The 142910-nt window shown below is 37.2% G+C and overlaps 10 protein-coding genes, 3 long non-coding RNA genes and 4 pseudogenes across 25 annotated transcripts; 13 read left to right on the top strand and 4 right to left on the bottom strand.

Moving 5' to 3' along the window:
* The first annotated feature begins 12858 nt into the window (after window positions 1-12858).
* Window positions 12859-14621, top strand: LOC125588587 (annotated as a pseudogene).
* A 2121-nt stretch (window positions 14622-16742) lies between these two features.
* On the top strand, window positions 16743-21661 carry LOC106356998 (protein ROOT HAIR DEFECTIVE 3 homolog 1-like). The gene is made up of 22 exons (XM_022704680.2): window positions 16743-17108; window positions 17351-17500; window positions 17579-17645; window positions 17709-17811; window positions 17903-17973; window positions 18086-18149; window positions 18251-18316; window positions 18404-18451; window positions 18538-18600; window positions 18675-18731; window positions 18827-18985; window positions 19056-19124; window positions 19204-19295; window positions 19384-19462; window positions 19563-19853; window positions 19930-20192; window positions 20277-20373; window positions 20459-20611; window positions 20678-20782; window positions 20858-20952; window positions 21036-21132; window positions 21230-21661. The coding sequence occupies exons 1-22, from the start codon at window positions 17102-17104 to the stop codon at window positions 21419-21421; spliced, it is 2388 nt and encodes a 795-aa protein (XP_022560401.1). The 5' UTR covers window positions 16743-17101; the 3' UTR covers window positions 21422-21661.
* A 2308-nt stretch (window positions 21662-23969) lies between these two features.
* LOC106353618 (protein HOTHEAD) lies at window positions 23970-27240 on the top strand. The gene is made up of 6 exons (XM_013793375.3): window positions 23970-24154; window positions 24597-24987; window positions 25486-25796; window positions 25872-26257; window positions 26330-26898; window positions 26984-27240. The coding sequence occupies exons 1-6, from the start codon at window positions 24058-24060 to the stop codon at window positions 27036-27038; spliced, it is 1809 nt and encodes a 602-aa protein (XP_013648829.2). The 5' UTR covers window positions 23970-24057; the 3' UTR covers window positions 27039-27240.
* Window positions 27241-28390: 1150 nt separating this feature from the next.
* Window positions 28391-33305, bottom strand: LOC106405405 (beta-galactosidase 17-like). Of its 5 annotated transcripts, none has more exons than XM_048760065.1 (20): window positions 33213-33305; window positions 32816-32984; window positions 32506-32610; window positions 32216-32411; window positions 32002-32090; window positions 31514-31594; window positions 31262-31356; window positions 31111-31181; window positions 30918-31008; window positions 30725-30842; window positions 30545-30640; window positions 30413-30461; window positions 30138-30325; window positions 29941-30012; window positions 29681-29833; window positions 29509-29559; window positions 29185-29335; window positions 28931-29076; window positions 28785-28850; window positions 28391-28633 (listed from the first exon to the last, which is right to left on the bottom strand). In XM_048760065.1, exons 2-20 carry the CDS (start codon window positions 32972-32974, stop codon window positions 28529-28531), a joined length of 2082 nt encoding a protein of 693 aa, XP_048616022.1. In that variant the 5' UTR covers window positions 32975-32984; window positions 33213-33305; the 3' UTR covers window positions 28391-28528. The 5 variants fall into 5 exon arrangements, with proteins under 5 accessions (XP_048616022.1, XP_048616019.1, XP_048616021.1 ...); XM_048760062.1 differs by having other exon boundaries at window positions 32816-33029; window positions 33213-33304; XM_048760064.1 differs by having other exon boundaries at window positions 32816-32997; window positions 33213-33304.
* Window positions 33306-49965: 16660 nt separating this feature from the next.
* Window positions 49966-51260, top strand: LOC106405409 (annotated as a pseudogene).
* Window positions 51209-55193, bottom strand: LOC106405414 (anoctamin-like protein At1g73020). Of its 4 annotated transcripts, none has more exons than XM_013845972.3 (15): window positions 54739-55188; window positions 54429-54498; window positions 54196-54311; window positions 53933-54059; window positions 53743-53843; window positions 53562-53653; window positions 53388-53492; window positions 53049-53318; window positions 52834-52966; window positions 52658-52771; window positions 52507-52574; window positions 52300-52430; window positions 52153-52235; window positions 51967-52074; window positions 51209-51878 (listed from the first exon to the last, which is right to left on the bottom strand). In XM_013845972.3, the coding sequence occupies exons 1-15, from the start codon at window positions 54910-54912 to the stop codon at window positions 51579-51581; spliced, it is 1992 nt and encodes a 663-aa protein (XP_013701426.2). In that variant the 5' UTR covers window positions 54913-55188; the 3' UTR covers window positions 51209-51578. The 4 variants fall into 4 exon arrangements, with proteins under 4 accessions (XP_013701426.2, XP_048616017.1, XP_022560346.2 ...); XM_022704625.2 differs by having other exon boundaries at window positions 51394-51878; window positions 53933-54087; window positions 54739-54977; XM_048760060.1 differs by lacking the exon at window positions 54429-54498 and having other exon boundaries at window positions 54739-54876.
* Window positions 55194-55473: 280 nt separating this feature from the next.
* LOC106405411 (ESCRT-related protein CHMP1B) lies at window positions 55474-64758 on the top strand. 2 transcript variants are annotated; one of them, XM_013845970.3, is made up of 2 exons: window positions 55474-55946; window positions 56452-56943. In XM_013845970.3, exons 1-2 carry the CDS (start codon window positions 55622-55624, stop codon window positions 56736-56738), a joined length of 612 nt encoding a protein of 203 aa, XP_013701424.2. In that variant the 5' UTR covers window positions 55474-55621; the 3' UTR covers window positions 56739-56943. The 2 variants fall into 2 exon arrangements, with proteins under 2 accessions (XP_013701424.2, XP_048616018.1); XM_048760061.1 differs by lacking the exon at window positions 56452-56943 and adding an exon at window positions 64334-64758 and having other exon boundaries at window positions 55479-55946.
* LOC125588586 lies at window positions 59494-61256 on the top strand. Of its 2 annotated transcripts, none has more exons than XR_007324688.1 (5): window positions 59494-60093; window positions 60175-60265; window positions 60351-60605; window positions 60703-60817; window positions 61172-61256. It is a non-coding gene; the product is annotated as an uncharacterized LOC125588586 (long non-coding RNA). The 2 variants fall into 2 exon arrangements; XR_007324689.1 differs by having other exon boundaries at window positions 60703-60891.
* Window positions 61337-62090, top strand: LOC111200924. Its single transcript, XR_002654438.2, has 3 exons — window positions 61337-61460; window positions 61538-61694; window positions 61778-62090. It is a non-coding gene; the product is annotated as an uncharacterized LOC111200924 (long non-coding RNA).
* A 16444-nt stretch (window positions 64759-81202) lies between the features above and the next one.
* LOC106374846 lies at window positions 81203-83261 on the top strand. Its single transcript, XR_007324687.1, has 5 exons — window positions 81203-81850; window positions 82039-82106; window positions 82257-82318; window positions 82573-82610; window positions 82919-83261. It is a non-coding gene; the product is annotated as an uncharacterized LOC106374846 (long non-coding RNA).
* Window positions 83262-87856: 4595 nt separating this feature from the next.
* LOC106405412 (leucine-rich repeat receptor-like protein kinase PEPR1) lies at window positions 87857-92069 on the top strand. The gene is made up of 2 exons (XM_048760058.1): window positions 87857-90998; window positions 91518-92069. Exons 1-2 carry the CDS (start codon window positions 87998-88000, stop codon window positions 91883-91885), a joined length of 3369 nt encoding a protein of 1122 aa, XP_048616015.1. The 5' UTR covers window positions 87857-87997; the 3' UTR covers window positions 91886-92069.
* A 15149-nt stretch (window positions 92070-107218) lies between these two features.
* Window positions 107219-110275, top strand: LOC106406216 (histone-lysine N-methyltransferase, H3 lysine-9 specific SUVH3-like). Of its 2 annotated transcripts, XM_048760057.1 has the most exons (3): window positions 107219-107423; window positions 107912-109943; window positions 110030-110275. In XM_048760057.1, exon 2 carries the CDS (start codon window positions 107923-107925, stop codon window positions 109930-109932), a length of 2010 nt encoding a protein of 669 aa, XP_048616014.1. In that variant the 5' UTR covers window positions 107219-107423; window positions 107912-107922; the 3' UTR covers window positions 109933-109943; window positions 110030-110275. The 2 variants fall into 2 exon arrangements, with proteins under 2 accessions (XP_048616014.1, XP_048616013.1); XM_048760056.1 differs by lacking the exon at window positions 107219-107423 and having other exon boundaries at window positions 107875-109943.
* Window positions 110276-114249: 3974 nt separating this feature from the next.
* On the bottom strand, window positions 114250-116983 carry LOC111202997 (annotated as a pseudogene).
* A 2212-nt stretch (window positions 116984-119195) lies between these two features.
* On the bottom strand, window positions 119196-120548 carry LOC106404697 (developmentally-regulated G-protein 3). 3 transcript variants are annotated; one of them, XM_013845389.3, is made up of 4 exons: window positions 120411-120548; window positions 120187-120240; window positions 119678-119854; window positions 119196-119496 (listed from the first exon to the last, which is right to left on the bottom strand). In XM_013845389.3, the coding sequence occupies exons 2-4, from the start codon at window positions 120238-120240 to the stop codon at window positions 119362-119364; spliced, it is 366 nt and encodes a 121-aa protein (XP_013700843.1). In that variant the 5' UTR covers window positions 120411-120548; the 3' UTR covers window positions 119196-119361. The 3 variants fall into 3 exon arrangements, with proteins under 3 accessions (XP_013700843.1, XP_013700842.1, XP_048616012.1); XM_013845388.3 differs by having other exon boundaries at window positions 120333-120452; XM_048760055.1 differs by having other exon boundaries at window positions 119196-119472; window positions 120333-120446.
* A 5029-nt stretch (window positions 120549-125577) lies between these two features.
* On the top strand, window positions 125578-128002 carry LOC106403739. Its single transcript, XM_022704045.2, has one exon. The coding sequence runs from the start codon at window positions 126717-126719 to the stop codon at window positions 127896-127898; it is 1182 nt and encodes a 393-aa protein (XP_022559766.1). The 5' UTR covers window positions 125578-126716; the 3' UTR covers window positions 127899-128002.
* Window positions 128003-130229: 2227 nt separating this feature from the next.
* On the top strand, window positions 130230-131845 carry LOC106403738 (mitotic spindle checkpoint protein BUBR1-like). The gene is made up of 8 exons (XM_048759871.1): window positions 130230-130322; window positions 130431-130621; window positions 130695-130779; window positions 130863-130939; window positions 131164-131326; window positions 131412-131485; window positions 131561-131651; window positions 131738-131845. Exons 1-8 carry the CDS (start codon window positions 130230-130232, stop codon window positions 131843-131845), a joined length of 882 nt encoding a protein of 293 aa, XP_048615828.1.
* Window positions 131846-132133: 288 nt separating this feature from the next.
* On the top strand, window positions 132134-132243 carry LOC125589515 (annotated as a pseudogene).
* The last annotated feature ends 10667 nt before the right edge of the window (window positions 132244-142910 follow it).

Below are 142910 nucleotides of genomic sequence, written 5' to 3'. Positions count from 1 at the left end.
GGATCCGACTATCCAACATCAGGGGAAGAAAATAATAAGTTGGTAAGAGAAACAGAATGACATCGACCATCATTGTCTTGGCAAGATCCTCGGACTAAAGAATGTGAAATAGACGTCCAAAGATTATACATTTACAGAGCTAGCTAATCAAATGCCAGACACATTCGCTGACCCGAAAAAGAATGACTAAGTCATCTATAAACCAGCTTGTAAAGCACCAACTAAATTGATGTCCAAGAGAGACACAATCAAGTTGCTACAGAGTTTATACAAGATAGACCAATAAGTTCCAAAAGATAAGAATCCTCGGAAACAAAAGAGAAAGATGCATAGAATGATAAAACAAATCCGAGGTCAAGGAAACCATACCAGACATAGAGATACGGCCGGCCGGCTCTAAGGTACATGTACCAAACAATGTAGCTTGAGACGCCAAGCTGCAAAGTATTAAAGGTCCTGATAATAATGAATCTCAATCGATTATATCATGTCTGGAACATAATGAAACACAATAAGGAATGTCGACATAATATGATACAAGGTAGCACTTGAATTTATGAATATAAGCGAGGATCATGAACCCACGTCAATATAAGTGTCCACACTCGTAGAACAGATTGAATGAAAACGTGGGGTTAAATAGTTTAAAGAAGAAAGACGTATTTGGCCATATGATTAATACGTCATATGATGTTAAAACCAATGGATATAAATGGGTCTTGTGAGGAATAGAAATCGTGAGATATAAAGCTAATGTTGCACAAGGATTCTCACAAAGACCAGTAATAGATTATGAGGAGATATACTCCCATGTGGTGGATGCAACTACTTTTAAGATTTCTCATAAGTCTGGCTATATAAGAGAAAAAATTAGACTTGCAGCAAATTGATGTAGTGACTGCATATTTATATGGTCCACTAGATAATGAAAGTACTAGAGGGTATTGAGCTGAATGTACAACAAGTTCTCGAGAACAATATTGATAATCATCGAAATATATGATATGAACATCCTAGGAACCTCTGGATACAATTTCCCAAGCGGTTGAATACCTTAAGAAAGAATTCGAGATGAAAGATCTCGGAAAACAAAATTCTGTTTGGGATTATAACTTGAGTACATAAATGATGGGATCCTTGTGCATCAGATGGTATACACTGAAAAGGTACTCAAGAGATTCAAAATGGCCGATTGCCATTCTCTGACCAGTCCCATGGTCGTGAGGTCTCTCGGCCTGGACACTGACTCATTCCGTCCCAAGATGAACGAAGAAGATGACCTAGGTCCCGAAATGCCATATCTCAGTGCCATAGGAGCTTTAATGTACTTGGCAACTCACACACGGCCTGATATAAGCTTTGCCGTGAACCTACTATCTAGGTTTAGCTCCTATCCGACCCAGAGGCATTGGAATGGGATCAAACATGTTCTTCGTTACCTGCATGGAATGAAAGACTTGGGTCTATATTATACTAACCATAACAAAGATGGTTTAGTTGGCTTTGCTGATGTTGGTTATTTATCAGATCCACATCAAGCTCGATCACAGACATGATATGTCTTTACACATGGAGGTATGGCCATATCATGGCGTTCCATGAAACAAACCATCGCGGCCACTTCATATAATCACTCGGAAATCTTGGCCATACATGAGGCCATCCGCGAGTGTGTTTGGTTGAGGTCGATGACCCAACACGTCCGAGCTGATTGCGGGATGGCCGAGTGCAAAAAGCCAACCGTGATGTATGAGGACAATGCTGCGAGCATTGCTCAGCTCAAGGACGGTTACATAAAAGGTGATAGGACGAAGCACATATTGCCTAAGTTCTTCTTTACTCACGAGCTTCAGAAAGCCGGTGAGGTCTAGGTCGTCCAAGTACGATCCAGTGACAATTCAGCTGACCTATTCACCAAGGCACTTCCTACCTGCACGTTCAGGAAGCTCACGCATCAGATTGGGATGCGTAGGCTGAAGGACCTCCACTGAGGTTCACATCAGGGGGAGTAGTATGTGTTGTACTCTTTTTCCTTCATCATGGTTTTGTCCCACTGGGTTTTCCTGATAAGGTTTTAATGAGGCAACATTAAGCGTATTACAATCTCTGTATGGTTATGGCATTCAAGGGAGAGTGTTATAAATCAATTGGTGGATGTCCATAACCGGCCCGGTCCATAACCGGCCCATACACTTAGAGAGAGAGACAACCCAACCCTAAAGAGAGAGCGGCGGCCACGAGACTTGGAGAGGAGAGAGAGACGGCTACAACTTGCATATTTCCTAATTCGTTTATGTTTATGATTTGTAATATTTTCTATTATTGTATTTCCATTTATCCATCTTGTAACTCCTATATAAAATGAACACTTATTCATTAAGAATATACATACAGAAACTTACGGTTCTAAATCCTAAGTTTCTGAACGAATTCTTTCTTTTCGTTTTGTATTGTATATTATAGACGAAAAAATGGAACGGCCCATCTGTTATCCTTCATTCTTGGATGGGATGGACTCTTGATTCGTATCCTTATTTATGCAATGCTAAGAGAAGTGTTGGGCCTAATTAAAATATTAGTCGGCCGAACATATCATCTGATGTTATGTTACCTATTTAATATTTCTATGAAGGACGGCAAGTTGATACTTTGACAATTCTTCCTTTTTGGTTGAAGGAACTCTGTAATTTTGTATAAATTAGGTGTTCTTTTTCACCATATGCAGTAAATTTTTTAAAAAATTTAAAATTATATTTAAAAATAAATTTATTAATATTATAGATTTTATTATTTTTTTACAAATATTTTAATATAAATCTGATTTAATTAAAAATAAATGCAGATAAAAATAATTTTTTTAATTTAAAATTATAATAAGAATATATACATATATATCTAAAATTTTAATTTTAGATAAATTTTTCTATCTATTTATTTCGGTTAAATATATTAAATCAATTTGTATAAATTATTAAAAAATCGATATAAACTTGTATAATTATCAAAAGTTAAAACTAAACATTATTTATAAAATCTATAAATATATAAGAAGATAAAGATTTTACAATCAAAAATATATATTTTTAAAAAAAATTGTACAAATTTTTATAAACTTTAGTAATAAAAATTATATAATTATAAAAAGTAAAATGAAATAGTATTTTTAAAATTTATTATGTCATATTTGAATATATTTATTTTAATGATGATGTATGTGTTATTATCATATTCTAAAAATTTTACAAAAATAAATATCAACATTAAATGTAATGTATGAATTATTATCATATTTTAAAAAGGTTTATCAAAAATAAAAATTAACATTAAATGTAACTCTCCATGTCATATTTAACCATAAACTATATCATCAATTTTAAGGGTCATGTCATATAGTTTTTGTGAAACTGATTGTAGATTGGACATGTGACATGATCACTTCTCATATAATATTTATGAATGTCTAGAGAATCTTTCTAAATACAATATTAAAATAAGAAAAATACAGTTAGACGATGTTTAGCCAGCCTATGACTCTTTTATCTAATTTGCCACAGCTTTCACTTGTATTCTTGATTAGGAAACACAAGAAACCATGACGTATAAGAATAAGAAAAGTCTTAGGCTATGAATGGTAAAAGCAGTTTAAGCGGGGCAGATCATGCAGATCAAGCAAGACAATGGCAGATCAAGCGGGACAAGTGTAGATCAAGCGGATACGCAGGAAAGAAGCAGATCAAACCGATAAAATAATTTATTATAACTTATGAATGACAAAATCAGTTCAAAACTATATATCATATATTAAAACAATAAAAATTACACCTAGATATCTAAATAAATATCTTAGATGTTATAGGATCGGCCGAAATGCCTGTAGATGTTCTATAAGATACTTATACTTCTTTAATTTTTTTTTTAGGTGATCAAGATTTTCTTGAGAAAACCGGTATAGGTTACACTAATATTGAACTTTTGGTTAAATTTACCACCGAAAAACTCTCTACCAGTGGATGTAAAATATTTGAAATGGTAATTAGTCATGAAAATTATTTCATCGTACAACTCAATAAACACACGTTCTCGGTTAAGATTTCATTTAAATTTGTCTTCTCTCAATAGATTTACAAAATTTCAATCATTTACATATATATTAACTATTTTAAAACATAAAAAATATCAACTACTTACACTTGTTGATATTTATGTAGGAAGATTTATATCTTCTTCCTTTGAGAATGTTGTGTTTTGTCGGCGATTAAACGCTTATAATTTTAAAACAACACAAACAGTATTAGTGTAAACTATATAGTTTGAGCTAATCATTGTACATTATTTATAAAATCAGATAAATACATTTTAAAGTTAAGTGTTTGTAACAAAATTATTTATTATCAAAAAGAAAAAAAAGCAGATCAACACCACCAAATGTTAGCGGATGAGATCTGCCCGCTTTTTCCACAAAAAGACAAAAATATTGAACTGCATGCAGATCTCCAGCTTAAACTGTTTTTCCAAACAGAAAAACGTGAATGGTGAATATATTGCGGGAAAACTGCACCTGGACCAAAATCTCATATGGACCAAATGGTCAAAAAATATTCTACAGCATCCAAAAAAAATCTGTATGGACCTCTATCGCGTAAATTATTTTAACACCCTTAATGAAACTAAATTAAAATAAAATTAAAAACACGAAACTAAAAAAATTTGTGGTCGCCGGCGTAGGGTTTTTTCTTTCTCATTCTGTGCGTCTTTTCTTCTACGACTCCTCGTTTTCAACCCTGTTCCACTACAGCGGCATCGACGTTGAAGTTTGTTATCCGCCATGTTAAATGGCGTCAAAACTCGTGACATCCCTTGCTTTATCTTGAGCTCAGATGCCACAACCTCTTCTCAGCTTTATTCTCCAACTCCTCCGCCGGTTTGGTGAGCCACAACCAAACCTGATTGAGACATCATCCCCAGCGATCCCAACAGCTTTGGTGCTCAGCATGTACTCGACACCATGACACCTACATCGTGGATGAAGCTCTTCATCCACTGTGGCCTTCTCTCTTCCAAGACCAGAGCTTTAAATCTTCACTGAACCCATGTGCCTTCACCACATTACGATTCACCACCGCAGCTTGCCTCTCCAAGTTCTCTGTCCGTCACTGTTCCCTCATCTCTCTTATGCGACCTCCGGTGATCCCTTGTGTCCATTTAAGACGAGTATAGCACCGATATACTCGACATGCATGAAAAATCTTGCTTTCAGGGCCAAATATTGAGAAAGGGAAGCTGAATCAACAGATTTTTCAGGTCCTATACCAAGACTGAACTCTGTCAAAGACACATATTCAATAAGAGTGGGATCAGTCAGAGTTTTGATGTTAAGCCTCTCGAGATAAAAACTTCACTGAAAATTCTTATAAAAATTTAAGTGGACTTTCGTGTTTTTTAACTTATGATGTGTATTGAAACCTGCAGCTATTGGATGGTCTCTCTGTGGAATGTAGGAAGTTTGGAGACGTTTTGGCGAGTAAAGTACGTATAATTTCAAAAGATATCAAAGATGTGAGGTATAGTAAAAGCAGCTAAGTGATCAGTGTTGGCTTACCAGCTTGTGCAATTATCTATGATATTTTATACTGTGTTAAAGTCAATAAGTCCGGCTTGTTACTTAATAAAGTCTCAACTTCTGATGATTAAACAATGAACACAATATTTTCTTTATCGGCACGACACTCCCAATGTTTACGTGACTGCATTTATGCTAAAGACACAAAAACAAAAGAATTTAATGATTATCATTTACTTAACATATGTAACTATAAATTTTATGAATATATGTGATTTATCTTTACAAACATCAAACATATTTTTACAAAGTTATGATGTGAAAGTATTGGTAAAACACTTAAAACTAGATATATAAACAATTGATATCATTTTTATTATATATTAGATGAGTATTATTGGTACAACTGGTGCAACTTTGACATTCAGAAATTGATAAAACAAATTTGGTATTCCATACGAGAAAACAATGATATTATAAACATAGTATGAACACATAAATAAGTTGTACAACTAATAAAATTATATTTCATGTATGGTGCAACTAATTTTTTTCAATTTTGTAGTCCAAGTACAACTATGTTCAAGCCGGCACAACTCAAAAACTGGTACAACTACGTGTTAATATATTCATTTAGTTGTACCAGTTTTTGGGTTGTACCGACTTGAACGTAGTTGTACTTGGACTACGAAATTAAAAAAAAATAGTTGTACAATACACAAAATATAATTTTATTAGTTGTACCACTTATTTATGTATCCATACCATGTCACAAATGTTATTTATCATATATTTTGTATAAAGACGCTCAATGTGTGTGTTTTCCAGAAATAATGTGGCTAAACAAGTAAATAACCATTATATGTCTTATACTTTTAAGGTTTGTTAACTTGTTTGTCCACTATATTTTTGAAAAACATACACCAAATTCATTTTAACCAAATTAATGATTCTACTTTAGTGGGGCAAAGGCATGTACACATAAAGAAGTGGTACAACCGAGATAAGTTTAAATTTTATGTGGTACAACTAGTTTTTTCGATTCCACTGCCAAAGTACAACTCATAACCTAGTACAACTATGTACGACCTCGTATAACTCAAATACTTGTAATACTATGTTATTTCATTTTGTATTGTGCATCACTTTTTAAACATGTATCATGTTTTAAATAACACTAATATCGTAATATTTTGAAAAAAACATAATTTAACCTAAATATTTTTATGTAATTTTTTTTGACAATTATTACACCATCTCATAAGTTTAAATAATCTATCTTATACTTTAACTATTTATTTACTTGATTAACCACATTATTTTGAAAAAAATTAATTTAACTTTTGAAAATTGTTAGTTTAAATTAATGTCAATGTTACAAGGCCAGTTTGTGACATATTCCTATTTTTATTAAGGTTTTAGAATACATATATTTTTTTTATTTTTGCAATTATTACACCACCCTATAAGTTTATATAATATACCTTATATTTTTAAAGTTTCTCTTATTTGATTAGACCAACATTTTCACTGGTTCTGCATAATCATCTTCTACAGCATCATTAATACGCTGTAAACAAAAATCAAATATCACCACAATACAAAAAAAAAATAGTTTGCATCATTTATTTTTAATATTTGCATTATTTATAAATGATGTAAAAGAATTTTACATCACTTAAAAAGTAACTCTGAAAGTGGTGATGCACATAATTTACAATAATTCATTTAATAATTGATGTAAAAATATAAATTATTTGCATCAGTTCATTTTACAAAAAATTAGTCTAAATTTTAAGAAGTTATTCAAAAATATGTATCATTTACAACAAATGATTTATATCATTTACTAATTAAATGTAATTTTAACAAAATTATGCGATTAAAATGATTTCTTTGTTAAATAATTCTTAATTAATATTTTTACTGGTTATTTTTATTATTTGTTGCAATTTTGTTTGTTTCTAATATATTTTATTATCTTGATAAACAAACTAAAATTTTACAACTGTTTATAAGAATTGTATTAATACATCACGATTAAAAAAATTATTTGCAAAATAAAAATACATAAATCATACATCAAACCCAATCTTTTTCTTCTTTCCGGTGACTCGCGTTTTTAAAGCAATAGTTGAATTTGGCTCCGCATCTAGCTTTTTGGCCGCGAGACCAAATAGATGAAGATGATTTTTTTTCTAAAAATCGTACAACTAGTATAACTAGTAAACGTATCAATTCCAAATCAAATATTACTGAAAATATAATATTTATATATTTGACACATGCATGCAGGGGAGATTAGACCAATATGTCTTATTGGTTCTATGTTTACATATTCTTTTTCAACTTCCAAAGTATTTAGGGATTTATCCTAATGTTCCCTTCTTTTTCCTCTCAGCCGCCTGCTGGAGACCTGGAAACTTCTAAATAAATTTTCAAATCTAAAATAAAATACAAACTTATAATAGGTTATTAATAACGAAAATAAAATAATATTTTCATATCAATAAGATTTTTTATATTATCATTTTTTATTTGGATAACTTAATAAAATTTCATAATATTCTAAAGAATCACAAATTTATGCAATGTTAAAAAATATATGAGTAATTTAATCAATGTTTTTTTTTAAATACTATCATATATTTTCTGTTTTTATCGGATCAATGGTATCAGATTTTGGGTTAATAGTGAGTTTTTGGATTTTTACCGGGTTCTATCGAATTTTTAAATAACGATTTTTTCATTAAATTTGAACCGGATTATATATAATGTAACAGGTCTATAGGTTTAACCACGAATATAGGTCGGATATGAAAAAAATTGTTAAAACTCAAATATTATTATAGAACAACTACCATATTTCGAACAAATACCATATTTTGAAGAGGAAAAAAACAAATGATATAAACCTAAAAACTCAATTGTTATGGTTCGAATAAAAAATAATGGTAGTTTATAAATTAGTTTTCGATCAATAAATGAAAAACAAGCCCGTGCTTTTTAAGCGTAAATCAAAATCTAGTAATTTATTAAATTGTATAACTAGTTCAAATTTACAATTAGTACAACTAGTACAACTGATATAACTGTACAACTAGTACAACTGGTACAACCAATAAAAATTAATTTTAAATATTTAAAATTAAATGAATATGAGCTGGGTTTTGGATATTGAGTTTGAGTTCAGATTTAGTTGGTTGGATTGGTAAATAAGTTAAAGTTTTTAGGTTTTATGGATATTTTGCTGACCTTTCATATTAAATTTAATTCTAAAAAAAAATCAAATTATAAGAGGTTCAAAATAGATTGTTTCAGATCCAAGTGGTCCATTATAGAATTTGATCCAGACACACTGCACCTGTTGGAGAACTACACTTGTATTGTCCTTCCATTCATAACCTTATTTGACTGGTTTATCGAGTAAAACAAAACACTGTGACAGTACAGTACAGTCGTCCGCAAATGTATGTATGACTAGGCAACTAAAAGTAGCATACATTACTTTTACTGAAAAAATAGCATATGTTACTGCGTTACGAACTCAGTGACTGCACGGCAATATCACATTAAAAATGCTAGAAATTTTCAACGACAATTATATTTAATTTAGCACAGGCCCGGGCTTGACCCCATACACGTGAAACAATCGTATGGGGCCCATGATTTATAAAAACAAACAAAGTTTACTTTTTTTTATTGTTGTTATTTAAATGGATCAATGTGTATTATAGAAAAGTAAAAAAAAGTGACGAGACAACTTTTATATATAAACACAATTAAATCGTACATATCTTTTTAAGTTATTTAATATGAATGGATTAAAAAGAACATGGCTGAATTTGTTTGGGTTAAAAAATAACATAACTGACTAAGAATAATTATTTTTCAGGCTAAATTACTTTTTTTTCATAGGAAATTGTGTTTTACTCTTTTTCTACTACTTTCTCTTACGAGTTACAAGACAAAAATTTAAAAAGAGTTATCAAAATATATAGATTGTCTATAATATAATGTTTACAATCCAAGTTTCAGATGCTCCAACCGAAAGAAGCTTTTCAAAATTGCAATTGTAAAAATATTACTCATGATTAACTATATTACAATAAATATTTAATGGGTTTGGCTATGTTATCAGCTAAGAGAAATATGATCAGAAAAACTTTGATTCTAAAAGTTTGATAGATAATTTTTAGAAAAAAATTAAGATGTGTTATTTTACAAAAAGATCAAATTTTAATAATTTTGAAGATGTTGTAAATTTTTTATTATAAAATTGATTTTTTATCGAAAAACTTTTTATGTAAAAGCCTCGGTTTTGTATTTAGTATTGGACCCTCGATATCTCAGGACCGACACTGATTTAGCAAACAGATTACATTAATTATAAGGTGCTTTGAATTACCCAGATCTCCAGTGTTTGTGACATTGCATGTATTAGACAAAAACTAAATTATTAATGTTTCAGAATGGCTATTACGTTGCTATTAATTTTAGTACATGTCACTATAAATGTAGAACAATTCTGTAGAATAAATCGGTTTTTACTTATTAAGCGTCAATGTCAGGGGGTCAAGTAGGACGGGCGGTACGTGAAGGGCCCTTCCTTCGAAATGATTTCAGGCCATAGAAATAGGATTGACCTCATTATCCCATTTCTATGATTGACTTAAAAAGGTTTGACTTCATTACCTCCTCCTAAGTTTTCGTGATACACATTATTTCTTTTTGAACTATTACATTCATGATTCATTAGAATCCCTCCAAGGTATAGTTTTAAAATAGTTCTACATTTACAATGAAGTACATAAAATTAAGTTCAATAATTTTTAACATTGGTTTATTCTGCTTACAAATGATGAAAATATTACATAGAAAATTTTAAAACTAATAATCTTACATGTTTTATATGAAGTTTCAAGTTTAACTACACGACCATGAACCGGGTTATGAAGATCTACATATGACAGTTTTATTTACATTAAACTGAAGAATTTATGTAAGTATTTTAATATTAATTCGTACAGTTGTTTGATAAACCGCTTTATTGCGGATTCGAAATTCGAATCTCCGGGTACATTAGTATTAATAAACTTTCAATTAAACTTAGACCTCAACGTGTAAAACCATTAGGAGTTTTATAAATTAGTATTTGAAAAATCAGTTAACACGATGAATTGATAAACTTTACCAGTCATGAATTGGATAAGCAAAATTTGACACAGTTTGATAAGATAATAAATTCTGAAAATCTTATGTAAATATATGTTCTCATTTAAACGTTATTAATGTATACAAATTTTATATAATATAAACATAACATTGTGTTGTGTATTTTTATTTACAGTTATATTTTTAGTTTTTCTAAACACTTTAAAATATTTTAATATTATTTTATCATATTTCATCAAAATCCATATTCATTTACAATACATATTTTATATATCTCAATAATCGGATACTAACAACATAATTTTGTATATATTTTTAAAATTTAATTAGCATATATACTGTTAAAATATACTTCAATATATATATATATATATATATATATATATATATATTTAAAATGAGTTGTTATCAATTAATAACTTAATATTATTAGAATATTATAAGTTCAAAAATATTAATTTATAATTTTTTACTATACTTGTACACTTTGACAAATGCTCATATAATTGTTTTAATTTTTTCCTTCTTTTTAAAAAATACACGACATAAACCTAACTTAGTTTTACCACTAAACATCGTAGGCTACTACTTAAGCGAAGAAAATATTACATCTACACATACTTTTACTTTTTCTCTACTTTCAGCTTGTCATGTACTTTGTTCTTGTAAGTTTACCAAAAAGCCCTTATACTTAAAAACTTCATCTTCTTCTCCTTTCATCTTTATCCACCACCACCACAAGATCTGCATCTTATCGACAACTTCATCGTCCAGCACTCCAACTCCACCAGAAGCCCTCACTCCTCCGACACTCATGGCTGAAAGACGATGGTTATATGATGGTTCCGAGTCTAATTTGTCGGGGAGCCGTAACCAGCAGAAGTGTGAAGCTCACCGTAAGAATGATGTGAGGTTCTTGAGGAACACCGCTTGTACGGAAACACAATTATGGGTGGGTCAAGTGAACGGTGTGAGGTTCTGGTGCTATATTGGCGGCCAGTTACAGCGAGGAGATGAAGATACAACACTGTTTCATGAGTCAATTACTATTTTCCTCACCATGTATTTAGGGGTTGGCTAGAGCAACAATGTTTTTGGAGTGATTACAAGGATGGAAAGACCCCTATCAACAATCTGGCTCTATGGATTTACCGGTAGCTAATGACCACAACTTCAAGTTGTTACTTGTTCAGATTGACCACTGACCACAACTATGCTTACACTAGTACCCAGTGACCACAACTAAGAATATGGCAGTGTTGGTGTCCACGATGACGCAGATGCTCCGTGGCAAATGCTCTAATACGTCGCAGTTTCTCACCGACAGTTGCAGCCTCAACTCCACCGAACACAATCCCCGCAGCCACAAAGACTCTGACCACATATTCGATGACCAAAACAAACCTACCCACACAATTCTCGTTAAGGATAATGTCTATGGGTCTGGTGATGATGGCTCAAGATCCGTAACAGCGAAGGTTTTTGTAGAAAAATCTAAAGAGAGAAGGTAAACTTGAAAATTCGGATGAAATCGACTGTGAAGAAAACGAGGAATTAAGATAATTGAGATTTGAAGTAAATACAAATCACCAAAAAATGGTTATGGATTTAGAGAAGAAGAGAAAGATGGGAAGGAAAATTGAATAGGGAGGACGAAACGAAAGCGATGGAAATAGACGACCATGAAACCATTAATTACTCTTTCTCTTTCTTTTGTACCTCATTTTTATTTTTATTTCTGGCCGGGGCATTTCGGAAACAGAAAATTTAAAAGGTAGTCATAAAGTATTTCTCCATTAGAAAATACCTAAATATGTTAAATCCCAACAAAAAGTAACCCATAATGTAATGCTAAGCGAAAGCGTTAGTACTGCTTCTAATTTGAATCCGTCTAACTTAACTTCGCGTTGGCTAAGTAGCCACTAAAATCAAATATTCCGTTGTGTTGACCCTAAAATTGGAAACGTATACGACCGTTTCCTTTGCCAAAATAAAGCCAAATCACATAACGTTTCTCGGAAGTTTGGTTACTTTCGTTACCGTATAGTGTTTCTTTCTTCCAACACTATACATATATATATATGTCACTTTGCCAAATACTCTTAAGCAAAACAAGTACCAAAACAAAAAGAGCAAGAGAAAGAAAAATATGAGCACGATGTTGGAAAAAGTATCGTGCTTTAAAACAAAAACCAAGTCCAAAGGACCATTCGAATCGAGGTCATCATTGTGTTCGTCAACTAGTCCTGAAAAATACGAAGTCTTTTTGAGCTTCAGAGGCGCAGATACTCGCAAGAACTTCGTCAGTTTTCTGTACAAGGAGTTAAAGGCCAAAGGCATTCGAACTTTCAAAGACGACAAGTCACTGGTGTGTGGTCGTCAGATTGCACCAGAGATTCTACAAGCCATCAAAGGGACGAAAATCGCCGTGGTGGTGGTCTCTCCGACTTATCCAGCTTCCTACTGGTGTCTGGAGGAGCTCGTAATGACTTTGAAACAAGAGAAAGAAAATGTACTCACTGTGGTGCCTATTTTCTACGAGGTTGAACCTTTTGACCTGAAGAGACAGACGGGAAAACTGGTGGAGCAGTTCAAGAAACACGAGAGGAGACATAGCATTGAGAGAGTCAATTCGTGGAGGGATGCGTTGACCAGATTGGCTACTCTATCCGGCGACTGTTCAAAGAGTTGGTTAATTTTCCATAAGGACCATGTCCATATCTATATGTAGGAATGTTAAAATGGATTTTCTTAGCAGATTTAAATGGATTTTTAATATAAATAAATATTTATTTAGTTTAATGGGTTTTAAACAACTACTATTAAAACTTTATTACATGGAGTTTTACTTAAAATAAAGGGTTTCAAGTAACCCGTTTAACAAAATATATTTAAATAAATCAATGTATTTATATACTATATGTTGGATTCAAATTAATCTTAGACTGTAATCATTTTTTCAGGGAAAATGACGCGACGCTGGTCGATAGAATTACTGAGAGAGTATCAGAGATGTTGTCCACGGTAACACTAAGCAATGGTAATAACCTAATTGGTATCGAGGAACACATGCATGAAGGAACTGTATCCATTACTGGATCTGAATTCAAATGAAGGTGTTCAAGTAAGTGGGATTTGGGGAAGAGGAAACAAGGGAAGATCAGCACTGGCGAGACACGTTTACCAAAACATATCAACCAACTTTGACGCTCATTGTTTTCTCGAAGACGTGAGGAGGATCTCACTATATCTACAAGAAGAGCTTCTTTCCAATATGAAAGGAGAAGGTTTAAGCACAAGGAGCTCTCACATGTGTTTGGACGCGATCAAAGCAAGGCTCGGGAACAAGAAGATTCTGCTAGTGGCTAACCACGTGGACAGTATCGAAAAGTTAGAAGCCCTTGCTGATGAATTTGGTTGGTTTGGTCCAGGGAGTAGAATCATCATAATCACACAAGATAAGCAATTGCTTAGTTCATGGGGTGTGAAGAGTGTCTACGAAGTTGAGCTCTTGAGATGCTGTGAAGTTGGTAAGCTCTGGAGGTCTGAAGCCTTCAAACAGAAAGACGATCATGTGGATGCTGAACTGTCTACTTACCGACCCAAGAATCTTCCTGGTATAATTTCTTTTCAGCCCTGAAATATGTAAAGGCTTTGTTAAGTGATGGAGATCAGCTCATGGAAAGATTCAACGAAACAATATATAGTCTTTAAATTCATTTGATTTGAAAAGGAAAAGTCAAAGCCTTTATAGATACAAAGTGAAAGTGTAGATTTATGCATTAATCTTACCGATTACGCCCTCCTTTGGATATTGTTTTGCTAGTTTCTATGTAATACTGTTCTTTCTAATAAGGAATAAAAATACAAAGTGTGGAATTATGCATTAATTTATGCTTTTTCTTCCTTTTAAGTATTTTTGTTATTATAAATTAGGAAGACTAAATCATAGATTACCCGGTGAAATATTTGAAGAAAGCTGAATGAACACCAATATAACTGAATAAACATGAATGAACTGGATTAATTCGAAAAGTCAAAATCCAAATAAACCAATGAGTTATTTTTTTGTTTTAGAATGTTGAAGATAAAATATTTATCTAGATAAAAGTTATATAACTGAACAAGTCTGAATGAAAACTAGACTAGACCAAAAAGAATCTGAGTAAACTAAATCAACTAAATGGTCATAGAAAATGTTAATTCTGTCCAAATTGGATCACATTTCTTCCAAAACAAGACGAACAAACATAATATCTAGTTATATTTCCACATCTACTCGTTATTGCTTAGTTTGTCTCTGTAGTGAATCTTTTCCTAAATTAACGAATATGAAGGTTGCTCAAAAAAAATATTTATCTCAACCTGAATATGTGTGGCAAGTTATACGCCCCCAATACCCATTTATATGCGTATTTTACATTATTTTCTCAGTATATACTTCGGAAAGAAAAGGAATTAAACATAATTAGGAAATAATCGTGTTATTTGTTCTCGTAAGTGTATCTATATGCACTCAAAGAGTTGTCATTTATATCAAGGCCTGGAGTGCATATAGATACACTTACGAGAACAAATAAGCTTGGAGTGCATATATATGTCATTTGAGTGCATATAGATACACCTAGGTGTTCAGGTGTAACTTTGTGGTTCTTGCAAGTGTTGGGATAAGCTTGGAATAGCTTAAAGATTAAGCTATGTATTTCCTAACCGAGTATGGATTTAGAAAATAGGAAAGTCCTTGATGATTAGGAGTTATCTAATTAACTTTTGTCTAGTGTGTTTAGGACTTTATAGCTTATATATATGGAGATGTCAAAGTGTGACATAATATGTGATTTGTGTGATTGAAGAGTTTAAGTTTTGAGAAGTTTCTTAAGCATTAATAAGAGAGTATTCTTATTGAACTACGATATTTGGTTCATATATTCTGGTTCTTAAATGCACTCAAAGAGTTGTCATTTTTAGAAGTGCAAAATGTCTAAAGAAGGCAACTATCACCTTTTCAAGTTTTCATCTATGATCCGGTCAAGAAACTTGAGATGCTCAAAGAGTTGTCATTTCTATCAAGGTGTTCAGGTGCCTGTCATTTTACATTCGACTGAAGTTACTACATCGTTGAGGGTAAGACATATTCAGTAATCTAAGTAAAAATCTTTTTGGTTAGTGTCTAATCTAAATCTTCTATATGTTGAAATTTGTAACAAACTTTGAAGTTGTAATGTTCTGCGCTTTAGAAAAGAATATCATAAACTTATCTTCATAATTGACTACAACATATAATTTTACTGGTATGTGCTTTCATTATTATGGTTAAACAGTATGTTGTTTACTTGTCAATTTATCTTCCTCAAACCGAGTTTGCTCTCTGTTGGTGGTTTAAACACAAACACTATGACAAATTTTTAGTTTGGTTTGAAATGAAATTTCTGGTTTCAGGTTTAGCCATTTGGATTGATACTGGGTCGGTTGAATTAAGCAATCTTTATCCAAAAATTTGACAAATAAGGAAAAAAGAAACAGAAAATGAAACGGGAACTACTTCACCCAGTTAAGAAATAGCTTCTGGACCATTGGATCTGTATGACTGCTAAACTTTTGAAGTTAAAATTCAAAACACAATGATTAATAATGCAGTTAGACTATTTTCAACGGTGCTTCATTTTATATTTTACTTTATTTTGAAGAATTTTTTACTCAAATGGTATTTCATTTCTTGCTTCAAAATTAATCAATGAATTGTATTATTTCAAATTTGAATATATATTGTTCAACTTTAAATATAGAAGTTTAAATAAATCATAAAAACCAAATGGCATCAAGCTTTTTATTCTGAAAGTTTCCAAAATCTTTTTCCTTTCTCCTTTTTTTTCTTCTCTTTTTTTTTTGACAGTCTCTTTTTATTTATATTAATATTTTATCTTTTATAGAATTATCTACATATGTCCGATATTAATACTTATTGTATCCATTCAAAAAATCATAATAATGTTTTTACTGTACATTAAGCTAAGTATGACTAAACTTAGTAAGATGTGGCTTAGGAATAGGAGTGTTTGTGTCTATTTTTAGAGGTGTTGCTGGTGTATAGAAGAATAATTATTCTTAACTGGATTAAATGGTATACAAATTATTTTCAGGTTTGGTTTTTGATGTGTTCCCAACAAATTTGTAGAGGAGATCTAAAGTTCCAAACTTTCATTCCTTGATTTTGCTCTATCCAAGCAAAACGTATAAAGAAAGTTAGGTCTAAGTTCTAACCTAGAATGACTAACATGCAAAAACAGAGAAAAGGAAGCATTTGAAGAAAAGATCCGCAAAGCGTGAAAGCTCTGATCTTGAGAATATTCTGTCTCAGAAAGTCATATGATGGGTACTTTTTCTATTTCACTGTTTCCATTGTTATAGTTATGCTTTTTGATTGATGGTTGGTTCTTCGGCTTTCGCCAAGAAATGTTCTGATAGATCCATGTAGATTACTACATACGAGTCTTGTTTCTCTCTTCTCTTGAGAAAGAATATCATTGCTAAGGTTTCAGAAAGTAATGGGTCTGCATGCCTATATAACATAAAAACATGAGTCATTGCTCTCGTTTCATTACACTATCGATGCAGATAAGAGCGAGGGAAATTGTTCTGTACAGCTTATTGATGGAGATGGTACATACAATGTCTCTGGCATAGATCACTTCATCAAAGAGGTGAAGCTAGGAGAGTGTGGCCTCTCCTATGCTGTTGTCTCCATTATGGGTCCTCAAAGCAGCGGTATGCATTCTTCTAGAGAGGAGATAATTTTGTAATACTCAGAATCTTTAATTAAGAATAGTTTTTCTGATATCACAGGGAAGAGTACCTTGTTGAATAATTTGTTTGGAACAAACTTTATGGAGATGGATGCATTTAAGGGAAGGTGTGTTTTTATCTGATAGTATTTGCATATGGTTTTGTCGCCTGAGTAAGAATTTTTCTATAGGTCTCAGACCACAAAAGGTATCTGGCTTGCAAGATGTGCCGGTATAGAGCCTTGCACCCTTGTAATGGACTTGGAGGGCACTGATGGAAGAGAGCGAGGAGAGGTTTTTTTTTTCCTTCCATTACCATTTTGGTTAAGCGTGTGTGACATTGTATTTTTTTTTCAATAAATGGTGTCCTCTTTTGACCAATCAGGATGATACTGCATTCGAGAAACAAAGTGCTCTTTTTGCTCTTGCCATCTCAGATATCGTCTTGATCAATATGTAAGATTTTAGTAGAAACTTTCTAGTAAATCAACTTGCACATAGCTTTCACTTTTGTTGAAAGAAAAGTATATAATTACCTATTCTCAAGCTTTGTGTTGTGTTTTTTTAGGTGGTGTCACGATATTGGCCGTGAACAAGCTGCAAATAAACCTCTCTTGAAAACTGTCTTTCAGGTATTTGTTTGTGATGCTCAGAAAAAGTTATTAACTCTTTAGTGTATAAAAAACATATCTTCTTTCTTTTGGGTTTGAATCTTTGGAGTTGTGTTTAACAGGTTATGATGCGGTTGTTTAGTCCACGTAAAACAACAATGTTGTTTGTAATACGAGATAAAACCAGGGTACATTCTTTTCTTTTTCCTTTATCATTATGTTTACATTACTATTAAGTAGCATACGTTGTTTTCTTGATGTGATTATGGATGCAGACGCCATTGGAAAACTTAGAGCCTGTCTTAAGGGAAGATATTCAGAAGGTATAAAAAGAAGTGAATTTCAGCTAATTCCAAATTGATATCCATAGAAAGCCAGCTGATCATATATTTGTTCTTTATATTGGCAGATATGGGACTCTGTTCCAAAGCCTGAGGCACACAAAGAAACTCCTATGAGTGACTTCTTCAACGTATGTTATATGTTACAGCTAGACCTATTGTTTGTTACAGATACTTCATACTGTTTCTCTCTTTTGATGGTTAGGTTGAAGTTGTTGCTCTTTCCAGTTATGAGGAGAAGGAAGAACAGTTTAAAGAGCAGGTATGCATGTGTGTGCGAGGACATGTTTCCTATAGATGAGTGTTCCAAATTGTCATGCTTTTATAGACAGATTCATTTTGTGTTTTGAAACTTAGGTTGCTAGTTTGAGACAACGGTTCATGCATTCTATTGCACCGGGTGGTCTTGCTGGAGACAGAAGAGGAGTGATTCCAGCCTCAGGTTTTGCATTTAGTGCTGATCAAATCTGGAGAGTCATCAAAGAGAATAAGGATCTTGACCTTCCTGCTCACAAGGTAACCTTATAATGAATGATACCTTTAGACTTTTTTTTTTACACTCTCTCCGAGCTCAATCTTCTTGCAGGTCATGGTAGCTACTGTCCGGTGCGAAGAAATCTCAAATGAGAAGTTTGCCCATTTCATTACAAACGAGGTAATGTCTCTTCTACATTGTTTGAAGCTCTTGGTTAGTCCTATGGTCACTAACTAACCTTTTCTGCTTTTGTTTACAGGACTGGCGCAAACTTGATGAGGAGGTGCAAGCTGGTCCAGTGTCTGGTTTTGGAAAGAGGCTTACTTCTATTCTTGGTTCTTGCTTATCAGAGTAAGCACAACAAATTTAACCAAGATTACTCACGCATCAAAACAAAAAAAAAACTTTATATATATTAAAAGCTAATTTGTTTTATTAGATATGATGGGGAGGCTACATTCTTTGATGAAGGTGTCAGATCATCAAAGAGACATCAGCTTGAAGAAAAGCTTCTCCAAGTAAAAATACAATACAATATTGGATCTCTTGAACATGTTGCTCTTCTTATATACAGTTCTGATATTATATGCTTTCCTCACTGTTAATTTTATTATACAGCTTGTGAATCCAGCGTTTCAAGATGTGTTGGGACACATAAGATGGGGGATGCTTGAGAAGTTTAAGGCTTCTTTTGATAAAGCTTTAGAAATTGGTGAAGGGTTCTCTTCAGCTTCCACTACTTGGCTCAAGGCTTGCATGGACCAGTTCGATGAAGAGTGCGCAGGTGCCATCATTGAACAAGCTAATTGGGACACAGCCAAAGTAAGGGAAAAGTTAGTCCGTGATATTGAGGCTCATGTTTCCTCTGTGAGGACTTCCAAGTTATCTGAACTTACCAGTCAATACGAGGTAAAATAAAGAATAAAGAAAGCTTGGGGAGCAAGTCAATGTTTTTTTTTAAACTGATTTAGACTCTAAATTGCAGACAAAGCTTCACCAAGCATTGTCAGAACCGGTGGAAGCTTTGTTGGAAGGAGCGAGTGATCAGACGTGGACAACAGTGAAGAAGCTTCATGGACGTGAAACTGAAACTGCTGTTTCTGGATTCAGTAGTGCATTAGCTGCTTTTGATATTGAAGAAGAAACAAGAGAAAAAATGGTGAAGAGTCTTCAGGAGTATTCAAGAGGTGTCATAGAATCTAAGGCAAAGGAAGAAGCTGGAAGGGTTTTGATGCGTATGAAAGATAGGTATGTATATATATAGTAAGCCTTTCAAAACAAGTCTAAAACAACACTTAAGTTTTGAGTCTGAATCTTGTTCTTTTCTGTCAGGTTTGCTACAATCTTCAGCAATGATGCTGATTCAATGCCACGAGTTTGGACTGGAAATGAAGATCTTCGAGCAATTACTAAAGCAGCTAGATCAGCTGTACGTTTTGTATTTCCCTTAACGTTTTGTTTATAAGTCTTGAGAAAGTCTTTCTAAACACTTTCTTATGGTTTCTTGTTTTCAGTCCTTGAAGTTGCTCTCTGTAATGGCTGTAATGCGATTGGGTGATGAAACCGATAACATTGAGAAGACACTAACTGTTGCTCTTTTGGATTCAACACCGTCTAAAAAGAGCATTACAGCATCTGATCCATTGGCTTCAAGCACTTGGGATGAGGTACGTATGACTCTTTTCGAATAAGTGTTTAACTTCAGTTGATTCTTGATCTTAATATTTTTGTAGATTCCATCATCAAGAACTTTGATCACACCAGTCCACTGTAAATCTATATGGAGACAGTTCAAGACAGAGACAGAATATACAGTGACTCAAGCCATATCTGCACAGGCATGGTTACTTTACTCACAAGTTTGCTCTATGCTATATATGTTTTATGAATACTAATTGGTTATACTAATTCAGGAAGCGAATAAGCGTGGTAGTAACTGGTTACCCCCTCCATGGGCTATTTTTGCATTGATCATACTTGGATTCAACGAGTTCATGACTCTTCTAAGGTCCATCAAAGCTAGTATTGAATGTTTCATATCTGATGAATGGCATGTAGATTCTGAAACCTCTTTGCTTCTTACTGTGACAGAAACCCTCTCTATCTTGGTGTCTTGTTTGTTGGTTTTCTACTTCTGAAAGCACTCTGGACGCAACTGGATATCCCTGGCGAGTTCCGCAATGGTGCAGTAAGTGTTCTACCAATCTTCTCAACCTCCCAATAAAGTAGTAGTAGCAGTAGTTTTTTCATGAATCATGGACTTACTAGTACCTATGTTTCTTCAGCTTCCAGGGATCATATCAATATCAGCAAAGTTTGTTCCCACAATCATGAACCTTGTCAAGAACCTTGCTGCACAAGGAGAAGCTCCTCCTGCAGCTAATCCAGAGAACCGTCGTCCTAGTAACAACACTTCTTCAAGTGCTTCCTCATCAGATAATCCAATAGAGCACAAAAGTGCCTCAAAGACAGATTAAGAAGAATCTGATTACTCTCCAAAGGTTTGATCTCCAATACTTTGGTGTTTTTTAAACTTGTTAACTTACTCATGAGTGCAAAAACGCTGCGTACTTTTCTTTATACACAACAAGTGACTTTAAAGCTTTGTGGCATGATTTGATTCTGAACTGGTTGATTATTTTTTTCTTATAATGTAAAAATAAAATAAAGTTGGACTATAATTACATGTACGATCTCAATAACTAGTTTCGTGAAAGTTGGAGCATGGGATAACATGCCAGTCACAAGAAAAGAGAGCAGAAATTAATCTTTACATTAACTACTGAGTTGTAAAGTTTTGTAACCATTATTATAAACTATTGAATACACATTTCTGAATCCAACTCAGGGATTGGTGTGTGTATTTATTATCATCATTTCTTTACAGTTTGCATATCCACCACCGAAAATCACCATAATATTATAGAATGAATTTATCTTTTAAGAAATGTCCATAAGCTTTTTGTGGGTTACTAGCCTACTAGGTATTAACCAAAACAGTTTTGTAAGAATATTCAAGTGATTTTGTTGTATATATGAAATTTATTTTCCCTCCATAAAAACATTCATTAATAAATTCAAAATCAAATTATGTAGTTATAGTCGTTCTGAGTATAGCTGTCAAATGGTTCGTCCGAGTATAATTGAGTTTGTCTACAAACAATTTTTGTGGGGTTTTGGTCGATCGGTAATGGACAAAAGGTTTTAAAAACGTATAAGCACAATAAAAATTGTCTAAAAAGGTTTGCCCATTAATAACCAATCATACAAATTATAGTTCACATTCACATATAAACTCATTAATCTCTATTTCCATTATATAAAACTTTCAAATTTTTTAGTTACTTTGTATACTTTTGTTCTTATACTTGTGACTAGTTTAAAGTCAGTGAAATCTCGTGCGATCTATATGACTAACGTACGTGATGCGATGTAACATTTTAATCAATGCTCCTACTCTAAATTCAACCCTAAAATACAATTTTTTTTATTCTTTGAAATAAAATTGGCAACTAACTCATCCGAGGTTATTCTAATTTTGTTAGTAAAACCCATATATCACATGCCCAAACCAAATAAAACGGAATGTGTTTTCTGTTTAGTTAGATAGGTGAAGCTAATCAATTAAATTAGCTGTCAAAATATACATGACTCGTGAAGATTTTGTTAACTTACAGTTATGGTCATAACTACGATCTACTAAACAAAACTACTCGCCAAAAACATGGCTCCGTATACTGTTGTTTTTTGCTGGTTTGGTTAGGTGAACATGATTAATGGAAACACTTTTTAATCTATCAAGTCTTTGATCCAACGGCTACCAGACCTCCTATTTCAACCGTTTCATATCGCCATTAATGACAAAGACAAGCTGTACAACTCTCCTTTTTATCTTTCAATCGTTTTTATTATTATATGATACTAATAAATTATTTTTACAACTGGTCCCAGAGTCAAAACAAATCAAATGATTTATTATCACCATGGTAAAACGGTGAAAGCAACACCTCTTAAGTCTTTGTTTCTGATAAAAGATGAAAGTTTAAATGATAATGACTGTTCTAATAACCAGTGAAGTGTACTTATCATTAATTTCCGCAAGAAACTATTCCGTGACAATGAGTCTTTTTTTTTTTTTTGAAACACATATTATGTAACAATATATAGAAATGTAGGTGTAATTAATATAGTTGCTCAGTTGGATCCTCTTTTTTTTACAACGAGTCTTTTTATATAATTAGTCTAATATTAGAATTACTAGCTAGAAGTTTTGTTATTAGGTGACTATTTATAATTAACCAACTAGTTCTCGTAGTTTGTATGAATTTTGGAGGTTATGTTTTCGATTTACAACGAAAAGAGTTTCTCATAGAAAATTATACATGGTTAAAATTCATGGTTCCAGAACTTTCTAGTTATAAAAATACTATTTATAGTTAAATTGGGAACAACTCAATAAGTAAGATTATACACTTGTCCTTTTCATTTGCTATTTTCGACAAAAATGGGACACACTCAAGAGTCAAGACCCGATTTCGTTTGTGAGACCACCAACATATACTAACTCCGTTCCTAAAAGTAAGATGTTTTAGATTTTTTTTCTTGTTCCACAAAATAGATTTTCTATATTGGTAAGGTACTTTTTTATACTTTTGAGGAACGTTAATTGAGAATATTTGAATTGATTAAATTTTATTGGTGGAAAGTTATTGGAAAGTGTATAATAAAGTAAAAAATAAATTAAATTATAAATATTTATTAAATTCTTAATAAGCGTGCATAATCTAGAAAATCTTAATTTTAGGAACAGAGGGAGTAGTATTTATCAACTCATTCTCTTACTATTTACTTTTTACCGAGATGTTGCCTACCTAAATTCGATGAATTTGTATAACTAATTCGTAAAAATGGTTACATATTATGTAACAATATATAGAAATGTAGGTGTAATTAATATAGTTGCTCAGTTGGATCCTCTTTTTTTTTTTTTTTTTGAACAACCGCTCAGTTGGATCCTAAGAGTTATTTATAGGAGAAGGTACACACAAAACAAGACCATTCATCAAAAGCCACATAAGAAGTTGAAGCAGAAGCAAAAAAAAAACATAAATCTATGTTTTGGTTTCTGCAGTCTCCAATGGCTCTCAAGCTCTTTCTCTTTGCTCTTCTTATCTCTCTCCCAACTTCTCTCTCCTCCACTGCTTCTAAAGGTAACTCCTCTCTTCACACAATTCTTTCTCATTATAAACTTTAACTTCTGTGTTTCTTCTTAGTATTGTGTTTGAAGTAAACTATATATATTTTTTCTTTCTCTCTTAGTTGTTGACGATTCTTTGTAGTTGTGGAGCTATGTTTCTCAAAATCAGTTTATGTCCGAACTTGTTCACAGTCATATACTTTATATAATCACTTTACATGAGTTACTCATTTCTTGAAAGAGAAACTCTGTTTCTTGATTCATTAGGACCGAATCTAGAATGATTAAGACACAAAAAACAGTTCAGTCTTGTTTTACGCATAACTATTATGTTTTTTTTGTTGGGTTTGGTTCTGCTAACGACATTAATGGTGTAGTTACTTCTACCAACTACCCGCACTTGTTTAGTCCTTGTCTAGTTAATAAAATAACGATACAAACAATTTTTTATGTAGGTAAAGAGCAGAAGCCGAAGTTCAATCCTTATAGATACAAGTTCATCGATAAAGCCAGCACATTCGCATCATCTTCCTCATCGTCTTTTTCATCCAACGGTCGAGACTCCACCTACGACTACATAGTCATCGGAGGCGGAACCGCAGGCTGTCCCCTCGCCGCAACGCTGTCGCGGAACTTCAGCGTTCTTGTTCTAGAGAGAGGTGGCGTTCCGTTTACAAACGCAAACGTCTCTTTCCTCAGGAACTTCCACATAGGACTTGCTGATACGTCAGCTTCCTCTGCGTCTCAGGCGTTTGTTTCCACTGACGGCGTTTACAACGCTCGTGCTAGAGTTCTCGGCGGCGGTTCTTGTATCAATGCTGGTTTCTACTCCAGAGCCGATGCTGCGTAAGTAATTATTACATCATGTTTAGGAAAAAAAACAAGATTGTGAATAGTGAAACTTGAAATAGATCTTGTTATTTATAAAGAAATCGTATATTCTCTCTGTTTTTAAAATATAAATATTTTATTAGAAATGTTTGCTTCTTAAAATACATTTTCAATGTTTTTATATATTTTATGAGTTAATATTGTTAAATCGTAAATGGTCTAAAAAATAATTGTATTTACTAAATTACTACTGGATAAAAAATATTGTAAATAGTTAATTACAGATCATAATGTATTTATTATCAAATTATAATGTGTTTTCTTAATATATAAATAAACAAAAACTTTATTTTTCAGAAACTGAGGGATTAGTTGATAACTTGATATGATCCATGCCTCGTGTCATTATTGGTCAGTGTTACATCTATGAAAACGCACCGATCGAGAATGTTGTATAATAATGGGCTATACGATCACGTCTTTTAATGTTTTACACGTTTTCGAATGGCATAGGTTCGTGAAGCGAGCAGGGTGGGATCCGAAGCTAGTGAATGAGTCGTATCCATGGGTGGAGCGAGAGATCGTTCATCAACCGAAGCTAACCTTATGGCAGAAAGCTCTGAGAGACAGTCTTTTAGAAGTTGGAGTCAGACCTTTCAATGGCTTCACTTATGATCACGTCTCCGGCACCAAGATCGGCGGCACAATCTTCGATAGGTTCGGCCGTCGTCACACCGCCGCTGAGCTTCTCGCTTACGCTAACCCTCAGAAGCTCAGAGTCTTGATCTACGCCACCGTGCAAAAGATAGTCTTTGACACATCTGGTACCAATGATATAAACTAGGGTTTGCGTGACTCTCAAGTTACCCAAGAACTTATGTTTTGGGTTTTGAATGCAGGAACAAGACCTAGAGTAACAGGCGTGATATTCAAAGACGAGAATGGTAATCAACACCAGGCTTTGCTCTCGAATAGACAGGGAAGTGAAGTGATCTTGTCCAGTGGAGCCATTGGGTCACCACAGATGCTGATGTTAAGTGGGATTGGACCTAAGAAGGAGCTTCAGAGGCTGAAGATACCTTTGGTTCTAGAAAACGAGCATGTTGGGAAAGGAATGGCTGATAATCCGATGAACACCATCTTGGTGCCTTCAAAGCAGCCTATAGAGCAGTCACTTATCCAGACCGTTGGAATCACAAAGATGGGTGTGTATGTTGAAGCCAGCACTGGCTTTGGACAATCCCCTGAGAGCATTCATACTCACTATGGGGTTATGTCAGATAAGGTAACCATAAACTACATAACTTATACCTTATTAGCGTCTTTGTATGTGAATGGTCTTTGAATTTTTCTGCAGAATGAATTGTTTTCCACCATACCTGCAAAGCAGAGAAGACCAGAAGCAACACAAGCTTACATCAGAAGAAACAAATACCAACTTCATGAAGCATTCAATGGAAGTTTCATCTTGGAGAAATTAGCTTACCCAATCTCTAGAGGGCATTTGAGCTTGCTCAACACAAATGTAGATGACAACCCATCAGTCACCTTCAACTACTTCAAACACCCGGTGGATCTCCAACGCTGCGTTGAAGCCATTCGTCTGGTTTCAAAAGTTGTGACGTCTAAGCGCTTCCTAAACTACACACAATGCGACAAGCAAAACGTACACGAGATGCTTAGCTTAAGTGTCAAGGCAAACATCAATCTAAGACCAAAGCAAGTGAACGATACCAAATCAATGGCTCAGTTCTGTAAAGATACTGTTGTCACAATATGGCACTATCATGGTGGTTGTCTTGTGGGTAAAGTTGTGAGCCCTGACCGCAAAGTTCTCGGTGTCAACAGGCTCAGAGTTATTGATGGTTCCACATTTGACGAGTCTCCTGGAACCAACCCTCAAGCCACGGTCATGATGATGGGAAGGTAAATTGAAATCAATAGTAACATAATGGATTTGAGGTTTACTTTAACTTCAATATATAAACAGAGAAGTTGTCAATCTTTGCAGATACATGGGAGTCAAGATTCTCCGAAAGAGACTTGGAAACAAGGCAGGTGTTTAGTCTACAAATTGAGATGTTATCATACAACGTAACTCGTTGGATAATTTCTCCATCTCTGGTTATTTTGATATTCTATTCATTGAAATATAGGATCAGATTGTGTAATGAACTGTGTGTAAGCCTATTTAGAACAATCAGATTTGTTTGCTTGTGTGAGAAGTTAATCATGGTTTCTGTCTGAATGTTATCATGCCTTGCCTGATTTGTTTTCAGATTTAGTTTTAACAATTTTCTCAACCTATAGCAAATATATAATTTACATACGATAATTTTGGTAATTTATTTAAATAAAGGGAAAACCAACACTAAATCAATGGCTCATTTCTTCAAAGACAGTTTACATAACAAGCTGATGATGAATTAAGTTAAAGCTTTGCTTGAAGGTTTATCAAGTCACACGTGATTTTGTGAACCACAAGAACTTAGTCTATGAGCAAACATGACAATTGTTAAAACTAACCTTATCTTCTATGCTAATGCTTACTTGACATGTGTTGTACACATGGATGTCTCCAGCTTGGTATTTCACGATCACACATGATCTTGTAAACCACACCAACTGAATCTAGAAAGCAAGCATTAGCATAGAAGATAAGGTTATGCATAGCTATGTGGTATTGACAAGCCGTCTATAAGTATTTAGAAACAGTTTTTGATTTTTTCGTGGGAAGTAAAAAGTTAGAAAACATCTTTGTGTGTACCTATGTTGCACTAAAACAAGTACATGATGAAAATGAAGACATACAACGACAACCATAAAATATATGGATACTAATCATAGATACGCCAATGCAATTATCTCTAACAATAGTTTCACAATAAATCTTAACATAAAAGAACATTTCACATAATATATAAGTATTAATAAAATTAAATCTTTCAATAAATTACTTTTAAAATCAGTTTGTTTTCTCATGTGTGTTATGCAACAACTCATTACACAATATATAATGTTTCCAGCATTCTTTCAGATTATCCAAGTCAACCTTTTGATAGTCCATTCAAAGGAAATAATTTGAAATATGGATTTGAGAAGATTTTTCATTTGTCTATAAATATATTAGTGTAACAATGTTATTGGTTAACGCCGATGGGAAGAGGAGATGGGAAGAGGATATCGATTGTTAGCATGGTTTTGTTAGTTTATTAATTTGGTTTTTCAAGCTTCATTTTTAATATTTATTTTCATTTTGTGTATATAAACTGGTGAGAGTTTAGTTCTTTGAAAGTTCATAAGTGGCAACAAACAAATTATTTACTCTCCTCGTTGCGGTAAGACCTGGAATCAGAACTATCCACGATGAGTTATCATTGACAAATGGCTCATTCTTTTTTCTCACTTCATCTATTAATGTATGGCATAGTCTTTTTTTCTCAATTCATCTATTAATTATGTTATAAACTGTTATTTAGATTTTGTTGTACTACCAATATTTTGTTATTCCCAAAAGCATGATTGGTCAAATATTGGCTACTGCACAACTAAACAGCTACAACTGATTGACTTTGGAATAATTTGAACCGCATGTGAAGTCTTCCTGATCCACTGACCGAAGCAAAAGGTCGACATGTGGAGATTCCAACTCAAAGATCACCTGAAAAAAAATGTTTTATCAGCAAATCTAAGTGATCCAAAGGATGCAATGAGTAATGTATAGAGTCTCTAATTCCCAAAATACTAAAACGGTTCCATCCCTCTGTCCTAACAAAGCAGTCTACTAGATTTCATGTTCTTGCTGACATTACCACAGAGTTTCTGCCAGGCTTCAGGAGTGGCGCAGGAACGTAGAGGTTGCATTGTGGTCCAACAGACTGCAAAAAGAAAGAGGCATGTGTAAGGAGAAACTCTAAGATACCATGTTCATTGGATAAGCTTTAGGACAGAGCTTTACTGGCCAATATCTTCCGATGTTGAATTTATTGACAAACGCAACTCCTTTGCCCCAACCGTTGAATGATAGATAAGTGTCTTTGATTTCTTCTACACTGTTGATAGAGAACTCACCAGCAAACAGAGCTGGTTCCTTTTGACCCACGTCTACAATAATCAGCGAAAGAAGCAATTAGATTCATGTAGACGAAGTTCCATCACCAACACTCTTAAATTAACCAAGGATGTGCTGAAAAACAAAAACACAGCACTGACCATTAGTAACCTCAAGGTTCTCACTACTCTTTTTGGCATGTTGCATCTTGAAACTGAAATGTGGCATTTGATTCAAGTTATGGAAAGGAATTGGTATCATCTTCCATCCATGGAGAATTTCACCATCTAGATAAACCGGAGACAGAATACCCTGGAATGTAAATACAAAATAGACCTTTTGAACGAGGTGTCTGGACCAAAACTTTAAAACGGCAAACATCACATTCACTTTGGTATATATAACCAACTTTGAAGACTAACGGGATCATGTGTATAAAGTAAAATGATTAAGAAAAGTATATCACTGTGTGAAATGAGTCTTACCTTCTCATCAAAGATATATGGCCCGTAATTTACACGACCCATGTTTTCAACCTATAAGAAACAGGATCAAAGTAGTCACCCAAATGAGACTGTGCTTAACGGTAAACTATAAAATTGATGAAGCTACAGCTCCCTAATAGAAGTAAAGACGCTTCTCTGCTGATTCTCTTACCAGAATAAATAAGCTAGTGTTAGAGGCACACTCAGTAGTTGGAATAGAAACAGGTTGGTTGTTCCATCTCTCAGTTGTACCAATGTATCTCAGTACTCCCCCATCAACATCTTGGGAAAGGCATGAAACAAACACTTGAGCTCTGTCATGAACCTGCAACGCATTATGTTAGAAGATAACCCTTGTGTTACTCCTGGATTTAAGTCTCCCGGATGCTATATTTACCATGATTGATTACAAAAGGAAACAAGAATCTATACCTTGGGTATTCTTAGGATATTCCCACTCTTTTTGGAAATGTATGAAGATTCATATACAAGAAATCCGAACATCTGGGAGCAAGATAATAAGAAATCAGATTACACAAAGGACAATAATATTAGACCATTTCATGGTGAGTAAGGAAATGCTTAAGCTGCACAGTCAAATATAAGGGGAAGAGACTAATGATATTTACCTGTCCAGCAGATTCCATTGAAATTGGGTTGGTGGAAGTGATCACATCTACAGGATCTGTCATACTCATCAAATCAAACAGAGATATTTTCCTCTGCATCTTGATTGGGCCATACGCTTTCCGTTTGGTATTGGAGGGGGTAGTGGTGTGAGGTGCAGCACTGTACTTCTTAATCACTCTCTGGAGAGCTGCCAGAAATAGCACAAAGTTTAATAAAGGAAACAAAGCAAGGCCCCTAAATATCTAAAAGCAATCATAAGATCATCAAATCAAACCTTTGAATTTTGGATTATCTATCTCACCAGACTCCTTAATGGGAGCATCCTGAATTAGAAAAAAAAAAACAGAAGGAAAAACTAAACAACTTTGGAATTAAGATTGTAGGTAATAATATGAAATTGCCTTACATAATCATAGGAAGTCAGATCTGGTTTGTAGTCAAATTCTTCAGAGCCAGTATTTGCTCCACTGTAGAAACCAAAGTTTGTTCCTCCATGCACCATCTGAACATCACATACACGTGCATCACCTCTATCATGAATCACTAACATGTAAACATTTGTAAATGAAAATGATCAAGCACACACATATAGCACAGCTGAACCATTTCTGGATAATATCTTTTCAAGTGAAGCTGCTGTAAATTCGGCATCTGTTTTTGCAATCTTCTCGCCCCAATGCGTAAGCCAACCAGTATAGAACTCCCTGTATCACACAACTCAACGGATTATAAACGAGAAATAAATTCATTGTAGAAAGTTAGGGTCACAAGAGACTTACGAAGAAAGTGGAGGTGATCTTCCTGGAGCATTAAACTTCTTTTGCAATTCAAATATTGGCCAAGGGTCATCACCCGTTGAGAAATCCACAGCTATCAGAACGATGAAGTTGCTTGTCACTTTTACGGTTTATAATCAACATATGTTGAAGTTTCAGGATGAAGAAATGAAATAATCTGAATGAATTTCATTACCTGAGTAGACATCATATAAGGGGGCATTTCCTTTCTCAAGTGTTTCTCTTGTACCACCATCGGTTGTATAGCTGAAGATCATTAACAGAAATTCCATAATCTATTTTCACTTGAGCCACTGTCATATTGTTGAAGATGTACAAAGTCTTACAGAATAATGTCATTCCCCAGGTGTCCCGTAGCCATAGTCACTAGATTACGAAGATAAGCTTTGTCATTTCCATATGACCCATATTCATTTTCAATCTGTCAAAAACAACCTAGACTTATTAAAAACTTGCTTCACATAGTGTTCTAGGTTTAATAGAAGCCAACACATCCTATAAAGTGTACATATGTCACATTCACTAGAAAAAAACCAGGATAAATCATATAGAAATGGAACATTTTTTAATGTGCATACCTGAACCATTATAACAGGACCCCCGTTGCTGTAAAGCAGAGGAAATATCTTTGGCAATAGAACATTCCACCATCTTTCAACCTGTGATATGTTTTGTTATGAATAACTCTACTTTCAAACACAATGCATAAGAACAGTCTTAGAATGCGGCCTGTGAAGAACATGTCAGAGTAGGAAAATAACGTAGTAAAGGATCTATATGGAGGATACATATAGAGAATATCCCAAACAAGAGAACAAAGATGTGACATGCATTAACATAGTACACAAGCAGGGAAGAGCGAATGCTGAGCTCAATAAGGAGAAAGCAGCAATCAAGTTAACATAATAAACGCTCATTGTCCACAAAACACTTAATCCTTTCCCATGCTAATTTCCACTACCAATGAATCCTACAGAGTTTGACAGTGCATAAAATCTAAACTAATATTGCACACTGCAAGCTGGTTAAAAGTGGTTTCAATTGTTTACTGTTTATGATTACTTACCAACTTAAGGTATGCAGGATCTGCTGCCCTCAGTTTGAGAGGTGGTTTCACAGCAAGTAACCAAGCAGGAAAACCGCCCAAATCCCATTCTGTGACGCAGACCAGAACATGTATCAGCATTTGTTTATGTGTGAAAAACACATCTTCCACATGGTGTGGTAAAAACACTGGAATCAACTCACAAGAATCACAACAACATCAAATTAACAGATACCTCCACAGATATAAGGTCCAGCACGGAGCATAACCAGCAAATCTAGTTTCTGACAAAGCTTGATAAAGGACACAAGATCAGCAATGCCCTGAAAGACCATCTTCCCAGGCTTTGGTTCGTGCAGATTCCAAGGAACATACGTTTGTATAGTATTCAGACCTAAAGCCTTGGCTCTCATAAGCCTATCTTCCCAGTACTGCATCCATAAATCTGGCTTTAATCAATCAATGAAGCATATCATAAACATCATAATTACCTACATAACTAGTTACTCAGAGAGAGGACAATACCTCAGGAAGAACTCGGAAGTAGTGCAAATCACCACCAATGATCTGGAAAGGATTCTCACCTTTCCAAAACATGTCATCTTTTATATAAAATTTCCGAGACATCATCTACAAGTTTCAGAAATGAAAATTAAGAACTTTTACATGAAATGAGAAACATATAAGGTATGCATCCACTCCAGCAGTGAGACAGAACCATATCATACTTGTTTGGATCCACGTTGATTTTAATTTCATATCCTACTAGCAGAGTCTAGCAGCATCAAGAAGCAAACTCTCAGTAGCAATCTCTGAAAGTATGAATCTTTCTTACCTTCTCGTCTCGAGGTAGCGCAGGAGGCAGAGACTGATGAGAGGAGAGTGAAGGAAGAAGAGCGAAGACAGGAACACAGATTCCGACAGCCACAAGAAAGAGAAGCAACACGAAAGCCAAATGATGTCTTCCTGTTGATGGCCTGCTTATCTTCGCCATCGTCCCTCTTCTACAAAAGTAAGCTTGATCTAACATGTCTCAAAACAGGGCACCACTGTCGATTTCGTGCCGGAAAAAATCAAAACCGGTTTAAACAAATCGAATTCCTAAAACCGGGTGAACTACTAATCACAAAAACATTGAGTTTTGAGACGGAGAGAAAGCTGTAGTTCCAAAACCAAAAAGAAAAGTCTACTTAAGAACTGTCTATTACACAAACAAGGGTCTGACAGCATACCGGTCGATATTCCTAACTTGATGTTCCTTAAAGAGCTAGACTTGACAAGGACTAGCTACCTGAAATTGCGACAGAAGATCGCTGCTTGGTCTTGTAGAGAGCTGTGGCAAAACCTCTGTAATAAGCATGATAGGAGTAATGTTGGACATGGAATTTGTCTCCAACAAGTCATAATGGGCTCAGCCCATTTGAAAATGGTTCACTAGGAAACCCTATACCTCTTCTTTCTATAAATAAGGAGTCAACCTCCTTTGAAAGGGGACTCTTGGCTCTCTTGGACTCTCTTTTGGTCTCTCATCAATCTCTCTACTTCTAGAGAGAGAAACACCTCTCCACATGCTTTCACCTAAGCACTTGTGATCCTTTGTTGTAGAACTACGATTGGCTTGATCTCCTTTCGGGGTACGTAGGCAACCCTTCACCGGGTCCAGCTATAATCATTAAACACCATTTTCTTATTCTCTTCGAGTCCTCGTCTCGTTCATTCAAGTGCAGATCTTTCTCTCGCCACTTGACCGACGAGTCGTCACTCCATCGACGAGTCGTCACTCGACCGACGAGTCCTCACTCGAACTACGAGTCTTCACTTGACTGACGAGTCCTCACTTCGACTGACGAATCCTCACTTCGACCGACGAGTCCTCACTTCGACCGACGAGTCCTCACTTGACCAATGAGTCCTCACTCGACCGAAGAGTCGTCACTCGACCGTTCTGTCGTCACTCGGCGCAGAGCATTCTCTCGCAGTCGCCCCTTTTTCTTATTCTCTTCGAGTCGTCTCCATCCGGTTCAAGCTCAGCATAAAGACTTCTCCTAACCCCATTGAGGAGTCCTCGTCTCGTTTATTCACTAGTTTGTTGACAGTTCTCGGTTAAAACAGTTGGCGCCCACCGTGGGGCATGGGGAAGTATCTTCGAGGAAGATTGAACTGGAGTCCGTTCTGTTGTCACTCGACCGACGAGTCCTCACTTGACCGACGAGTCATCACTTGACCGACGAGTCCTCACTCGACCGAAGAGTCGTCACTCGATCGTTCTGTCGTCACTCGGCGCAGAGCGTTCCCTCGCAGTCGCTTCGCTCGATCTCTCGCGGTCACTCGACTCGGTGCAGATCGATCTCTCGCAGTCGCTCATATCTCTCTCCTCGCGGAGTTGACGTGTTGACTCAGCGCTGAGTCCATTTTCTTATAAACCCTCTTCGTAAAATTCATTGAGATCAACTCCATCTCTCTCAACGAACTGGGGGGCTTACTGTTGGACATGGACTTTGTCTCCAACAAGGCCTATAAGATAATGGGCTCAGCCCATTTGAAAGGGGGTCACTAGGAAACCCTAGACCTCTTCTTTCTATAAATAAGGAGTCAACCTCCTTTGAGAGGGGACTCTTGGCTCTTGGACTCTCTTTTGGTCTCTCATTCATCTCTCTCTACTTCAAGAGAGAGAAACATCTCTCCACATGCTTTCACCTAAGCACTTGTGATTCTTTGTTGTAGAACTACGATTGGCTTGATCTCCTTTCGGGGTACGTAGGCAACTCTTCGCCGGCTGCAGCTATAATCATTAAACACCTTTTTCTTATTCTCTTCGAGTCCTCGTCTCGTTCATTCAAGCGCAGATCGTTCTCTCGTCACTTGACCGACGAGTCGTCATTCGATCGACGAGTCCTCACTCGACCGTTCTGTCGTCACTCGATCGACGAGTCCTCACTCGACCGACGAGTCCTAACTCGACCGACGAGTCCTCACTCGACCGACGAGTCCTCACTCGACCGACGAGTCCTCACTCGACCGACGAGTCCTCACTCGACCAGCGAGTCCTCACTCGACCGACGAGTCCTCACTCGACCGACGAGTCCTCACTCGACCGTTCTGTCGTCACTTCGACCGAAGAGTCGTCATCTCCATCCGGTTCAAGCTCAGCATGAGACCTTCCCTTAACCCCACTGACGAGTCCTCGTCTCGTTTATTCACTAGTTTGTTGATAGTTCTCGGTTCAAACAGTTGGCGCCCACCGTGGGGCATGGGGAAGTATCTTCGAGGAAGATTGAACTGGAGTCCGTTCTGTTGTCACTCGACCGACGAGTCCTCACTTGACCGACGAGTCATCACTTGACCGACGAGTCCTCACTCGACCGAAGAGTCATCACTCGATCGTTCTGTCATCACTCGGCGCAGAGCGTTCTCTCGCAGTCGCTTCGCTCGATCTCTCGCGGTCACTCACTCACTCTCACGGTCACGGTCACATAACAAAACAATCTCCCAACATGTAGGAGCGCGAATTGTTTTGAGCGATGCTTACGCACGAGCACGGCCATGTCTCTCGGACAAACGTACTAGCACTTGCACCCACTAACAAGCATGTCCTGATCAGACACATACTCGAGGGATTTTCGGTCGTATCGCGGTCCAGACCCATGCGATCAAGACGACAACTTTCAATCATCTTATAATCCTCTAAAGCCGGGCTTGGCCAACCTAACATTTTTAGGATTACTTCAAGATCGAGTGAAAACCGTTGTTGCTTGAAAATATAAACGATTGTCTTCGAAACTCGAAAATTTAAACTGTTATCGAGGACTCGAACTGACGGCATGATGTGTCAAAATTTGATAAGACCGATTCATCGACTCTCCGGTTTAATTCAAGACATCGACCAAATTGCCAAATCCAAATCGTTTAAACCCAATATACAAAGTAGAATTCAGCGACTCGTCGAAGGCCAACTGGCACTCTCGAGTTGACCCACCGCACGACTCGCAGTTGCTCAGATCTCTTTCTCGCGGTCACTCGACTTGCAACTCTTGCGGTCACTCGACTCGCACTCTTACGGTCACTCGACTCGCTCCTTGCGGTCACTCGACTCGCACTCTTGCGGTCACTCAACTCGCACTCTTGCGGTCATTCGACTCGCACTCTTTACGGTCACTCGACTCGCTCCCTTGCGGTCACTCGACTCGCTCTCTCGAAGTCACTCGGCTCGGATCGCTCTCTCGCAGTCACTCAGATTGCTCGCAAGTCTCGAGCATGACGTGATACCGCGAAGACACGTCCACCCGTGACGATTTGATTGTGCGAAGACACGTCCACCCGTGATGATTTGATTGTGCGAAGACACGTCCACCCGTGATGATTTGATTGTGCGAAGACACGTCCACCCGTGGCGATTTGATTGTGATGGTTCGCTCATGGCGGTACGTTCATGATGATTTCTACGACGACTTGTCTTTGGCAGTGTGTCGATTGACACTTCATCCATGGCAACTTGCTCCGATGGTTCAGAACACTGTCCTCACAGATCGTTCGTGCAATCATCCCAGAGTAAGAAGTCTGATCAGAATCAGAAGTATGTCGATGACAGCTCGCCCAAGACGGTCCGTCTATGACACTTCATCTATGACAACCTAAACATGACGGCCCATTCATGATAATTGTCTGCGTCGTTCCCTCGCAGTCGCTCGACTCGATCTCTCGTGGTTACTCGGCGCATATCGATCTCTCGCAGTCGCTCAGATCTCTCACTCCTCGCGGAGTTGACGTGTCGACTCAGCAACAAGGACTCGCTGAGGTGTATCCATATTTGATGTATCCATCATGGCTTCACGATGAATCGTCTCGAAAACAGTCGACTCGCACTCTTGCGGTTATTCGGCGCAGATCGATCTCTCGCAGTCGCTCATATCTCTCTTGCGGTCACTCGACTCGGTGCAGATCGATCTCTCGCAGTCGCTCATATCTCTCTCCTCGCGGAGATGACGTGTCGACTCAGCGCTGAGTCCATTTTCTTATAAACCCTCTTCGTAAAATTCATTGAGATCAGCTCCATCTCTCTCAACGAACTGGGGGGCTTACTGTTGGACATGGACTTTGTCTCCAACAAGGCCTATAAGATAATGGGTTCAGCCCATTTGAAAGGGGGTCACTAGGAAACCCTAGACCTCTTCTTTCTATAAATAAGGAGCCAACCTCCTTTGAGAGGGGACTCTTGGCTCTTGGACTCTCTTTTGGTCTCTCATTCATCTCTCTCTACTTCTAGAGAGAGAAACATCTCTCCACATGCTTTCACCTAAGCACTTGTGATTCTTTGTTGTAGAACTACGATTGGCTTGATCCCCTTTCGGGGTACGTAGGCAACTCTTCGCCGGGTGCAGCTATAATCATTAAACACCTTTTTCTTATTCTCTTCGAGTCCTCGTCTCGTTCATTCAAGCGCAGATCATTCTCTCGTCGCTTGACCGACGAGTCGTCATTCGATCGATGAGTCCTCACTCGACCGTTCTGTCGTCACTCGACCGACGAGTCCTCACTCGACCGACGAGTCCTCACTCGACCGTTCTGTCGTCACTTCGACCGAAGAGTCGTCATCTCCATCCGGTTCAAGCTCAGCATGAGACCTTCCCTTAACCCCACTGACGAGTCCTCGTCTCGTTTATTCACTAGTTTGTTGACAGTTCTCGGTTCAAACAGTTGGCGCCCACCGTGGGGCATGGGGAAGTATCTTCGAGGAAGATTGAACTGGAGTCCGTTCTGTTGTCACTCGACCGAGGAGTCCTCACTTGACCGACGAGTCTTCACTTGACCGACGAGTCCTCACTCGACCGAAGAGTCATCACTCGATCGTTCTGTCATCACTCGACGCAGAGCGTTCTCTCGTAGTCGCTTCGCTCGATCACTCGCGGTCACTCACTCGCTCTCACGGTCACATAACAAAACAATCTCCCAACATGTAGGAGCGCGAATTGTTTTGAGCGATGCTTACGCACGAGCACGTCCTTGTCACTCGGACAAACTTACTAGCACTTGCACCCACTAACGAGCATGTCCTGATCAGACACATACTCGAGGGATTTTCGGTCGTATCGCGGTCCAGACCCATACGATCGAGACGACAACTTTCAATCATCATATAATCCTCTAAAGCCGGGCTTGGCCAACCTAACATTTTTAGGATTACTTCAAGATCGAGTGAAAACCGTTGTTGCTTGAAAATATAAACGATTGTCTTCGAAACTCAAAAATTTAAACTGTTATCGAGGACTCGAACTGACGGCATGATGTGTCAAAATTTTATAAGACCGAGTCATCGACTCTCCGGATTAATTCAAGACATCGACCAAATTGCCAAATCCAAATCGTTTAAACCCAATATACAAAGTAGAATTCAGCGACTCGTCGAAGGCCAACTGGCACTCTCGAGTTGACCCACCGCACGACTCGCAGTTACTCAGATCTCTTTCTCGCGGTCACTCGACTTGCAACTCTTGCGGTCACTCGACTCGCACTCTTACGGTCACTCGACTCGCTCTTTGCGGTCACTCGACTCGCACTCTTGCGGTCACTCGACTCGCACTCTTGCGGTCACTCGACTCGCACTCTTTACGGTCACTCGACTCGCTCCCTTGCGGTCACTCGACTCGCTCTCTCGAAGTCACTCGGCTCGGATCGCTCTCTCGCAGTCACTCAGATTGCTCGCAAGTCTCGAGCATGACGTGATACCGCGAAGACACGTCCACCCGTGACGATTTGATTGTGCGAAGACACGTCCACCCGTGATGATTTGAATGTGGGAAGACACGTCCACCCGTGGCGATTTGATTGTGATGGTTCGCTCATGGCGGTACGTTCATGATGATGTCTACGACGACTTGTCTTTGGCAGTGTGTCGATTGACACTTCATCCATGGCAACTTGCTCCGATGGTTCAGAACACTGTCCTCACAGATCGTTCGTGCAATCATCCCAAAGTAAGAAGTCTGATCGGAATCAGAAGTATGTCGATGACAGCTCGCCCAAGACGGTCCGTCTATGACACTTCATCTATGACAACCTAAACATGATGGCCCATTCATGATAATTGTCTGCGTCGTTCCCTCGCAGTCGCTTGACTCGATCTCTCGTGGTTACTCGGCGCATATCGATCTCTCGCAGTCGCTCAGATCTCTCACTCCTCGCGCAGTTGACGTGTCGACTCAGCAACAAGGACTCGCTGAGGTGTATCTATATTTGATGTATCCATCATGGCTTCACGATGAATCGTCTCGAAAACAGTCGACTCGCACTCTTGCGGTTATTCGGCGCAGATCGATCTCTCGCAGTCGCTCATATCTCTCTTGCGGTCACTCGACTCGGTGCAGATCGATCTCTCGCAGTCGCTCATATCTCTCTCCTCGCGGAGTTGACGTGTCGACTCAGCGCTGAGTCCATTTTCTTATAAACCCTCTTCGTAAAATTCATTGAGATCAACTCCATCTCTCTCAACGAACTGGGGGATTTACTGTTGGACATGGACTTTGTCTCCAACAAGGCCTATAAGATAATGGGCTCAGCCCATTTGAAAGGGGGTCACTAGAAAACCCTAGTCCTCTTCTTTCTATAAATAAGGAGTCAACCTCCTTTGAGAGGGGACTCTTGGCTCTTGGACTCTCTTTTGGTCTCTCATTCATCTCTCTCTACTTCTAGAGAGAGAAACATCTCTTCACATGCTTTCACCTAAGCACTTGTGATTCTTTGTTGTAGAACTACGATTGGCTTGATCCCCTTTCGGGGTACGTAGGCAACTCTTCGCCGGGTGCAGCTATAATCATTAAACACCTTTTTCTTATTCTCTTCGAGTCCTCGTCTCGTTCATTGAAGCGCAGATCGTTCTCTCATCACTTGACCGACGAGTCGTCATTCGATCGACGAGTCCTCACTCGACCGTTCTGTCGTCACTCGACCGACGAGTCCTCACTCGACCGACGAGTCCTCACTCGACCGACGAGTCCTCACTCGACCATTCTGTCGTCACTTCGACGGAAGAGTCGTCATCTCCATCCGGTTCAAGCTCAGCATGAGACCTTCCCTTAACCCCACTGACGAGTCCTCGTCTCGTTTATTCACTAGTTTGTTGACAGTTCTCGGTTCAAACAGTTGGCGCCCACCGTGGGACATGGGGAAGTATCTTCGAGGGAGATTGAACTGGAGTCCGTTCTGTTGTCACTCGACCGACGAGTCCTCACTTGACCGACGAGTCTTCACTTGACCGATGAGTCCTCACTCGACCGAAGAGTCATCACTCGATCGTTCTGTCGTCACTCGGCGCAGAGCGTTCTCTCGCAGTCGCTTCGCTCGATCTCTCGCAGTCACTCACTCGCTTTCACGGTCACGGTCACATAACAAAACAATCTCCCAACATGTAGGAGCGCGAATTGTTTTGAGCGATGCTTACGCGCGAGCACGGCCTTGTCTCTCGGACAAACGTACTAGCACTTGCACCCACTAACGAGCATGTCCTGATCAGACACATACTCGAAGGATTTTCGGTCGTATCGCGATCCAGACCCATGCGATCGAGACGACAACTTTCAATCATCTTATAATCCTCTAAAGTCGGGCTTGGCCAGCCTAACATTTTTAGGATTACTTCAAGATCGAGTGAAAACCGTTGTTGCTCGAAAATATAAACGATTGTCTTCGAAACTCGAAAATTTAAACTGTTATCGAGGACTCGAACTGACGGCATGATGTGTCAAAATTTGATAAGACCGAGTCATCGACTCTCCGGTTTAATTCAAGACATCGACCAAATTGCCAAATCCAAATCGTTTAAACCCAATATTCAAAGTAGAATTCAGCGACTCGTCGAAGGCCAACTGGCACTCTCGAGTTGACCCACCGCACGACTCGCAGTTGCTCAGATCTCTTTTTCGCGGTCACTCGACTTGCAACTCTTGCGGTCACTCGACTCGCTCCTTGCGGTCACTCGACTCGCTCCTTGCGGTCACTCGACTCGCACTCTTGCGGTCACTCGACTCGCACTCTTGCGGTCACTCGACTCGCACTCTTTGCGGTCACTCGACTCGCTCCCTTGCGGTCACTCGACTCGCTCTCTTGAAGTCACTCGGCTCGGATCGCTCTCTCGCAGTCACTCAGATTGCTCGCAAGTCTCGAGCATGACGTGATACCGCGAAGACACGTCCACCCGTGACGATTTGATTGTGCGAAGACACGTCCACCCGTGATGATTTGATTGTGCGAAGACACGTCCACCCGTGGCGATTTGATTGTGATGGTTCGCTCATGGCGGTACGTTCATGATGATGTCTACGACGACTTGTCTTTGGCAGTGTGTCGATTGACACTTCATCCATGGCAACTTGCTCCGATGGTTCAGAACACTGTCCTCACAGATCGTTCGTGCAATCATCCCAGAGTAAGAAGTCTGATCGGAATCAGATGTATGTCGATGACAGCTCGCCCAAGACGGTCCGTCTATGACACTTCATCTATGACAACCTAAACATGACGGCCCATTCATGATAATTGTCTGCGTCGTTCCCTCGCAGTCGCTCGACTCGATCTCTCGTGGTTACTCGACGCATATCGATCTCTCGCTGTCGCTCAGATCTCTCACTCCTCGCGGAGTTGACGTGTCGACTCAGCAACAAGGACTCGCTGAGGTGTATCCATATTTGATGCATCCATCATGGCTTCACGATGAATCGTGTCGAAAACAGTCAACTCGCACTCTTGCGGTTATTCGGCGCAGATCGATCTCTCACAGTCGCTCATATCTCTCTTGCGGTCACTCGACTCGGTGCAGATCGATCTCTCGCAGTCGCTCATATCTCTCTCCTCGCGGAGTTGACGTGTCGACTCAGCGCTGAGTCCATTTTCTTATAAACCCTCTTCGTAAAATTCATTGAGATCAACTCCATCTCTCTCAACGAACTGGGGGGCTTACTGTTGGACATGGACTTTGTCTCCAACAAGGCCTATAAGATAATGGGCTCAGCCCATTTGAAAGGGGGTCACTAGGAAACCTTAGACCTCTTCTTTCTATAAATAAGGAGTCAACCTCCTTTGAGAGGGGACTCTTGGCTCTTGGACTCTCTTTTGGGCTCACATTCATCTCTCTCTACTTCTAGAGAGAGAAACATCTCTCCACATGCTTTCACCTAAGCACTTGTGATTCTTTGTTGTAGAACTACGATTGGCTTGATCTCCTTTCGGGGTACGTAGGCAACTCTTCGCCGAGTGCAGCTATAATCATTAAACACCTTTTTCTTATTCTCTTCGAGTCCTCGTCTCGTTCATTCAAGCGCAGATCGTTCTCTCGTCACTTGACCGACGAGTCGTCATTCGATCGACGAGTCCTCACTCGACCGTTCTGTCGTCACTCGATCGACGAGTCCTCACTCGACCGACGAGTCCTCACTCGACCGACGAGTCCTCACTCGACCGACGAGTCCTCACTCGACCGACGAGTCCTCACTCGACCGACGAGTCCTCACTCGACCGACGAGTCCTCACTCGACCGACGAGTCTTCACTCGACCGTTCTGTCGTCACTTCGACCGAAGAGTCGTCATCTCCATCCGGTTCAAGCTCAGCATGAGACCTTCCCTTAACCCCACTGACGAGTCCTCGTCTCGTTTATTCACTAGTTTGTTGACAGTTCTCGGTTCAAACAGTTGGCGCCCACCGTGGGGCATGGGAAAGTATCTTCGAGGAAGATTGAACTGGAGTCCGTTCGGTTGTCACTCGACCGACGAGTCCTCACTTGACCGACGAGTTTTCACTTGACCGACGAGTCCTCACTCGACCGAAGAGTCATCACTCGATCGTTCTGTCATCACTCGGCGCAGAGCGTTCTCTCGCAGTCGCTTCGCTCGATCTCTCGCGGTCACTCACTCGCTCTCACGGTCACGGTCACATAACAAAACAATCTCCCAACATGTAGGAGCGCGAATTGTTTTGAGCGATGCTTACGCACGAGCACGGCCTTGTCTCTCGGACAAACGTACTAGCACTTGCACCCACTAACGAGCATGTCCTGATCAGACACATACTCGAGGGATTTTCGGTCGTATCGCGGTCCAGACCCATGCGATCGAGACGACAACTTTCAATCATCTTATAATCCTCTAAATTCGGGCTTGGCCAACCTAACATTTTAGGATTACTTCAAGATCGAGTGAAAACCGTTGTTGCTCGAAAATATAAACGATTATCTTCGAAACTCGAAAATTTAAACTGTTATCGAGGACTCGAACTGACGGCATGATGTGTCAAAATTTGATAAGACCGAGTCATCGACTCTCCGGTTTAATTCAAGACATCGACCAAATTGCCAAATCCAAATCGTTTAAACCCAATATACAAAGTAGAATTCAGCGAATCGTCGAAGGCCAACTGGCACTCTCGAGTTGACCCACCGCACGACTCGCAGTTGCTCAGATCTCTTTCTCGCGGTCACTCGACTTGTAACTCTTGCGGTCACTCGACTCGCACTCTTACGGTCACTCGACTCGCTCCTTGCGGTCACTCGACTCGCACTCTTGCGGTCACTCGACTCGCACTCTTGCGGTCACTCGACTCGCACTCTTTGCGGTCACTCGACTCGCTCCCTTGCGGTCACTCGACTCGCTCTCTCGAAGTCACTCGGCTCGGATCGCTCTCTTGCAGTCACTCAGATTGCTCGCAAGTCTCGAGCATGACGTGATACCGCGAAGACACGTCCACCCGTGACGATTTGATTGTGCGAAGACACGTCCACCCGTGATGATTTGATTGTGCGAAGACACGTCCACCCGTGGCGATTTGATTGTGATGGTTCGCTCATGGCGGTACGTTCATGATGATGTCTACGACGACTTGTCTATGGCAGTGTGTCGATTGACACTTCATCCATGGCAACTTGCTCCGATGGTTCAGAACACTGTCCTCACAGATCATTCGTGCAATCATCCCAGAGTAAGAAGTCTGATCGGAATCAGAAGTATGTCGATGACAGCTCGCCCAAGACGGTCCGTCTATGACACTTCATCTATGACAACCTAAACATGACGGCCCATTCATGATAATTGTCTGCGTCGTTCCCTCGCAGTCGCTCGACTCAATCTCTCGTGGTTACTCGGCGCATATCGGTCTCTCGCAGTCGTTTAGATCTCTCACTCCTCGCGGAGTTGACGTGTCGACTCAGCAACAAGGACTCGCTGAGGTGTATCCATATTTGATGTATCCATCATGGCTTCACGATGAATCGTCTCGAAAACAGTCGACTCGCACTCTTGCGGTTATTCGGCGCAGATCAATCTCTCGCAGTCGCTCATATCTCTCTTGCGGTCACTCGACTCGGTGCAGATCGATCTCTCGCAGTCGCTCATATCTCTCTCCTCGCGGAGTTGACGTGTCGACTCAGCGTTGAGTCCATTTTCTTATAAACCCTCTTCGTAAAATTCATTGAGATCAACTCCATCTCTCTCAACGAACTGGGGGGCTTACTGTTGGACATGGACTTTGTCTCCAACAAGGCCTATAAGATAATGTGCTCAGCCCATTTGAAAGGGGGTCACTAGGAAACCCTAGTCCTCTTCTTTCTATAAATAAGGAGTCAACCTCCTTTGAGAGGGGACTCTTGGCTCTTGGACTCTCTTTTGGTCTCTCATTCATCTCTCTCTACTTCTAGAGAGAGAAACGTCTCTCCACATGCTTTCACCTAAGCACTTGTGATTCTTTGTTGTAGAACTACGATTGGCTTGATCCCCTTTCGGGGTACGTAGGCAACTCTTCGCCGGGTGCAACTATAATCATTAAACACCTTTTTCTTATTCTCTTTGAGTCCTCGTCTCGTTCATTCAAGCGCAGATCGTTCTCTCGTCACTTGACCGACGAGTCGTCATTCGATCGACGAGTCCTCACTCGACCGTTCTGTCGTCACTCGACCGACGAGTCCTCACTCGACCGACGAGTCCTCACTCGACCGACGAGTCCTCACTCGACCGACGAGTCCTCACTCGACCGACGAGTCCTCACTCGACCGTTTTGTCGTCACTTCGACCGAAGAGTCGTCATCTCCATCCGGTTCAAGCTCAGCATGAGACCTTCCCTTAACCCCACTGACGAGTCCTCGTCTCGTTTATTCACTAGTTTGTTGACAGTTCTCAGTTCAAACAGTTGGCGCCCACCGTGGGGCATGGGGAAGTATCTTCGAGGAAGATTGAACTGGAGTCCGTTCTGTTGTCATTCGACCGACGAGTCCTCACTTGACCGACGAATCTTCACTTGACCGATGAGTCCTCACTCGACCGAAGAGTCATCACTCGATCGTTCTGTCGTCACTCGGCGCAGAGCGTTCTCTCGCAGTCGCTTCGCTCGATCTCTCGCGGTCACTCACTCGCTTTCACGGTCACGGTCACATAACAAAACAATCTCCCAACATGTAGGAGCGCGAATTGTTTTGAGCGATGCTTACGCACGAGCACGGCCTTGTCTCTCCGACAAACGTACTAGCACTTGCACCCACTAACGAGCATGTCCTGATCAGACACATACTCGAGGGATTTTCGGTCGTATCGCGGTCCAGACCCATGCGATCGAGAAGACAACTTTCAATCATCTTATAATTCTCTAAAGCCGGGCTTGGCCAACCTAACATTTTTAGGATTACTTCAAGATCGAGTGAAAACCGTTGTTGCTCGAAAATATAAACGATTGTCTTCGAAACTCGAAAATTTAAACTGTTATCGAGGACTCGAACTGACGGCATGATGTGTCAAAATTTGATAAGACCGAGTCATCGACTCTCCGGTTTAATTCAAGACATCGACCAAATTGCCAAATCCAAATCGTTTAAACCCAATATTCAAAGTAGAATTCAGCGACTCGTCGAAGGCCAACTGGCACTCTCGAGTTGACCCACCGCACGACTCGCAGTTGCTCAGATCTCTTTCTCGCGGTCACTCGACTTGCAACTCTTGCGGTCACTCGACTCGCACTCTTACGGTCACTCGACTCGCTCCTTGCGGTCACTCGACTCGCACTCTTGCGGTCACTCGACTCGCACTCTTGCGGTCACTCGACTCGCACTCTTTGCGGTCACTCGACTCGCTCCCTTGCGGTCACTCGACTTGCTCCCTTGCGGTCACTCGACTCGCTCCCTTGCGGTCACTCGACTCGCTCTCTTGAAGTCACTCGGCTCGGATCGCTCTCTCGCAGTCACTCAGATTGCTCGCAAGTCACGAGCATGACGTGATACCGCGAAGACACGTCAACCCGTGACGATTTGATTGTGCGAAAACACGTCCACCCGTGACGATTTGACTGTGCGAAGACACGTCCACCCGTGACGATTTGATTGTGATGGTTCGCTCATGGCGGTACGTTCATGATGATGTCTACGACGACTTGTCTTTGGCAGTGTGTTGATTGACACTTCATCCATGGCAACTTGCTCCGATGGTTCAGAACACTGTCCTCACAGATCGTTCGTGCAATCATCCCAGAGTTAGAAGTCTAATCGGAATAAGAAGTATGTCGATGACAGCTCGCCCAAGACGGTCCGTCTATGACACTTCATCTATGACAACCTAACCATGACGGCCCATTCATGATAATTGTCTCCGTCGTTCTCTCGCAGTCGCTCGACTCGATCTCTCGCGGTTACTCGGCGCATATCGATCTCTCGTAGTCGCTCAGATCTCTCTCCTCGCGGAGTTGACGTGTCGACTCAGCAACAAAGACTCGCTGAGGAGTATCCATATTTGCTGTATCCATCATGGCTTAACGATGAATCGTCTCGAAAACAGTCAACTCGCACTCTTGCGGTTATTCGGCGCAGATCGATCTCTCGCAGTCGCTCATATCTCTCTCGCGGTCACTCGACTCGGTGCAGATCGATCTCTCGCAGTCGCTCATATCTCTCTCCTCGCGGAGTTGACGTGTCGACTCAGCACTGAGTCCATTTTCTTATAAACCCTCTTCGTAAAATTCATTGAGATCAACTCCATCTCTCTCAACGAACTGGGGGGCTTACTGTTGGACATGGACTTTGTCTCCAACAAGTCATAATGGGCTCAGCCCATTTGAAAATGGGTCACTAGGAAACCCTAGACCTCTTCTTTCTATAAATAAGGAGTTAACCTCCTTTGAGAGGGGACTCTTGGCTCTCTTGGACTCTCTTTTGGTCTCTCATCAATCTCTCTACTTCTAGAGAGAGAAGCACCTCTCCACATGCTTTCACCTAAGCACTTGTGATCCTTTGTTGTAGAACTACGATTGGCTTGATCTCCTTTCGGGGTACGTAGGCAACCCTTCACCGGGTCCAGCTATAATCATTAAACTCCCTTTTCTTATTCTCTTCGAGTCCTCGTCTCGTTCATTCAAGTGCAGATCTTTCTCTCGCCACTTGACCGATGAGTCGTCACTCCATCGACGAGTCGTCACTCGACCGACGAGTCCTCACTTGAACTACGAGTCCTCACTTCGACCGACGAGTCCTCACTTCGACCGACGAGTCCTCACTCGACCGAAGAATCGTCACTCGACCGTTCTGTCTTCACTCGGCGCAGAGCATTCTCTCGCAGTCGCCCCTTTTTCTTATTCTCTTCGAGTCGTCTCCATCCGGTTCAAGCTCAGCATAAAGACTTCTCCTAACCCCACTGACGAGTTCTCGTCTCGTTTATTCACTAGTTTGTTGACAGTTCTCGGTTCAAACAAGTAATTACTGATCGACCGTTGCAGCTTAACATTAAAAAAAATCCCTAATTTCTCATTCGTCCGGCGGTTAATTTGCCGCGATGGATGGCCGCGAGAGTAAACGGCTCGACTTAACGGCAACATATGACAGATACTTCCTGATCACGTGCTGATCAAGTGCCGTTTAAGGGGACTTTCTACTAATTGAAAACAACACCAATTACCAAATGTGGTTGTTTGCAACTCTGTATATTGGTCCTTGGACATTGGCTCAACGCAACTTTTGTACGTTTTCGAAGAAGAGAAGTACTATATAGTTGTATACATAATTAATTTCTTGCATAAAATATAGTTTGTTTTTCATAGACTGCAATCTCATGATCACTCCTTATTTTAACACATATCTTCAATGAAACTATGTTTTCTAGAGACAAACTTTTAGCAAAACAAAAAAGAAGCTTTTGATCATTCAAACAATACCAAATTTGAATATAATCTGTTAATATCTACATCACGATTTAATTTTTGTATATTTAATAACTAACTTGTATAACCAACGCCCATGTTGTATTAGAGTTGTTTACACTTTTCACATTAACTAGCACAGTTTTTTGAGATTCAGGCATTCAGCTAGTATCTTTGGTCAGCTTTGTCGGTTTTAGTGCTAATAATACTTGTTCAATGGGCTGTTTAGCCAAATCCAGCATCTCAAGGGGCATTTATGCCTCCTTCAAACCCTTTTGTTTGAGTATTTCAAACGTCGATTCCGACTATAAGAAGATTTTAGGAGCTACCGTTTCAGAGATGCAAGTGAAGATTATCTATGAATTTCTTTTACATCGAGCAAGACTTTCCATATAACATCTCTTTTTTTATATCGTACTGCTTCTTTTGTTATTTTTACCGTTAAGATTAACTACTTCGATTGTAATCGTTTAAATTTTGTTGGGCTTTTTAATATTAGCAGTTGACAAAAAGAAAAGACATATATTTGCCACAATTTTTTTTGTTGTGTTAATAACTAGCAAAACCCAGAGAAAAAAATCGATTGAAAAAACTAATAACCAAGTTTATTATATTAAGGAAAAATGATCGTTGACTACACGAAGTATTGACCATCACATGGCTAACCATGCAAACTAAATTAATGTATACCTAGCTGCACGAAGTATATCTTATGCATGACAACATCTCTCAACTTAATGATGTTATGTAGTTAACATCACGAGTTTAATTTCATTCATCGCAAAACTGATGTAGATGTCAGAGACCAATTAAATATATCGTTTCATCAATTTTTTTTTGTTGTCATCAACTTAAATAGACTCATACTGACTTTGTAAACCAAACTGGTAGCTCCACATCCATGTGAACGACGAAAGACGGTTGTTTCCTATATCGTTTCATCAATTAAAATATGACTGACATGACCGTAACTTAACTAAAATTAGATTTTACCCCAAGTTTTAAACATTTTATTTGATGCCAACTTAAAGCAAACATAATCTCACCTATATAATTATTAATTATATACTTTTAAGAATAAAAATAATCTAAGAATAAGAATCTAATATGAAAGTTTTACTAAGTTTAAATAAATGCGATTTTTGTTAATGAAAATATAAATAAAATAATTAATTAATTTAATTAATTTTATATTAAACAAATAAAATGTTAGAGTCAGTAAATTGACATCAAATAAATTTTATAAAACAATTGATCAAATAAGTATATATCACACAATTAATCAAACGAATCACATAAATTTTATTAAAAGTTAATAAAACTGATTAAAATAATTAAAAACAAAATTAAATAATATCTTATACAACTTTCATTTTTAATATAAATAAAATAATATAATTATATAGTTTTCAAATACACTAAAATAAAAATGTTAAAACACTACTTATCAAAATTTTATAAAATATATTGATTTTGTAAACTAGATTTTGCTAAAAATATTTTTGCGCTTTTAAAACGCAGATCAAAATCATAATTTAGTTACGTTATCTTCAGGTACATCATATTTTAATTGATAAAATGAGATATTTAAATGGTCTTTGACATCTATATCACGTTTTGTATGAATGAAATTAAACTCGTGATGTTAACTACATAACATCATTAAGTTGAAGGATCTTGTTATGCATAACATATAATTCTTGTTATGCATAACATATAATTCGTGTAGCCAGGTATACATTAGTTTAGTTTGCATGGTTAGCCATGTGATGATCAATACTTCATGTATTGATGTGAATAATAACTTACAAGTTACAAGCATATCATTTGGATCCATATTTACAATTATTAAAAAAAAAACAATATATAACTTCCTATTTTGGTTTGAGGTTTTCCTAAAAGAAAAATAGAAGTTAGTTTAGAGATTTAACAAAATGTTAGTTTAGAGATTTAACAAAATGTTAGTTTAGAGATTAACCCGACCAAAGCCAGAAACCCCTATTAAAAGTTGATAGTACGTAAATTAGAGCGCCGTACAAAACCACTAAATCTAAACCTAACCCAAAACAAGATGAAGAAGAAGAAAGAAGAATCATTATCATCGTCAGAGTCTCCTCTGTCGTTTTTGTCGTTACCGCACGACATCGTTTTCAACACTCTGGCTAGGATCCCTCGAACCAGTTATCCAAATCTATCTCTCGTCTCCAAGAGTTTCCGTTCACTCCTGTCTTCCCCTGGCCTCGAGGCCGCACGATCACTCATCGGAAGACCCGAGAAGTACCTCCACGTCTGCTTAAACCTCAATAACAACCCTAGATGGTTCATACTTTCCCAACGTGAGTTGATACCAACCCCTTCGTTTCCTTACCGACATCTCAAGTCCTCGAGTGCTGTCTCAACTGGTTCCGAGACTTACATAATCGGCGGTGAACTCGTGGTGAATGGAAGAAAGGAAAGAAGCAAAAGAGTTTTTCTAATCGATTTTAAAACTCATCAGTGGCGTAAACTCTCCCCAACATGCGTCTTTCTAGAAAAGAAGCAGCCGTTGAGGTGATGGACGGTAAAATTTATGTGATTGGAGGCTGCAGCAGCAAGTACTCTACCAAAGACGAGAATTATAGAGAAGTTTACGACCCAGACACACAAACTTGGAAGCCCACAAATGCCCTACCCAATCTCAGAAGTCAAACTTCGTGACTCAGGTTTTTTCAGTTCCACCAGGTCGTTCTTGGTTGAGACAGAGAATCTGATGTGCTTGGTGGTTCGCGATGGTGAACTACGTTGCAGTGGCTTAAATTGGTGGAGTGAAGTTGGGGGACTTGAAGCAATATCCTCTAATTATCTAATTTCGGTGACGAACTCTGGCCAAGACCAGAGAGTTTTAGTTTGGTGGAAGACTAATTATTATGCTGAGGAATGTCAAACTGAGATTTGGTGTGCACAAATTTTAATTGAGATTTGGGATCACAAGATTCTAGGATGCATAGTGTGGTCTGAGAATGTGTTTACCTTCCAGGGATGTCATGGTGATGATTCTGAATTCCTTTTGCATTCTGCTTTAGTAAAACATGATTATTGAGTTTTGTTTTGTCCTTGAGAAAATTTTATGAGTTTAATAAATTTATTTAGTGATTTTATATTCTACAAAGGATTTGGTTAATGAACTTTTCTGAAGGATAGAAAATATAGGACAGCATTTGTATGTTGATGATGGAAAACATAAAGATTGAATATATTAGGAGGCCGTTCTCTAGAGTTCAACCCATGATCATAACATAAATATTAAAACTGAGTTCCTCATATTTGAACGTTAACAAATATAAAAGTCTTCAAGATAACATCACATGTTTTATGCAAAAAAAAAAAAAAGCAAACAAAAGATCAAACTGTCACATAAAAAATACTTATGTTGTTCTTGTTCTTGTTCTATATATTCAGGTCAAGATTGCTTCAGTTCTTGTTGTTGTTGTCTTCTTCAGGTTTTACCATGGAGGCAAATTCACTAGAACTGCTTCTCAAGAGCTGTTTACTGTAAACCTCTTGTGCTTGTGTCACATTCTTCACACGATTGGCTCTAACCCAAGCAGGTTCTTCAGGAACAAGACGAGATAGTCCAAATTTCAGAAGCAAGAGTATATGTTCCAAGATGAGAATGGCAGCCAGCCCTGGTTCCATCTTCCATTTTCCTTCTTTTTCGTATAAGCATACCAAGAGCGCCGAGTTTGTGCATATGGACATTACTACTAGAAACTGAAACACACGAAAAAAATCACTCAGTGCAGCGAGATCAAAATAGCAGTACATGATAAAGCTCATTTTTTCTTGCTATCCAAGTCACCTGCCATATGTTTAGCCAAGCTCCAATGGTTGCAGCGGCACGAGGAGAAGGTCTTTGCAGTGTGACCAATAACTTTAAAGCAGTTGTTCTTATGTCCATTATATTACTCTGTACACCAACTTATATTCAACAAAAATCCAAAACCTAAATATGAAATTAATTGACAACATGTTATATAATAATTACCACTGTAGCAAGGGCAAAAGCAAGAGGGAAGGCACAAGCAAACATCATGACCATTCCAAACTGCAAGGCCAGCTTGAGGGAATCTGCACAAGTTAACATTTCAGGTTACATCTAAACATAATCACTCACACTTGATAACTTAAGTACCATCAAAAAGTCCATCTTCAAGTTCTACACCAATGCTTGCTGAATATGTAGGCTTGAGGTATTCCTTCTCAACTCTTGACGCTATTTGTATTTTTCCTGTTGATGGTCCACCTTCACTTCTCTTCTTCTTCCTGGAAAAATAAAAAGTAGTTTTGGCATTTCTCAAGATTCCTGACACTGGGTGCATGAATGAAATAAAGGGTGTACCTAGCTCTAAACTTTCTGTAGCTGTACTTAAGGTAAGACAAAGAACCATACATAAAGGTCCAGAAAACCTGAAGAAAGTTGAGTCTCAAACATATGTTGATATCAACATTTTCAAAGCAGAGTATGTAACGAAGTGGCATCTTCTTGTTACCTGTGAGATTATAAACCGTTGGAGCAATACTTGTCGTAGTGTCATGAAGTTTCGGTGTAACAGAACATGGTAGAAGATACCAATGTAAGTCTGCATAAAATAGAGCCCAAAAACCTGCAATATAGCAATGATTAGAAACAAGGAACGATGAACACAAAAATAACCTTGTCCCTTACTTTGTAAATCAAACTGTTAGCTCGATACTCCACACTCTCGTTGATCTCTCGATTTATCAGCTTTACAGCCACTTTGCCTCCCAACCTCGTGAGGTACTGAATGATTAGAAGGTAGACAGCTGTCAAAACAAACCTGAAACCGTAATAAAGAAATTGTCATGGAAAAAATTGCTAACACAGAGGACTGGTAAAGAAATAAATGAGTAAGGTCTCACTTTATTATATTGGATGTGATCATCTCGTAAGTATGAGCATACGCTAGCTCAAATGGGAGTTGGAAGCAGATAATGCTTATGATAACAAAAACATCATTACTAAACCTCTTGCGATAAGCAAACCATTCATATCTTTGATATGGTTCCTTCTCTTTGAATTTCTCATTCCCTAGATTCTTTGTAAGCTCCTTTGGAAACGGAAGAGAACTCCATTCCATTCCGAGAAATCGATATCCTTGACTGGGACCAACTAAACAGTTTATCTGCCATCTAAAAAAAAACAGAACTAGTTGGTAATAAACTGTTGAATAAGTTAGAATCAGTGTAGGGGAAACCTACCTAGCTAACAAAGCAGCGTTTTTACGCTTCCAGAACTGAAGAAACAAGGCAGCCCAGAGTGTTGCAATGACAAAGAAACTTGGGAGAACAAGATACTGTAATGACCTGAAACAAGGATGGGCCTGCATGTCTAGTATTTTACTTAAAGAGCTTGTAATAGGACTTAGAACTTACCCAAAATTAACCATCTGGACTATAAACCCGAGTAAGGCTGGAAATAGTAACCACTGCGTATACATTCCCAAGAAGGAAAAGTAGACTCCAATCTGTGATATTTCTATTTAATGAGTTTCTATACAAAAAGCTTTCTGTTACAACATGTATGTAGAAAGCCTAGGTTTCTCTGTGTAACTACCTTTGCACCGAAGTAAGAGTAGATCTTATCAATTGGTTGATTTGTGAAGTTCCACCAGTTTAAAGCCCAAGTTCGGAGAAGTTCTTTCCTCTTGAGTTCATCTACAGATAAAATGTTTCTTGAGTGACAATTTTAAACCATACTTAAGAGTCTAGACAGCTTGTAACCCAAGATATATTAAGTAGCATACCGTGAAGAGGAAAAATTTGTTTGATGACGCCCTCTGATTCCAACTTTCTAACTAATGATTCTTCTGGTGCCCAACAAACCTCTCTTCCGTCAAGTTTCAGTGTAACGTCGTGTCCATAACAATTTACCTGTATATTCAAGACCAGTTGATTTGTTCTGTAGTGAATCAGCAACACTGTAAAATGACACACTTGAGCAATTGAAACATGTATAGGAGATACATAATATAAACTATTAACAGAGTTGGAGAGTGTCAGAACTTACAATTCCATAAAGAAGGTGTTGGTAGCAACGAAAACGTTCAAACCAGCTGAACAGTGACCCATCAGGTTGCTGAATGAAAGCCTCAGACCCTTGCACCTCAAAGGGTAGATCCATTCCTGAAGATGAGAGATAACCATCAAATATTAAGACAAGAGAAGATCTGTGATGCTGCAACGTAGCAGATGTTCATTTGTCAAATTAAGATATCAGTACAAGAAACCAGGTAGATATACCAAGACGAGTAGGTTTACGTATATGAAGCTCTGCTGCTGCACTTTCCAAAGTCTCCAAAGGAGCTGCTACCTGAAAGCAGTTCTTTAATTCTAGTTATTTCAAACGCACGTTACTCTCCTGATAGCAAAAGGTATTCTACTAAATTAGAGAGCTAGATAAGTCCTCACTTATCTGTTGAATCCTAGGCACCACTAAATATAATTAGCAAGCTTATTAATCAAAATTTTCGAGACCAGTACTTTTGCATGAAAAGACAAGAGGAAGAACTGAATATAGAGACTTTCACAACTGTAAGAAAGACCGACCGACCTTGAGAAACTCATCTGCGAGACCAACGTCTCTATCGACAACCATCCCTCTCTTCTTTAGTTCAGTCACCAAAACTTCAACACAGTCTCCTTCTTCTTCTTCTTCTCGAGTCCTCTTAGGAACCACCATAGCAACCTCGTGAACGATTCGCTCCTCTCCATTGTTCGCATTCATTTCGAGATTCCTTGTATTTGATTCGTGAACGTCGCTCAGTAGCTGAAGTTTCTACCTTTTTCTCACTTTTAGCTCTCTACAGCTTCTGGATTATAAAGGAGGAGCAGGGTTCAAGTCGGCCACACTACAAAAAATATCAAAACTCCACGACAACATCGACTTTATGACACATCTCTAGTTGTCCCTCACGATAAGATTGAGGGGGGGGGTTTAGTTCGGCTTCTTGATTCTTACGTCAGCTCCAAGAAACGTTTCTAGAAAAGGGTAAAGACAAAGCTTTGGTTTCCAAATTTGGATTGAGTTTGAAAATAGTTACATGCATTCCAAAAAGGAGCTCGTACTGAGTCGGCACGCAGATGATGAGTCATCCATCGGAAGGTGCTTAGTCATTACTGACACGTGTGCCTCTTTCTTTTTCTCTGTTCATGCGCGCGTGTCAATAATTGCCGTTTATAATTGATACAATGCTAAACCGGGTTCTACCGACAATCACGTTTAAATTGAACCGGCTAGGTCCGATCAGATTTAAGAAAACCAAACTTGACGGCCCCCACTTAATTATATTTCTTCTGCTTGGTTCTTCTTCTTCGTCCATAACGCGTTGAGATATTTTTCCCAAATTCGAAGAAAACCCTAATTCTCTGTTTGCTAATTTCTCCGATAGATCTTAATCGAATTCCAGAGGACGCGTAGAGCAAAATCGATCAACATGGGTAACACGGATAAGCTAATGAACCAAATCTTCGACCTCAAATTCACCTCAAAATCTCTCCAAAGGCAGTCAAGGAAGTGCGAGAAGGAAGAGAAAGCAGAGAAACTCAAGGTGAAGAAAGCCATCGAGAAGGGAAACATGGATGGTGCTCGGATCTACGCCGAGAACGCCATTCGTAAACGCAGCGAGCAGATGAACTACCTCCGTCTCGCTTCTCGCCTGGACGCTGTTGTTGCGCGCTTAGACACTCAGGCTAAGATGGCCACCATCACCAAATCCATGACTAACATCGTCAAATCCCTCGAGTCTTCCCTCGCCACAGGTATTCGATCGTCATTAGGCGTTATTGATTTACTGCTAATAATCGTTAATTAGGGTTTATGTGAATGTGGGCTTGCATGATTGTTTCTGGGTAGAGAGAAAGGTTTTGTCTTTATGGAAACCCAAGAGGAAAGTAGCATCCTTTTGGTCTCAATTGCATAGTTTTTGTCTTAAGAGGAAAGTAGCATGAAGGAAGGAGAATGTATAGCACGGAGTAGACGACTCTAAGCAGATTCATTGAGCTGTAATGTATGCAATTTGGGGTTCTGTCTGCTGCAGACAAAATGTGTTTGATTGTAGTGTTGGTTCTGTCTGTTGATTTGCTGCTAATCATTAGTTAGGGTTTAGGCAAATGTGGACTTGCATGGATTCTTTCTGGGTCGAGAGAAAGGTTTGTTTAAGAGGAAAAATAGCATGAAGGGAGGAGAATGTATAGCATGATCCACGAGTAGACAAGTCTAAGTAGATTCATTGGGTTCTTATCTGTTCTCTGTTTCATTCAACAGGCAATCTACAGAAGATGTCAGAGACTATGGATTCATTTGAGAAGCAGTTTGTGAACATGGAGGTCCAAGCTGAGTTCATGGAGAACGCCATGGCTGGTTCAACGTCATTGTCCACTCCTGAAGGCGAAGTCAACAGCCTGATGCAGCAGGTAGCAGATGACTATGGTCTTGAAGTCTCTGTTGGACTACCTCAGCCTGCTGGTCATGCTATCCCTACTGCGACAGAAGAGAGAGTCGGTGAGGATGATTTGTCCAGGAGGCTTGCAGAGCTCAAGGCCAGAGGATGAGTCAGCGAAACCAACAACCATATGCTTTGGTCTATCCGCCATTTAGGACGAGGTCTTTATGGAAACGTTACAGCTATTATCTGCTAATACTGGCGCATTTGTGTATATTTCTCACTTTGAGATATGCTTTGTTTATAACTTTATATATAAAAACCTTCTTTTGTGTTTAGCTTTTACCATTGCAATAAGATGATTTCCTTTTGAATTGTGCATTAAAAAGTTTATGTTCGAGTCACATTTTGGCTTCATTAACTAGGATACATCTTATCCGTAGGGTCTTGTGAGCCAGTGAATATTATTTCGAGGCTTGTGGATCTTCTTGGTTGATGGAAGTCGAAGGAGTCAATGTAACATGTCCCTTGCTTTCTGACAGAGCAAGGCTTGAACTTTATTATAATAGCTACTCTGAGTAAAATCAGCTATTGATTATTACATCTCAGTCCTGATGTTTACATCAGCTAAACACGAATTCGCTATACTCTTGTCACATGAATTAAGCAGAGGAGTCCAATGAAAGAATAAACAAATGAACAGACTAACCGTAGAATCAACTACTAGAATGCTACAGGTGGAAAATACAGCAAAAGATTCAGTAAGTCTAATCCAGAAAATGTCATCAAGCTCATCTTGTATCTCATCAAGGCAGCTTGTGGATTCTTCCCGGGAGGGATATTGAAGGTTGATCCTGTGGATCGCTAAAGTAGTTGAATCAAACAATTGGGTTTATCCTATCAGGCCAACCTTAGTAAACCAGTAGACACTAATAATTGGGTTTTATCTTGGAGCTCTGATGAAAACAGAATGTATCTGGAAGCAGCCTCCAGAGAAGCACCTTCCTCAGTAATACCTACTACTTGTACTAGCGAGTTCGCCATTGGAACCGGAGGACCAATGGTGACACCGTTCCTCGGTTCATCATTCACAAACCCTCCCACATGAGGCTGGTCAAGAGCCACAGGGATACGCCAAGTCGAAAGATAACTTCTTGGACCAATCCCAGTATCAACTGTGGACTACCATTATGTTAAGTTTTTCTAATGTAAACACATGAAACTTGAATGTAATCGTCTTTACCGTCAGCATATTATGGGCTCTATGCATCATCTTCATGCCCAAAATCTTTTTTAAATAATTACAGGGTTTAGTGTAACAATTCTTAAAGCCCATTCATGTTTAAATTAATAAATAAATAACATTTACTTATTACCTAAGCAACTTGATCCGCTGTAGCACACTGGTTAATTTCAATGCTTTAGCGGGCAGTCCTTCGTTCTTCGAACGAGCAAACAACGGTTGTTCGCATCCTTGAAATCCGGGTTCGATTCCCGGCAGCGGAATTTTTTTTCAAAGAATGTTAATTTTTTTGTAAATAAGGATAAATTTATTGTATGGACCAAGCAATTTTTTTTATAACATTGCTTTTAGTTAATTGACTTTGCAGAAGAAAAAAAAGGTGAAAACAGCTAAAATTAAAGATTGGTTAGCTAACTGAAAACCATGTTTCCATGGCTCTCGTTACTCAAGTACTCCCATCTTTTGCATATTCCAAATTGAATATAGTGTCGCCTGAAACACATATCTGAGTAGAAACTTTTGAAATTTGTTCCTCTGTTGGTCTTTAATTAGGATAATAATGATCCCATCCCAGTCACTTGTATATTGAGTAGCAGCTTATTGGTTAGATTATTCCTCTGAGAAAGCGCAGATATAGCAAGCCAGGTGATTTGGGTTTCTATCAGCTCAGGATACAACTTGCAGTTGATCTCATTCCCTGTGTTTCAATGAGCGATCATCTCGTCTGTTTCTGATTGTAGTCCATGCCGTGAAAGAGTGCCTGGGACTGGGATGTTGTACGGAAACCAAGTTCCTTCGTACCTGCCTTGGAAAGTTGAGGAGAATATGGAGAGTAGAGCTTGCATTGTAAAAATATCTATCTCCTTCGTTTCTTTCATTGATTAGTTACCCTTCTTTATTTGTTCCTTCTTACATATATACATCAATCACGCTTCAGGTTTTTCCAGACATGGAGTTAAGGTAACATGTCCTTTATCTTCTGGGTTCTGGCAGAGTAAGGCTTGAAACTTTACTATAGTAGATACTCATAAGTAAAATCAGCTATTGGTCATTACATCTCAGTCCTTTTGTTTACATCAACTATAGACGAACTCGCTCTACTCTATTGTTGCATGAATTAACTAGAGTCCAATGAACAAATTAACAGTAGAAAGCACCTACTACTACAGATGACATACATAAAAAGAAACAGTAAGACTAATCCAGAAAATGCCATCAAGCTCATCTTGTATCTCTCATTCTCTCTCCCAGCATCTGCAGCCCCTTGTACCTGCAACTGTAGTCATATGGAAAATAAGTTTTAGTCTGACCAAAAGGCATGAGTAATGTATCGAAGCCTATAAGAATTTGATGAAAACAGAATGTATAGGCGACACAATGGGCTTGATTGTAATTGTCTTTAGCGCCACCATATTATGGGGCTCTATACAACATTTTCTTGCCCAAAATCTTTGTAAGATAACAAGAGGATTTAGTGTAACAAATTTTGAAGTCCATTCCTAGTTTTTGTTTAATAAAGTAGATTTTTTTCTCTCCTTGGGGGGGTTTTATTACACTTGTCGCGTTTTGATTTGTTGAGGTTTTTTACAAAAATGGGTTTGGGCTCATGAAATGTAATGGCCCAGTTGTAGAATCATTTACGTATTACCCAACTTGCAGAATTTGGTTAAGGCTTACAGACATTCCCGCCCCATTTAGTCGTCTTCTTTCCGTCCGACCTAGGTTTCAGACATCACACCCGACGGTCACCTTTCCCTAACGCCTGCCGGCCGCATTGATACCTTCTTTACTCACATTTTCTACGTAATAAACCCACTCTTCATCATTCACTTTACCTCATCCCTTTCCCAGAGTAACCGAGAAAAGCTTATACTATAAATATCTCCACTTCTATCGATGAGCAGCACAGATTCGACGAGATCCAGAAGAATAGTCTTTTCACTTACTGATCACTGCGATGGCGAATTCCTTTACCCTCCTTGCAGATTTGAAAGCTGGGCGATGCTCCAACACTGCGGAGGTTCGTTTGCTGAGATTTTGGGAGGCAAGAAATGTCAGAAACCGTCTCACTGAAGGATCTGTCTACAGTTTAAGCGGGGTCGATGTTACGCGCAGAAACCCCAATTTCAGGTTGTCTGATGCTCCCTCTCCATACGGTTCAATGATGGAACCTCTTTTGATAAGCTACCGGAGTCCGCTAGGCCCATACCTACTGAGCTGTTCTGATTACGACCATACAATCAGTTACTTGAACTGGCAAACACCGGCAAACAGCTCCCTGGTATGTATCTTCAGTTTGAGTTGTTTAGTTGGGTTTTGTCGTATCATGTGTTAGCTTAATCTCATGAACTCATTTTTTCAGACATGATTGGTGAGCTAAATGCAATCCGGAGTACAATCACCGATCGTATACCGGGGGCACAGTGTGTAATGCTTACAATGCGTCTAAAAAGGTACTTTCTTTCCTAATCTCCAATGGGTATAATATATAATCTAACGTATACTCCTATCTGACTCGATAACATTGTTTCTTTGCAGTGGTGATAACGTTTGTGTTAGTATGTTTGACTCTATGGCTCTTGCATTTCATAGCAAATTTGAGAGCTACGGGAAAGAACCCAAAATTGTGCTTGCCACAAGCGTAAATCCTAAGATAGTTGGGGATAAGTGAGTATCTGTTTTTTTTATTTGTACTCTGATGATTTTTTTTTTTCTTTTGCTAAAAGGTTAATATTCATATTGACGAAGGAGTTAGATTTACAAAATCATTACAGCACCACCATGGCAAAAAAGGTGAAGAACATAGTGGAACTACAGAAAAGACCAAAAGAGAATCTTTATCTAAGCCAAAGAGACATAAGGGAGCTGAAATGTTTCCTTTTCTTGGCAGTGATTACAGTCCGGATGTCTTTGTCGATAAGCCGGAATACCTCAGCTGTGGAGAGGGAGATTTTGTTGTGAATGACGTTATTGCGCTGCTTCCACAGATGAAAAACAATAGCTTGGTAAGTGAGTCTACGAAGAATTACGAGAGGAGAGGAGTGTGGCCCTCCCTCTATTCCACGACAGTAATTACGAGGTTATGAAAAACAATAGCTTGTGAAAGACAATGCCCCATGATTTTTAAAATCTCCTTCTTTCGTTTATGGATTTGTCTGATCTTTCCTTTGATTACTGTAAAAAGTGTTATCGGCTAAATCTGTTATGGAGTTCTTCCTGATTAGTGTTCTAGATTTTTTTTTTTGTCAATTTTGGAGTCTATTTATGGTTTTTTCATCTAAGTGTATCAGTGAAATGCATGCCATGCACTGTTTGTTTTCGACTGACGTTTTGTTAACTAAACCCATATGTTTTGGCAGGCCGGTTATTTCTGAATGCTACTTATGCCACACATCTCTATTTTGACTCTGAGACTGCCGCAGGAAAAGAAGTGTTTGACAGGCAAGTACATGTCCTAACATCCTAATTTAAATATATTGAACTTAGGTTTCGCCTTTGTTTGACTGTATATCATGCTCATTAACTTTCAGCTTGCGAGGTCATGGAGCAGACCAGAAAGTGTCCTCATCAAAGGTTGTTCATGCACAGAAGATTGAGCCACTTACCGCTGCTTAGCTTAATCAATTTATAGTCACGGCTGATTCTCAGGTTGAGTCTTGTCCACTAAAAATTTGGATAACTTGATATTAATTTTCGACTTTGTTAATTTCTTCTAGACTTGACAGATAATTGAGTTTCTCTGCACGGCTAAAGTGACTGGTATCCAGCATGATGACGGTTGGTGTTATATTGGCTGCTCCGGGTCTTCCTTATCTTAATTTGAAGTTACTGTTTGTTATAACTAAGCGAGATCTTGCACCGATGCCAGCCTTTGTTATAACTGTTTGTTCCTTATCTTAATATGAAGTTATTGAATTTGCGCTGCTTGCATTATATAATATCTGTGTTCGTAACATTATTAATAGGGAGGCGCAAAGATCCCTGAATAAGCGCTGCCTGAAGTTATTGCACCAGGAATAGATGCCAAAGTTGGCAAGACTTGCAATGATGCTTCTACAGCAAAGCGTGCACCATCGAGCAAAGAACAAGTCGCTGAGAAATCCCGTGTGGAATGAGTCCACTACAAAACCTGAGCAACCACAACTTCTTTTTTTTTCAAATTATGCTTTACTATCTTTTCCTTTTCATTTAAAACTATTTCTCTTTTGTTTTTAAATGTTTAATACAGTGTGGTTGCTGTTCTCATTATTATTTATTAATGCTTATCTTATTTAGACAGAAAACGTCCACCTAGCATCTATCTTTAAAGTTTGTTCTCATGCATCCTTATATTTCATATAAAATAATGAACACTTGCACAGCTTATAGGAGATTAAACAAGGTGCAGAGCTTATATCACATATACTGCAACATCTTCGACGTTTTAGAGGACAAGATTAAAAGTGACAAAATGATAATAATTAAAACAAATTAATAGAATTATGAAGATACCATCATAGAAAATTATGAACACTTGGATAACTCATATAAGGTTAGACAAACTACAGAGCTAATGAACACTTACACAGCTTATAGAAGATTAAAAAAAGAGCAGAGCTTATATCACTTTAAGATTGCCACATATACAACGTTTTGGAGGGAAATTTATAAGTAACAAACTGATAATAATTAGCACAAAATAATAGAATTAAGAAGTTACCATCACAGAAAATTATGAACACTTGCACACCTGATAAAAGATTAGACACATTGCAGAGCTTATGTAACCTATGTTGCCACATCCTCTACGCTTAGAAGGCAAGTTTATAAATAACAAACTGCTAATAATTAACAAAAAAAAAATAGATTTAAGAAGCTACAACCTTACAAATGAACCTCTAACCGTTGCAGGGTGCCTATACGCCTCCCAACTGAATGATATTAGCTCACACTGTAAATGCAGTGTAATTGCAAAAGCCAGCAGTTAGGTATCTCCTGCATTCTTTCACTACACAATTCTGATGCGACCTCTTGATTCTTGATTACTCAACTATTGCTATTTTCAGAAATAATGGTGAAAAATAATGGTGAAGACGCCAGTTGAATTTAAAGGCAAAGGAACCACAAGGAGATCTCCGAAAAATCAGAAAAAGATCATTCTCTTCAACATAGTTACAACATCAAATTTCTGAACATAATCTCTTCACTAAGACCATAAAATAAATTACAACTTCTTTCATAATAACACATATGAATCCGGCGATCCGGCGCGTAGCGCCGACACACCACTAGTAAATAAATAAAGTTGTACTTAACAATCAAGCAACTAGATCCGCTGTAGCACACCGGTCTATTCAAGCATCAAGCGAGCAAACCAGGGTTAATAATTTGTTCGCATCTTTGAAATCCGGGTTCGATTCCCGGCAGCTGAATTTTTATCTTCCATCTTCCTTCTTTGTCGTATAAGCAGCATACCAAGAGCGCCGAGTGTTTTGAAGTTCATTCGTAGTTTTTGTTTAATAAATAAATAAAGTCTTACTTTTCAATCACACAACTGGATCCGCTGTAGTACACTGGTCTATTCAAGCATCAAGTGAGCATGCCAGAGTCTGGAAGTTGTTCGCATCCTTGAATCCGGGTTCGATGCCCGGCAGCGGAATATTGTTAAAATGGCTTTATATCGTAATTAGGACAAAATTTAAGGTTTTTATTTGTTTCGTGTTCATCACGTTTTGGGTAATTTTGTTGGACAGCAAACGTTGTGTAGGGTTGTTCTTCAGACGATTTCATTGATGCCAACATACAAACTAGCCTTGGAAAGTTGAGGAGAAGATAGAGAGTAGAGCTTGCACTATAAATCTCTATCTCCTTTTATTTCATTGACTAGTTACCCATATATACACATCAATCACGCTTCAGGTTTTTCCAGATAAAGCGGCTTTTGATTCGGTAGCTATATATGGACTTGTATATGTTAGGATTTGCCAGCTGAGATTATTGAACAGTTGGTGTTTTGGTGATTAACAACGGCTTGGATTTCAGATTGATGGTAATGAGTATCAGTTCACTAACTTCAACTTAAAATTCTTTCATCTTCTTTTTTTTGGTCAAAAACTCTTTCATCTTCAAGTTTTCCTTTTTCCTAATGAGTTTTGCTTATGTAAACAGATGGCTTAATGCAAGAGGAAAGTAGCGTCCTTTGGTCTCAGTTGCATAGTTCTTCTCTTAAGTGGAAAGTAGCATGAACGAAGGGGAATGTATAGCACGGAGTAGACATGTCTAATTAGTAGATTCATTGAGTTGTATTGTGTGCAAGTTGGGGTTTCTGTCTGTTTCAGACAAGTTGGGTGGTTGGGTCTGTTGATTTGCTGCTAATCATAAGTAAGGGTTTAGGGTGGACTTGCATGGATTCTTTCTGTGTAGAGAGAAAGGTTTGTTTAAGAGGAAAATAGCAAGGGATGAGAATGTATAGCACGAGCGACTAGTAGACAAGTCTAAGTAGATTCATTGGGTTCTTATATGTTCTCTGTTTCATGAAACAGGCAATCTACAGAAGATGTCAGAGACTATGGATTCATTTGAGAAGCAGTTTGTGAACATGGAGGTCCAAGCTGAGTTCATGGAGAACGCTATGGCTGGTTCAACATCATTGTCCACTCCTGAAGGCGAAGTCAACAGCTTGATGCAGCAGGTAGCAGATGACTATGGTCTTGAAGTCTCTGTTGGACTACCTCAGCCTGCTGGTCATGCTATCCCTACTGCGACAGAGGAGAAAGTCGGTGAGGATGATTTGTCCAGGAGGCTTGCAGGGCTCAAGGCCAGAGGATGAGTCAGCGAAACCAACAACCATATGCTTTGGTCTATCCGCCATTTGGGACGAGGTCCTTATGGAAACGTTACAGCTATTATCTGCTAATACTGGCGCATTTGTGTATATTTCTCACTTTGAGATATGCTTTGTGAATTTGTTATTTTTAGTTTTATTGTTTAATAATTGTTTATAAATCAATGTAATTTGTTTTTTTTTGTCAAACATTTGTTCTCACATTCAAATATATGTTTTCACATTATCTTAGTTATTGTAATTCATTAGTGTGTTTATTTGATTAACATAAGCACAATCTCACTATTTTATTAGATTGATCATTTTTGCAATAGGGACATTAAAATGAGAATTATATGTATTTTCTTAAAGTATTTTACATTTGATTTATACTGTCTTTATATAGTTTTTTATTGTGTTTTATCTGTAAGGATATTAGTGATATATGAGTTTTGATTTAGAAGTTATCTTAGTTCATAAAAAACTCAAAGTGGATAGATTTTAAAATATTTTTTTTGGATTCAATAAATTTATAGTTGTGCTTTATATCACAACTATTTGTGATTATTTGAAAAAAATCTACGTGTACAATTTTTTTTTAGAAAAAAATTTACAACTATTTTTGCAATTTTAGTTTTAATTATGTATTATTTTTTTTTGATTTTTAAAAAATTTATTATTGATTTTTCTTAACTTGGGTTTTATGACCATTAAAAGGAGAAAAATCCATGAGATACATTACTTAATAGATGGATTACTCTGCTTTTTTTGTTTTTATGAAATATATTTTATTTTTTTCATAAAATTTATGTATTTTAAATTATATTATGTACTTTTGCTATTTTTATTGTTTTATTTTAATATAATTTTATATTTTATCTTCTTGTCTAAATATTTGTTTTGATTATGTAATAATCATTGATTGTGGTTCAATTACTTTGTTTCTTTTAATTTCTCAGAGCTACAGCTTTGTTACTAAAATAGAAAAGTATATATGAGAATGAAATGAGTTTGTGTGAGTTGAGTTGAGGTGGTGTACATGAATGAATACCTATGTGTTAGTGTGTTTTTAAAAATTTATGTTATGATAAAGTGTGTTGTGGACAATTAACCGGTGGGTCGTGTGATTTATGTTTTGCGATATTTAGTTTTATTTTGTCAGAAAAAGGTTTATGTTGGGAATGATTTAAAATTTCATGTTTATGGGCCGCCTATTTCATAGACTTTAGTCTTCGTAGCAAGGTATATGCGTTGATGTACCTGTTTTTGTATTTTGTTACAGACGTTGTGTGAATGTTGCTTGACGATCCTCTCATAGCTTGAGCTTTGAGTACACCAGACGGTTTCGTGTTACGATCACGGATCACAAATGGTGGAGGTTTCTTCTTAGCCATTTAGAAAAGAATTAAGTTGTTCCAAGCCAGAAACTGGGCTGATCCTACGCTTTGTGAAAACCTTTGACTTGAGGGGGAATTCATCTGTTTGTTGTGTGAGGATTAGGTTTCTTGGCTTTACTGTCACCGATGGATTTGATTTTATTAATAATTAGTAACGTTTTAGGTAATTATTTATTGGTGGGGCTATGAGTCAATATGTCGGCTGCTCTGCCTCAAGACTTTAAATTTTCATAGACTTGCATAAGAAACAAACCCAATAAGCTGCGTTTACATTTAGTTACCACATATAAATGTGATTCAAACAACGTTACGTATTATCGAAGTTTATCGCTGCATATTAAAAATAGTTCCTGAAGGAGGTTCGTAGGTTATTTTGCTCTCCTATTATCGAAGTTTCATTTTAACTGTCAATATTATGCAGATGGAATGGAAACCATAAATAATGTTTGGTAATACATTTTGTAATGGTTAGGTTGGGGGAAATTTAAGTGTGACGTAGAAGGATTATTGAATTTTTGATAATTCTTTAAAAAGACAAAAACTTGAAACGTTAGTAATGGTTTTTTCTTTTTTTGATAAAAAAACGTTAGTAATGGTAAGGATGCCATTGTTAAAGGAGGAGTTTCCTTCAACTGATTTTTAAAAGTCTGGGAAGATGCATAATCATGAAATTAAAGCAACATAACTGTGAGGATTCTTGCTCCGATTAACCTAGATCTACTCGATTCTTTGAGTATCTAAGAACGTAATGAACGAAGAAGAAGACACACAAATGATTACCCAGGTTCACCGCACCTCTCCAATTCGAAGAGGCCGCTATATCTCCTGGGGTCGATCCTTGATCGACAATCCACTACTCAGCTCTACTCTTGAGCTCTTGGATTACAACTCAGTACCACCGATCTCTCTATCTCTTAACTATCTCAACTCTAATTGCTAACTTAAAGATAAGGTCGAGCTAAACGGTTTATATATCACCGTTTCACACTTGCTCGCCTCCACGTGACATAACACGTGATTCTAGATAACCAACTGGTTATTCTAGATTTGAGTAAACCGGTGGCACGGTATAGAACGCATATACATTAATACTATGGACGTAACCTTCAAAGCTCCTCCTTGTCCATGTATTAGCATTCACTTCAACTTCACTTGCTGATTCTTAAGATCAACTCCTCCTGAACCTGAACACTTCAGATTCACCTTTTCTTGCGTCGACTCTTCTCGCCAACACACTGACTTCCTGATAAACCATCAAGCTTCACAAATCAACTCCCTGATAAACCCACCAGGCTGAATAACTTAGGATCACCACGTCTAGTTCTCTGATATTCTGAGAAACCTCAAAGCTTCTCTCATCTTCCCAACTGGTAGCACCTTCGTGAAGATATCTGCTGGGTTGTACTGCGTTGCAATCTTCACAACGTCGATGATCTTCTCACTGACCAGTTCCCGTAGAAAATTGTACTTCACATCCACATGTTTTGTCCTTTCGTGATGAACAGGATTCCTTGAGAGCGCGATTGCACTTTGAGAATCACAAAAGACCTCTACAACATCTTGCTCAAACCCCAGCTTGTTTATAAAACCTCTCAGCCACATGGCTTCTCTTGACGCTTCACCCAATGCTATCCACTTGCACCCTATAGGTTTCTGATCTTTGACTCTGTCAACGAGTACCCAAGTTCCATTCTTGATCAATGAGGCCATCTCTTCTCGTTCAGCTCCAGTCCACAACTCACTATCAGGATCTTCCAATGCCTCTTGATGACTTGTGGGTTCAGGCCTGCCTGCATCCTCTTGAATTAAGTACGCGAACCCTGAGATTACTTCATCTCCTTCGTAAACTTGATAGTCTCTGAACTTCGCCGGCTGTTTGATCTGTCTCTTTCCCCTGTCTCTGACCAACTGTTAGTCACTCAGATTAGGCTGGCTTCCAGAGTCAGTCGATGCCTCCTCCTGCGAAGCTTCAGTAGACTCTGTTGCTCCATTGTTGACCTTTGGATTTGTCTCTTCTCCTTGGGCATCAACCTGCTCTTCTTGACTACCTGTAAACTCAAGTCTAGAAATTTTGTTAGTAGAATTATATTGAACAGGGATAGAAGTACCTGAGAATTCAGTCTTGTTGATGTCTTTGTACATCAAGTCTTCTTGGAAGATCACGTTTCGACTGATGACACAACGTTCCTCCTCCATCAACCAGACTCTGAATCCCTTAACCCCTTCTGGATAGCCTGTGAAGATGCCCTTCTTCGATCTTGGGTTGAGCTTTCCCTCATCTGAGTGTACATACACCACACACCCAAATCTTCTCAACCCTGATAAATCTGGCAGTGCTGAAGTCCACAGTTGTTCTGGTATCTTGAAGTCAATTGTAGACGAAGGTATTCTGTTGATCACATAGACTGAGGTTGATGCCGCTTCAGCCCAAAATTTCACTTCCAGGCCACTCTCACTGAGCATGCTTCGGACTTTGTTCATGATGCTCCGGTTCAACCGTTCTGCCACCCCGTTTTGCTGAGGTGTGTATGTACACGTTCTGTGTCTCACAACTCCTTCCTCCTTGCAGAACTTATCAAACCTCAGATTGCAGTACTCAAGACCGTTGTCAGTTCTTAGTTTCTTAACCTTTCTTTCTGACTGAGTCTCAACCATCTTCTTCCATTCAACAAACTTCCCAAACGCTTCGTCCTTTGTCTTTAGAAAATAAATCCACACTTTTCTAGACCAGTCGTCTGTGAAAGAGATGAAGTACTGGCAATTCCCCAGACTCTTAGGCACATTCGGAGAGCCCCAGAGATCAGAGTGGACATAGTCTAGTTTCTCCTTTGTGACTTGCTTCACCGTACTGAAGCTCACCCTGTGAGCTTTACCTATAACAAAATCTTCGCAGAAGTCAAGATCTGTAATGCTCTCCCTGTCGATACAACCTTCTTTTGCGAGGATCTCCAGACCTTTTTGTCCTACATGCCCCAACCTACTGTGCCATAGGCGTGTTGTCATCAGTTTAACCTCATCTGGCTGTGAGGTGTTTGTTGATTTTGCAGAGCATGCTTCTGCTTCCAATGCTCTACCCTGTAGAATGTATAGTGTATCATTTCCTTTGCGTTCCCCTCTCATTATTACCATGCATCCTAGAACAATCTTCAGAGTACCGCATGAGACTTTGAACTCGCAACCTTTGCTTTCAAGTGTTCCCAGTGATATGAGATTTCTGGCAATCCTTGGCATGTATCTGACTTCGTGTAGAACCACTGTTGAACCATCTTGATTCCTGAACCGGACTGAGCCAATACCTTTGACTTCTGTGTGGCTGTCATTCGCCATTCTGACCTTCCCTGAGGACACTTCCTGAAACTTGATGAATAGCTCCCTCCTTGACGTCATGTGAAAGGAGCATCCAGTGTCTAATACCCACTCCTCTATGTCATTATGGCTCTGCGTTAGATTGATCTCACTCGCAATGAGACCTACCAGGTCTTGTGCGTCGTCTCTGGCCATTGAAGATTCAGATTTGTGTTGATTCTGAAACTTGCCTTTGTTCCTCTCTAACCATTTGTAGCATTGCTTCTTGAAGTGGCCTTCCTTTCCACATATCCGTCAGATCTTCTTGCCCTCTGCAGACTTTGACCTCGCCCTTCCGAGCTTCTTTCCTCTGTGTCCATACCCGCTTCTGTTCTCAGATCTTCCTCTGGCATAATGTCCTTCCGAGCTTGCCCGAGTATTCGATGAATCTTTAATTTCTTTCTCCTTGGACTTGGCTGAGCTTGCCACATCTTCCACCTTAATCACGTCTCTACTATACTTCAACGTCTCCTTCAGCTGATCGTATCTTGAAGGTAAAGCGTTGAGTAGTAGAACGGCTTGAACCTCCTCTGGGACCTCGATACTCAGGTGGCTTAGCTCTCCTACAATCTTGAGGAAATCGTCAATGTTCTCGTCGATGGATCTCTGATCCTCCATCCTGAAACCGTAAAGCTTGAGCTGAGCATGTACTCTATTTGGAAGAGACTAAGGCATATAGAGAGCTTCCAGCAACGCCCAAGTCTATGCAGCCATTGTACACCTCTCGATCTTCCTCAGAACATGATCTCCTACATTCAAGAAGATCGTGTTCATTGCCTTCTCGCAACGTTCTTGCCTAGACTCTTCTTCCGACGCTTTCTTCTTCTTTGTATTAGGATCTTCTTCTTCGGTTACGTCTTCTTTTACCTCTGAGCTTGAAGCTTTTGCAACCAAAACGTCTTTCAATCCTGATACCCTGAGATACGCGTTCATCCTCCGTTTCCATAGGGAGAAGTCCCCATCACCATCGAACCGCTCGATCTCTACCTTCGATCCAGCCATCGTTTCAGATCTTGAAACCTTAGAGTTCTTCAATCAAGTTCTTCCGGAGCTTCGCCTGAGCTCTGATACCAATTTGTGAGGATTCTTGCTCCGATTAACCTAGATCTACTCGATTCTTTGAGTATCTAAGAACGTAATGAACGAAGAAGAAGACACACGAATGATTACCCAGGTTCACCGCACCTCTCCAATTCGAAGAGGCCGCTATATCTCCTGGGGTCGATCCTTGATCGACAATCCACTACTCAGCTCTACTCTTGAGCTCTTGGATTACAACTCAGTGCCACCGATCTCTCTATCTCTTAGCTCTCTCAACTCTAACAGCTAGCTTAAAGATAGGGTCGAGCTAAACGGTTTATATATCACCATTTCACACTTGCTCGCCTCCACGTGACATAACACGTGATTCTAGATAACCAACTGGTTATTCTAGATTTGAGTAAACCGGTGGCACGATATAGAACGCATATACATTAATACTATGGACATAACCTTCAATAACCCAAATATTTGAAGTATTCTAACTTATTGTCTTTGAGAAATATATTTAAAACCTATTGCAACACAGACGTAATCATGTCCTTTAAATTAACCTCAGGGTTGTTATTCCCACCCTGTCAATGTGTATCAGTTATCAGTAAACATTAACGAAGTCAAATTGTAAAAAAATTAAACGTCACTCACCTGAAGCTCAAAAATGAGGCTGTGGTCGTTGGTTGGTGGAAAAAATGTGGGAAACAGTGAAGGTCCGATGTTTTGCAGAGAAGTTGATTCAGATAGCTTCAATTGAAAGGTTAAAGTGGTCCCATAATTCTCATCTATGCATTATGGCAGGACCCAATCGATGCTGAATCAATATTGCATGAGAAGAAAACATTTTAATCAGAGAAGTTTATGCTCAAAACCCAAGGATTGACAGACAAACATAATCTTAGCTAAATACTTTGGAATCAAGCAGCAGCATGTCGGCCTGCTGTTAAGTCGCCATGTCGATAAGATCGTGTGAGAGTAATAGTGAAGCAGAAGAGGAATCGGGAGGAATTAGAGGATTCGAAGAGAAGACTACGAAGGGTTATATATACTCTGCAAAAGGATATAAACAGAGTATTAAATATACAATTAATAGGAGATAGTGGGGGAAAGGGGTTTGATGATTGAAAGCAATAACGGCTGAGGGTTAAGTCGGAGAGGTAACGAAAAGGAAACCATTAGGTTACAGGTTCGTGAATAAGATTAAGACGCAGGTGTGAGAGTGCTGACGTGGCGCGAAATGCCTCTCCCTCCATGATGATGTGGCGCAAGGAGAATAGAGAAAAGTCTGTTTTATATATATAGATATATATAAAAACCTTCTTTTGTGTTTAGCTTTTACCATTGCAATAAGATGATTTCCTTTTGAATTGTACATTAAAAAGTTTATGTTCGAGTCACATTTTGGCTTCATTGACTAGGATACATCTTATCCGTAGAGTCTTGTGAGCCAGTGAATATTATTTCGAGGCTTGTGGATCATCTTGGTTGATGGAAGTCGAAGGAGTCAATGTAACATGTCCCTTGCTTTCTGACAGAGCAAGGCTTGAACTTTATTATAATAGCTACTCTGAGTAAAATCAGCTATTGATTATTACATCTCAGTCCTGATGTTTACATCAGCTAAACACGAACTCGCTATACTCTTGTCACATGAATTAAGCAGAGGAGTCCAATGAAAGAATAAACAAATGAACAGGCTAACTGTAGAATCAACTACTAGAATGCTACAGGCGAAAAATACATCAAAAGATTCAGTAAGTCTAATCCAGAAAATGTTATCAAGCTCATCTTGTATCTCATCAAGGCAGCTTGTGGATTCTTCCCGGGAGGGATATTGAAGGTTGATCATGTGGATCGCTAAAGTAGTTGAATCAAACAATTGGGTTTATCCTATCAGGTCAACCTTAGTAAACCAGTAGACACTAATAACTGGGTTTTATCTTGGAGCTCTGATGAAAACAGAATGTATCTGGAAGCAGCCTCCAGAGAAGCACCTTCCTCAGTAATACCTACTACTTGTATCAGCGAGTTCGCCATTGGAACCGGAGGACCAATGGTGAGACCGTTCCTCGGTTTTTCATTCACAAACCCTCCCACATGAGGCTGGTCAAGAGCCACAGGGATACGCCAAGTCGAAAGATAACTTCTTGGACCAATCCCAGTATGAAGTATCAAATGTAAAGGTAGTGAAACGGTGATGCACACCTTTTTCTCTTGCCCTTTTGCCCAAGAAGTCTGGAAGCTAATCCCCCTGAGACAAGTAGTTCACCTAGCTACAGACATAAACTTCAAGCAAGCTCTAGTTGAATTCAGGACCGCAGTCTGTTTGCCTCCATCAGGGATTGCAACGACGGTCCTCCCTTGGGTCCTTTGGGCAATTTGGTCGACTCAAAACTTGCATGTCTTTGAGAATCGGATTCTATCACCTATGGAAACAGCGGAAAAAGCTCTGAATCTAGGAAGAGAATGGAACAATGCACAACAACAGATTCAATCGGTGAAGAAAGTGATACTTACATCAAGAAGATCGACAGGAAACAATGGTGAAAGCGGCACCTACACGACATGTAGATCAGATGCGGCATACGATAAGAGATCAAAACGGGCAGGAATCGCTTGGATCTTCTCTAATGGAAACGGAACTCACCTCAGCCATGGTTCAGCTACGCTTGAATCGATCACCACACCACTAGTAGCGGAAGCAATTGCGCTCCGATCTGGTCTCCTCTCTGCATTGGAACTTGAGCACCAAAAGCTCAAAGCTTTCTCTGAAAACCTAACGCTCATCAGAGCCATCAACAACGACATGCAGGTAAAAGAGATCTTTGGTATTGTCAAAGATATCCAAAGGATCTCATCTGCGTTTGTTGAGATATCGTTTTCTCATTTCTCCCGATCGCTGAATGCGGAAGCGGATCGTTTAGCAAAACTCTCTCTATTTCCTTCTCATGTATGTGACTCATCCATGGGCTAAAACCACTTTGGGCCTGAGGCCATTTTCTAATTTAAAGAGCAAATGTTACAAAAAAAAAAAAAAATCTTGGAGCTCTGATGAAAACATAATGTATCTGGACGCATGCAGCCTCCAGAGAAGCACCTTCCTCAGTAATACCTACTACTTGTATCAGCGAGTTCGCCATTGGAACCGGAGGACCAATGGTGACACCGTTCCTCGGTTTATCATTCACAAACCCTCCCACATGAGGCTGGTCAAGAGCCACAGGGATACGCCAAGTCGAAAGATAACTTCTTGGACCAATCCCAGTATGAAGCATCAACTGTGGACTACCATTATGTTAAGTTTTTCTAATGTAAACACATGAAACTTGAATGTAATCGTCTTTACCGTCAGCATATTATGGGCTCTATGCATCATCTTCATGCCCAAAAGCTTTTTTAGATAATTAGAGGGTTTAGTGTAACAATTCTTAAAGCCCATTCATGCTTAAATTAATAAATAAATAACATTTACTTATTACCTAAGCAACTTGATCCGCTGTAGCACACTGGTTAATTTCAATGCTTTAGCGGGCAGTCCTTCGTTCTTCGAACGAGCAAACAAGGGTTGTTCGCATCCTTGAAATCCGGGTTCGATTCCCGGCAGCGGAATTTTTTTTCAAAGAATGTTAATTTTTTTGTAAATAAGGATAAATTTATTGTATGGACCAAGCAATTTTTTTTATAACATTGCTTTTAGTTAATTGACTTTGCAGAAGAAAAAAAAAGGTGAAAACAGCTAAAATTAAAGATTGGTTAGCTAACTGAAAACCATGTTTCCATGGCTCTCGTTACTCAAGTACTCCCATCTTTTGCAGATTCCAAATTGAATATAATGTCGCCTGAAACACATATCTGAGTAGAAACTTTTGAATTTTGTTCCTCTGTTGGTCTTTAATTAGGATAATAATGATCCCATCCCAGTCACTTGTATATTGAGTAGCAGCTTATTGGTTAGATTATTCCTCTGAGAAAGCACAGATATAGCAAGCCAGGTGATTTGGGTTTCTATCAGCTCAGGATACAACTTGCAGTTGATCTCATTCCATGTGTTTCAATGAGCGATCATCTCGTCTGTTTCTGATTGTAGTCCATGCCGTGAAAGAGTGCCTGGGACTGGGATGTTGTACGGAAACCAAGTTCCTTCGTACCTGCCTTGGAAAGTTGAGGAGAATATGGAGAGTAGAGCTTGCATTGTAAAAATATCTATCTCCTTCGTTTCTTTCATTGATTAGTTACCCTTCTTTATTTGTTCCTTCTTACATATATACATCAATCACGCTTCAGGTTTTTCCAGACATGGAGTTAAGGTAACATGTCCTTTATCTTCTGGGTTCTGGCAGAGTAAGGCTTGAAACTTTACTATAGTAGATACTCATAAGTAAAATCAGCTATTGGTCATTACATCTCAGTCCTTTTGTTTACATCAACTATAGACGAACTCGCTCTACTCTATTGTTGCATGAATTAACTAGAGTCCAATGAACAAATTAACGGTAGAAAGCACCTACTACTACAGATGACATACATCAAAAGAAACAGTAAGACTAATCCAGAAAATGCCATCAAGCTCATCTTGTATCTCTCATTCTCTCTCCCAGCATCTGCAGCCCCGTGTACCTGCAACTGTAGTCATATGAAAAATAAGTTTAAGTCTGACCAAAAAGCATGAGTAATGTATCGAAGCGTATAAGAATTTGATGAAAACAGAATGTATAGGCGACACAATGGGCTTGATTGTAATTGTCTTTAGCGCCACCATATTATGGGGCTCTATACAACATTTTCTTGCCCAAAATCTTTGTAAGATAACAAGAGGATTTAGTGTAACAAATTTTGAAGTCCATTCGTAGTTTTTATTTAATAACTAAATAAAGTTGTACTTAACAATCAAGCAACTAGATCCGCTGTAGCACACCGGTCTATTCGAGCATCAAGCGAGCAAACCAGGTACATGGGGCTGCAGATGCTGGGAGAGAGAATGAGAACAGAATGTGTGTTCGTGTGTTTCTTGCATGTGAACAGAGCAGCTTAAAGTGGTCTAAAACTGATAATGTCGCAGACAGCAACTTGGTGGGGGTAAGGTGTGGAACTTGACTTGTTATTTAGTTGGCGTGACTTAATAGTTGCCAAGCCATGGATTCACACTTTGTTTGTAAGTTTGTCAAGTCTCTCAAGATTGAGATATGTACAATTGTCAGATCTCCTAGAAACACAAAGAGTTATAAGAACAACTTTTCTTATTAGCTTTAGAAACTACTCAAAACTAAAGCTCTTAATATGTTTCTCTCAGATCATATGGAACACCTCTCCATTAGACCTATATTTATATGAAAGACAATTCCCTTTAACATGTGGGATATGGAAAACATAAACCTAAGCTAAATAGAAACTTCATTTTCCTATTTCTAGGTTTCCTTATTGTGTTTATCTTAACATATTAAACATCTAATAATATGTTAAGTTTCCACAAGCTTGGAATTATCCAACATTCACCCCCTTAATTCCAACTTGAATTAGGGAGATCAATTTCTGAACTCCGATTAAGCTCCTCATTTGCTTGAACATAATCCTTGCTAATGGCTTGGTAAGGATGTCAGCCTTCTGCTCAACACCCGGCACATGCTCCACTTCGATATGCCCGTTCTCCACACACTCACGAATGAAGTGATACTTCTTGAGTACATGCTTACTCCTTCCATGGAAAACTGGATTCTTGGTTAGAGCAATGGCTGATTTGTTGTCGATCCTAAGCTTGACTCTCTCGCCTTCTTTGCTTAGTATCTCACTCAACAATTCCTTGATCCATATAGCTTTCTTCGCTGCTTCTGTTGCTGCCATGAATTCTGCTTCGCATGATGACAATGCAACCGTCTGCTGCTTCTGCGACGTCCAAGTAATCAGTGATGAACCGTAGTAGAATGCATGTCCAGACGTGCTCCTCCCGTCATCGAGATCAATGTTGTGACTGCTGTCACTATAACCAACGACACTCCTTGACCCATTTTTCTTGAAGAACAGACCGTAGTTTGTTGTTCCTTTCACATATCGCAATATGTGTTTGATGGCTTGTCCGTGAGAGTCTCTCGGATTGTGCATGTATCTGCTAAGAACACCTACTGCGTAACACAGGTCGGGTCTTGTGTGAAGCAGATACCTCAAACATCCTATGATTCTTCTGAACTCGGTAGCATCTATCTCTTGCTCATCTTCAGCTTTTGAGATCTTCAAATTCGCCTCCATTGGAATTTGAGTTGCGTTACACGCTTCCATCTTTGTGTCACGCAGGATTCCTTGAGCATACCTCTCTTGTTTTATTCTGATTCCGTCTGCTCCTTGAATCACCTCTATGCCAAGGTAGTATGTTAGCTTACCTAGATCTGACATCTCGAACTTCTTAGACATCTCCTCCTTGAATTGCCTAATCACCTTAAGTGAAGTTCCTGTCACAAATAGATCATCAACGTAGATGACAATAATCAAGACGTCTCCTCCTTCAGTCTTGCAGTACACTGATGGTTCCTTCGTGCACTTCTCAAATCTCATCTCCTTGAGAACCTGATCGAGTTTTACATTCCATGCCCTGGGTGCCTGGCGTAACCCATACAAAGCCTTGTGTAACACATACACTCGATCCTCTTCTCCTTTATTTTCGAAACCTTCAGGTTGAGTTACATACACTAACTCCTTTAGATCTCCATTCAAGAAAGCGGTCTTCACGTCCATGTGATGTATCTCCCAACCGTTCGTTGCTGCGAGGGCTATTAAGAGCCGAATGGTTTCAAGTCTTGCCACTGGTGCAAACACTTCATCGAAATCTATTCCTTCTCTTTGTACATAGCCTTTTGCCACAAGTCTCGCCTTATACTTGCTCACTGTACCATCCGCCTTTCTCTTGATCTTGAAGATCCACTTCAACCCTATAGGTTTCACTCCAGCCGGTCTTTCCACAAGTTCCCATGTCTTGTTTCTTGTGATAGACTCCAACTCGGCCACCATCGCCTCAACCCACTCTCGTACGTGTTCAGCTTCAAAATAGTTCTCTGGCTCGACATCCACTGTGAGCAACAGCATTGCACTTTCTTGATCTGCAAGTAACACATAATCATCGAGATATCTTGGTTTTGTTATGGTTCGGCCTTGTCTGGTCACCAGAGGTTGACCTCCACCGTTTTGGTTTGCATTGTGATTTGCATCTTCTTCTTCTTCCTCATCTTGGTTTATAGCTTCCTGTTCATGATCCTCACCTTGATCATTACCTTCTTCTATATTACCCTCATGTGGAAGCTTAAGCATGCTCGGTTCACAATCAGCTTGGTTTGTTGTAGACGCCCAGTCCCAAGCTTTTTCTTCATCGAAAATCACATCTCTACTCACCATCACCTTCCTTGTGTCTGGATCATAAAGTCTGTAGGCTTTGGAACCCGGCTCAGTTCCAAGATTGACCATACTCTTTGATCTCTCATCCAACTTCTTCAGATAAGGACCAGTGATTTTCGCATGAGCTACACAACCGAATATCCTCAAGTGCTTGATATTTGGTTTCCTCGATGTAAGGCATTCGTATGGCGTTTGATTTTTCAAGGCTTTTGTAGGAACTCTGTTGATGAGGTAAGTTGAATGTCGTACAGCTTCACCCCACAAGTAGTTCGGCATCTTCATTGCCTTCAGCATACTTCTTGTCATTCCCATCAAGGTTCGGTTTCTCCTCTCCACAACACCGTTTTGTTGAGGTGTGTAAGGCACGGTTAGGTGCCTTTTAACTCCATTCTCTTCACAGAATAGATTGAACTCAGCTGAGGTAAACTCTCCTCCTCTAACGGTGCGAAAGGTTTTGATGGTTGAGCATGTCTGCTTCTCTACACTCTCTTTAAACCTTTTGAATCGATCGAATACCTCACTCTTCTCCTTCAATAGCATAACCCACATATACCTAGAGAAGTCATCGATCAAGGCAAAGACATACTTATTATTTGCATGCGTTTGTGGTGTGACTGGACCACACAAATCTCCATGCAATAACTCTAATGGCTTTGTCGCACGAAACATGGCTTTGGTCGGGAATGACTGTCTGATCTGCTTCCCTGCGAGACATGCGTCACACACGCTTTCTTCGTGTGTTACACACGTCATTCCTACGACCATCTCCTTCCTTACCATGTTACTCATCACTCCATAGCTTATATGTCCTAGCCTAGCATGCCACCTCCATGTAGCATCTACGTCCCTGACATGTAAAAATCTCGGGTAGCTTATCTCCATAGGGGTCTTGTAGAGACGGTTTAGAGATCTTGTCACACGAACTAGCAACCTTCCATGCGAATCTTTGAGCGTTAAGTAGACATCTTTCATTTTAACCTCACATCCGTTTTCTGTTGCTTGCCTAAGACTCAATATATTGTGCTTCAGATCGGGTATGTAGTATATGTCCTTGAGTGCCTTCTTCTCTCCAGTCTTGCACACAAAGGTAACCACACCCTTTCCTGCAATGTCAACACACGATCCATCACCAAACTTCACCTTCCCTTTGGTGTTGAGATTCAAACTCGAAAAGAACTCCTTGTTCCCTGTCATGTGATTGCTCGCTCCATTATCCAAATACCAGACACTTTCACTGCCTTTGTCGATATCAAGATTCTTCGGAATCACCTTATCTTCATTCAAAAACACCACCTCGTGTACATAGAGTGCATCAGCCTCTTCTGTCTCGTTTAGGTTGGTTTCTTGATTCTTCTCTGTCTTTTCGGGACAGATAGTTGCGTAGTGACCAGGCTTGTCACATCTCCAACATATCAGCTTTGAACGATTCTTCTTCGAGTTGTTATCTTCGGTGTGTGACGCACGGTTTTGGTTGTGTGACCTACCTCGACCTCTGCCTCTACCGTTCCGTCCTCTTCCTCTACCACGGGAATTCTCATAGCCCCTCTGACTATGCTCTTCATTGTTCGAAAACATCGGTTTCCCTTGGTCTTCTTTCTGAATTTCTTCTCCTACAAGCTCCTCGTACGCCTTAAGCCTTCCAACTATGTCTTCAAACCCCGTCGAGTTGAGATCTAGGACTTGCTCAAGTGATGCTACGATCTGGATATATTTGTGTCTTGGAAGACCCTTCAAGAACTTCTTGACCATCTTGGATTCTTCTATGTTTTCTCCCAACGAGGTTGCTTTGGATGATAGGCCCGATATCTTCCCCGCGAAGTCATCGACCGTATCTGCATCATCCATCTTCAACCTATCAAACTCCGTCATCAACGTCTGAAGTCTCGCCTCCCTTACACGATCAGCTCCTAGGTGTCGCGACTTGATGGCATTCCAGATCTCTTTTGATGCGGTTTGTTCTCCCACCTGGAGAATCAAAGTCTCTGGAACAGATTGAAACAAAAGAGCTATCGCAACATCGTTCTTCTTTTGATCATCTGAACCGGGTTCGATTGTGTCCCACACTTCATGAACACGTAGTAGAACCTTCATCCTCATCGACTAAACTGTGTAGTTTGTCGGTGACAACATCGGACATTGGATGGATGTAGATCCAAAGTCCTTCGTGCGTGGAGCCCTAGTCACGTCAGCCATCTTGCCGTCGCGATCTCTTGTTCACAAGCACCAGGATCTTAAGCTACAACTTAAGCTTAGATCGAGTCTCCAACCTGAGGCTCTGATACCAATTCAGATCTCTTAGAAACACAAAGATCTATAAGAACAACTTTTCTTATTAGCTTTAGGAACTACTCAAAACTAAAGCTCTTAATATGTTTCTCTCAGATCATATGGAACACCTCTCCATTAGACCTATATTTATATGAAAGACAATTCCCTTTAACATGTGGGATATGGAAAACACAAACCTAAGCTAAATAGAAACTTCCTTTTCCTATTTCTAGGTTTCCTTATTGTGTTTATTATTGTGTTTATCTTAACATATTAAACATCTAATAATATGTTAAGTTTCCACGAGCTTGGAATTATCCAACAAATTGTATAGGCAACACTGCTAAAGAGTTTCAGAAAATGTTTATGAGAGTGATAAATGATAGTTTGGAAATGTTTTTATATTTCTAAGTTCGTAGTTCGTTGATAAAGTTCGTTGAACGCATGGAATCAAGTTCGTTGAACGCATGGGTTTCTAGTCTTTACCTTTAAAGTTCCATAGGTTTGAGATTCTATTTTCTATGAAGCTTTTTTCATGCTAACTTTTCCAAACTATAAGGTAACTGTAATAGTTTATGTTTTTAAAATTGAAAGCTTTTAGTCGTGTTGAATAGTAAGATTGTTCTGCTCAAGTTGACGTTTTGAATGATCTTATCAGTTATAAGAAATTGAATATTATATTGTTATACACGTGACATCCCGAGAAGCATTTGAAAAATTAGAACCTTAGTTTTGTATTAATTAAAAAAAACCTGAAATCCTAGGTGGCACTCTAAATGCCTTCTAAATTCCATTTCAAAGAATTCTAGAGCATCTAATATAAAATATAGTTTAATATAATAGTGTCACATTATTCCATAATTATATAACACTAGTGAACATTATATTAACCTTAAAATATATGAAGTGTGTATTCTTTTCTTAAATAAAAGCTACAGAATTACCTGATATGATTTACATATATACGGGAATTAATGATTATGAATAATAAAGATTTGATAACAATTTTTTAGGGGTGTTCAATCCGGATATCGGTTCGGTTTTTTCGGTTTTTCGGTATTTCGGTTAGTAAAATATAACTATCATTCTAAATCCATATTTACTTCGGTTCGGTTCGGTTTATATACCGCCGGTTTTCGGTTTATTCGGTTTTATACCAAAACATAATTATTTAGTTTGGGATCATATCTTTATATATAAAATACACTTTTAATCTCTCCTGAGTGTGCCAACAAGGATGACAGCACAACAATTATGTCTCCAGCCGTTCGACACGTGTCCCCTTATTGAAACGCAATGTTTTCCGTTTGACCAAGTGAGCTTCGAAATTGGCTCTATGTTTAGTTTTGTATTTAGCCCAGAAAAAACAAAACTTTTATGTTGCTCTGAAGCCCTGATACGGCGACGAAAGACGCAGCTGACTTCTCCCTTACGCTTTGGTCGTACGGTGGATGCGATGACGTTTCGGATTCGTAACGGAGACGTTGAGATTCATTGGTCTTTAATCCTGCTGTCTTTAATCCCATTCAATCAGACGCTCACTACGATCTCTTCGGTTGAGCTTTTTCGTCAGTGATCCCATCTATAAATATGTACGTATCTCGCTTCTGCTAAACGGGCTCTCAAAATCTCTCGGTTATCCTTCTTCCTCATATGTTCATCTCTTATTGCTCATATTTCTTAATGGCTTACTCGAAAGTTTTTTTTTTCGATTGAAATCCGGGAGGTGTTCTTCTGTTGTCGAGGCGAGGCTGCTGAGTTTCTGGGAGGTTAGGAATTTCAAGCGTGGTGGGGAGCTCATGATCGACGTCAACGTGAGTGTTTTATGCTTCATTTTTTCTTTATGTTCTTCTGTAGATCCATCATTCTAATCTAATATTTTATTTCGTCTGTTGTTGTTCCCTGCAAATTTCGCCTGTTAGTGGGTAATGACTATTGATCCGGTTAATTTTAATAATTTTAGAAATCCAAAAAGGTTGAATCTTTGTTTCATTTTATGTAGTATAAATGTACAAGATGAGAGATTTCCACGCACATCGTCATGCTCCGTTAAGATTGAAACCAGTCAGAGTAAGAGACCTCGAGTTCTTTATTTTTTTCTTATCCACTAATTTTTTTTTTGTAATTTGGGAATTGAGAAACAAAATAATTCGTATGCCTATTTGTTTCATCACACTTTTTAAAACATGTTCTTAACCAAAATCTATTGTTCTTTGACAGGGAAACAAGTTCGTCAAACTAAACCCTGCTCAAAAGCTCCTCCAACTAAAAAAATTTCCTTGGTAACATTTCTGTATGATTATTTTGCCATACTCCTTTCATGAATTAGTTTTGTTATTTCTTGGCTTTTGTACTCAAACTATCAGTAACTTTTTCTTCCTCATCTCTCTTTCTACAGTTTGATTTAAAAGACAATGTTTTGGTCATTCTCACGGGTTTGTTGTTTGATAATTGCATCTTGAACAACAAAGAAAGTGTTATGTGTTCTGTTTATTTTTACTTTTTAATGTGGGGTTTATACGATCTTTCAAACCAGGTTGGTGGTTCGGAATAGACATGAGAAGCACAGCCAAGGTAACCTTTTTATTTTATTTACACGTTGATGAAAAAAATTGTCAAATTCCTGTGAAATAGAATCAGAATGACAAGCATTAAATATCTAACAAATTAAATTATCGTTGACTCAAGCAAGAAGAAGATTCAGAGGGGTACTTGAACAGTTTCCTATAAATCTTATCAAACTCCAATGATTGTGCTCTAGAAACAGAGCTCCTCAAACTTGGTAGTGTAGGCTTTCATATTCATTTTTTTTGTTTGATTTGTGAGTTTTTGAAAATTGGAATAGAATATCATATTTTTAAACTTCATATTGATTTGCATAGATGGATGAGACTGGGATCAAGGTTTCAGGGTGGAATTACAAGTCTGCCGGAGAAGTTGAACGAAAGCAGTAAGGGACTAAGAGTGTTCAAAATGGAGTAGGAAATGTAAGAAGAAGGGAATCCCTATAAAAAATCTGATGGCTCAGAGGAGGAGGAAGAGGCGAAGTAAACAATTGCTTTTCTATTTGCGTAATGACTGTCTTATCATTTACTTATCACTGTTAAGTTGGATAGATTTGTGTTGCTTTTATTGAGCTATAAACTATAGCGTATGTAGTGGATTTGGATGTCATTTATAAATAGATAGAGCATCAATACTTGAAGATGCAAATTGTTATCTCAACAAACGATTACAGAGGATCAATAAACTTCACAACAAACTTGAGTCAACTCGACTTGGATCTTCGCCTCCAACTTCCCAAGCTTCCACTTCCATCCATTAACACCTACAACTCATACTCTTTCTTTTCGTATCAAGGCGTAAACAAAGCTTCATAGGAGAATTTCCTTTCATAGTTTAAGACATTTAGTATGCATTTCTGTTATTCACAAGTTGAGGTTAGACTAAGTGCAGTGAACACTCGCATGATTTGTTGTCGTAGACCTGGTCTTTTGCTAGCAACCAGGAAAGCCTTAGATAAACTTGGATTTGGATGTCATAAAGCGGTGATTAGCTGTTTCGACGGGTTTGCTGTTCATGTTTTCCGCGCGCTGAATTGAGAACAATAACATTATTTACCTTTCACTTAAAACAGTTGGGATTCTTACAAGAATTTTGTAGTTCTATATTTCGTTGTTTGTGAATATCAGCAATACCAAGGACATGAGATATTGCTTGATAGTATCAAAGCAGTCCTTTCCTATACAGTGGGCTACGCTGGTATGATCTGAGCTAATCCTGAGTCAAGGTCCTTAAGCATTTTATGATGTGGAGCTGCAAGAGCTAGGCCTTTAAATCTGCAATTTTCTTCTCTTTTTTTTTCTTTTTATTTACAAATCCTGTTTGAACCACGCATGACTTTCCAACCTTTTCACCTATGATAAATTCATTACGTTTCATGTCCTCAAGCTATGATACATATATTTTAATTAATATTTTTGTTTTTTTCTTTTATGAGTAATCTTCTCAAAAGAGATGCAAAAGATGGTTCGATCATATGATTTAAGCAATTAAGCTGGCTTTTTCACATTATGAACTCTGACATATGAATATAACATGCAAATAAATCCCAAGTTTACGAGATAGTTTGGCCTAAGTAGATGGAGAAGATTTTGGATTTTTCGGTAATAATGATGATGATTAAGATTTTAGAAAGAAGTACAAGTTGTGATTTGAGGAATAAAATATGTTTTTGCATTTCTAACAAAGACACGATATAAAATAGTTCAGCAACAAACAAAGAGATCATAAGTGAAACAATACTTTGAAAGCAAGTAATATTTATTTTGAAAATTATAACAATTTATAAGGGACCCTATTTTTAAATAATAAAAATTTATATTAAATATTTATCCTAACTACTTAAATTATTTGTTAATTTACATTCCGCCCGTAGGGCGGGCCGTTCCTAGTTATATAAATTTTAGAGTCATATTGTCATCGCAGTCATTTATTAAAAATATATTATATTTTCAAATAAAAGAACAAAAAAATAAAAACGCTTATACCTTCAAATGAAATAATCAAATATAGAATTAAAATCAAAGCTCAAAATTTTGAAAATAAAAATAAAAAAACAAAAGAGAAGCATGAAAGAAAATGTTTCCACTCTTCCATATTCAGTGTTCAACAAAGTCATGCTTCGTCGAGTGAAACTCTGTTCGTTTATATATAAAAAAAATTGTGAAGAATTTTTTCTAGTTATTAACTATCAAATTTATAATCTTCACTTCAATTTAATCACTGATAAAAGAAAACAAAATGATTAAAAGAAGAAGACTAAGAAAATAAAAATCATCAGTTACGATGAATTGTTATTTAATTATATTTTAAGTGTTTTTCAAATTATGATTCTTTATTACTATAAAAATATGGTAATAATTATTAACAAAAGAATAACTTATATAACAAATGTATTTTTCATGTGACGTTATAAAATATGTACATATTTACATGTTTTTACTTATGATCGGTTTTGTTCGGTTTATTCGGTTTAATCAGTTATAAGCCAAACCATATCCAAATCCTATGGTTTTTATAAAATCATATCTATTCGGTTTATATGGTATATACCAAAACCATACCATATTGTCTATTTCGGTTTGGTTCGGTTCGGTATGGTTCGGTTTACCATATTGGACAGGCCTACAATTTTTGCATCCTTCTTCATTTTTGTTTAAATTTATATTATTAAAAAAACTTAAACAATCACATTAACCATATAATAAAAAAGTTAGATTTTTTTTATATGTTATATTTTAATTTTTTTTAAATGACTTTAAATTACAAAAATGAGGAAACCTTTATATGTTATATATTGTTTTAAACGACTTTAAAATACAAAAATGAGGACATTTTATATGTTATATTTTTATATTTTTCTTATATGTTAGAATTTTCTTATATGTTATATTTTGAATTATTTTTAAAACGACTTTAAATTACAAAAATGTAAGTTTTCCTTAAGTATACGACTAAAAACATTAAAATGACATGTATCAATTCGATGGTTGATTTGAAAGCTTTCAAAACCATATGGAAGATAAAAGTTAAAATAATTCAACTGTGAAAACAATACTGTTCACTTTTTTCAAGAATGTGTACGCTGGAAAAAAATAAGGTTTTTATGTCATAATTTGTTTAATGTCCACTAGAGAACATTATATTAACCTAAAATATAAGAAGTATGTATTCTTTCCTTAAATAAAAACTACATAATTACCTAATATGATTTACATATATATGACAATTAATTATTATAAATAATAAAGATTTGATAACAATTTTTGCATCATTCTTCATTTTTGTTTAATTTTAGATTATTAAAAATATAAACAATCACAGTAACCATATAATAAAAAATTAGATTTTTTTTTATATGTTATATTTTGAATTTTTTAAAATGACTTTAAATTACAAAAATGAGGAAACCTTATATGTTATTTTTTTTAAAACGACTTTAAAATACAAAAATGAGGACACCTTATATGTTAGATTTTTTCTTATATGTTATATTTTGAATTTTTTTTAAATAACTTTAAATTACAAAAATGTAAGTTTTCCTTAAATATACGACTAAAAACATTAAAATGACATGTATTAGTTCGATGGTTGATTTGAAAGCTTTCAAAACCATATGTAAGTTAAAAGTCAAAATAATTCAACTGTGAAAACAATACTATTCACTTTTTCAAAAATGTGTTCGAGGAAAAAAATAAGGTTTTTATGTCATAATTTTTTTAATGTACACTAGAGAACATTATATTAACCTAAAATATAAGAAGTGTGTATTTGTTCCCTAAATAAAAACTACGAAATTACCTAATATGATTTACATATATATGGCAATTAATGATTATGAATAATAAAGATTTGATAACAATTTTTTGCATCCTTCTTCATTTTGTTTAATTTTATATTATTAAAAAAATAAACAATCACATTAACCATATAATAAAAAATTAGTTTTTTTCTTATATGTTATATTTTAAATTTTTTAAAATGACTTTAAATTATAAAAATGAGGAAACCTTATATGTTATTTTTTTTTAAAAACGACTTTAAAATACAAAAATGAGGACACTTTATATGTTAGATTTTCCTTATATGTTAGATTTTTTCTTAGATGTTATATTTTGAATATTTTAAAATGAATCTAAATTACAAAAAGTTTTCCTTAAGTATTCGACTAAAAACATTAAAATGACATGTATCCATTCGATGGTTGATTCGAAAGCTTTCAAAACCATATGGACGATAAAAGTCAAAATAATTCAACTGTGAAAACAATACTGTTCATTTTTTTCAAGAATGTGTTCGATGGAAAAAATAAGGTTTTTATGTCATAATTTGTTTAATGTCCAATCCGATCAACCCATGATGTATGAATTATAGTTTTATTCCATTATTTTTAATAACAACAAAAAATATTTATATATATAAATAAAATGATCACATATATAAAAAAAACTATCGATAATATATACAAATAAACTCATCCTGCGCAAGGCGCAAGTGTTATCATAGTATCATATTAAAAGCCAACGTTTGGATGTTCTTATCAGTTTAACAAATCGTAATCTAAAATTAAAGTTGACATATTATATTGTTATATACAATCAAAGTCTTAACTTTAGTAGTCAAATTTTCTGCTCAAACTAACGTTTGGATGTTGTTATCAGTTTAAACAAATCGTAATCTAAAGTTAAAAGTTAACATATTATAGTGTTGTTATACAATCAGAATCTTAACTTTAGTAATCAAATTGTTCTGCTCAAACTAACGTTTAGATATTCTATACAAATCGAATATTATAGTGCGTATACAGGTAATATATCACATTTTAATAGTCAGATAGTGCACGATGATATTGTCTACAAACATATACTTGGTAATGGGTTGTTACTACTAAACTGAATAATTGACCCAAACCTACCCTACCCACAGCTCCATCAAGTGACCATCCACCAAACAAAACTGCAAACGGACAAAAGGAATCCAATTAATTAACCAAACAAGTGTTGTTTGATTACGTTTCTTGCTCTTAACGGTTTCATACTTTCTTTGGCTACATCTACAAGAACAGAACGAAGCGTTTTAGTATATTCAAATTATTCACGTTTCTCAAAGTGAGAATCAAATAAACAAAGAAGACCACCTTTTTAAAGCACGTGTGTCTGAAAACAGAAATAAAGAAGACCGAACCAGAAACGGCGTGGGATTCAAACAGAAAACGCGTTGAACGTTTTGGGTTCACAAATCACAATCGTTGTACAATACCGACCAAACATCAAATTGATAATCAGTTATCAGTCTTAACCATCAAATCAAGTTTTATTACTTTCTCTCTCCTATTCTCTCTCTCATGCGAGGCTTCACTTCAAATTTTCAATCTTGATTCTTGAATCTTGAATCTGGAGATGAAGAAGAATCTTGGATCGTTCGAAAGCCTTCTCCTTTTCATTCTCTTTGTCTCCACCACCCACATAGCTTCTGTTTCTTGTCTGAACTCAGAAGGGCTAACTCTACTCTCACTCCTCAAAAATTTAGAGAAAGTACCAAAAGAAGTAACCTCCACATGGAAGCCAAACTCATCTCCCCAAGCTACTCCGTGCAACTGGTTCGGCATCACTTGCGACGACTCCAACAACGTCGCCTCTCTCAACTTCACCCATTCCAACGTCTCAGGCCAGTTAGGTCCCGAGATTGGCGACCTCAAAAGCCTAGAGATTCTGGATCTGAGCACCAACAGCTTCTCCGGAACCATACATTCCACTTTAGGAAACTGTACCAAACTCGTTTACCTAGATTTGTCTGAAAACGAGTTCACCGGTAAGATCCCCGACACTCTCGGTAACTTGAAGAGCGTGACGGATCTCTACCTTTACGAAAACCACCTCACCGGCGAGTTACCCGAGTCCTTGTTTCTCATCCCGGTGCTGCAGACTCTTCACGTTGAGTACAACAACCTAACCGGTCCGATTCCTGAGAGTATCGGCGAAGGTAAAGAGCTTCTTGATCTGCGTTTGTTTGAGAATGAGTTCTCTGGTAACATCCCTGAGTCTATCGGGAACTGTAGTAAGCTTGAGCTTCTGTATCTGCACAAGAACAAGCTGGTTGGTTCGTTGCCTGAGAGTCTCAACATGCTTGAGAATCTCACTGACTTGTTCGTTGGTAACAACAGCTTAACCGGACCGGTTCGTTTCGGTTCAGCAAACTGCAAGAACTTGCTGACTTTAGAGTTGTCTTACAACGAATTCGAAGGTGGTGTTCCTCCTGAGTTAGGGAACTGTAGTAGCCTTGACGCTCTGGTGATTGTGAGTGGTAACTTGTCAGGCACGATCCCTGCCTCGTTAGGTATGTTAAAGAAGCTCACGGTTATTAATCTCTCAGAGAATCGTCTCTCTGGGGGTATCCCTGCAGAGATTGGTAACTGCTCTAGTTTAACCATGTTAAAGCTCAACAATAACCAGCTTGGAGGAGAGATACCGAGTTCGTTAGGTAAGCTGAAGAAGCTGGAAAGTCTTGAGCTTTTCGAGAACCGGTTCTCCGGTGAGATACCTATAGAGGTGTGGAAGATTCAGTCTCTTTCTCAGCTTCTGGTGTATCAAAACAACCTCACAGGTGAGCTACCTCTGGAGATGACAGAGTTAAAGCATCTGAAGAAAGTTACTCTCTTCAACAACGGCTTCTACGGAGAGATACCATCGGCTTTAGGTGTGCATAGCAGCTTGGAAGAGATTGACTTTATTAGCAACAAACTCACGGGAGAGATACCGCCGAATCTCTGCCATGGGAAGAAGCTGACAGTGCTTAACTTGGGCTCTAACCAGCTCCACGGGAAGATACCGACGTCTATCGGTCGTTGCAAGAGCATCGAGAGGTTCATCCTCAGAGGGAACAACCTCACAGGCCCTCTCCCTGAGTTTTCTCAAGATCTTAGTATCTCGTTTCTTGATTTTAATACAAACAGCTTCGAAGGACCGATCCCGAGAAGCTTTGGAAGCTCTAGGAACCTCTCTAGCATCAACCTGTCTCGAAACAAACTCAGTGGACAGATACCTTCAGAGCTTGGGAACTTACTGGGACTCGGTTACTTGAATCTTTCTAATAATCTTCTTCAAGGCTCTCTACCGTCTAATCTCTCTAACTGTGTTAACCTTGAGCGTTTTGACGTTGGGTTTAACAAGTTAAACGGTACCGTTCCTTCGAGCTACAGTGCGTGGAAAGGCTTGGCTACTTTGATCCTCAGCGAAAACCTGTTTACAGGAGGTATACCGTCCTTCTTGCCTGAGCTTGTGAAGCTCTCGGATCTTCAGATGGGTAGAAACGCTTTTGGCGGGGAGATTCCTTCCTCTATTGGTTCGTTACAGCAACTGATCTACGGTTTGGATTTGAGTGGAAACGGATTAACAGGTGAGCTTCCGGATAAGTTGAAGGATCTCATCAGACTAACAAGAGTCAACGTATCCAACAACAAGCTAACAGGCTCTTTGTCCGTTCTTGGGAACCTTACCTCGTTGCTTCACGCTGATGTCTCTAACAATCAGTTCATTGGTCCGATACCTGAGAAGTTGAAGAATCAGTCGATCTCTGATCCGGCGTCGTTTTCAGGAAACCCTAACCTCTGCATTCCACGTTCCTTCCCTGTTAGCAACAACAGCGAGTTGAGTTACTGTGAAGATCAATCTAGACGCGGCAAAAGCGGTCTCAGCACGTGGAAGATCGTGCTTATAGCAGTCTTGTCTTCTTTATTCGTGTTGGTTTTGGTTCTTGCACTTGTCTTCATCTGTCTACGCCGTCGTGGTGATCACGAAGAAAGACCAAAGAAAGATGCTATTGTCTTCACCGAGGAAGAAGGTCCATCTTTGTTGCTCAACAAAGTTCTTGCAGCAACTGATAACCTAAACGAAAAACATATTATAGGAAGAGGAGCTCACGGCATTGTCTACAGAGCATCTTTAGGCTCGGGAGAGGTCTACGCTGTGAAGAGACTCATCTTCGCGTCTCACATCCGAGCCAACCAGAGCATGATGAGGGAGATCGAGACGATAGGAAAAGTCAGGCACAGGAACCTGATCAAGTTAGAAGGGTTTTGGCTGAGGAAAGAAGACGGGTTGATGCTGTATAGGTACATGCCTAGAGGAAGCTTGTACGATGTTCTTCACGGTGTTAGCCCTAAAGAAGACGTGCTTGAGTGGTCTGCACGGTACAACATAGCGCTTGGAGTCGCTCATGGACTGGCTTATCTGCACTATGACTGTCATCCTCCGATTGTTCACCGTGACATTAAGCCGGAGAACATACTCATGGACTCGGATTTGGAACCTCACATTGGTGACTTTGGTTTGGCTCGGCTTCTTGATGGCTCAACGGTCTCAACTGCAACGGTCACAGGCACCACCGGTTACATTGCACCAGGTAAATATTAGACTTGGTATAGTTTGGTTTAGAGAGTTTGACCGGTTTATAATCTGTTAGGGATTGGTTTGTTGTAAATATATTCTATGTTTCTTGTTTGTCACGCATAAGACTGCACTATACATATTACAAAACCGGTAATAAACTCGGTTAAATTCTATACCGAACTACACCAAGTCTAATATGTATTGTGTAGTTTAGAAATAAGAAACAGAAACCAAGCCTAACAGATCATAAACCGGTAGCTAAATCGGTTAAACTCTAAACCAGACTATGCCAAGTCCTAACAGATTAGACTTGGTATAATTTGGTTTAGAGTTTAACCGGTTTATAATCTGTTAGGGCTTGGTTTGGTGTAAATATATCGTCTGTTTCTTGTTTGTCACGCGTGAAACTGCATTATACATATTAGACTTGGTATAGTTTGCTATAGAATTTAACCGGTTTATAATCTGTTAGGGCTTGGTTTGTTGTGAATATATTCTCTGTTTCTTGTTTCTCACGTATGAAACTGTGCAGAAAACGCTTTCAAGACGGTGAGGGGAAGAGAATCAGACGTTTACAGTTACGGAGTTGTGTTGCTAGAGCTGGTTACGAGGAAGAGAGCGGTGGACAAGTCCTTCCCGGAAAGTACTGATATAGTAAGCTGGGTGAGATCTATGTTGAGCAGCAGCAGCGTAGACGACATGGTGTCAACAATTGTTGATCCAGTTCTCGCGGACGAGCTTCTTAATTCGGATCTTAGGGAACAGATAGTTGAGGTGACTGAATTGGCACTAAGTTGTACGGAGAGAGAACCAGCGAGGAGACCGACGATGAGAGAGGTGGTGAAAGTGTTGTGCGATGCGCAAGGTCTTGTAAGATGCCCCTCGGGTTCAGTTCGCTAATCTTTACTAAGGAAGGGCCGAAGGGGATGTTATTAGTAAGTAGTAAGTGTGAATGTTTTGGTTAACTAGAAGTAATGTAACTCGGCCTATAATGGGCCTAACTAAAGCCCAAGCATGATGGCCCTTTTATTTTAAACCATTTAACAATACTAAAACACAATAAACTCAAAATTTAAAGTGTTCACCTATGATTATTAACTAGATTAAAATCCGCGTCTTACACGGGATAAACATTATATATATAAATTATTTTATGTATTATATGTTTTTACATATTATGAAATAATAAATATATATTAAATAATTAAAAGTCAATAAGTATTACATATATAATTAAATTGGTGCGAACGTATAAATCAATTTTATTAATCCAAACATTTTTAAAAAAAATATTTGAGAGGATATATAATTAAATTTAAATGATATTAACATACATAGTATATTTTTAATATTAATGTCTTTTTTTTTTAAATGATGCTTTCTACTCATATGTTTTTTTTATCAAGTGTATTTTTAATAGCAAAAAATTTAAATTACTGATAACAAAATTTTCATTGTGGGATTAATAATTTTAGTAATTGATAATTTAAAAAAATTTATCAATGTTAGTTCAAAACTTTTATCAAAAAAAATTATTCAAAGTAAATTTTGAAACTAAAATATTTATTTATTCAATATGGTTTATAGTTTAATTTAGAATGATATATATATATATATATATATATATTTTAAATCTTAATGATTAATTAAATTAGACTTTTACTTATATGATTTTGTAATCATTTGTATTTTGTCATAACAAAAATTTTAAATCATGGATCGCAAAATTTGAATGTGAGACTTTTAACAGTTTTAGTAATTTATAGTCATTTTTTAAAATTCAAAATATAACATATACAGAAAAATCTAAATTTTTATAATATAGTTATTGTGTTTTTAAAAAAAATATTTTAATAGTTTTAAATTAAACAAATTTGATAGAAGATACATTTTTTTATAGATCTTTATTATTCAAAATCATTAATTGTCATATATACTTTACCCACATTAGGCAATTCCGTAATCTTTATTTAAGGAAATAATAAATGAAATTAATAATGAATTTATAGTTAGTTTAATAAAAAGCTTATTATATAATTAGATGGACCAACATATTTCTCTAATAATTCTAAGAATCATCCTAGTAATGACATGTGGCTACAAAAAGAAGTTGTAATGTTTCATAAATAATATATAGGGGATTTCAGCCAATGATAGAGCTTCATCTCTCCCCATCACATTTCTCTTCTTCTGAGAGTGTTCACGTCAGCACCTTCCAAAATCATACGGGCCCACCAAGAGTGATAAATGAAGACTTCATCGGTCATCTTCTTCAACCTGGGAAGTTCAACCATCCATCTCCCCTCTTATTACATCGTCTCCATCGATACGAATCCATATTAAGTTTGACTCTTCCAATTTCACTAATTCACTTCAGATTCTCCCTTTGGACGTTTTAAGATTCGTCTCCCAACTATTATAAAGATATGGAAAATCTCATCTGCAGCCCTAACCACAAAACGTCAAAGCAACATGCTCAATACAAATATCAATTTCCTATTTCTGTCATGCTACTATTTATTTTGTCACCATTCCAAGCTCGAGATCTTATGGCTATCTCTTCTATCAAACTTGATGGATTGTCACTAATATTGGCCACAATAGCGTGGTGGATACGTTTCCGACTTCGTAAGGATGCCACCATACATTTGCTCTGATTTCCCTTATCCATTGTGTCTTCAAGCCATCATCAAATTTTAACTTTTGTTTTACCTATTTTGTATCTTATTATTTTGGTTAAGTCTATTCTGTAGCTAAATATATATATTATCATAAGGTTTTATTAGCGCTATCATCATTGAAGGCTAGCTCCACAAGGTACATGTAATATGTGGATATATGTGGTCTTGAGTGATTCTTACGGATAGTAGGTTAAGGTGTTTCTGGGTTTTGTTTACGGTACCTGACGATGTTAACGAAGTGGTCGCATGACTTTGAACCCACCAACGATGTGTCCCTCTTCTAACAGATGCCAATAGTGGTTCGAGAGACTGGGATGAAACCATTGATCATGGAACCTTTTTAGAATAATAAGATGAGATATTAATCGAGTGTTAGGAGGGATCCATTGATATTAGAAGATAAAGGTTGAGGAAGAGAAACTTTAACCCCGAGAAAAAGGACGATCCCAAGAACTCAGGCCCAGCAAAGACAAACACAGACGTAGAGTATGATAGCTATGAATTTGCAGGCGTAACATGTTGTTTCAGGATCCATGTATTAAGTTTAAGATCACGTTTCCAAAATAAGAGAAAAATGCAAGGACCCCATGCTATATGTCACGTGCAACTTCACCAAGTGGTCTAGATATCATTGACAGCTAGAGAAAGAATGGATGCAAGACTTATATTTCAAAGATCTGCCATCACAAAAAGTAATTACTACTACTATTACAATACATAAGAAACTGTAAACACACACATAAATTATATGTTCGTGAGAATACATAGGTACTGCTGTCTGTATGTGAGAAACCAAGAAAAATGGACACTGAACATCTTATATTCTAATTGAAAATAAAATATTAAATGCATGGGTTGAGGAAGAAAAATGATGAAATGAATTGGAAAATGGAGGTTCACATAAGAAGAGCATTGAAAGAATGATGTTTCTTTCACAATATTTAATTACGCAGGCAGTGTAACAACAATTAAACCATTGCAAACGTATAGGAATCTGGAAAAAAATATTTAAAAACAAACAGCTACGCATGAACACAAATCAGTTTAGAGAAACGACTTGGGCGACCGTCGGACGAACATTTCTAAACATCAAATACGTGGAAAATGATACGAGAAGAAATTCAGTAGACCATTTGATATGACTACTCCACCTGTACAGTCAAAACAAAACTTAACAGAAGCATGAGTTCGAAACATGGAATATGCTGTGAAGACAAAATGCAGAAATAACAAAAGTTGTCAGGAGATTTGGTCAATGTCACAGAGTAAAGAATCACAAACGCACAATTAACATCGACTGTAGTTTCTATAGGAGAGTGGCCTCTACTGCAAAAAAATAATATTGGGAGATATGACAATGCACAATGCTAAACAAAAAAAAAACGTAGAAGATTAAAGACCAAAGACCAAAGTCCATGAGTGAAAATAATAAGATCAAAGGTCTAGAGATATAAGGAAATGAGCTACTGTGGTCGGAGATCAAAATAATTACACAAATAGAAAATAGCACAACTAAAACAATATGCCCAGAATATAGAACGCACAACTAATGAAAAAAGATTTTTCTTAAAAAAAAAAATCTAATGAGAAAAGATGAAAAAACATGAAACCACCTAGTGTTTGTAAAATTGTCTCCTCAGTTAATATACCAAGTCTAAGAAAACTAATTTGGAATGTTGTTTATTTTTCTCTGTCCGTTTAGTAGTGATTGTAGAAGATGAAGTTCATTTATTTTTTGAAATTTTGTTGCTCCAAATAAAGTTTCTTTACAGTTCCTTTGTGGATTCATGTTTATGGGGTTTGTTGATTTTATAAAGAGAAGCCAAAGAAGAGTTTGCCTATTAGAAGAAGCTTCACACAATGCGTAACGACTGTGACCTAATGTGGGAAAACCCATTTGTTTTTATTAATTAAAACTCAAAACCATTCTTTTTATTTTGTCCCACATTGGAAGTTTAGAAAACCTACCTCCTTTTCTTTCTTTTATATAATAAACTCTACCCTTTCTCTTTATAATCATCAAGTCAAAGTATTTCACTACAAGAAAACACAAATTTAACGACGGCCAAAATCGTCGTTATTTCCTCGGAAAAGAAGGCTTACGAGGAAATGGCGATGAAAGGCGTTTCGTCGTTATATGATTGTCGTAAGAGAAGATTCGTCGCCATTTCCTCGTTAATTAGCGAGGTTATATTTTCCTCGTAAAGAAGAATTAAGTTTTCGTCGTAAAGACCACGTGGGGTTTCCACGTAACACGGTCGTTGTGCTTCCTCGTAAGAAACTCGTAAATGATTCGTCGTAAAAGACCCGTAAAAACCTCTAAATAAATTCGTCGTAATAAAAACGTAAGGAACACGAAAACAATTCGTCGTAATAGAATCGTAACTAAATCCACGTAAAATCCTCGTTAATTGTTCCTCGATATTTCGTCGTTAATTTTCCTCGTTAATACATCGGGAATTAGCGACGCAATTACTTTGTTTTCTATTTACTGAATTTATAAATAAAAATTATATTTATTTAATTTATTAATAAAATTTTAATTGAAATTAAATCGAATAGAAATTTTTTTTTGGCCGAATTAAAATGAAATTATATAATATATAAATAAGTTTTGAATTTTAAAATACAATAACAAAAAAAAAAACTAATGCTGCATTGCCGCGTCGTAGAATTCCTCGCTCCTTCTCGAGAGATCTTCCTCGTTGACTTGCACGGATGTCTCGCCTGGAATGGGGTTTTGTTGTCTCATGGTCCTGAACATGGCCTCCCATTCCGGATTTGTGGCCGCTATGACGTCCAAGAAGTTCTCGAGACCAGTCATACGAGCTGTGAACGACGATTTTGTCGAGGCCAACTCGTTTTGTGTCGACGACAGCTGATGTTGTGTCGTCTCCAACACGTCGCGCAGCTGAGAGACTTCATCATCCCGTCTCTGGCCATAAGAGGAAGTCGCTCTCGGAACATCGTTGACGGAACCAATCCCCAACACACGTCCCTTTTTCTTGGGAGCGACCTTAAAAAACAATAAAATATATATTAAAATTTAAATTTTAAAGTAAAATGGAATTAATAAAAAATTTATATAAAATTTACCTCCTCGTAAATTCTATCCACTTCTATTGTGGATAAGACGACGGGTGATCCGTCGGCGGACTCCTGCGCCAGCTGGGTCTCACGCTCGTCAATACGAGCTGCCACATCATTGTAGATCTTCTCAGACTTCTCATCTACAAATGCGCCCGCCTTGTTCTTGTGGGTCCGATCGAAAAGTTCCATAAGAGTCGGTAAACGTCCCAACTCCTTGGCCTAAAAATAGTTAAGAAAGTTTTTATTTTATATATATATATATATATATATATATTAAAAATCAAAAAGTTAAATATTTAAATTACGTACCATTTCCAAACGGACGCGGGCGTGTGGCTTTTGGCCCGTACTATGTTGCATCGCCCTGTGGCCGTGCTCATCTACCGAGTTACGGGAGGCGGAGCAAGACTGGGCGACTCTCATGGCATCAGGATCCCTCCAGTAACGGATGAGGCCATCCCACACGTCCGTGGTGATGGTTGTGGGTTTGCCCCGCTCATAGCCCTTCACGATCCAGTCACCCTTCCAGTTGGAGACCGTGTCCAACAAACGTTTCTTCGCCTTGTCGATAAACTCTTTCCGCACCTTCTCAGTGACCCCCATGGACCAATTAAATTTTTGCTGCAAAAAAAAAATATTAATAATTAGTTTAGAAAAATAAAATTTAAAAAAATATAAATCAGGAATAAATTGTAAAAACTTACAGCGTAAATCTTGAACCACGTCCTTCTGATGTAGATCGGAGTGGATTTCCAGTTGGGATGTGCCATGGAGAAGTAACCTTTAATCGTCTCGGTTACTTCTGTTGCAAGGCAGTTATCAACCCCAAACCTGGAAAAAAAAACAAATTCAAAGTTTTAAATATTTATTAAAGTCACAAATGAATTTTAAAAAATAAATGTAACATACATACCAAAGTGTTCCTTCAGGTCGGTCGGGGTCTATGATCGGTAAGCCTTCTCTGCCTGGCAAACCGAGAATGTCCTCAACAGTGTACTGAGAGTAAGGACAACTCGCTGGCACCATCAAATCAGCATGAACCTGATGGGCGGGCATCTGAGGAGGCACATGAGGAGCTGGCATCGGAGGAGGAGCTACCGGAGGAGGCACATGAGGAACTGATGGCGATGCCGTAGAAGAAGGCGAGACTCTCTGAGAAGATTGAGTCTCGGGGACGGTCTCCTGCTGACCCGAAGAACCGGGAGCTGAAGAAGAACCGGGAAGTGAAGGCGGGTCTAACCGACTACCCGGTGGACCGAACATCTGCGAGTAGTGAGCACTACGCTGGTGTCTACGAATAGTCTGCAAAATTTAAATTTCTAAATTAAAGTCAAGAGTAAATAAAAAATTATGAACAGTATTAACTACGTAATTAATAAAATGAGGAAACCTAAATTTTGTAAACTAATTTCGTAAACTAAATTCCCTAAACTAACCACCTAATCTAAATTCCCTAAACTACTTAGAGAGGAAAGAGAGTTACCATGTTGAGAGGAAATGGAGAGGCTGTAGAGAGGAATTAGAGAGGAAATGAAGAGGGCTGCGGTTTCGCCTATATATAGGATTAGTGTTCGTCGAAAATTCGTCGCAAAATAACGAGGAAAGACAGAGGCCCGTCTTTCGTTTTGTCGCAAGGCCCAAGCAAATTAACGAGGATATACAGAGGCCCGTCTTTTATTTAACGTCGTTCTTGCGATGATTTTGTTTTATCATCGATTTTACGTGGGCCCGTCTTTCGTTTCGTCGCAAGGCCCAAGCAAATTAACGAGGATATACAGAGGCCCGTGTTTTATTTAACGTCGTTCTTGCGACGATTTTTGTTTTTATCATCGATTTTACGTGCAAATAGCGAGGCTTTTTTTGCTAACCCCTAAAATCTTAAACCCCAAACCTCAAACCCTATCTTTCTTATCTCCAAACCTCAAACCCTATCTTTCTTATATTTCTTATCTAATACTTCATATATTTCTAACCCTTTAACTTCAATATATATATTTTTTTGAATTTGAAAGGTTTAATACGTTGGAAAACAATTTTACAAATTTTGAATTTGACGTATCACACAACAAATCAAACACACGCTACAAATCATATATGAAAGGTTTAAAAACAAAAAAAAAAAGAAGAAGATATTTGAATACAAATGATGTAGATTTATGTGGGCTACACTTACGTATCTCGTCATATGTGTTTCCAATATCTTTCTTCTCTTTTTTTTTTAAGTTTATATAAAATTGAAAATTAATTTTTTTTTAGTTTATATGAAGTAGGATGGGGAGTTTTAGGGTTTGCACATTTGGGGTTTAGGGATTTGGGTTTCATTTTAGTTTAGGGTTTATATTTACCGACGAATTAACGACGAAAAGTAAAATAAAAAAGCTAACCTCGCTCATTCCACGTAAGTTAACGAGGCTCTTACGACGTTTTGGTCTTACGTGGAATAAGCGAGGTCCGCTTTTTTAATTATAAATCGTCGCTTAGTCCACGTAAGTTACGAGGCTCTTACGACGTTTACTGTTACCGTGGAATATGCGAGGTAATGTATTATAAATCGTCGTAAAATTCCCGTGAGATAACGTGGAAAGTACGACGACTGTCTCTAAACCCCTAAAACGAAACCCCAAATCCCAAACCACATCTTCTTTATCTTCTACTTCATATATCAAACACTTCTATCCTTTAACCTCAAGCAATTCATTCTAATCCAAACCGAAAATTATAAAAACACAATTCCTTTACTTATAATTAATGTCGATATCTTATTTATAAATAAACTCCCATTATCTTTAATTATATATAATAAATCAAACTCATACAAATATGAAATACATTAATCGGATTCATCGACATTCTCGTCATCACTTGAAACATCATCATTTACATGAAACTCGTCTTCAACAGCTTCCTCCGTGGGATCTTCGGTAAGATCTTCATACTCGTGATTATGCGGATCAATGAGAAGGATGTCATCAATTTCTTGTTCAGGTTCATGAACTTCATTTATTTGTTCTTCTTGCAATGGTGGTTCTTCTCCTACGATGATTCGTCCTCGAGGTGTAACTTTGATCACGGCTAACCAATTTATACCCGACTCTCTCATCCGTGGGTATGGAAGGAAGCTAACTTGGTCTGCTTGTGAAGCTAAGATGAAGGGCTCGAATTTGTTGTACCTCCGGCCACCGTTGACATCTACTACACCGAATTTGTTCAACCGAACACCTCTATTGACGACGGGGTCGAACCATTCACACTTGAAGAGGACGCATTTTAGCTTCAATATCCCTGGGAATTCGACTTCAATAATCTCCGTCAAGATTCCGTAGAAATCTGTTTCTCCTTTCACACAAATTCCATAGTTACTGGTTGCCCGCTGTTTACCATACTCATATGTGTGAAAAGTATAGCCTCGTGTGAAATACATCTGTGATGTGGTGACCTTTACAAGTGGAGATTGAATTACTTCGTGTAACCACTTAGGATAATCTGCATCGTCGTCATAATCAACCTATTTAAAAATAAAAAGAACGTTGAAATACAAATCATTCATGTATGAAAATTTTAAAAGTATTTGATTAATACCTGATTCTTCAACCACTTAACAAAGTGTTGATCTTTTCTTTTGTCTACGTCACTTGTGGATATACCAGGAAATGTTTCTTTGACTTGTGAAACAAACATGCTGTAAATTCACATTTTACATGAATTAATCTCTCTCAATTATATAATGTATACTCAATTTAAGTTACCTTTCAAAATAACGCATCAATGGATCCTCGCAATTGAGTAGAATATAGGTGTGTGCACTATGAGCGTCTTCTTCACTCGACCACCAAACCTGTTTTGATTTCCCACCAAGTCGTCCAATCTGGCTAAAGATTTCTGGAACACCAACAACTGCATATGTGGGCGCAACGCCACCATCATCATATCTTCTTGGAGCTCTTCTTCGGGTACGTACTTTTGACGCAAAGTAGTACGATGTGAAGTGAGAAACTTCTTCTGTCAAACTTCCAGCAATTATAGAACCTTCAACTTTGGCGAGGTTCTTTGCTTTTCCCTTCAAATATTTCATGGCTCGCTCGTACTGATACATCCATCCGTAATGTACCGGTCCACGAAGCAATGCCTCATATGGGAGGTGGATAGCTAGATGCTCCATCACGTCAAAAAAGCCTGGAGGAAATATCTTCTCCAAGTTGCACAATAAGATAGGAATGTTCTCCTGAAGCTGTTCTACGACTTCTTCTTTAAGAGTGCGTGTGCTCAAATCCCTGAAAAATGCTCCAATGCCTATTCCAAAAACAATTAAACACATTGTTAGTCAAATACTATTATTGTAAACTAAACCAATTTAATATTATTGTCCTATTGTAAACTACCTGCAAGTGCTTCATGTACGTTTGTTGGAAGTAGCTCCGCAAATGCAAATGGCAGAAGTCGTTGCATAAAGACATGACAATCATGACTCTTCATCCCGGAGAACTTTTGACCCTTTTCAACACATCTTGAAAGATTTGAAACATACCCATCAGGGAACTTCACTTCTGATGCCACCCAATTGAACAAAACCGACTTTTTTTCTGAAGACAATCTAAAAATTGGAACGGGAACTTGGCCATTGCTTTTTATATGTAACTCACTTCTTGAGCAAATATCCGGCAAGTCCAACCTCGATTTTATGTTGTCTTTTGTCTTCCCTGGGACATTCAATATTGTATTCATGATGTTCTCAAAGAAATTCTTCTCTATATGCATCACATCAAGGTTGTGGCGCAGAAGAAGATCCTTCCAATATGGTAACTCCCAAAATATACTCTTCTTGTGCCAGTTGTGATGAACACCGTAAGAATCAGGCATATTACGAGGGACATGCCAATTACCACCCCAGCGAACTGTTTCGTTAGCTCCGTAGTAGTCGATTTGCGCTTCAATTTGTTCTCCAGTTAGATATGGAGGAGGAGTGTCTCTCACAACCTTTTTGTGCCTAAACAAATTCTTGTTTCTTCGGTACGGATGGCCAACTGGAAGAAATCGACGGTGACAATCGAACCAACTTGTCTTTCTACCATTCTTCAGTTGAAATGCATCTGTCGTTCCATTACAATATGGACAAGCTAATCTCCCATGTGTAGTCCATCCAGACAACATCCCATAGGCAGGAAAGTCACTTATGGTCCACAAAAGCATAGCTCGCATCGTAAAATTCTTCTTCGTTGAGCAGTCATACGTCCTCACCCCTGTTGACCACAAATCCTTCAACTCTTTTATCAGTGGTTGTAGGAAAACATCAAGTGACCTTTTTGGATGCTTCGGACCGGGTATTAATATGGTCAAGAATAAAAACCCTGTTGCATGCACATCTCCGGTGGCAGGTTGTATGGCGTAAGAAAGACAGGCCACAATGAATATTGTCTCCCTGACATTCCAAATGGACTAAATCCATCTGTGCATAATCCGAGGTACACATTCCGGCTATTGCTAGCGAAATTCGGATGTACTTTGTTAAAATGTTTCCAGGCTCTTGCATCTGATGGATGAGTCATCTCACCATCCGTCTGAGTATGCTCGGCATGCCACCTCATCTTTCCAGCAGTCTGCTCCGATTGGTACAATCTTTTCAATCTATCTGTAATTGGTAGGTACCACATCCTTTGGTACGGTACCCTATTACGTCCCCTTCCTTGCGGCTTGAATCGTGGTTTCTTGCAGAATCGACATTCTTCCAACTTCTCATCATCTCCCCAGTAGATCATGCAGTTGTCGATGCAAACATCTATCATCTCCGAAGGCAACCCAAGACTATAAACCAGTTTCTGAATCTCATAATAAGAATCAGCAGACTCATTGTCTTCCGGCAAATACTCTTTAAATAAATCTGCCCATTCGTTCATGCAACTTTCAGGTAGATTGTGATCAGTTTTAATATTCATCATTCTAGCAGCCAATGACAATTTAGAGAGACCTTCTCTACAACCACTGTAAAGTGGTTGATTTGCCGCATCTAACATTTCATAAAACTTTTTTGAATCTATGTTAGGTTCTTCATCTTCATCATCATGAGCTACGAATGCATCAGTTACCATATCATGAACCCTATCATAATCTACCATCGGCTGATCCTCCTGATGGTAACTATGTGCATTATGCAATTGATGATCAACCGGTTCTTCTTGAAAGTTGCTATTACTACTACTAGCTTCATTCTGATCATAACTATAACCTTCTCCATGTTGAAACCAGATATAATAATTTGGCGTGAAACCTCTATTTACTAAATGCTTCCAAACATTTTCACGATTTGCCAACTTTGAATTGTTACATTTCCTACAAGGACAGAATATTTTACCGCTTTCTTGGGCGAGCGGTGTAGAATCTGCTTGATGCATAAAACGCTCCAACCCAGCAAGATATTCTTTCGTCACTCTCCCGTTAGCATCTCTATGCATATACATCCACCTCCGCAACTCGAAAATATTTCCCAAGCCCGACATTTTTTTCACGTTTTTTTTCTTGTTGGTGTGCTTAAAATTATGTTCAAACCAACATATATATAGAAAATTTTCGAATCTGGTAGTTGAATTTGGCTAGGAATTTACGACGAAAAATTAGGTTGGTGGCAAAAAAAACGTGTTAAGTTGGTGGATTTCTCGTTCTTTCCTCGTAAGTTATTTCCTCGTAAAAATCATGCTAAAATTACGACGAATTTGCGACGAAACACATTTTTCTCGGAAAAACCACGTCAACTTACGACGATTCTACGAGGAAAAGCTTTACTCGGTATTTTACAAGGCCATTACGAGGAAACTTTATTTCCTCGCAATTTCATCGTTAAGTCATCGTAATTTCACGAGGAATAGTTTTCCTCGTTGATTTTCCTTGCTAAAACTGTGTTTTCTTGTAGTGTTTCTTTGTGTGTGACGAGTTGTTGTTGAATTATTCGACGACCAGTCACTAGTGAATTTTCTGGTGGGATTTCCGGGTGAGCTTCCGGCGAGATTTCTGGACGAGCTTCCAGCGGGATTTCTAGACGAGCTTCCGGCGGGATTTCTGGACGAGCTTCCGGCGGATTTTTCAAGTAAGTTTGTCGCCTCCTTACTTCTAGTTACAGAAATTTATTTTAGAAAGGTTGTTATTTTAGGAAAGTTTCTACTTTAGGAAAGTTTCTATTTTAGGAAAGTTTCCATTTTAGGAAAAGTTCCATTTTAGGAAAAGTTCCATTTTAGGAAACTTTATTTTTGGAGAATCTGAGCCTAAGTCGTTGATTGTCGTGTTGCAGTTGACCTCAGTTGACTGCATCTTCCGTTGTTTATTTCTTGCCAGTGGCTAAGGTGAGGGTCTATTCCGTAAATTCTGTACCAGTGTAGAATTCTCTCTATCGTAGTTTAGATTTCGAATCATGATCCGTCTGTTTGAATTGAGTCTATTTGAGTCTTGATTGTTAGTTAGTTCATTCATTGTAAACTGGAACTAGAGGTCTAGAGGATTCAACCGTTGATTTGATTGTGTGATGTTAAGATATACGATATATATATGTATGTATACATAGTTATGAGTAGGGACTATGTGAGTGGGCGGGGGTCCAGAGATGTCTGGACTAGCGACGCAGCTTTGGTGGGCGGGGGCTCAGAGACGTCTGGGCTAGCGACGCAGATTGTGTGGGGCGTGGGTGCAGAGACGTTTGCATTCGACGCAGCTTTGGAGGGCGGGGGTACAGAGACAGACTGTACTAGCGACGCAACGTATGTATATATATATCCATATGAGGAGATGCAGGGTGTATGGACCAGCTATATGCTATCATCGCATTGTTTGTGTTATGTGATGCTTTAGGCATCTTGTTTGTTCATGTTAGAGCTAAACTTCCATAGTGGGAGTTCTATTTACTCAAGTCAGTGGTTTACATGTTTAGCATCCCATACCTCACGGAGTAACTCCCCTGTTGCTCACCCCTCTTTCTTCCCATTACAGGTGAACATGACGACTAGTTGGATATGTGGACGGTTTGGTGTCTTGGGATCGTTGTATTTTATTTCGGTTTTAATTAACTTTTCGATTTAAGGTACTTGGTTTTTAAATTATAAACTCGTTTTTATTTGGAAATTATTTGATTAAAAGGTTCGACATTTTACTCGATTTTATAAATCGGTTTAATTCGATATTTTACCGTAAGTAACACGCCGTTCTCCATATAGGAGGTGACGGGTGTTACAATTTGGTAGCAGAGCGGGGTTCCGTCCCGGCACTGACCCAGGACGGCGATTTATGGGACTCGGATTTCAGCGGTTTTCAATGTTTGTTGAGGATTGAGAATTTCAAAATAAAAGTGACACCCTTCTGTCCAGAATCATTTGTTTATTAGTTAGAGTTTCTGACTTTTTCTTTTGGTGTGGATGAAAATCAAGTTTCTGTTTGTTTCCTTTTGTTTTCATCTCGTGTTCTTCTCTCCTTCGTATTCGTTGAAGTTTTTCTCGGGTTCCGTCTTGGAATTCCGATTAAGTGAGGAAGAATTGTAACGACCGTGACCCAATGTGGGAAAACCCATTTGTTTTTATTAATTAAAACTCAAAACCCTTCTTTTTATTTTGTCCCACATTGGAAGTTTAGAAAACCTACCTCCCTTCCCTTCTCTTATATAATAAACTCCACCCTTTCTCTTTATAATCATCAAGTCAAAGTATTTCTTTGTGTGTGACGAGTTGTTGTTGAATTATTCGACGACCAGTCACTAGTGAATTTTCTGGTGGGATTTCCGGGTGAGCTTCCGGCGAGATTTCTGGACGAGCTTCCGGCGGGATTTCTGGACGAGCTTCCGGCGGGATTTCTGGACGAGATTCCGGCGGATTTTTCTAGTAAGTTTGTCGCCTCCTTACTTCTAGTTACAGAAATCTATTTTAGAAAGGTTGTTATTTTAGGAAAGTTTCTACTTTAGGAAAGTTTCTATTTTAGGAAAGTTTCCATTTTAGGAAAAATTCTATTTTAGGAAAATAGGAAACTTTATTTTTGGAGAATCTGAGCCTAAGTCGTTGATTGTCGTGTTGCAGTTGACCTCAGTTGACCGCATCTTCCGTTGTTTATTTCCTGCCAGTGGCTAAGGTGAGGGTCTATTCCGTAAATTCCATACCAGTGTAGAATTTTCTCTATCGTAGTTTAGATTTCGAATCATGATCCGTCTGTTTGAATTGAGTCTGTTTGAGTCTTGATTGTTAGTTAGTTCATTCATTGTAAACCAGAACTAGGGGTCTGGAGGATTCAACCGTTGATTTGATTGTGTGATGTTAAGATATGCGATATATATATGTATGTATACATAGTTATGAGTAGGGACTATGTGAGTGGGCGGGGGTCCAGAGATGTCTGGACTAGCGACGCAGCTTTGGTGGGCGGGGGCTCAGAGACGTCTGGGCTAGCGACGCAGATTGTATGGGGCGTGGGTGCAGAGACGTTTGCATTCGACGCAGCTTTGGAGGGCAGGGGTACAGAGACAGACTGTACTAGCGACGCAGCGTATGTATATATATATCCGTATGAGTAGATGCGGTGTGTATGGACTAGCTATATGCTATCATCGCATTGTTTGTGTTATGTGATGCTTTAGGCATCTTGTTTGTTCATGTTAGAGCTAAACTTCCATAGTGGGAGTTCTATTTACTCAAGTCAGTGGTTTACGTGTTTAGCATCCCATACCTCACGGAGTAACTCCCCTGTTGCTCACCCCTCTTTCTTCCCTTGCAGGAGAGCTTGATGAGTAGTTTGATATCTGGACGGTTTTGTGTCTTTTGGATCATTGTATTTTATTTCGATTTTAATTAACTTTTCGATTTACAACGGTTGAATCCTCTGCCGTCATGGGCTTCCCAAAGCCAATCCTTGAGCATGTCCATTTGCTATACCATCTCTTGAACCATTAATAGTTCTAACTCATTTCACTCCCTTACTTTGGTCCAACAAAGTGGTATACGACAAGACCTACCATAAATAGCCTCATCCGGTGTCATCTCAATGCTCGAACAATAGTTGCCGGGATGTTACGCAATGTTTTTAGAAACTTATGGATGACAAGTAGGGCTGTCTGAAAGTGCTAAACCCGTGTCGTTATGAACTTCTCCCGAATTGGCAATAAGTATTGTTAGGTTCAGACAACCGTTTAAGACAAAACAAAATGAATATGTTAGTAGTACATGAGACTCTTATTATTACTACATCAAATCCAGATTCGATTTATCCGAATTGTTAACTTTTTAAAAGTGAATACTCTTGAAATTACTACTCAAATATTTTTGTGGAAAAGAAAACAAGAACATTTTTAAAAAATAATATTTTTGGATTCTTGTGCTTATCTCATTGGTAAATAGTTGGATATAAAAGAATAATAAAAAAAAAGGAATGGCGACAATAACAACACGAAGAACGAAAGGTTTGTGTTTTCAATGCCCTGAAGTGTTTTGGACGGTACAGATGACGCAGATGAGAATCTAACGGACTGAATTCTCTGTAGCACTAACGTCTCCTGCTTTATTTCATCTGAGCATTTGTCTGAAAAATACAACGAAAGGCATCTTTTTCACTCTCTCTCTTATCTATCGTCAAAACTCGTCTCTGTTGTCTCTCTCTCTCTCTTTCTCGCCTAATTCCAGGGAGCCCGAAGTCAAATTTCTCATCTTTGCGAGGTTGGTGGTTGAAATCTCGAATATGAATTAAATAAATGTTTCACTGTTGATAAAGTTTTCATTTTTTTTTGTTCGTTGGTGAATCTGAAATTAGTATGTTTTGGTGTTCGATTAAGGGTTGGTGTAGCTACGCCATGCTCCTTAGGTTTAGGTTTATGCCCTTTACGGATCTTGATGGGCAAAAAGAAAGTTTTTTTAATGTCCTAGGGCACAAAAGATCTGGTGTTTGTTGTTGGAATTGTACATTTTAGGTTTTATGAAAATGCCCTTTACATTTTCATCTTGGGGGGTCTACAAAATGTAGCAAAGTTTGCATTTTTTTTGGGTTTTCGATTCTTCTAGGGACTTTTATTGAACCTAAGGTTGCTCTTAAATGGATTCTTTTGCATTTCCTTTTAACTTTCTTTCTGCTTTTAGTACTGCAGAGAGTACATATAACCCAAAAGGTCAATGCTCTTTAACCCAAATGTTGGTCTCATTTTTGACAGGAGTTTTAGCAATGGAAGGAGTTCCAAATCCTAACCATTACGACAAGTCTATAGTGCTAGATGTTAAACCACTGAGAAGTCTAAGACCTGTTTTTCCAAATGGCAATCAAGGTCCACCCTTTGTTGGAGTTCCACCTTTTGGCCCTTCTTCTTCTTCTTCCACTGGATACTCACCTTTCTTCCCATTTGGATCACAACCACCTACGCAAGACACTCCAGATCTCAACCAAACTCAGTACACACCTCCTCCATCGTTTGTTCCACCTCTTCAATCATACAGATCACCCACTACTACTGCATCAAACGGCCCTAGCAGCTCAACCGGAGCTAAAAGAGGTCGTCCTAAGGGAAGCGGCAACGCCAAGAAAAAAGACAAGACAGTCCCCCAAGAGCCTACTTTGGATGTTCAGGTTGTGAAGCGTTTCAGCGGAGTTTTCGACAGCGGGATCAGTGCAGCAGAGCGAGAAGACGGCAACGTGGACTTAGTAAGCACCGTGCTGATGCGTTTTGATGCTGTTAGAAGGCGCCTCAGCCAAGTAGAGTACGCAAAGGCCGCGACCGCTAAAGCAGCAGGCTCTTTGATGAGCAATGGAGTGAGGACAAACATGAAGAAGAGAGTTGGAACGGTTCCCGGAATAGAGGTCGGAGACATCTTCTTTTCTCGGATAGAGATGTGCTTAGTGGGTCTCCACATGCAGACTATGGCCGGCATTGACTACATAACAAGCAAGGCCGCTGGTGCAGATGAGGAGCCTCTAGCTACCAGCATTGTTTCGGCCGGACGCTACGACGGCGAGGCCCAGGATCCTGAGTCTTTAATCTACAGTGGACAAGGAGGGAATGCGGACAAGAACAAACAAGCGTCTGATCAGAAGCTTGAGAGAGGGAATCTAGCGTTGGAGAGAAGCTTGAGGAAGGGGAATGGAGTGAGAGTCATAAGAGGAGAGGAGGATCCAGCTAGCAAAACGGGGAAGATCTATATTTACGATGGGCTTTATACAATCTCAGAGTCATGGGTAGAGAAAGGCAAGTCTGGCTGCAACACGTTTAAGTATAGATTAGTGAGAGTGCCTGGTCAGCCACCTGCTTTTGGGTTCTGGAAAGCTGTTCATAAGTGGAAAGAAGGTTTGATGACTCCAAGAAGAGGACTTATCCTTCCGGATATCACTTCAGGTGTTGAGAGCAAACCTGTCTCGCTTGTGAATGACTTTGATGATGAGAAGGGGCCTTCTTATTTCACTTACATCTCCACTCTCAAACACTCGGAAGCCTTTAGAATAACCCAGCAGCACACAGCAACTGGTTGCTCCTGCCGTGGCTTGTGTGCGCCGGGAGATCTAAATTGCTCTTGCATCAGAATGAATGGTGGTGATCTTCCTTACCTTAATGGCGTTATGCTTGTTTCCAGGAGGCCAATGGTATATGAATGTGGTTCAACCTGTCCGTGTAACCCCAGTTGCAAAAACAAAGTGATTCAGACAGGACTTAAGTTCCGCATGGAAGTGTTTAAGACGGCGAACCGTGGTTGGGGTTTACGTTCTTGGGATCCCATTCGTGCTGGCTCTTTCATATGTGAATATGCTGGTGAGGTCAAAGACCAAGAAACGCTTAGAATGGACCAAGAAGAGGATGAGTTCGTCTTTGACACGTCTCGTGTGTATAACTCGTTTAAGTGGAACTATGAGCCTGCGTTAGTAGATGAGGATCCTTCAGATGAACTCCCCGAGGAGTTTAATCTCCCAGCACCGCTCTTGATCAGTGCTAAGAACTTCGGCAATGTAGCTCGGTTCATGAACCACAGCTGCTCCCCCAACGTTCTGTGGCAGCCAGTTATTTGTGAAGGAAACGGTGAACCGGTTGTCCACATTGCTTTCTTTGCTATTCGTCACATTCCTCCAATGGCTGAACTGACGTATGATTATGGAGTCTCCCTTACATCTGAGGCCAGAGATGGGAGCCTTTTACATGGAAAGAGGCAGTGTAACTGTGGTTCTGTGAAATGTCGTGGTTCATTCGGATGATCTGAGAAAATGTAAACCCTTGATCTCTACCTTTTCTTTGTACTTTTGGATATGATTCTGAACACTAATGGTCTGAAACCATTTCTGTTTGTTACAGGGCCAAGAGTAGAAAGAGGGTGACGGCTTTTGGAAACTGTGTATGCATTTGCATGTTCTGTGGCGATGCAAACACTTGTAATGTAATGTATTGTATTGGCATCACATCGGCTTTAGGTTCCATGCTCATAGGTTTGGTAAAATTAAACTCTAGAGCGATTTAGTTATGTTCTTTAAGCTTTCTGTAACAACTTATCCGTAGACTTCAAGAATGAGAAGGAAAAAAATTGATGTTTGTTTGGTATTAGTAGTCAATGTTCTTCATGTAATCCTTGGAAAGCTTTGTTTCCATGATGAGTTTCTGTTCACATCATTATCATCATCTCCAAACAAACTCTTCATGTGATCTCAAAGTGGAACCAAAGCTTGCAAATTTTGTAAGAGTAAGAGGGAGATCACTCTGAAGCCTGTCAGAAGGAATCAGTTGAGACTGGGAATGATAAGAACAGCTTCTAACTTGATTCACTTGTCAAGGTGTTCTATAGCAGAGTGACGTATGAGGTTTCCCGGTTCTCCAGATAGGAATATCAGAAAGATAAGAAAATTTGATACACAATTAGTCACTGCAAGTCTGCAAGTAACCAGGTTGGAGAAAATCACCAGCTATAACGGATTTCAACTCTCCTGCAGACATTATAACTGGTTCAACTCCCATGGTTTTGGATATAAGTTTGGTCTGTAACGTTCTGCCTTGTCCTTTACATCCTCTCCCTAGATACCTAGGCAGCCGGGAAAATAAAACCAAAATGTTCAAGAGATGGTGGACAGTTTTCAATCACTGAATCTAAACAGAGAAGCAGGAGGTGCATTCATTACCTCTAAGATCAATGAAATTTTTATATTTAGAGAGCTAGCAAGGTATTTATTTCTTCACAATGTGGACTGCGGCAGAACACAATGTTAAGGTAAAGTGGTCACGATACACCCAGTCTGGAGTAACATCCTGTCCTCCTTGGTGGACACGAGCTGGAGCAGCGCTTCTCTGTTTATTCTTAGGTATGCTTTTCAAGCTACAGTACACTCTCTGTTGCGAGAGAGGAATGGTAAAAAAACATGGTGAACCAACGTGACCAAGCTCATCTTAATAGTTTCATTGATAAGTTGATTAGAAACCGTATCGACTCGCTTTGAGGCAGCAAGAATGGTAGATTTGACAAGTATTATCGTTGATGAAGAGAGAAACACAATTTATTTGGTTTTAGATTTATAGTAATTTTTTTCACAAACAGAGCTGCATTCTTTGTCAAAAAGTTTTTTTTTTATTTAAATAAATTTAACATTTATTCAAAAAAAATGTTAAGGTAAAGTGAAAGTAAGAAAGAAATATTGCAGAATGAATCCAACAAGATCAATACAAAGTTCCACACTATAAAATATACAATATAATGTGTGTTGAGAGAGTTGCATTTATATACACATCATCATCATCAAATGTGAATGGAATTTAACAAACAGAAAATAAAGTTGGAGTGGACAATATAGAATGAGATCTAATCCATACAATCTCCCAGTGTAGATCATCGGCAGACCCAGACCCTTGCCACTCTTTGGTCATCTCTTCCATGTGGCATGAAATCATTCTTTTAGAAGCATTTATACACGTATGTACGAGTTACAATGGGTTTTAAATTAAAATAAAGCACATTAAAACACTCAATAGAATATTCAGCAGCATATGGGGTATTAAATTTTCACAGTAGCGGCCCTAGATAGAAGCAGCGGAGCTTCCGGCCTTATAGAAATATATAAAATTTTCGGCCGATAACTTTAGTAATTTCTTGTAGGTGAGTTGGTTAAAGCTTGTAGAGATAGTACTAATGGTGTTTTGGACTTTCTCAGCGCCGGGCTTGGGTATTAATAAAATGTTATCGGTGATTATTCTTAGCGGATATAATTCAACTCACATTGTCATTAGCCCAACATTGAATTTGATTTGAATTACTCCAATGTGTATTTTTTTGTTTAAGAATTAAGGCGTCTACAAGTATATATTTTATATCTTGTATCCATATAAAAATATTGTAGCATGTTAATTTTATGTTTTATAATTTAATAATATGTGTATTAATAATATATTAATTAATTATGTTAACCAGATATTAAAACCACAATCAATTGTTTCTAGTTTTAGCTTGTTGTTTGATAAGTCAATCAACAATTATCGGCTTGTGATGAACAGTTTTAGCTTGTTGTTTGATTTTAATTCGGTAAAAAAATATTACACCTGTTAGAATCTTGTTGTGTAGTAGATAGTTGTAAAATAAACTTGACGAGTTCTAGAACTACAGAAGTTAAATATTCAGCCATCCAATTGTCATGTATATTATTCTTCAACTTCTATATTTTTCATAATCGAATTACAGAAGTTCATTACTTTTGATTATGTAAAAATTGTGCATCTATATTTTTCATAATCGAATTACAGAAGTTCATTACTTTTGATTATGTAAAAATTGTGCAAAGCAAAAAACAGCTTACTTTGTGGATATAATATAAAACAATTTGCATAAATATAAAGTTGATGACTATAATCAGTGACTGTCATTTGAAAAACACTTGTTTTTGTAGATATATTATAAAACAACTTGTATACAAATACAAAGATGATCAATTGGATAACTCTTTTAAGAACAATTGACTTTGAAAAATGAGTGGTTTCAACACAATTGGTTACGTGGTGGAACTAACTAAAACTACTTATCATAAACAATTCTCTCTCAAATTAATACTCAAAAGATATTCTAATTTAGATTCACTTCCATTAGTTTGTGTGTTTGTTTAAACATCAAATATTTTTCACTGTTGATATCTGAGTTCTATAATTATCTATTTAAGTGACGTATTTTACATGTGTTTATGGGACTATATCATTCACTACATCGATGTATTATTCTTTTGTATCTTACATACGCTCACTACATCGAGTTATTATTCTTTTGTATCTTACATATGTCTATCTTCCCAAAGACTAGAAAGACACCCAAATTTTTGGTTGATAGAGAATCAAAGTCAAGTAGACCACTGAATCAGACTCGCATGCTGAAACATTTCAGTGTCTCCAGTCTTCTCCAGAAAGACCATGAGAAGAATCAAAATTCTATCATTTATTTATGATTTGATTTCTCGCGCACTGGCCCATAAAATTTCACCTTTAGAATTTCAGTCATTAGACCACTATCTATGCATGTATTTTTAGATCAAAAAAGATTTATATGGTATTTCATATGTTCGATAGTTCCTTACCGTGTTAATTACCCAATTTTGGTCCTTGAGATTCAGCGGCTGATACTTGATGAATTATTATTTCTGTTACAACACACCCCCAGGAGGATGAACCCGTCTGGATGCATACGCTAAGAGGCACATACGCCGACCTTCCGCTGCATGGCTGGTTCCTCCACCGCCATGTTGGGTGGATGTAGTCATGGGCATATTATCCGAAACCCGAAAACCGAACCGGAACCGAACCAAAAAAACCGGGACCTAAACCGGACCGAAAATTACAAAAACCCGAACGGTTCCTATATTTCTAAATCCGAAAAACCGAAACCGAACCGGGACCGAACCGAGAACCGAACGGGTACCCAAATATTTTGAATATATTAAAAAAAATATTATTTTTAATTTTAATATATATAAAATATAATTTATAAATAAAAAATATCTACAAAAATCCGAACTACCCGAATAACCCGGACATGTTTTCGGTTTTTTCCGGGTTTAGATCGGGTTTTCGGGGGTTTTTTGGTTTTTTGGGCTTTAAACCCGAACCATACCCGAATTATTTGTAATACGGTTCCATTTCGGGTTTTATAAAAAAATAGAAACCCGACCCGAACCCGACACTATCCGAACCGAACCGATCCGAAAAATGTCCGGTTCCTAAACGGTTCCTAAATATCCCAATCCGAATAACCCGAAAACCGAATAAACCGAACCGACCCGAACCGAAAACCCGAATGCCCAGCACTAGGTGGCTACTAACGCTGCAGCCAAACTCTGTTTCTGAAAAACTTTGTTTATCTGCTATTATGGAACTATGTTTATCTGTTTATGTTAGACCTAACTATCTGTTTGTTTATGCTATTATGGAGGATTTTCCTATTCGTATGAATCTATGTTGGGTGTTTGAAAGAATCGAATAACTTCGCATACAATGATAAAAAAGTAACTTGAGTAAAATCTTGGTAGCAAATCTCTTTTGTTAATTGGACTTTGATATGATTAAAGAATAAAAAATCAATTATCTAGGGAGATCTCGGCTTGCGTTTCAATCACAAACATAAGACCACAAAACAATGAAGTAGCATGTTCCTTTGGTGACAAGCCCGAAACAAAACACTTCAAATGTTTCCACATTTCTGTACAGTTAACATCAGCCCTAATACAAGAACCCTAATGCAGAATCCTAATCCGATGTGGAAAAAGTTGCAAAAACGCCATATAGCTTTGCTATAAAAAAAGATGCACAAAAAAAGTTTGAAAAAGAGAACACAATGGCTCCCACTTATGCTAAATACTTTCTTAATCTTGGTTAATTACCAACATCAGATCCCTGCCCTGAGCTGTCTGTCACTGTCAGAGTCTGCATAAGGAAAGAGGAATGCAAGTAAGCTTGTATGGAGATGTGATGCTGACAAGGGAGAAGAAGTCTCTCAACATATACCACTAGAACATGAGCCTGATCCACTATTAGAACTCTTAGAGCTACTTGATCCACCATCATTTACTGCTTGTCGAACTGGAGGTGCCACAGGACTTAAAATGTCAGAAACCACATTAAAGTAAAGTTGTTGCAATGGGGCTAAAAGACTAATATGGTACACGCATGAACTAAAATCTCACCTGATTTTGTAACTATTGGCGACTCAGGGCTAGTTACTAGGGTGTTCTGTAAACATGAAAGAAGAGTCATTAGAGTCTAGATACTAGTTAATACGGTAAAACAAAGGAAAGTGAGTAGCACTTAGTTATTTGCTCCTCCCCAGTTTTTGGACACTGTTGTGAACAGATTCAGCATCTCTCAAGCTCTCCTTATATTCAGTCACATATCTGTAAAGCTCCCAAAGAGTTTGGAGATCAAGACTATCAATATCTAACTCAATCTCATCTTCTTGTTGAGCGAGTTTCGGGTTCCTCTTCTTTATAATCTGAACAACTGCCTCTAGCTTGTTGAAAGGCAAATCCTGAAGATCTTCACTAAGTCTCTGCTTCTCATCAAACGCCAAGTCCCTCTTTCCACATGCCTCTTCTTCTTCTTCACGCTTCTCAAAGGGAACAGTTAGAGCTGCAGGCTCCACTGGGTTTGTCATAGATTCTGCTCTCTCCAAAGTCCTATTCTCAACTATAGGATCTTGTAGTGGTAATGGCTCCACACAACGAGTTTTTGTTGAAACAGGACGTTGTTGTTGCCTCCTATTAAGAGACTCAAACTGTGTTTCAAGCGGCCTCCATTTCTCTTCAAACATTTTCAACAAAAACTCAGCCATACTATGCACATCATGCCCCCACAGGGTTATACATTATCGCATTGTTAAAAGTAAGTCTCACATCCTCAGCAAACTCCAAGGGTGAAGTGTAACAACTCTCCCTCAACTTACTCTTCAATGTCCCCAAATCCAAAGGCTTCTTAACGATAGTGTGGTAATGATGTAAACCAAGCTTAGCCGCATCCACTGGCGCGTTGAATATCCATCCAAACTTGTGTTTTATCAACCTCGTTAGCAAACTGTCGCAGTTCTTTAGAATTTGAATAATACCTTTGTCTCCGCCCTTTTTAACACTGTTTGCTGTTTTCAGCTTCGTGTCAGGCACTGGCGTCTCTGCTAGCTGCTATCCCGAGACCAAAGTCTGCGACGATGTTGTTAGCTCGTTTGATCAAGCTCCTAACTTTACCCAGCTCTGTTTATGCTTCGCCTTTGAAACTCCACCGCCGATGATAGCACCAGACGCCGTTCCCTCGTTGACTATTTCCTCAACCCTAGGAAAGCAATTGTGAGTCGCGCGGCGTCGCGAGAATAACACACGCGCTCTAAGAACCTAAGAAACTACACGAGTATCTTTATCCCTAGGATCTAGGCCTGGGACTTATTATCCGAGATCCGGATTCGATCCGAGATCTGCTCCGGATCCGCTCTGAAAATAGGATATCCGGGGTGCCCGGATCCGAATCCGGATAGTAAAATCTTGGATCCGTGCAAACCGAATCCGGATCCGGATATCCGGATCCGGATCCGTATTTTTAAAATACATTAAACTTTTAAATTTTATTAATATTTATATTTGATATATTAATATTTATACATGAATTAATCTTATAATATTATATTTTAGTTTTACAATATTATAAACATATATAAATATATTTATAAATATTTAATTTATGTATTATATTAAAAAAAAATTAGTATTTTTTGTTAAAAAAATTGATATTTTTTGTTAAAAAATTAATATTTTTTGTTAAAAAAATATTTTTAATTATTTTGACGGATCCGGATCCGGATCCGGATATCCGCGGATAATAGAATATCGAAACGGATATCCGAAACCCGGATATCCGAAAACCACGAATCCGGATCCGGATATTAAATCCACGGATCCGAATCCGGATACCCTAAATTTCCCGGATATCCGGATCCGTCCCAGGGCTACTAGGATCCCATCTGGTTTCTTAAGTACACTTTAATCTATTCTATTAAAAGACAATCAATCTGAAAAACTCTACTTATACAAAGTTGTTTGGACTATTTCCTAAGATTTAATAATTTCATGGTCCTACTTCAATTTCTCCTAACAATATATTTTCATAAATTTCTCTGATTTTTTTTAGATATTATAAGTGTGCCACTCATATATTTATTGTAACTACTATATTACCTTCTATAAATCTCACCCCTTGATCATAAATTTTTCTATTTAGTTATTGATATCCCATATACGATTTACTAACCAACATTTTTTTGATGCAATAATATATATACTCGTGGGTCCATAGACTAATATATTATGTATGTGACCATATATATATTATATAATGTTTATTTTAATTCTTAAATTCATATTTATATAAAACGAATGGTATGGTGCATATCACCATTAAATAATACATGTCATTTGAATTAAAATTGTCTGGTAAGTAATACATCTATTCTATTAAAAGAGAATCGTTCTGAAAAAATCTACTTATACAAGGTTGTTTGGACTATTTCCTAAAAGTTAATAATTTCATGGTCCTACTTAAATTTCTCCTAACAATATATTTTCATAAATTTCTCTGATTTTCTTTAGATATTATAAGTGTGCCACTCATATATTTATGGTAACTACTATATTACTTTCTATAAATCTCACCCCTTGATTATAAATTTTTCCATTTAGTTATTGATATCCCATATACGATTTACTAACTACCATTTTTTTGATACAATAATATATAAACTCGTGGGTCCATAGACTAATCTATTATGTATGTGACCATATATATATTATATAATGTTTATTTTAATTCTTAAATTCATATCTATATAAAACGAATGGTATGATGCATATCACCATTAAATAATACATGCCATTTGAATTAAAATTGTCTGGTAAGTAATACATGTATTTTTAAAAATGAGTTAATGAAGTATGATAAATAATTATCACAAAATCATGTTTTACTATAGAACCGATCAAACTTAGTAGTATATTATATTATTTTCAGTTCATAAAAAACGATATGAACATATAAGTACTGAACAAATTTGAAAAAATGCATATGAAGTTAGTTAAAAATTATCCTCGGGCCAACTTATTTAATTGAGTTTTTACTATAATTCAGATACAACCACTTAAATTATATTATGGAAAATTAAAAAATAAAAATAATTTAGAAAATATTGCTCCATATTCTCTCTTTTTTTATTTATAAAAAAAAATAAGTTGACATGATTTTTACTTACGAAGCACAGTTACTAAAATCCAAAATAATGATTAGTATTTTTTTTTTGGGCAACAAATAATGTTTAGTATAAAAGATGCTCAAATACAAGTCCACTTCTGTAATTCAGTTTAAATAACAAAATAAATTTACAAATATAATTAGGTCCAAAATTAATATTTAATATTTATATTATTTAAGTTTCAAGCTTGCAGGTTTTCACAGGTTAGTCAATCATATATTATATACTAAACACATTGAGATTGGTATAAACTCTTCCCTAAGTTTGGAATACCTAAATTAAACAAGATTTTTCTCTTTTGAAAAAGTATTAGCCCCGTGTTTCAAAGCTTGATTCAAAAGTTTGAATTGAGTTTTGAAAAAATATCATCCAATTTATATGGGATTTTATCGGGTCAACCAATATTGGATAGCGGGTTAATGATAGTTTTTATGTTTTTACAGATTTTTATCAGATTTTTATATATAAGGTTTTAACAAAATTCAGACCAGATTTATATGAATCACCTGATTTACTTCTGAGACTGTAGGTTTGGTTCGGGTATGAAAACACTGGTAAAACTATTAAAAGTTCTACAATATATATACTATTAGATTAGTCCAAAATCTGCCAAGTAAATTTTTTGTCTCATCAACTCAACAAATATAACTCTTACAAAATACACACAAAATGCAACGATGACGTTGTAACATAAGAATACACATATAAAATCTAAAATAAACTATTTGATAAATTATATAATTTTAAACTAAAATTCTTTTACTTTTTCAATATAATAACACTTTATAAATTAATAATATACTTCAAAACATCAAAACCAAAATAATAATTCATATCAAACAATATTCTTAATCGGAAAAAAAAACCCGCGTTTTTGAAACGCGGGTCAAAATCTAGTAAAGTAAATTGTAGCTAAGGACTTTACTTAAGAATCACCTAATTTTTGAGTTGAGTTACGATGGTAGTTTCTTAATTTAGGCTCTTTAAAAAAAATTAAATTAAATTTGTCTCTTTCCATCTTCGGTTTCTATAACTAACATTGTATCAGACATGAACTTCCCAAACACATCTTTCAAACACATCTTTCAAGTCCACGGTTTACCAAAAAAGTCATTTCAATTTGAATCGCCCAAATAAATATATTCGATTCTGATTTAGAAGGATTCATAGTCTTTACCTGATAGGATAGCAATGAGGAAGTTTGCCCAAAAAAAGAGTATCATCAACATCCAATGAACAATTACAAATTATAGCAAGATCAGGAAACACCGGAGTACATGACAGACATAGAGTGAGCACTTAAGAGAATAAAATTAAAGGCTAGGACATGTCATATATAAAGCCAAGTATTTCATTTCTTAGGAGATAACTTAAGAACAATAAGAAGCAATCAAATCATACATCTCTCTCCACAAACAACAGATTGACCAAGGAGATATGGAAGTAGGTATGTAATAACACCGGGAATGCATGTCAAAGTCGTGAACTCATAAGAAGCAACCCGAAGAAAAAAAATAGCGAGTACCTTCAGAAACTAAAGCATCAGCCAAAACACAGTTCTAATTCCAAGATACTAATAACTTATATGGCACAAGAAATGGGTCAAATCAACTAGATAGCAAATAAATACCAGTTACATGCAAGAGCTCTAACATTGACAAGAAAACAAATAAACTAGGAAATGCTTCTAAAGAAGAAGTAGAAACCTCGGAAAAGGTTCCAGTAAGCTTGTTCAAGAGCGTGGATTTTCCAAGGGAAGGAAACCCAACAAGTCCAACTCTAGAATCTCCACTTTTGGTGACATCAAAACCTTCGCCAGCAGCAGCATCACCACCTTTTGTAGGCGGTGCAAGAAGGTCTCTTCTTAGCTTGGCAAGTTTGGCCTGCGAAATGGACCAATATAATATCAGAGACAAGCAAATGGAGCGGGAGAAAAAAGTACTAAAATTATTGCATGCCTGGTAAACATATTCATTGAAGCTTTTAGCTATCATCTATATACTCTTAAGGTCCATGCAATAATTTACACTGTGCTATTTGGTATTAACAACAAAACTTATTCATCCAAGTAAGAAACTTTACGAGAGACTATGCCATATATAAATGAAGCTGCCCAATTTGCATTTGATGAGTATAAACAGCTCAACCATTCAAACCTCACTCTAAGCTACACAAAACTGGAAAAATGAAATAGCTTGGGAGGAGAAGAAATTACCTTTAACAAACCCAGATGATGAGCGGTTGCTTTGTTCTTCTGAGTCCTAGCCATCTACACAACATAAAATTGAATAAACCACTCAAATTAACACAGAACAATCAGTCATTTTTCTTAATTGAAAAGAACAAATGTTCCGAATTTACAGTTCTATGCATCCAAAATCGAAGAGCACAAGTGAAGAATCAGAGGATCGTTAAAGATTCGAAGAAAACAAAACTTACCTCATCAGAGGATCGTTAAAGATTTGAAGAACCCACAAAAAGATGAATTGGTGATAAAACAAAAGAAAGAAAAGAAAAAGGAAAAAAGGGGAAAAAAAAATAGGTCCATTGCTTTGCTGACAAGTGGTTGTGAAAACCACCCTAAAAATCGATCACAAAAAACCTAAGCTAAGGATCGCTTATTCGTTTTTCAATTAATTTTGATTTAATTAAATCATTACTTTTGTTTAAAACCCTATTAAGAACCCTGATATTCATGGTCTAAGAGCTTCCGCATCGACGGTTTATAACCGGATCACGGGCTCGGGTGAACCCGTATGATACGGGGTCAAGCCACGCGTCGATAGCAGAGTGGACACGCGAGTCCGCGTGTAGACGGAGAAAAAAAGGGATTCGCGATAGATCATTCATTTTCACTTCTTTCTTCTAAAGCTAGGGTTTCGTTCTCTCCCTGGCGATTTTTCGTGCGACGCGATAGCCGGATCATTTTCTCTTCTTTCTTCGATCTAATCGACGTCGTACTCTCTCGTAGACGATCTGAGGTGATTATCCACTAGTTTCATCGATTGATTCAATCGTTTGGGGTCGAAAGCGTTTTAGGTTAAAAATCGATTTGGGGTTTTGATTTATGGTTTTGGGGGTTTTGTCGTAGGGTTCGAAATCGAAAAGGGGGTATAGATTTCTGGTTTAAGTCATGCGGGTACGTTTATTTGGGATTTGTAATCGATTTAGTTTATAGTTAGGGTTCTAAAAGGAATCGTTTTTTTCTGATGCAGATGGATCCCGCAGTAGAGATAAGAGATTCAAAGAGGACAAAGGAGTACATCAACATGCTCTCTTCTGTGGCTGATTCAGAGTACGGGATTCCGACGAGGTGTCCCTGTGGTGGCAGTATCATTCACGAGGTTCGTGGGAAGGACGACTACGACACTCTTCCTGGGAATCGGTTCTTTACCTGCAAAAACTACGAGGTACGGTTGTTCTTAATTGTATTTTGAATTTTTTATTTTTTAAACGAGATTGATTATTGATTCAAAATTTTTTTTCTTCTTACCAAGGCTGATGAGTTTCATTATCGTCAGCCTTGGGTCATTGGTGTCGAGGAGCAGATCGAACGCCTCACTAAGCGTCTGGAGGAGGTGGAGGTGGTGATAAATTGGGTGCCGGAGGTCAATAACCACATTCAGAGACTGGAGGTAACTAGATTCTAATTTGATTTCAATTTTGTAAAATATTTCTTAATTTTTTATGCATTGACTAACACTGTATGATTGTTCTTTCATGTACATGCAGAGGTTGATAACCTCACTGGGAAGGTTTATAACCTCTCTATGCAGGTTGAGGTCTTGGAGAAGCTCTGCTTCGACTGAAAACAAAAGGTAACCCTTACTCTACACTGGTTAACTACAGTGGTAGCTATCTAGAGTTTAACCACACTTAGTTGAGTTTTAAAAATTATAGGTAGTTGCGTATTCAATGGTAGTGAATGGTTGTGTATCAAATCGGTGTAGTTGAGTTTTTAAAATTTATTTGATGTTCATTCAATGATATCTGTGTAGTTATACCTATGTTGTACTTGTTATAGAGTCATTAAAACACACACACCAAACACTAAAACAAGTATAGAGTAATTAAAATATACACAACAAATAGACACACGAAAAACCAAACACACATACCATACTTAAACTAGTTTAATCAATGCTTGGTAGTTAGACATACACACACACGTAATCAATTTGTTGTACTTTCTAACACTAAAACTAGTATTAAAACATAGGCATGATCCACATCTCAAAACACACCAAACTTTTAAAACTTCTATCTAAAACTAAAAGGAACCAATTTCCCTTAACTCTCACGGGTTCGTTAACCTCCTTGCCTCCCAGAGCAGTCAACCAATAGATATTGGTTGTTCTGAGGTTCCAAATCCTCCGGAAAGGCGGAAGTGGACAACCAAAGAAGATGTGGTGCTGATCAGTGCTTGGTTGAACACCAGCAAGGATCCAATCGTGAGTAATGAGCAGAAGGCTGGCTCATTTTGGAAGCGCATGGAGGAGTGTGTGAATGCAAGCCCTCTGCTCATTGGCTCCGTTCCTAGGGAGTGGAGTCAATGTAAGCAGAGGTGGGGTAGGGTTAATGAACAGGTTTGCAAGTTCGTGGGATGTCACGAAGCTGCTTTGAAGAAGCAAGCCAGTGGACAAACTGAGAGTGATGTCATGAAGGCGGCTCATGACATCTTCTTTAATGACTACAATGCCAAGTTCACTCTTGAACATTGTTGGAGGGAGCTTCGGTTTGATCAAAAATGGAGATCCCACACTTCGACACGAGATGGTGCAAAGGAGAAGAGGAAGGAACCTGCGGAGGAAGTGGGTGGCAAGGAAGATGTTAGGCCTCCCGGTGTGAAGGCTTCCAAAGCAGCAAAACGCAAGAAACACTTCAATGAACCAGCATTTGATCAGATAGAGAGCATTTTAGAGGCAAAGAATAACTTATTCAAACACAAACTCCTAGATAGGTTGGTAGGAAAAAATGCAGAAACTCTTTCTGATCAAGAAAGAGCTCTAAAAAACAAACTCATTTCAGAAATGCTTTAACGTGGTGAGTGGAAGCTTTTTTGTGCATTTATCAGTTGGTTAATCGTTTGATTTCTCTAGTTTCACTCTCTTGTGTTTTATGTTTTAGCTGTTGTATTTTCACATTGTTTGAATATGTTTTGGTTTATGTATATTGATAATGTTTGTATATGTTTTGGTATCTAGATTATTGATATGTATCCGTTTTTCTTTGTAGGTCACGGGTTCAAGGAGGAGGATGCGTGTGGACGTGGTTGTAGGTATCGGTTTCTTTATGTATCATATCAAGTCACGGGTAAGGTTGATGGTTGTAGTAGTATTATGTCAGATTGAATCACAGGAGAGTGTAGTATTTTGTATGTTTCTACACTCGTTTTAGGACCTTCGGTTAATATGGGTGTATGTACCCAGAGGATGTGTTTTCAAGTCACGGATGTATGTCCCCACGACTTGCCTTTTCAACTCACGGGTGTATGTACCCGAGCAACTTGAGTCATGTATCTATATATATATAAACTATGTCTTTCTATTATTTTTGTGCATCAAAGTGTTTCACAATAGTTGTAAACTTGAAAACCAAAACTTCTAAACTTGTAAACTTCGTTGATACACTTGCTTTGATACACTCATCACTTGCTTTGATACACTCATCAACCATCACCACTTGCTCTGATACACTTCTCATCCATCACCACGGGGGTTCACCACGATTGCATAGACATCACCACCTCTACTTGTCAAAAACCAATCCATAGAGGTAAAATACGAACTTTTCTTTTGTTATTATGAGGCAACAATGTCATTTACCATATAGAAAAGAAAAAAAAATGAATTCTATTAAAAAAAAATTATAATCCCTTTTGTTTATGAAAAAAAAATGAACTATAACTTTAAAATCAAAAAAAAAATTCTAAAAAAGATAAACATACCATATAGAAAAGAAAAAAATTGAATTTTATGAAAAAAATATTATACTCCCTTTTGTTTATGAAAAAAAAAGAACTATAACTTTAAAATCCAAAAAACATTTCTAAAAAAGATAAACATACCATATAGAAAAGAAAAAAAATGAATTATATGAAAAAAATATTATACTCCATTTTGTTTATGAAAAAAAAATGAACTATAACTTTAAAATCCAAAAAACAATTCTAAAAAAGATAAACATACCGTATAGAAAAGAAAAAAAAATGAATTCTATGAAAAAAAAATTAACTATAAGTTCTTCTTTTGTAGCAAGAAAAAGATCAATCAACAATGTCTTCCTCATCAAGCGATGAAGCAGATAAAGCTTTTGATGAAATGGTCGACAAAGTTGTTGATAATTTCATAGACACAGTAGTTGATGGTCAAACCAACTACCGGAAGAAACGAGCTTATATCGAAAGAGATCGAGAGCGAGGACACAATCAACTATGGAAAGACTATTTCATGGAAAATCCTACATACCCACCTGAAATGTTTAGGAGGCGTTTTCGAATGAACAAACCACTGTTCCTTCGCATTGTCGAGCGTCTAAGTAGTGAAGTTCCATACTTTCAGCAAACAAGAGATGCTGCGGGAAGGTACGGGCTTTCTCCCCTTCAAAAGTGTACGGCAGCTATACGTATGCTCGCATATGGTCAGTCGGGAGATACATATGACGAATATCTCCGACTTGGTGACAGTACATCACGTTTATGTTTGGCAAATTTCACTGATGCAATAATACAGTTGTTTGGAGATGAGTATCTACGAAGACCTACACCCAAGGATCTTCAACGATTACTCGATGTTGGAGAGGTACGGGGGTTTCTGGGGATGATAAGCAGCATCGATTGTATGCACTGGGAGTGGAAAAACTGCCCAACGGCTTGGAAAGGTCAATTCACATGTGGTTCAGGAAAGCCGACAATTGTCTTAGAAGCTGTTGCGTCACAAGATCTTTGGATATGACACGCATATTTCGGCTTACCAGGTACTCTTAACGATATCAATGTTCTAGATCGGTCACATGTTTTTGATGACATCTTACATGGTCGAGCACCTAAAGTTAAGTTCAAGGTCAACAACCACACTTATCGTATGACCTACTATCTTACTGACGGAATTTATCCAAATTGGGCAACATTTATCCAATCCATCCCACTTCCTCAAGGTCGTAAAGCCGAGAAATTTGCTGAAAAACAAGAATCCGCCAGAAAAGATGTCGAACGGGCTTTTGGAGTATTGCAATCGAGGTTTGCAATTGTTAAAAACCCAGCTCTACAATGGGACAAGGCAAAGATAGGAAAGATAATGAAAACTTGTGTCATATTGCACAATATGATAGTAGAGAACGAACGACACGGATACGCTCAAATTAATACATCTGAGTTTGAGTCAGGAGAGTCCAGCAGAAGTTCAAGGGTGAGAAGCATTGATAGTATTCATGTTGGTGATATGTTAGGGATCCGCAGAGAAGTTCAAGATTTAGAGAAGCATGCTCGATTGAAAGCTGATTTAGTGAAAAATATTTGGCAAAAGTTTGGTGATGAAGATGAATAAACTTTGTATGTTTTTGAATTTCTCTATTTATGTAATCTACTCTTAATGTATTGAATAAAAAATTTTCAAAATTTTATAATATATTTTAATATTTTATTCATGTATTCTGGATTATTATTATTATTTTTTTAATTTATATTATTATTTTATTCTTATGAACTCTTTATCCGGGTTCAATAATGCAGAAAACAACAAATACATGTTCATAACTATTTATGGTCCCACAAAAAAATATTAAAAAAATTGGGTGAACTCCACCAATGCTTATGCTCTAACGCATGTGTAAACTGTAAAGTGTGACTCTGTAATAACGCTTAAGTGTCTCGGATATATAACCGAAAAGAAAAATTAGATGTTTGTTCCTGGTTTAATCACAAATCCCAGTTCATTTAGAGAGATTTGACGTTTATTTTCTTAATTGATTTATTTTATTACAAAATACAAACTATTATATAGACAAATTTTACAAATGATATTTTTATTTAGGTTATCAAAATTCATGTCTAGCGATTCTATTTGTAAGGATGTTAAAAAAACACGATTCTATTTGTATTTACTATTTTAAATCGCTTTTTGAATATTTAAACAACAGTTTTATTTGCAAAATATTATATAATTTTTATTAGTTTACATAATTGTTAATAAATCATTTTTAACTCAAAATATATGTAATGTAAAAGCATTAACTGCACATTTAGCTAAACCATTAAACTGTTTTGAACCCATAGACTTAACACAGAGATTTGACTTAGAAATCATATTAAAGTAGCCAAGCCATGTGCAATTCCATTGTAAATTGAACTCTGAAATAAAAATTCGAAAAAGATCCGAAATCTAAGCAAAGAATCATCTTTAATACTTGCAATCAGATTCACACACACACAACCAACAAAAAAGAGAGTAAACGAAGAAAATGGCCTTCAAGAATCATTCCTCGAGAACAGTTTCTACTTCTTCTTCACTTCCTTTCAGATTCACAACAATCATTACACTACTACTCATCTTCTGTACCTCTTACTACATCTTCTTCTCACAGCTCGATCACTCTCCATTGACTTCTTCAGCGGAAAATCCTCCCTTCGCTGGAGATCTTCGAGACCTAACATCCCCTTGGAACAAACTCTCTTTCTGACCAATCTCCCAGAAGCTAAAACTCGCCGTCTTCTGCAAATCATGGCCCGTTGGTTCGATCCCCGGAGGAATGGAGCGTCACGCATACACTCTCTACACTTCTCTCGCCTCAAGAGGCCACGAGGTTCACGTCTTCACGGTTTCTTCCGACAGAACTAACCATCATAAAAACCAAGAAGAGTATTACAACAAAGGAGATCTACACATCTACTTTGCTCCAAACGAAAACGGTGGACTTAACATCTCTCATGCTTTCGAGATCTTCCACAGAATCAACGGTGTAGATCGTCCTTTCGACTATGTTCACACCGAGAGTGTTGCTTTACCTCATTGGCGAGTCAAGATGGTGCCTAAAGGTGACGTGGCTGTGACGTGGCATGGGATTTGGTACGAGATTATGCATTCTAAGCTTTTTGAAGAGCTTTATTACTCGAATGATCATCATATCTCCGATCTTGATCACACAATGCCTAGACTCGTCGATGAAATCAGATTCTTCCCGGCTTATAAACAACACATTTGCATAAGCAACAGCGCGCGTGAGGTTCTTGTTAACATCTATCAGCTTCCTAAGAGAAACGTTCATGTTATAGTCAACGGCGTTGACCAGACTAAGTTCGTGTACTCCCCTGAAACTGGAGCTAGGTTTAGGGCGAAACACGGTGTTCCTGTTGGTAATGGGACGGTTATTGTGATGGGTGTGTCTGGACGTTTGGTGAGAGACAAAGGACATCCACTTCTGTACGAAGCGTTTGCTTTGATCGCTAAAACGCACCCTCAAGTGTACCTCCTTGTGGCTGGATCTGGTCCTTGGGGGAAAAGATACGCGGAGCTTGGTGAACACGTTAGGGTTTTAGGGTCTTTAGAGCCAGAAGAGCTCTCTGGTTTCTACAACGCTTTGGATGTGTTTGTGAATCCAACGTTGAGACCTCAAGGGCTTGATTTGACGATCATTGAGGCAATGCAGTGTGGGAAACCTGTTGTGGCGCCGAACTACCCTAGCATTGTTGGGACGGTGGTTGTGGATGAGCGTTTTGGGTATACGTTTTCTCCAAACGTGAGGTCTCTTGTTGAGACGCTGGAATCTGTTGTGAGAGATGGGTCTATGGTTTTGGAGATGAAGGGGAAAGATTGTAAGGATTATGCTCTTTCAATGTTTACAGCTACTCAGATGGCTTCGGCTTATGAGAGATTCTTTATGTGTATGACTAATGAGAGGTATTGTAGGTACCCTCTCCATATAGACAGTTGATTTTTTTTTTTTCATTGATTTTGTAAGTTACTTTGAATCATTTCTTTTGTAACAAGATACTTGATCTCATGGATTACACAATTTCATTCTCTTCATTTACACAATACACATACTTGCAAGTTTTTTTTCTGTCTAGTAACGAAACTTAAAGTATTAGGTTATGTATTCGGTTTAATCTATATAACGGTCGTTAGGGCCGGTTATGTTAGGCCATCAGCATTGGTGTCTCTCACCAACTATAATAATATTTACTTAAGAAAATTTTTCAGAAAATTGAAGGATTCATCTTCTAGCATAGTCTCAGATTTTTTAAGAATTTCACTAGTTAAATATTATTATAATCGGTGAGAATATGTCTTTATTTTTGGATTTTATTCTACACACTTTTTTTTTTTTGATTATCCAGGTATCCGGACCTTAGTCCGACTATCCCACCGCGTCCAACCGGAACTGGCGAGGAAGGTCCTGGAGGCCAAACGAAAACCATGTTAAATCCGCTGTGGCCGGGGCTCGAACTCGTGATGGCGGGCACCTCAGCCGAGGTTTCTTTACCACCAGACCACGAGGCCCGGTTAGAAAAACTGTTGTGGGTAAACTTTTTATAGTGACTGACCCCACCCCGAAAGGTCCCGCATCCAGGAAAGCCCCTTACGATTTTTTTGGAGAGGTTTCAGTACCACCCCGCCGACAGAGTGTCGAATCCGCGACCTCTGGCAGTCGTGTGTGAGAATCCCTTCAGTACTGCCGCTAGGCCACCTGAGGTATCTCAAAACTGTTGTGGATAAACTTTTTATAGTGACTGACCCCACTCCGAAAGGCTCAGCATCCAGGAAAACCCCTTAGGATTTTTTTGGAGAGGTTTCAGTACTACCCCGCCGACAGAGTGTCGAACCCGCGACCTCTGGCAGTCGTGTGTGAGAATCTCTTCAGTAGTGCCGCTAGGCACCTTAGGTATCTCTTATTCTACACTCTTCTGGTTAATACTCGATGTATATTCGTTTGAACCCTAAGTTTTAAAAGTTATTATAATATATATTTCATAAACTCCCAAATTATAGAAAATTTTAAATTAAATTAACTTTAATATTTTTAACTCCTTATATCTCGAATCCAACCATGAGAGCACGATAAATAAAATCTCAGTAGTGTATCTAACAATACTAAAAGGAGAATAAGCTGCCTAGAGAGAGTGTCCACCTTGGTTTAAAAAGTCAACCAATTAGAGAACTTTTTTGTAGCCACCTCATCATCTCCTTAAACCTACGCGGCTCTGTCTTTTGAGCTTCATCTCATCTGAAAATAGAAGCAATTATTGTCTTCTCTGATTCTCATCCTCAACGGCCACGCCATCCACAACTACTACTCATAATATCCGATTAATTACTTCATCAGTCGACCCTATTTTATCGCTTTAGATTCTCCAAGCTCAAAAGTTTATAAATCCCTCACTTTCACCTACCTCAGCATATTCACCAGTAAATGTTCAGTTCTTCAACGATCTCAGCCTTGCATTGGGAGAGTCCGAGCTCCGATTCGTCTTAATGCATTTCTGGGATGACGAAACAGCACTGGCCGATGATCCGTTTTTGGGACTCGAGAAACATCAAGAAGCATGGTGAATTCATGGAAAATCACTCTAATTTTCCTTGATGAGAAGGTATTGTATCCACAAGCATCTTATATTCGATCTTAATTTTGTTTTTTAAAAGGCCGATGATCTAACTCTTCTAGCTTTGAACGCAAAATTAGTCATCCGAGCGTTCGCTAATCTTGAATCGGCAGCAGAGTTTGAAGAGGTTGGTAGATTTATTTGCATCATCTCACCCGGTTGGCCTCAGAAGATTAATCAAATCCTTTTTTGGTTATATACGAGTTAAGTTTATGTTACATTGGCTTCAAAGATCTGATTTCTGATTCAATTTTTATTAGAAAACGTTATATATGCGTCTTTGAATTAGTATTTTTGTAACATTTTCCTCGGTCCATTGTATTTCAGTCAAATGTTCCTCACTACAACTGATTAGAGTTTGGAGAATCAGTTGAAAGACATGGTGAAGCGTGGAAAGAATCTGAGAGTGAAGGTAAAATTTTCTTCAAGAGCTTTTGCTGAGGGTTTCAATCGAATCACTTCAACTTTTTTTATCTCTTGGGTTTCAATCGAATCACACTCATTGATCTCTGATTCATTAGGAAGCTGATTGAGGATATAGATGAGTACGACGGTGAAGACCCTCTCTTCCCATGGATAAAGTGAGTTCATTTTTTATCTATTCTTGATTATAAAAAGCCTTCTTGATCCTGAGATTTGAGGTTTCTCTCCAGGTGTGTTAAATGGATGCAGGAGGCGTTTCCTCCGGGTGGAGAGTGCTCGGGTCTGTTGGTGATATACGAGCAGTGCGTGAGAAAGTTCTGACACTCGGACCGGTACAAGGATGATCTTCATTACCTCAAGGTCTGGTTGGAATATGTAATGTTTCTTTCTCTCTTTTTTAGCTCTTCCTTGAATGATCTTCTTTTGTATTGGAAGTGTAGTTTACTAAAGGGAAGTGGTTTATCCTTTTGAAGGCGGAAAATTGCGCTGATGCGGAAGTGATTTATAAGTTTTTGGAGGTTAATGATATTGGGAGGATGCATGGTTTGTACTACAGAGATTATGGGTTGCACATGGAGTTTAAAGGTAAGGTGAAGACTGCTAATGAGATCTTCAATCTCAGAATTTCTAGGTGAGTTTTCTTCGTTTTGGGTCCTTGGCTTTTGTCACGTGATTTGATTAATAAAGTGTGAAACTCTGTGCAGGAATGCAAAGCCTGTGGAGAAGTTGAATGATGCTTACAAGAAGTTTATGGTGAGAACTATGAGAAGGACCAAAACAGTTGATGATGTAAGAAGTTTCTTCTGTATGTTTATCTATGCTTAAGTTTTTTTTTCCACATGATGATTTAATGTTTTTTTACCTACTAGCAGGAGCCAAAGGAGAATGACTTACCGTCAAGAAGCTTTGGGACTGTATTGTCTAGGGTAGATAATAATAGTGTGACACAGTAATTAATTACTTTGAAAGTTTTATTAATATATTTTGTTAAGCTCTCTTACATGACAATGTGTTGTATAGAAACAGGAAGGCAAGCTTTGGGACCACAAGCAAATAGAACAAAGCTGAATCAGTAAGCAGTTTCATCATTATGTATTTCTTTCTTTAAACATATATATAAACTTCATCAAAACTCTAAATTATTGAGCAACTCTCTGTCTCTGATTTTTGTAGCTCATCCAAGGCACCTTTGGCTGTGTACAAGGATACTACAACGGGGGATCAAACAGAGTCGGACAAGTCAAAACCAGAGTTTGGTTCTGGGCTTATGCTTGGAGGCAGAGCAGAGAGGAACAAAGAAAACAATGTCTTACCTGGAAAATGGGCAGCATTCAAGGTCTTGTTTTTGCTCTAACTGCGAAAACTAAACTAAACTTATCTCTGTAAACTGTTCACTTACCTGCATATATGTATTTTCACAGGTTCCTCAGAAACCCATTGTGAGAACTGCTGCTTCATTTTTTGAGGTTTTTGTCGACGAAGAAGAATGTACAGAGTAAGTTACACAATTTGTTTCTGATTCCATAACAAGACATAGATGTTTCGTTATTAACTTTTGATTATGAAACAGCAGTGAGGGAGTAGAGAAAAGGAAGAAGATTGAAACCATCTCACCATCATCATCAAACGTTTTGCCACTTAATGATGGCCGTGATAAAGAAGTAAGCATAAAACCCCTTCTTGATTCACCCAAACAATTATCACATGACTTGAGTATCTAACAATGTTTCCTTTATAAAAACTGTAGAGAAACAGAGCTGCTGCGACAGAACCCTTTAAGACACTTCCCTCGCAACAGCTTCCTACGATGATTTACGAAAATAATCATCATAGACAACAATGTTCTGAAATTTGAGATTTGACATTTGAGCTTTTGTCTATAAAGCTCCTTATGTTTTCTGCCTGTTTGGGTTTGTGTTTTTTTATGTACTGAGATTTATTATGTACCATAAAGTCCATAATGAATGAGTTTTTCGTTTCTTGAAACTTATGTGTTCTGTAATTGATTCCAGTTACTTTATAACCATGTGTACACTGACTGGTTGGTTCATAAATTCACAATATTTTGTATATTTTGGAGCTTGTGACTTTTGGGGTCGAGATGAAACCTTGGTTCATAAATTCATAAGTTCACAATATTCTGGGATGAGAAGGTATTGTATCCACAAATGTAAATTGGAACGAGACATAGTAGATTAGCATGGCCCATGCGCAAGGATGATACACACTATTTGAAAAATGGTTCAAAAATAGATCAATTCTCGATTTAAAAAAAATAAAAAAATCAAAACAAATGGTGAAAAAATATAACCAAATATAACAAAAAAATTAAAAAAAAATGAAAAAAATTACGGTACAGCGGATAAAACAGAAGACCAAAAAATATATGACAAGTTCAGACAAACTTGCAAACATCTAATTGTAAAATCGGGATATGCCCTCTAAACACTACAACAATACAAACTCATCAACTCACCACATAGTAACCACTTATAGCCACAATTATACACACATCTTTTTTTTTTTTGTAACACACATCTACTGACAATTATACACACATCTACTACGCAGTTTAAACAAATACTCCATCAACTGCAGCAAATCCTTCGCAACATACGGTCACGAAAATAATCAAACTCAACAACCCCGCATAGGAATTGGGTTTGTCCTCCTAAGATTTTATCTAATTTTTTTGTCACATTAAGATTTTAATTATTGTTAATAGCATTATACCTTTAAATTAATCTAAATTAAATTAAATTTAAATATATAATATTTGTTATTTAATTTAATTTAATTTAACACATTTTTAATATTAAAAATAGGACAAATACTAATTTCCTTTAACTCTAGAAAATCCCCAATTCTTTTCTTCATCATCATCAAACTTTTTCTCTTCTTTCATGGTAAAGTCACTCTTCCCTATCTTCTAGCTTTTTCTCTCTCTCCTTCCACCTCTTTCATCTCTATTTACAATTAAAGAACACAAGTATACAACTCGGTCAAAGCTTTTTGATCGGTTAAGCTCATCTCCTATGCTTCTCCACTCAGTGTTCAAATGGGCTGAGATCTCAGTGTTCAAATGGGCTGAGATGAAACCTTGGTTTACACATCTCCATTACTATTCGATTCAGTTATCAATGCCATGTGTAAAGCTCGTGACTTTGAGAGTCAGTGATGATGGTGTGCTTAGTTTTTTTAATCTTTTTATGGCGTGCTTAGTTTTTTTAAGCTTTTGTATCGTATATATAAGTTGATGGGTTTTGATAACTTATTAGTGTCAATGTATCATTTTGTTAGAACCAAAACCTTCATGATACTCATATTAGTGAGTTTGTTTGTTATTGGGTACGCTTGTGAAGCTTAAGTAAGAAATTCCTTTTTGTGTATTACTAGATGTTCCTATTTTCATATAGTTTGCACACATATTTTGTATTGGTTCTGTCATTATTTAATGTTTGTGACCTGTTTATATGTGTGCGTCATGCAGAACAATTGTCACTTGCTAGGAAGGTGGTCAGATATTTGATAACTGTAAATTTGAATTTGTGGTGAATTAGAGAAGACAATTGGTTATTTGATAACGATGAGATAAACGTATTTTGTTGAGCCATCAATAAAACACTACTCTTAACATGTTGGGTGAAGCAGAGCTATTGGAGGAAGCCGAAGCAATGATAAAGAACATAACAGTGGAATAAACCACTATTATATGGAGCTCTTTTTTTTTCTACTCGCAGGAAAAAGGGTAACATTGAGATGACTGAAAAAGTAGTAAAGTGTTTGCTGAAGCTGGATCCAGATGTGCACATATCTAATGCTTGCTATTTATGTGTTTTTCGAAGAGGCAGTTGAACAGAGGGTTTTCATGAAGGAAACATAGGTGAAGAAGGAAGTACGTGCAGTTCCTGCATGAAAACAAAAGTATTTGACATAAATTCATAATTTTTTAAATGTACATCACTTTTAGATTTTAACTGTTCGTCATTTCACCACTATCTTAAGAACGAATTTATATACATTTTCTTATCACCAAAAGATAAATAATAAATTTTAAAATTTTAAAATATACATTGGGTAATTTTAACGTCCAAATAATAAATAATCAATATTAAAAATTTTAAAATATACATTGGTTAATTTTAACGTAAAAACAATGTTTGAATTATATGTTAATCTAACCATATATTTATAAAATTCAAATAAATGAGATAAAAGAATAATTGAATTTCAACTAAAGTTTAATTTATTTTCTTATTCAGTTTGTTTACCAAGTTATATGTATTTTGACAATGAAAGAAAAAAATTTGAACTTTAATAATTTTAAAACTTTAGTCACCAAAACCAATACAAAATAGCAAAATTTTCTAATAATTTATATAGCATTTTCAGTCTAAGTGTAAAATATGTAGTCAAATACAGATTATATAATAAACTATTTAAATTAAAATAAAGGAAAGAAATCCGGGAGCAGCCCGAAAAAATCTCTAATATGTTTAATTTGTGGAAGATGAGGAGAAAGAGTCCAGAAATGATATATATTTTTCAAACTTAATTTTAAATCGTGTATCTACGCGAGACATTAGGGAATACAAACATGATAAATTAAATTATGTCACTCACTTTTACTGTATACTAGCCCCTGTTCTAAAATTCGGCTGTCTAGGCGTTACGCGTTACTTTTCCGCCCCGATTTATGCCAAATCGGTTTAAAAAATTGGATATCCGATTTTTTTTCGCCTAGACCGCCTAAATGACCGTCTGGCCGCCTAAATGACCGTCTAGCCGCCTAGGCGGCCGCCTAATCTATTTATTTATTTATTTTTTATTTTATTTTTTTATTTTATTTTTTTATTTTTTTTATTTTTAATAATATTTTTATTTATTTATTTGATCTAAAATTTTATAAATATCATTTATATTCATAATTTTGATGAAAATTACACTATATTAAGTTTATATATTCTATTTGTGTGTTTTATAAATCTTAGACATGAAAATGTATTAATGTTATACACAATTAAAGATTAACATGTTTTATAACATAGTAAACCATCTAAAAATTCTGCCCTGCTTAATTTCCGATTAATCTCCGATTTTCTCTTTAGGCGCTAGGCCCAACCCGACCGTCCGACTAGCGCCTAGCGCTTTCCCGAACAGGGATACTAGCTAAAGACCAGTGTCTTGAACGGAGAGAGATGATTATATAAAATACTTTTAGACATTTATTTAACATTAGACCCTTCTTTTTTGATAAAGAGCTTTTTAGCATTAGACATTACATATTTAAATATTTGTTGCAACCATTTTTTTTTCATCCGCAGCATTGTATATTTTGCAAAGACGGATGATTACATATTTAAATATTTGTTGCAAACATTTTTTTTTCATCAGATTCATTGATGCTATTGATGAAAATTGCTTTAGGCCATATGCATTGGTTAAAGCTCTCGATGCATTTCTTAACACATGTTTTAATATTTAAAAAGTACTAACCAATAAGAAAATGAGAAATTATTGCACAGTTGATTAATAATGCTTCAACCGTCTCTTGTTGAACAGACTTCTCTTTCCTCTCACATCACTTTTCCTATTTTTTGAATTATTTAATTTATTTCTTTTACAAGAAACCTTTCCAGATACCTATAGTTGCCGATGCCCTTAGTAGAGAATAAGAAAAATGTATGCTTGTTATATGTTGATGAAAAAGATCAGAGAAACACCCCTTATGTGTAGTGTAAAGATCAAGCCAAGCCATGGTATTAATAATGAATACTTAACAATATCTTAACGCAGAATAAAGCATGCCAAATTTGTCATAATTAAGTTACACATTATATAATACTAGGGTCGGTCTGCGATACGCGGAATATTCGTTACGTGTCATGTATATAACTATATAATTGCACATTTTTACGTGTGTTTTGTGTAAGCTCTTAGAAAAGAAGTGTATAATAACGTTTATGGTTTTTAAAAATGTTAGGATGTGTGGAAGAATTATGTATGTTAAGATTAATTATGTTTCATTTCAATGTTTGTGTCTATATTAATAAGTTGTATTGTATAATATATTATTATTTGTGTATGAGCTATAGGTGGTGTTTTCGTTGTATGCTTTTCTTTTTGATAATTATGAATCGATAGTTAGTTGGTTGATTGTAGTTTTCTATATTTTGGGCTCTTAAAATGGTCTCGTTGTTCTCATGGTTATCATTTTTATGAGCCGATTGGATTCAACATGATTGAATTTCGTTACGGTTTATATTATATTGAATATGATATTGAAGAACTGAGTAGAATGATAAAATATGACACGGATCCGGTTTGAATCCTGCTGGCCATTGAGGGAAAAATTTAACATCCGGACTCTCCCAGCATCCGGTGACCGAGGCGTTCTCCGGCCGATAACGTAGACTGCTACGGATATTCACCGCTAGTCTGGACCCACTTCGGTGGGGCAAGGATACACCGGGTTATTAAAAAAAAATTTAAAAATAAAAGTGCAAATCTAATTGTTTCAGTTTGAAATATTTCAATTATTTAAGGTCGTATTTATGGAACCAAAAAATACTCAAATAATAATAAAGATGATGAAAATAGATATAAATTATTTTTTCGTCCTTGTTGTTGAACTCCGTTTATTTTTTAATTTTTGGATGATTGATTTTTTTATATTATAATACTTTCTTTAATTTATTTCAATTTCTTTAATAATCTTTTAAAATTTATTTGTTTTGTACAAAAATATGATTTCATGATGATATTTATAATATTTTTACTCAAAAGATTAACTATTTTGAGATGTAGGATTAAACCCGTTCGTATGTACGGGTAATAAGAAAGTGAAAGTTATTTAAAGCTACCTTAAATTTTTATATTTAAAAAAATATTTCATTTATTTTCAACTTAAAATAATATTAATCTTCACTATTTGTCTTGTTGTTCTTATTAGAATTTAAAGGCTTAATAAATTAATAGGAAATTTTTCTTTTTTTATTAATGTAATTATTTTAGATTTTTCAATGTTTTTATACCTTAACTATAAAAGTAAGTAAAATAACATTACTTAAAATCATAGTTGAAACTCAATATATATATATACTATATCATGGATTATTTCTCTTTTTATCATTTGTTTTTGAACATGTGGATATTTTATTTTCTCTTCTAAGTTTAATTTTGAACTTATTGAGGTAGATAATGAGAAAAAATGAATAAATTTAATTTTTTATTTTTCTTAAATTATTTAAATAGCATAACAATTTAAAATTGATTATTTAACGATATGCATACTTATTAATGTTTCTATCAAGTAATCAATTCTATCCAAACTGATTATGATTTTTAAAACAAATAATATTGTTAATTGTTAGAGTGTAATTGATTGTTGTTTTATTTTTATTTGATTATTTTTTGAATAATATTTTTGTACTTAGGTTTTATTATATAGATAATTAACGTAAGTTTACCATAATTTATTTTTCATTTACTCATGTTTACCTTACTTTTTATTTCCTTTGTTTGATATGGTTATGAAACCCTCTAGATATGGGTGATGATTGGTTCGACTGTAGCGGTAAGAATTTAGCTGTAGTTAAGTTGGCTGTAGCTGTAAAGTTGTTACTGTAGATGTTCTTGCAGAGACTTTTGATGTACTTAAATTTGTTGTAGCTGTAAACTATAAATATTTCAAAATAAAATATGTTATGTATATATAAAATAATTATTTTTTGTCGACTAAAATAATTTTTATTAATGATTTTTATAAATTATAAAATTTTACTGTTATTTAAAATGTGATATGTAAATAATATTTATGTTTTTTTTTAAAAAAAATCGATAATTTTAAAAACACCCAGAATTAAACTAAAATATTTATAGATGTTTTTATTATGATTTTCTAATTTATTTGATATTATAGATAGTTTTTCATTGTACAATTTCTATAGTCTATAAAACAAAGATGTACGTTTTTTTGCCTAAAATACATAAGAAAAAAATTATTTTAATTTTTTCGCTGTAGCCTTAAAAGTAAAGGTAAAACATGATTGGTAAAAGTTAATAGAAATATATTATAGGATTTAACTTACAAAAATAAAGGTACAACATGATTGGTAAAATTAAATGATTTAAAAAATAAATAAAGCTAACGTAGTGAGATAAAGCCTAACCAATCACCCCCACGGTTAAAAATGGTCTCTACCTATCTATTCAATATGGGGAATGCCAATTTTCAATATCAAAACTTAGCCTTCGTTTTCATTTTCCAATACCTTCGGCAACTCGCCAAATACGAAAGGTCAGACATACAAAGTCATTCAACATAACACAATATATACAAATGACAATAGGGAGATCATAATTTACCTTTTAAAACTAAGAGAAGAACGTCTTCAAAGTGTAAGCGTATATTTACAGAGGACCATGCCTTGTCTAATGTTAAGCGAGTTATATATGCATGGTAGGTCTCACTCGGAAATCTTGATCAAGGTGAGTTAATCCCATGTGGAATTATTTGATTCACATGTCATGAGCCAAAAATATATTACAACAATACTGTAGATGGTCTTATAAAATTAAGTATTGAAAACATAACTTTCAATACGCAACGTAAGCCTAGACCATTGGGAATAAATCTGCCCCAGCTTGAGCGAGGTGTAGCAACATAAGTAGGAACTAAAGATTGTTACTTTTCCTGCTTAAGGTAAACAGAGAACGTAAGTTTTAAATCTTATCTATTAAAATAGAAGTCATGATTTTTTTCATGTTTGATTTTTTTTTTTGAATTTGGACCATCATTTAATTTTTTATTATATGTATTTTATTACGACTAGTAATATATAGAATTTTTAAACTACTTTAATCATAATATCTTTTGATATCTTTTCATTTTAAATATAAATATATTTATTTTAAAATTATAACAAATCTGTTTAAATTTTTTTTAACAAAATCTTATTTTTCAAAAAGTATATTTAATTATTTTAAATAATTTCGAAATTACGTATGAAATATTCTTATAAATTAATATATTCAGCTATCGTCTATACAATAAAAAATAAAAAAATCTATCCTATTTTTTATCTATTATATAATCATAATCAATTATATTAAAAAGATATTATATTGAACTATATATGATAAAATTGTATTAAATTGATAAATTTATGAAACGATGTGTTTTCTCTGAAAGGGACACGTATTGCGACGACAACCTCCGACTTTCTGACGTGGATGCTGAAATAGCGCGCCTAGGAAAAAGGAAACAATCTTTTATATAGATAGATAGATTCTTATTTGTCTGCACGTAATGGATTGTAAATGTAAACAATCTATCTATATATGCAATCACTCTTTAATATTAATGGAAATATTTGACGGAATAAACAATTTATCTATGCAAAATTTATTTTCTACATATAGAGACCACTATACAATATATATCAAAATTGGACCATAAAATTTAAATATAATATATGAGTAAATGAAAGCTTCATTTTCTCCTTCCAAAGTTTGAAATGCTTGTAATCATGGCGTGAACACAAAGTTTAATATTCATGTCTCAATTATAAGACTTCCTAATATGTGTATTATCTTAAATTAGAAGACATTAATGCTATGAATTAAAACTGAATTAGGTGGTTGCCTGCGAATTCGCAGATATAAATATTGTATGAATATATATATATTATGTATAAAATGTCATATAGTTTGAAACATTAAAAATATAATTTTTAATTTCATATAGTTTGAAAATCAGTCGTAAAATTTCTATAAATTTGATGTAAAAATAACTGATGAATATTTAGTTATAAAAAATGCTTGCAAAATTATATATGTAATTATCACATTAACTTCACCAACACATATTATGCATCTTTTCGGCATCTTCTTATTTTTCTCATTATCATTTCGTTATATTTATTCAATGTTTGCTAATTTTTTCTTTACTTTTTACATATTTTTTGCCAAATATTTATTTCTCTTTCTAAATAGTAATATAAAACATACAATCAATAAACCAAAAATCCATCTTAGAATTCTATTCGATCATAACATTATTTTTTTTCAATCATAACATTACCATATTCACTATATTTTTTATTTTAAATGCAAAATATTTTTTAAATCGTAATGCTCGTATGTTCCGTTAAATATAATCTATCCAATTTTTAAAGCCTAATTATTTATAAAGGATATATGGACATTATAAGGGATTAGTTAGTATTATTGATACAACTATATTTTTGTATGAATATGAAATCATTATATCGATTTCTATAAATTATTTATTATTTATTATTTTATGTAGTATATAAATATAAAAAGAATTGATGAAACATTATTATACTTTCTATAACTTTGACATTAGCTACCATTAATTATTATTTGTAATATCATCATTTATGTTATTTGGCAAGTGATAATAATTAGTTTTAGACTTATCTTTTATTTTAGATTAATTATAATTATTAAAAATTATAAAAGTTTCTTTCATTATGTTATTTAATTTATAAAAATACAAAGAATTTATCAAACATTATTATTATTTATATAATTTCAACCATTAGTTCCATAAATCATTATATGTAATATAATTTATATTATTCGGCAAGTGATATTAATTGGTTTTAGATTTATTTTTTAATTTAAATCTAAAATAAATTTAATAAAATTAAAATTTATCGACCAGAAAAACATAACAATTTTCTTAAGACTTCACAATGATCGACATGTAAGAAAAAAATATTTAAGTAACTTCTCATTTAATATGTATGATAATTTTTATTTTTATAAATGTTTTATAAACTCATATAAATAATTTAAAATTAAGATGAAATAATTTTGTAAGCCATGATAGATAGTTATAAATGTTATTTTTATAAATGACTTATAAGACATATATGGACATTATAAGACATTAATAATTATTATAATTCTTTATATATGAATATAATGTGTTACATAAAAATATGAAATCATTATATCATTTTCTATAAATTGTGTTCTGCTAATTATTTTGAGTAGTATATAAATATAAAAAATTAATCAAGCATTATTACACTTCCTATAATTTTGATAATTAGTTATCCTAAATTATTTGTAATATCATTTAAATTATTTAGTAAGTGGTATTAATTAGTTTAGACTTACCAGTTATTTTAAATTTACTTAAAATAATTAAAGATTGAATATCTTTCAATCAATCAAATTGTAACAATTTTTCTTAAATTTTCTCTATGATTGATACCTAAACAAAAGTTACTTAATTAATTTCTCATTTAATATATAGGAGAATTAAATGTTATTTTTTTATTTTGGTTCTCTATTAATAAGTAAGGGACGCAAACAGTCAGTCTAGTCTCTAGTAGACTATTAAATATTGTAGAATGTGTAGGGTACGTAAAGCACGCACAGTTCATAAAACGTGTAACGAACAGCTCAATGTATTTTGTTACACTAAACGAACAAACAAAGCTGCACACAAGGGACCAATATGTTCTCTTCCAAACTGATTTTCTATCAAGAAAGAAAACACATGTACCGGTCCTGAGTTTTTCGAAAACCCCCCATATAAAAATTAAAATTTTTAATTTTAATATCAATTAAATATATTTAATAGTTTACGCAAGATTTTATTTTTTATAATAATTTACATTTTATGAAAACAAATATGACCTCCAGAACCCCATTCAAATGCATTACATGAATGTGTTCATTGCCGGCACTGCCTGCAAATTTATATAGACGAGAGTAGTACTTAGTGATGACGAGGATCAGGACCTCCAGGACTAAGTCTCTTGGACTCGTTAAAGGCTCTCTCTATTAGGTTCTCCATATAGATGTATTGACTGAATTGAGTTTATTAGAATGTATACGACAGTATTTATACTGTATACAAGAGGTATATACTAGGGATTACATATTTACTAAAAGACCCTTCTATACTTATTCTCTACACACCCCCTCAAGATGGAGGGAGTTTGAACACTCCAATCTTGGACATAAGTTCTTGAAACCGTGATCTTGCCAAAGGTTTTGTCAATGCATCTGCTAGTTGATCGCGTGTAGAGACATGAGTGACACGAAGAGCTCCAGACTGAACATTGTTGCGGACAAAATGAAAGTCAAGAGCTAAGTGTTTCATTTTCGAGTGGAACACCGGGTTGGCACTCAGATAAGTAGCACCTACATTGTCACAATAGACAGTAGGTGTTGAAGGGATGGTAACACCAAGTTCATGGAGAAGAGACGAGATCCAACAAAGTTCTGCTGCTGTATTTGCAACTGAGCGGTACTCAGCCTCGGTGGAGGAACGTGCGACACCCGTCTGTTTCTTAGAGGACCATGCGATAGGAGTCGAACCGAGGTACACAATATAGGCATTTGTGGAAACAAAGTCGCCGGTATCACCTGCCCAGTCGGCATCAGAGAAAGCATGGAGATGAAGAGGTGACTGTTTGTTGATGAAGACACCATGCGACAATGAACCTGCAAGATAGCGAAGGATGCGCTTTGCCGCTTGCCAATGAATGTCAGTGGTTCTATGCATAAATTGCGAGAGACGATTGACACTATAAGCGATGTCTGGGCGAGTATAAGTGAGATACTGAAGGCTTCCAATAAGCATCCGGTACTCCTTGGGATCGAGAAGTGGAGTACCGGACGATAGCGAGAGCTTTGGCGTGGTGGCTTGAGGCGTAGAGACAGGCTTCGCATCAAGCATATGTAGCTTGGTGAGCAAGTCGACAATGTACTTGCGTTGCATCAAGTGAAGGCCAGTGCGAGTGCGTGGGACTTCAATTCCCAAAAAATAATGTAAGTCGGTGGAATCTTTGAGAGAGAAGCGAGAGGCCAGAACATGTATGCATGCAGAGACCAAAGAAGGGCTGCTACCGGTGATGATGATGTCGTCTACG

Source organism: Brassica napus, chromosome C6 (assembly GCF_020379485.1).
Source record: "Brassica napus cultivar Da-Ae chromosome C6, Da-Ae, whole genome shotgun sequence".
Classification (NCBI taxonomy): domain Eukaryota; kingdom Viridiplantae; phylum Streptophyta; class Magnoliopsida; order Brassicales; family Brassicaceae; genus Brassica; species Brassica napus.
This window is presented reverse-complemented; position numbering and strand designations above follow the sequence as displayed.

What these genes read in the sequence shown, in the direction of transcription:
- LOC106353618 (XM_013793375.3), top strand. Translation starts at nt 24,058, where the DNA reads ATGTTTTGGTTTCTGCAGTCTCCAATGGCTCTCAAGCTCTTTCTCTTT. An exon ending in GATAGTCTTTGACACATCTG is followed by an intron (nt 25,797 to 25,871) that starts GTACCAATGATA and finishes TTTTGAATGCAG; the next exon opens with GAACAAGACCTAGAGTAACA. An exon ending in ACGGTCATGATGATGGGAAG is followed by an intron (nt 26,899 to 26,983) that starts GTAAATTGAAAT and finishes CAATCTTTGCAG; the next exon opens with ATACATGGGAGTCAAGATTC.
- LOC106404697 (XM_013845388.3), bottom strand. An exon ending in ATCATCTGGGTTTGTTAAAG is followed by an intron (nt 119,855 to 120,186) that starts GTAATTTCTTCT and finishes TCCATTTCGCAG; the next exon opens with GCCAAACTTGCCAAGCTAAG. An exon ending in TTACTGGAACCTTTTCCGAG is followed by an intron (nt 119,497 to 119,677) that starts GTTTCTACTTCT and finishes TAGTTTCTGAAG; the next exon opens with GTACTCGCTATTTTTTTTCT.
- LOC106403739 (XM_022704045.2), top strand. Translation starts at nt 126,717, where the DNA reads ATGGAGCGTCACGCATACACTCTCTACACTTCTCTCGCCTCAAGAGGC.
- LOC106405405 (XM_048760062.1), bottom strand. Translation starts at nt 33,010, where the DNA reads ATGTTAGATCAAGCTTACTTTTGTAGAAGAGGGACGATGGCGAAGATA. An exon ending in ATGGTTCAGCTGTGCTATAT is followed by an intron (nt 30,641 to 30,724) that starts GTGTGTGCTTGA and finishes TGTGATGTTCAG; the next exon opens with ATGGTGCATGGAGGAACAAA. An exon ending in ACACTAGCTTATTTATTCTG is followed by an intron (nt 29,560 to 29,680) that starts GTAAGAGAATCA and finishes TGTTTCTTATAG; the next exon opens with GTTGAAAACATGGGTCGTGT.
- LOC106356998 (XM_022704680.2), top strand. An exon ending in TAAGGGAAGATATTCAGAAG is followed by an intron (nt 18,452 to 18,537) that starts GTATAAAAAGAA and finishes TTATATTGGCAG; the next exon opens with ATATGGGACTCTGTTCCAAA. An exon ending in TTGAAGAAAAGCTTCTCCAA is followed by an intron (nt 19,463 to 19,562) that starts GTAAAAATACAA and finishes TTTATTATACAG; the next exon opens with CTTGTGAATCCAGCGTTTCA.
- LOC106406216 (XM_048760056.1), top strand. Translation starts at nt 107,890, where the DNA reads ATGTTGGTCTCATTTTTGACAGGAGTTTTAGCAATGGAAGGAGTTCCA.
- LOC106405411 (XM_048760061.1), top strand. Translation starts at nt 55,622, where the DNA reads ATGGGTAACACGGATAAGCTAATGAACCAAATCTTCGACCTCAAATTC. An exon ending in CGAGTCTTCCCTCGCCACAG is followed by an intron (nt 55,947 to 64,333) that starts GTATTCGATCGT and finishes TTCATGAAACAG; the next exon opens with GCAATCTACAGAAGATGTCA.
- LOC106405412 (XM_048760058.1), top strand. Translation starts at nt 87,998, where the DNA reads ATGAAGAAGAATCTTGGATCGTTCGAAAGCCTTCTCCTTTTCATTCTC. An exon ending in CACCGGTTACATTGCACCAG is followed by an intron (nt 90,999 to 91,517) that starts GTAAATATTAGA and finishes GAAACTGTGCAG; the next exon opens with AAAACGCTTTCAAGACGGTG.
- LOC106405414 (XM_013845972.3), bottom strand. Translation starts at nt 54,912, where the DNA reads ATGAATGCGAACAATGGAGAGGAGCGAATCGTTCACGAGGTTGCTATG. An exon ending in TCGCAGATGAGTTTCTCAAG is followed by an intron (nt 54,499 to 54,738) that starts GTCGGTCGGTCT and finishes AACTGCTTTCAG; the next exon opens with GTAGCAGCTCCTTTGGAGAC. An exon ending in ACAAATTTTTCCTCTTCACG is followed by an intron (nt 53,844 to 53,932) that starts GTATGCTACTTA and finishes TTTTATCTGTAG; the next exon opens with ATGAACTCAAGAGGAAAGAA.
- LOC106403738 (XM_048759871.1), top strand. Translation starts at nt 130,230, where the DNA reads ATGGATGCAGGAGGCGTTTCCTCCGGGTGGAGAGTGCTCGGGTCTGTT. An exon ending in GGACCAAAACAGTTGATGAT is followed by an intron (nt 130,780 to 130,862) that starts GTAAGAAGTTTC and finishes ACCTACTAGCAG; the next exon opens with GAGCCAAAGGAGAATGACTT. An exon ending in GAAAATGGGCAGCATTCAAG is followed by an intron (nt 131,327 to 131,411) that starts GTCTTGTTTTTG and finishes GTATTTTCACAG; the next exon opens with GTTCCTCAGAAACCCATTGT.